Here is a 105,325-nt window from a genome sequence, read left to right on the forward strand (position 1 = left end):
TTTCAGTCCTGGTTTAGACCTGGTTTAGATCTGGATTAGTCCTGTTGTTGTTCTGGTTTAGACCTGATTTAGTCCTGCTTGAGTCCTGGTTTAATCCTGGTTTAATCCTGGTTTAGTCCTAGTTCAAACCTGGTTTGTTGCTCGTTTAGACCTGGTTTAGTTCTATTTTAGGCCTGGTTGAGTCCTGGTTTAGTCCATGTTTCGTCATGATTTCGTCCTGGTTTTGTCTGGTTTTAGTCATGTTTTAGTCATTGTTTAGTCCTTGTTTAGTCCTGGATTCGACCTGGTTTAGACTTGGTTTAATCCTACTTTAGTCTTTGTTTTGACCTGGTTAAATCCTGGTTTATCCCTGGTTTAGATCTGGTTGAGTCCTGGTTTAGACCTGGAATAGTACTGGGTTAGTGCTGGTTTATTGCTCATTTAGACTTGGTTTAGTACTGTTTTAGGACTGGTTGAGTCCTGGTTTAATCCTGGTTTAGTCCTGTGTTACCCCTGGTTTACCCCTGGTTTTGTTCTGGTTTGCTCCTGGTTTAAGTACTGGTTTTGACCTGTTTTAGTCCTTGTTTAGTCCTGGTTTTGTCCTGGCTTAGTCTTGGTTGAGTCCTGGTTTAGTTCTGGATTAGTGCTGGTTTTAACCTGGTTTAGTCCTGGTTCAGCCCTTGGTTCGCCCTGATTTAGTTTTAATGTGGTCCTGCTTTAGACCTGGTTTACTCCCAGTTTAATCCTGGTTTGGACATGATTTAGACTTTGTTTATTCCTGGTTTATTGCTGGTTTAGTACTGGTTTAGTTCTGGTTCAGTCCGTGTTTGGTCCTGGTTTAGACCTGGTGTAGTCCTGGTCTAGTCCCATTTTAGACCTTGTTTAGACCTTGTTTAGATCTGGTTTTGACCTGGTTAAGTCCTCATTTTGTAATGATTTAGTCCTGGTTCAGGCCTCAATTAATCCTGGTTCAGACCTTGTTTAGCCCTGGATTAGTTTTGGTTTGTTCCTTGTTTGGTCCTGGTTTAGTCTTGGTTTAGTTCCAGTTTTAATCGTGGTTTAGACCTGGTTTAGTGCTGGTTTAGTTCTGGTTTATTTTCTATTTTCGACTCTTCTCTGTGTGGAGTTTGCATGTTCTCTCTGTTTCTGTGTGGAGTTTTCATGTTCTAACTGTCAGATCTTCCAGCTCAGGCTCTGGAGACAGGTTCACTACTCCTGACCGGACAGGTCAGGCTCTGGTCCACTGCTCTAAACAAACATAGGTCTCACACACAGATGGACAAACTTCAGGTGAAATGCTTTGCTTATTTGCTCTGAAGATGAACGGGTTTCCGTGGGTTTCAGGTGAGGAGCGTTGCCATGGAAGCAGACTCTGCTCAGGTTAAACTAGCTGTAAAGTGTTGTGGAGGTTGTGGGTTAGATTCCTGATAAACTCTAAAGGATTCTACAGTGTGATGATGTCATGTGACCTCTGGCCTGTCCTCCTGCAGGACCCCCACACACCTTCAGCTGTCTCCCCTTCTGCCCCCTCCCTCTCTTCTGTCCTGCCCCCCCTCCTTCCCCCCCTTCCTCTCCAGCCTCTCTCCTCCCCCTCTCTCTGGCTCTAACCCACATCCCTCCAGGACCAGGACCCCCCTTGCTCGGCTCTAAGTGGATACCCCACAGGAAGAGCTCCTCTGGGGGAAATGGCTCCCAGATGTGGGCCTCTGTGCCACTCTGGAGCGACGCAGCCAAGTTTATACATGTGAGTAAACCCGAGAACAGAGAGAGGGTGGGAGAGGGAGGTGGAGGGGCAGAGGGGCGGAGGGGGCAGAGGGGCGGAGGGTACAGAGGGAGGGAGAGGAGGAATTCAAAGATTGGCCTCTTTTGCTGCAGACAGAACACATTTACAAACACATTATTCAACTCTGATGGTGTTAGAGAGTTACACAAGAGAAGAAGAAGAGGCTGGAGAAGTCCTAAAACAAGAGAACAAAAGGAGGAGGAGGAGGAGGAGGAGGAGGAGGAGGAGGAGGAGAAGGAGAAGAAGAAGAAGAAGAAGAAGAAGAAGAAGAAGAAGAAGAAGAAGAAGAAGAAGAAGAAGAAGAAGAAGAAGAAGAAGAAGAAGAAGAAGAAGAAGAAGAAGAAGAAGAAGAAGAAGAAGAAGAAGAAGAAGAGGCAGGAGATGTCCTGAAATTATCTCATTGTAAAAGTTGTTCCACTAATCCTGTCATTGCTCTTTTCATTTTTCTGACGCTCTGCAGAAACATTTACAGAGTTCTGAGGGTCCATGTGACACTGATCTCTGTTTTAATGATTCCTCATCACAAACCGACCATGAGTTGTGTTTTGTTTCATTCGCACATGTTTAACACACAAACCCTACATATTTAGGCTGAAGTCTTCTCTCAAACTGAAAACACTCTGTTCCACCTTGTGACGTCATCACGTGGTAATACAGGAAGTGCTCCACTGTGTTTTTAAACTCCACACACCTTCACTAGAATCATTTTGATCATTTCAGACCTGGAATTGCCAATCTCTACTGAACTAAAGGTAAAAGGAGCTGTTAACTTGAAAACTACCACTTCATGACATCACAAGGTGGAAAACAGCATCTTGAGCTTTGGAGATGTAGACAGACTAATAATAAAGTGTTACTCAAACATGTGAATGAAACAAAACACAACTCCAGGTTTGTTTTTGAGGAGGAGCGTTAGAACATGGAGCTCACACGGGTCAGGGGCCAGTTTGTGTGACAAAAGAGCTTTAAAACTCGGTGACAAACATGAGACATTTAAGAGTCGAAGATTTATGACATTTATAGGAAATAATTGAAATAATTTACATGTAAAAATACTCAAATCTTCTACTGTCGTTTATTTAATCAGAAACACTGTGATTCAGGCACATTTTGGCCCTTGTTTACAGTGTGGTTGCCAGGCAACAGATGGAATCAGCTCTGTCACATCAGCTGTTCAAACAGGAAGAAACTTTATAAACTCTCCAGAGAAGAGGAAGTGTGAGCTGAAACACAAGAGGAAGTGTGAGCTGAAACACAAGAGGAAGTGTGAGCTGAAACACAAGAGAAAGTGTGAGCTGAAACACAAGAGGAAGTGCAATGCAGCACAAAAACATTTAACTAACTCTGATCTAGCTCAATTACTCTGTCCCCCAGAGACTCCAAGATGGCCACCCAGTCAAAACACACCCTGTACACTCTGGACTGGTCTCTGGTCTAGTCTGCTCTGGTCTCTACTCTGGTCTCTGCTCTGGTCTCTGCTCTGGTCTCTGGTCTGCTCTGCTTTAGTTTCTGGTCCGGTATCTGGTCCTGGTCTGAATCACGGTCCAGATCCTGGTTATGGTCCCTGGTCCCAGTCTTGGTCCTGGTCCTGGTCCTTATCTTGGTCTTGGTCTTGGTCTTGGTATTGATCTTGGTCCTGGTCCCAGTCTTGGTCCCAGTCCCGGTCTTGGTCCTGGTCCTTATCTTGGTCTTGGTCCTGGTCCTGGTCCTAGTCTTGGTCCTAAAGTTTTACGTTTGGTGAAAGATTGTGTCAAAAATGTGATGAGGAAATGAAAAGTGCAGCGGCTCAAATCCTCAAAGATCAAACAGGAACCAAAACATCTGGAGACATTTACCTCCTCCTCCTCTCCTCCTCCTCCTCCCTCTCTCCTCTCTTACTCCTCATCCCTCTCTCCTCTACTCCTCCTCATCCCTCTCTCCTCCTCTTCCTCCTCCTCATCACTCTCTCCTCCTCCTCATCACTCTCTCCTCCTTATCCCTCTCTCCTCCTCCTCTTCCTCATCCCCCTCTCCTCGTCCTCCCTCTCTCCTTTCCTTCTCCCCATCCCTTTCTCCTCCTCCTCCTCCTCCTCCTCATCCTTCTCTCCTCTCCTCTTCATCCCTCTCTCCTCTTTTTCTCTTTCACCTCATCTCTCTCTCCTCTGGGGACACTTACAAGTACGCTCTTCTCTCTGCTTTTTATCTTTCACCTCATCCCTCTTTCTCTCCTTTTTTATTTTTCCTCCTCTTTCTCTCTTTCTCTTCTACTTCCTCCCCTCTCTCTCTTCCTCTTTAACCTCTCTTTCTCTCTTCCCCTCTTCCTCTCTTCCTCTCTCTTCCCTCTCTTCGCTCTCTTCCCTCGCTTGCCTCTCGTCTCTCTCTTTCTCTCTTCCCTCTCTCGTTGTATCATATATAATGTGTCATATTGTGATTCAGTCACTTCCTGTATCCCGTTTCTCGTCTCGTTTCACTGTGAGTCTTTGGCCAATCAGAATCAAGAACTGTCCACGACGACCTGAAGTCAGGTTTAGAGATATAAATCTGCCACCAAGACTAGTCCTGGTTTAAAACTGATTTGGTCTTGGTCTAGTCCTGGTTTATTCCTGGTTTAGTCCTGGTTCAGCCCTAGTTTAGTTTCCTCTCTGTGTCTGTGCTCCTCAGAGACAGGAGCTCGGAGTAGAGCTGCTGCTTTAGACATGAGGCTCTGTTCTGGAGGAGCTGTGTTTAACAGTGACATTACCTGGTGCTGGTCTCTATAGTTCTCACCTCTGACCACTTTGGATCATTATGTTGACATTTAGGCATTTTAAAACACAATATTCATCTAAAACCACTTCATAAATGAAACAAGTCCTGGGAGGTGACGTCGCCGTAAACATCGTGACAACAAAGTGCCGCATGCTGTTGGTGCCCCCTATGGATTGACTACACGACGCTGCCAAATCTTACGAGTATCACTGATTTAAAAAATAAAACTGGAGAAGGAAGTGTGTACGTCACAGTGGCCGTGACACAGTGGGCGTGTGACACAGTGGGCGTGTGACACAGTGGGCGTGTGACACAGTGGGCGTGTCACAGTGGGCGTGTGACACAGTGGGCGTGTCACAGTGGGCGTGTGACACAGTGGGCGTGTCACAGTGGGCGTGTCACAGTGGGCGTGTGACACAGTGGGCGTGTGACACAGTGGGCGTGACACAGTGGGTGTGTGACACAGTGGGCGTGTCACAGTGGGCGTGTCACAGTGGGCGTGTGACACAGTGGGCGTGACACAGTGGGCGTGTGACACAGTGGGCGTGTGACACAGTGGGCGTGACACAGTGGGTGTGTGACACAGTGGGCGTGTCACACAGTGGGCGTGACACAGTGGGTGTGTGTCACAGTGGGTGTGTGACACAGTGGGCGTGTGACACAGTGGGCGTGGCAGAGTGTTGTAAAGTCCAAGATTGGTCAAACTCAAACTCTGTTTCAGTGACTCACGTTTTGACTCATCAGTGACTAAACTAAAGGATTATGGGAAACTATTGGTCACAGTGATGGGCAAAAGCTGATCTCTGTGATGCATTTAAAACACAATGGAAACCAGACATTTACATGTCAGACGTTTACAGTCTGACATGAAATCAGACTAAATTTAGGTCAGTTAGGATTAACAATATTATTTCTATTTGCTAAATGCCAAAATAATGAGAGAAGGTTCTTTTAGACAATTTTTCATGACTTTCTTCAAAGTCAGAAGTTTACATACATTTCATTAGTATTTGGATCCTTTGCCTTTAAACTGTGTGACTTGGGTCAAATGTTTTGGATTTCCTTCCACAAACGTCTGACAGTAGTTGGCATGAGTTTTGGCCCATTCGTTCTGACAGAACTAGTGTAACTGGGCCAAGTTTATGGCCATCTAGCTCCACATGCCTTTTCAGGTCTGTTCATACATGTTCAATAGGATGGAGATCAGGGCTTTGTGATGGACACTCCAAAACATTGACTTTGTTATCCTTAAACCACTTTGTAACCAGTTTGGCAGTATGCTTGTGATACACACGCCCACTGTGACATACACGGCCACTGTGACGTATGCACTTCCTTTTCCACTTTTATTTTCTTAATCAGTGATACTCGTAAGATTTGGCAGCATTGCATCGTCATTTTGGTACAAATGAAAAAAGTGCTACTTTAGTGTGATATGCAGCTATCCATAGGGGGCGCCGACAGCATGCGGCGCTTTGTTGTGATGATGTTCACGGTGATGTCAGCTCCCATTAGCACCACAGTTTTCTAACGTGGAAGTCAGCGGACTTGTTTTGTTTATTAAGTTGTTTTAGATGAATATTGTTATTTAAAATGTGTAAATTATAACATAATGATCCACAGAGATGAGAACTATAGAGACTCAAGTACAATGGGACTAAATGTATCTCATTACAAATATTTTTATGGCTAAAAAATGTCTTGAAAAGCATGGACTATTGTTACTGAGTGGGCTGACGACCGCAGATCTGACCTGTAACTAAGCCTGGTGGTGTCTCCTCCGTGTCTCCATGGAGATGGACAAATCAAATGCCATACTGTTCATTCCAGGCAAAGTAATGACATCTCCTTGGAGAAAATCAGGAGGTGGATCCTTCAGATATAGTGCAGCTTTAAGTCATTTTAATTCAGGCTATTGATACTTTGCACTGGGGGTGTTCTACATGTTTCTCTATGGTGGAATGTTCAGCTGTTACCACGGAGACGCAATGCACACATGCATGCATTAGCAAACACTGACAACTCAAGAAAAAAGTGATTTAAAGAGATTTAAAATAAATTTAAAGAGCCCGTCCTCAGGAGCCTCAGTCCGAGCTTATGGTTTTGGTTATGAGTTTGATTTTACACAAAAAGGTTAGAGTGACAGAAACACAAATATGATCATCCAATCGGATGAGTTTATTTCATTGACTAATGTGAATCGCAGGATCTCATTGGTAACTCATCATTTACAAAGAAAATCACATTTCCCTCAAATAAAGTTTAGAGCAGGCACGAATCTTCCATGTTTTTAGTCCTGGTTTAGACCTGGTTTAGTCCTAGTTTAGTCCTGGTTTACACCTGGTTCAGTCCTGGTTTAGTCCTGGTTTAGTCCTGGTTCAGTCCTGGTTTAGTCCTGGTTTAGTCCTGGTTCAGTCCTAGTTTAGTCCTAGTTTAGTCCTGGTTTACACCTGGTTCAGTCCTGGTTTAGTCCTGGTTTAGTCCTGGTTCAGTCCTGGTTTAGTCCTGGTTTAGTCCTGGTTCAGTCCTGGTTTAGCCCTGGTTTAGACCTGGTTCAGTCCTGGTTTTGTCCTGGTTCAGCCCTGGATCAGTCCCGGTTTAGTCCTGGTTCAGTCCTGGTTTAGACCTGGTTTAGTCCTGGTTTAGTTTCCTCATGAGGAGATATATTTGTTTTGATACAAACAGACCTGATGATGCCTGTCCCTGATTGGCTGAAGCACCTGTCAATCATAGACTCTGAGTCGTGTTTGTTCTGATCTCAGGCAACAATCAGTGTAAATAATAAACTGATTTTAAAGAGGGGGTATATCACATCACACAACGTTCTGACGCTGTTCTCTCATAAAAACATGTTGTCCATGTCTGAGTCATGTAGCGATCTGTCCTTGGCCATGTTCAAACCTTCCATGTGGTATGATCCACAGATGTAAAACACCTCCCCTTTAAGTCCCTGACACTTTAACGTCCCTGGATCATAATAATCCTGTAGAATGGTTAGCTTCTCCTACTGTTTAAGCGCTAACGCTCTGCAGACGCCGCATCACCTCCACAAACACATGTGAGCCTCAAGCTAGTATGAAGCTAACCTGATCCGGCACCTCTCACCTCTGTGCCGGGGGCAAAGGTCAGACAGGGGTCACACAGGGGTCACACAGGGGCCAGGGTGAGAGACACGTCCACATTCTGCCTGGCAGGGCATCAGGTTTAATAATACTATCATATAAATATGACACACGTGAATAATGAACATTTATTTGAATTTTTTCATGAAAAGTTTAGTCAGAATTAAAAACATTTTACTTCATCTGTGTGAAATTCAGATTGTACTTGTAAGATCATGGATTTAAAGCTACACTATGCAACTTTTCTGGTAGAGGGTCCGCCATCTGTCTGTCACCATGGAGATGTTATTGCTCTGCCTGGAATGTTCCACAGTGTGGCATTAAACCACTTTAAAGCAGTTATGTCATTATGGGTGTTTTTATTGCTCAAAAAAACTTAAAAAGTGCAATCTTACTTTGAGTGAGGTCATCTCTCCACAGATCTGACCTGTAACAATTTCCTGGAGGTGTCATCTGTCAGGTATTTACTTCTATGGAGTATTAACTGTAAAACATAACATATTTAGATATTCATGTTTCTTTTATTGTTTTTAAAATTTCATATTCACCCAAAACAAAGAATTAACATGATGCTCTGAGTTTTCCCTCCCTTTGCTCTCTGTGCTAAGTCACTCCCTTTTCAGAGTTGCTGTGTACATTTTTGTATCATGTTTTTTGTATATTTATGGAGAATTGTCGTGTGGAGCATGGGTGATGTAGGCTTGTGGGCGGAGCCTCGTACAGCCTCGTACAACAACTAACCTTAAGGAGGGTTTGAATAGGGAGAGATCTCTAGATTACTCAAACATGGACAACATCTGAAACCGTTTCATGTTTTTATGAGGGACAGTGTGAGAATATGAAGTGGATTTCACATAATACCTTCTCTTTAAAGTCCTGTACTTTCGGCTTCTTTTCCCATTGATCTCGTCTGATTTCGTAACTGATCCGATCCTCCTCCATGTTCTCCGGAGGTGCTAACGTTAAAAGAACGCTGATGCTAGCTCCAAAACGCAAATTTCCAAACAATTTAAGATTAAAGGAGCCATCATTACCCAAACGAGTGTGCTCTTTGACGATCCCCAGAGCCCCAACATCCCCCCGGCCCCCCAGACCCCCCCAGACCCCCCCAGCCCCCCAGCCCCAAAATCTGGATTCAATCTCGTCCAAAACGCGGGGGAAAAAAAACTCCTCTGGTTTTATTGGCCCAAAGCTCCTCTCACTCCTCACCCGCCTCAAATCACTCACTTCCTGCTTTTACGGCTGACCCTGCCCCTTTTGCACCCTTACAGCCAATCAGAGTGCACTTTGAACCCTGCTCTGTATAAAGCAGGGAGAGCTGGAGCTGCCTGTCATTTGGTTTGTTGATGTTTCAGAGCTGAAGCTAAAGACACATTTTGACCACATGGATTTGACAGATTTTTGACGAGAATTCTAATTTTAAATTTCAAAATTTCCTGCAAATTTTTGGACTTAAATTGTGTTTTGTGGAGGTGATGAGGGAAGAGGTCGCCCGCACCAAGTCCCCAGAAGGAGCCATGGGAGCCGGTGAAGAGGAGCTTGACCGCGGCAGCAAGAGAGGTGTCCAGGGCCGAAAACGATCCCCGTACCCCAAGAAAGAAACCACCACGGAGGACAGCGTTACGCCAGATGCCCTCCCATCCAAACGCATCAAAAAGAGCCCTCCGCCAGGCATCGTGTCCCTGGCCCCGGCCGTGATGTCCCGACCTGACAGAGGTGAGAGCCGGGGTTAAAGTTCACATCACGAGGACGGTTCAGGTTTGAGCTGATCTGCTTCAGATTAGACTGAAACTGCAGAGTTTGAGTGACGGGTCCCAGAGACAGACCTGGACCAGGCATTTTGTGTTTAAAATAAATAGTTAATACATTTGAAATTTGAAAATGCCAAAAGGGAAAACACATAAAATGACTAAAATTCATACTTTATATTTGAGCTGATGTGGAGTTTATAATCTCAGGGCCTGAGGTTTGGAACAAGTCAATGCAACTTTCGTTTCCAGCAAAAGTTTATAAATTTGATTGAAGTTCAAAAAGTGTCACCGACAAAAAGGGAAAAGAACAGGGTTTAAAATGACTAAAGTCCTAAAACGAGCTGCTTCAGTTTGAACCTGAATCTACCGTTTGACAGGGTTTTATTTTATTATTTTAGCTTAATCTAAATTGGTTTGAAATGTGAAAAATGCCTTCGCCGTCTCTAAATGCGATGGACGTGTGGAGGAAGCAGCTTCAGATGAGCAGGAATCAGAACAGGCTTGTGAAACTCTAAACTTTACATCATGTTTTTACAGAACAGATTTGACTTTTGTAGAACAGTTTAATCTGTTTCAGGGTTTTCTGTCTGTTTATAAATGAGATTAGAATTAGAAAAATATATCAGTTTCACAAATCAAACGAGCCGGGCAAAATGGTGAGGATTCAGAATTTTAATTTAGTTTTGGTTTGAACCGAGCGACATCGTTTTAGATCGACTCGTTTTTAAACATGTTCAGATCAGACGAGTCACGAGGAAGTTTAATATCTGAGCCGTTTTGGTTCAGTCGAGACGAGCAGGATTCAAGTCTCTCTCTGTGTAATCTTACATTTGATTTGAAATTTTGAAAAAAAAAAAAATCTACACAGGGCCAAATAGTAAAATGTCGAGCATTTAAAACAACTCAAACTCAGAATTTGAATTTGAGAGTTTTGAGAGTTTTATTTTGAGGTGAAGGCCCACGACTTATTTTAGTGCTGTTTTTGTTCTGTGTCTAAATGGGATTAAAATCAGAAAAATAAATTCTCTGCCGAAAATGAACCTGAACCTGAATTAAAATCTGTTTTGTTTTGAGATTCAAACAGGAAGTCAGTTTATGTTCGTGCCCAGTTCATATTTGGTCAGTTTAAAGACGAGTTTTATTTCTGTTTTTAGCTCTGCATAAATGTGATTAAAATGTGAAAAATAGATTCACTTCCTCAGAGTAAAACTGGGCCGGTGTTAAAACGACAAACTCTTTTTTTGATTTTTTGAGAAGTTTTAGATTTTTTGAGGTCTGAGGAAATTTGACAGGTTTGAAAACTTGTGGATTTTTTTAGTTTTTCATTTAATATTTTGGATTGGTGAAATAACTGTCTGTATGAGTCAGATTTTTGTTGTATTTTGTTTTTCCTTCTTTGTAAAAAAATATTTGAAAAAAACTGTTTCGTTGCTTTGGTTCAATTCGTGTTTAAAGTCAAGTTTTGGTTCATTATGTTCATGTTTTAAATTGAGCTGTTCAAAGACCCACTGGAGCGACGGGGTTTTGGGCTTTTGGGGTTTTATGATTTTAAAAACTGTCACTGTCAAAATGACGTTAAAATGACGAGAATTCAAACTGGTCGCAGGTGAAGCTCACATCAGGATTTACAGAATCAGCAGCAACAGACTTAATTTTAGAGTCTATTTTTTTACTTTTCTGAGTTATCCTTTTGCGGAAAAATATTTTAAAAATATTTCCTCCAAATTAATCTCAGATGAGTTTAAAAAAACCCCTCAGATTCAGGTTTGAAACTGTTGGAGTGAAGTTTCCAGTTTTTTGGTTCATGATCAGCTTCTTTCTCAGAGCAGCTTCTGTTTTTGTTTCAGACGCATTTTTATTTCTCTGGATCATTTAGAAATTTGACAGAAATGTAAAAAAAAAAAAAATTCTTACAAAAAGGAAACGAAACACGAGTAAAAACGGGAGATAAAACTGGATTAAAAACAAGAGATAAAATCTGAGTTAAAACGGAAGATAAAGCAGGAGTAAAAATGAGAGATAAAATGGGAGTTAAATAAAACAGTAGTTAAAACAAGAGTTAAAACGGGAGATAAAATGGGAGTTAAAACAAGAGTTAAAACAGGAGTTAAAACAGAAGTTAAAATAAGGGTTAAAACAAGAGTTAAAACAGGAGATAATATTGGAGATAAAATGGGCGTTAAATAAAACATGAGATAAAACAAGAGTTGAAATGAGTTAAAATGGGAGTTAAAAGACGTGTTAAATAAAACAGGAGTTGAAACAGGAGATAAAATCCCGAGAATTCAGAAATTTGATTTGAGACATTTTGGTTAGAAAAAATCTAATTTAGGCCTGACAGTATCTTAATTGGTAGAACATTCACCCGCTGATGTGAAGGTTGCCAGTTTGAATCCCACTCTTGACATAAACATCATTGGTTCACTGGTTAGGTCCTTTGTGTGTGTGTGGTTCCCTTGAACCTTAAAGGGGAAAAGTGCTGCATAAAAATGTGGCCTTTTACTAAGTTTTTCTTTACATATTTGAAGATCAAGTTCACACATTTCTCTCACAGGGGAAAAAGTAGAATGAGATTTGTATTATTTGAAGTTCAACTTTCTATATAAATTTCAAAAACATTGTCATTGCCAAAAATGAAAAACGTTCAGGAGCAAGACATGACTGGAAATGAATTTATTTTGAGCAGTTTTGGTTCAAAAACATTTATTGAGACTTATATTTGCACTGGTCAAACTGTTTTTGAAATCCCCATTTTTTCTTGTTTTTCTCTTATTTTGAAGCAGTTTTCTTATGGCCGCACTGGGACAAATTTGACTTCATCATAAAGAATTTCATGAGAGAATGTGCAAACCCATCAGATACAAGGCCAACAATGATTCAGAACTCTTCAGAACATGTGTGAACTGGGACAAACTGAATATTTACATCAAACCAAACTCAGAACTGAGCTAAACGTTATTTTGTGATTTTCTGGTTCCATTTTTCTTTTGAATGAAATGAGCTCCAGACTGAAGAGAGAGAGAACTTAAACAGAGTGAAAACAAAAAGGACAAAATGAAACTGGCTTTGAATCAGGTTTATCGGAGCTGCTCCAAAATTATGTACAGACACTGGGGGCGAGGAGAGTGTCTTGTCCAAGGACACAACGGCAGCATTCATCTGTGTGAGCTGGACTCACACTGCCGACCTGTGGGTCAGTGGATCTGACTGCTCCACCAGTGATGTTTATGTCGAGAGCGGGATTCAAACCAAAACATGGAAACCAAACTCTGAAATCAAACTTTTCAGGTCAAACCCACAAGTCGATTTAGAGACATTTGAGAAATGTCCAAACCTCAGAATAAAGAAAGTTTTTAATGTTTTTAATCATGAAAACAACACGTAAATATTAACTGTCAGCGCAACCAGAACCGGGTCTAAACCAGGTCTAAACCGGATCTTAACTGGGTCTAAACCAGGTCTAAACCAGGTCTAAACTAGGTCTGAACCAGGTCTAAACCAGGTCTGAACCAGGACTGAACCAGGTCTAAACCAGGACTAAACCAGAACTACACCTGGTCTAAACCGGGACTGAACCAGGTCTAAACTGAGTCTAAACCTGGTCTAAACCAGGTCTGAACCGGATCTTAACTGGGTCTAAACCAGGTCTAAACCGGGACTTAACCAGGCTTAAACCAGGTCTAAACGGGGTCTAAACGGGGCAGTTTTTCATTAGGTTCATGGGAGTGACTTCTGTGGTGTTTGTGTCTCTGTTCTGTCTCTTTATGATTTTAGTTTGTATCAGTCACAGTTAAAATGTTTTTATGACACAAGCTCAGAACCAGACCTGGAACCAGAACCAGACCTGGAACCAGAACCAGACCTGGAACCAGAACCAGACCTGGTTTAGAGCTTACACTCAGAACTGGATCTGGAACCAGAACCGGACCTTAGAGCTCACATTCAGACCTGGTTTAGAGCTCACACTCACAGCACACACTTTTAGATCCCCATACAGTTGTAATACCCCCTCTTTACTGCCCCATACAGGTGTGATGCCCCCTCTTTACTGCCCCATACAGGTGTAATACCCCCTCTTTAATGCCCCATACAGGTGTAATACCCCCTCTTTAATGCCCCATACAGGTGTGATGCCCCCTCTTTACTGCCCCATACAGATGTAATACCCCCTCTTTACTGCCCCATGCAGGTGTAATACCCCCTCTTTAATGCCCCATACAGGTGTAATACCCCCTCTTTACTGCCCCATGCAGGTGTGATGCCCCCTCTTTAATGCCCCATACAGGTGTAATACCCCGTCTTTACTGCCCCATACAGGTGTGATGCCCCCTCTTTACTGCCCCATACAGGTGTGATGCCCCTTCTTTACTGCCCCATACAGGTGTGATGCCCCCTCTTTAATGCCCCATATAGGTGTAATAACCCGTCTTTACTGCCCCATGCAGGTGTGATGCCCCCTCTTTACTGCCCCATGCAGGTGTGATGCCCCGTCTTTAATGCCCCATACAGTTGTAATACTCTCTCTTTAATGCCCCATACAGGTGTGATGCCCCCTCTTTACTGCCCCATACAGGTGTAATACCCCCTCTTTACTGCCCCATACAGGTGTGATGCCCCCTCTTTAATGCCCCATACAGGTGTAATACCCCCTCTTTACTGCCCCATACAGGTGTGATGCCCCCTCTTTACTGCCCCATACAGGTGTGATGCCCCTTCTTTACTGCCCCATACAGGTGTGATGCCCCCTCTTTAATGCCCCATATAGGTGTAATAACCCGTCTTTACTGCCCCATGCAGGTGTGATGCCCCCTCTTTAATGCCCCATACAGGTGCAATACCCCCTCTTTACTGCCCCATACAGGTGTGATGCCCCGTCTTTAATGCCCCATACAGTCGTAATACTCTCTCTTTAATGCCCCATACAGGTGTGATGCCCCTGTCTTTAATGCCCCATACAGGTGTGATGCCCCCCTCTTTAATGCCCCATACAGGTGTAATACCCCCTCTTTACTGCCCCATGCAGGTGTGATGCCCCCTCTTTAATGCCCCATACAGGTGTAATACCCCGTCTTTACTGCCCCATACAGGTGTGATGCCCCCTCTTTACTGGCCCATACAGGTGTAATACCCCCTCTTTACTGCCCCATACAGGTGTGATGCCCCCTCTTTACTGCCCCATACAGGTGTAGTACCCCCTCTTTACTGCCCCTTGTGCCACAGTACCCTACCCTGAAGTTCTTGTTGTTCTGTTTCAGTGGAGAGCTTTGAGGATCTTCACTCTCAGCGTGTCATCGCTAACGTGCGCGAGCGTCAGCGCACGCAGAGTCTGAACGATGCCTTCGCTTCTCTGCGTAAAATCATCCCGACTCTGCCGTCTGACAAACTCAGCAAGATCCAAATCCTCAAACTGGCCTCGCGGTACATCGACTTCCTCTACCAGGTCCTCCAGAGTGACGAGATGGACGCTAAGCTAGCTAGCTGCAACTACCTAGCGCATGAGCGACTAAGCTACGCCTTCTCTGTATGGAGGATGGAGGGTGCCTGGGCCATGTCCGCTAGTCACTGAGGACGCTCGCCAAAGACTCGCTTCTTCTGTCCTAACCCTGTGTGTCCTATGCACTTCCTCTTGAACTTTGACCCCTCATTCTACTATATATCAAACCTTATCCAATGTTTACTATAGCCACTAGAAAGCTCCCTTACGGATACCTTGCTTCCTACTCCATAACCCCTAAGTCGTACGTGTCCTATGCACTTTCTCTTAAACTTTGACCCCTCTTAGCTTGTTTCTATCTGTTATATCAAAACGTATCTAATGTTCATTACAACTACTAGGAAGGACCTTAAAGACACATCGCTTCCTACTCCCTAACACCTGTGTGTCCTAGGCACTTTCTTTTGACCGTTGACCCCAGATCTTAGCTGGTTTCAATGCTTTACATTTAAATATTCTCACGTTTGAGTTATTCTGGACATGGGGACTGGACATGACTTTAACACTAAGGTCATGTCCACTCTCCACTCGTAAGGATGCTTAAGAAGGAGACTACTTCCTATTCACTAACTCCCAAGTGTCCTATGCACTTCCTCTTGAACTTTGACTCCGTCTCATAGCTTAAAATCAGTAAATTTTCCATATTACAATTATTTAATGTCAGTGATTTTTTTCCCCTCATAGATAAAATTGGAAGGGCGACTTGTCTCCTTTTCTCTAAGCACTATGTGTCCTATGCACTTCCTCTTGAACCTTTTCTCATGTTACAATGATTTTGTATTGGTGAGTTGGGTTAGTCCAATATTCAGTGACTGTATTTTTTAGCTCTGTTTCCATTGCGGTCTCTCTGCAGGACACTACATATTTACACACATACATGACCATGATCTGACCTGAGACATCCACATCTCATTCATCTCTCGTTCACTACAAGCCACTAGGAAGGATCCTCAGAGACATCTTCCTTCCTAGTTATTTGCTTCATATTTCCTATGCGTCCTCTACAGGTGTTCCATATTTTTCCCATTTTGTTTTTGTTTACTTTACGTTAAAACCACTTTCATAGCCATTACAAAGGATCCTTAAGGACAACTCTTCGATTCCTCTGTCTTAACCTTAGTGTCCTCCTCGTGACCATAGCAAAAATACTAATCCTTTATATTACACCTCAAATTTCTGTGTTTTTGGCTCCTAGGTCATGTCCACTAAACACTACGACCCACTTCCTCTTTCCTCACCTTTTGACCCCTTGTAACCTGTCGACCCTTGACCTTTGACCTCATCTGGTTTCCTTAACATTAAACCTCTTCCACATTTACCTTCTCTGGTTATGAGCTGGTTTGTCTTTTGCTTTTCCACTTTTTGTCCTAAAATTGGACCCGTACTTCTTGGAGAAGCTCGTCTGCATCAAACCAGGTACGAACACAGTTTATTTTAATAGAATTAAAATAGTCACAACATTAACGTTTGAATACTGTCACATTAAACTTAATGTTCAAATACTGCTCCTGTAAACTTAAGGCAAGTTGATTTGTAAAGCACAATTCATACACAAAGTAATTCTGCTATACAGAATAAGACATAAAAATCACAATACAACAAATCATAAACATAAATAATCACAACAAAATGTATATGTTTTTTAGATGGTAAAAAGCTGCAGATGTTATTGATTTGATGTGGCTGTTAAAGTTCAAGTCTGAGTCCATTATTACCTCTAGATTTCTAGCCTGATTTGAAGGTTTTAGAGCGAGAGACTGGAGGTGACTGCTGACACTTTCTCATGTTTCTGTGGGCCAAAGATGATGACTTCAGTCTTGTCTGAGTTTAGCTGGAGAAAGTTGTTTTTCCTCCACACACTGATCTGTTGAATGCAGTGGCAGAGTTAATCCACTGGTCCATATTCACCTGCTGCAGTGAGACATAGATCTGAGTGTCATCTGCATAGTTGTGGTAGGGCACATTATTGCTGCGTATTAACTGGCCTAACGGCAGGATATAGACATTGAACAACAGGGGTCCCAGGATTGACCCCTGGAGCACCCCACAGGTCAGGGATATTTTATCTGAGACACATTTTCCAATTTTAACAAAGTACTCCCTGTTTTCTAGAAACTTGAACCATTTTAGAGCAGTACCACAGATGCCCTCACAGTCCTCTAGTCTCTGTAAGAGGATCCCATGATCGACAGTGTCAAAGGCAGCACTCAGATCTAACAGGATCAAGACTGAGACTTTGCCTGCATCAGTGTTCAGGCAGATGTCACTTGTCACCTTGATAAGAGCAGTCTCAGTGCTGTGGTGGGGTCTAAAACCTGACTGGAAAACATCAAAGGAGTTGATCATTTGGAGAAAAAGGGCAGATTTGAGATTGGTCGGTAATTGTTCAGTATTGTGGCTCTGCTTTAGGAGAGGCTTGATAACCGCAGTTTTCAAAGCTCTTGGCAATGTTCCAGATTGAAGTGACATATTAACTATGTGAGTGAGTGGTGATGGCAAACTGTTGAGCACAGACTTTAGAAATTTAGTGGGTAACACATCGAGGCAGCATGTAGATGAACTCAGACTGGTGACCATCACTTGGACAGTTTTGTCAGTTACAGGTGCAAAGTGAGTCAGCTCTAAGTGTCTAGGTGGGTGCTGGGTTGTTATTTACGTTGTGGAATTGATGGCATTTTTAATGCCCTGAACCTTGTCATTTGAATACTGCAAACTCATTGCTCTTAGATGTGGAAATTACTTCTAATGGCAGCGGAGCTGGAGGGTTTGTTAATCTGTTTACTGTTGCAAACAGGACATGAGAGTTGTTACTACAACTTCCAATGATGTCAGAAAAATACCTCTCCATTGTTCTACATAAACTGTGGTTGTACATGTGCATCTTTTCTCTGTAAATCTTATCATGAACCTGGAGCTTTGACTTGCTCCATTCCCGCTCGGCCCTCTGTCATTGCCTTTTCTGTGCCCTGACCGAGTCATCATTCCTCCATGTCGCTTTCTGCTTATATTTAACCATTTAAACTTTCATCAGGGCAATGGTGTCCAGAACATTCAAAACACTCAAATCATCAACATTAGAACATGAGTCATTTTCAAAGTGTATCATTTCCAGGACCCGCTGCTGGTTTGGGAATAACAGACAGGTCAAAGAAGACACAAAAATTGTCAGACAGAGCAACATCCACCACATTGACATTTGAAATATTTATTCCTTTTGTAATGAGCAGGTCCAGAGTGTGTCCTCTGTTTTGGGTGGGCTCGCTGACATGCTGAGTCAGACCAAAGGTTTCAAGGACAGAACTGAGCTCTTTAGCATTTCTGTCAAACACATTATCCACATGTACATTAAAATCACCTGTGATGACTAAAGCATCAAAGTCTGTGCACACGACTGAAAGCATCTCAGTAAAATCATCAATAAAACTCAGACAGTGCTGGGGAGGTTTGTATATGACTAAGTAGAGTGTGGCGGGGGATAGTTTTAGCTCCATTTTAAAGGAAACATACTCAAAAGATGAAAGTACCCAAAATCCGAACAACCCGTGAGTAAGTAAATTATCTCTAAAAAATGCACACACACCTCCACCCTGTTTGTTTACTCATGTTTCAGATTCAAATTTCAAGTTGGCTGGAGTTGATTCCACTAGAATTGCATTACCTGTGTTTTTGTCTAGCCATGTTTCGGTTAAAAATATAAAATCAAGATTAAAAGAAGAGATAAAATAATTAATAAAAAATGACTTCTTGTTTATGAACATTCAAATGACTCAACATTCAAATACTGTCACTGTAAACTTAACATTTAAATAGTGTCCCTGTAAACTTAATGTTCAAATGTCACTGTAAACCTAACTTTTAAATACTGCCACTATAAACTTAACATTCAAATACCTCCACTGTAAACTTAAGGTTTAAATACTGCCACTATAAACTTAACGTTTAAATACTGCCACTGTAAACCTAACATTCAAATACCGCCACTATAAACTTAACATTCAAATACCTCCACTGTAAACTTAAGGTTTAAATACTGCCACTATAAACTTAACATTCAAATACCTCCACTGTAAACTTAAGGTTTAAATACTGCCACTGTAAACCTAACATTCAAATACCGCCACTATAAACTTAATGCTCAAATGTCACTGTAAGCTTAATGTTTAAATACTGCCACAGCAAAGTTAACATTTAAGTACTATCCCTGTAAACTTAACATTCAAATGTCACAGTAAACTTAACATTTAATTACTGCCACAGAAAACTTAACATTCAAATACTATCACTGTAAACTTAACGTTTAAATACTGCCCCTGTAAACTTAGTATTTAAATACCATCACTGTAAACATAACGTTTAAATACTGCCACTGTAAACTTAACGTTTAAATACTGCCCCTGTAAACTTAGTATTTAAATACCATCACTGTAAACATAACGTTTAAATACTGCCACTGTAAACTTAACGTTTAAATACTGCCACTGTAAACCTAACATTCAAATACCGCCACTATAAACTTAACATTCAAATACTGCCCCTGTAAACTTAACATTTAAATACTGCCCCAGTAAACTTAATGCTCAAATGTCACTGTAAGCTTAATGTTTAAATACTGCCACAGCAAAGTTAACATTTAAGTACTATCCCTGTAAACTTAACATTCAAATGTCACAGTAAACTTAACATTTAATTACTGCCACAGAAAACTTAACATTCAAATACTATCACTGTAAACTTAACGTTTAAATACTGCCCCTGTAAACTTAGTATTTAAATACCATCACTGTAAACATAACGTTCAAATACTGCCACTGTAAACTTAATGTTTAAATACTATCACTGTAAACTTCAGATTTAAATACTGCCCCTGTAAATTTAACACTGAAATACTGCTGTTCAAATGTCACTGTAAACTTAACATACAAATACTGCCACTGTGAACAACGTACACACTTTGGCACCAGTTTAGCCATGATGAAAACCCAGTTTGGTTCTTTTCTAGTCCTGGTCCAGTTTTAGTTTAGTCCTAGTTTTACCCTTTTAACCCTTTACCTTTAGTTCAGCAGAGATTGACAATTACTGGGCTGGAATGATCCAAATGATTCTATGGTGTAAGGAGTTTAAAAACACAGTGGAGTACTTCCTGTATTACCACATGATGACATCACAAGGTGGAACAGAGTGTTTTCAGTTTGATAGAAGAACTCATTCTAAATGTGCAAGATTTGTGTGTTAAACGTGTGTGAATGAAACAAAAAACAACTCCAGGTGTGTTGAGAGGAGGAAACATTAGGTCAGAGTCACATGGGCCTAAATGCTACTGATGTTCTGTCTCGTTGTCAAAACCAGGACTAAACCAGGGCTAAACCAGGACTAAACCAGGGCTAAACCAGGACTAAACCAGGGCTAAACCAGGACTAAACCAGGGCTAAACCAGGACTAAACCAGGGCTAAACCAGGACTAAACCAGGACTAAACCAGGACTAAACCAGGACTAAATCAGGAGTAAGCTAGTAGTAAACCAGGACTAAACTAGGACCACTCTTCCCACTTAGACTCTCTTTTGTGTCCTTAGGCTAGACACTTGATCCTCATTGGTCAGTGTGTGGTGAGTGTTGTGGTCAGGGGCAGACAGAGCCAGGGCGTGGAGTGAATGACCACAGTGTCAAGTCTTTAAAGCACTGCATGTGTAAGGCATTATTATTATTATTATTATTATTATTATTATTATTATTATTAGTAGTAGTAGTAGTAGTAGTAGTAGTAGTGGTAGTAGTAGTAGTAGTAGTAGTCGAGATGTTATTGCTTTGCCTGGAACGTTCCACAGTGTTAATCTATATCACATTTGTTCATGTATGTTCAGTTGTTTTTACTGCAAAAAGATAAACTGTGTTAAACTGTTAAACTGGATCATTCGGAGCATAAAACATCTGTAAGAAAGAAGCTTAATGCTGCACTGTGGAACACTGCAGGCAAAGCAACAGCATCTCCATGGAGTCCACCACATGACGACCCCATAAAGGTTACATACTGCAGCTTTAAGAATATCACACAAACTCTCCCTCAGTTTGTCAGATCTCTTTCTGATGATGACACAATTTTTCTAAATGTCCAGATCAGCTCAGTGACGTCATTGGTTCAGAGCCACAGACCTGCTAGCAACCTGCTAGCATAGACTGTATATATAAATGGACAGAGCTAACCTGCTAGTATAGACTGTATATATAAATGGACAGAGCTAACCTGCTAGCATAGACTGTATATATAAATGGACAGAGCTAACCTGCTAGTATAGACTGTATATATAAATGGACAGTGCTAACCTGCTAGCATAGACTGTATATATAAATGGACAGTGCTAACCTGCTAGTGTTTCAAGCAGGAAGTGATCATGTGTGCACTTCCGGCTCCATTGACTCTAGCTCTAATTCACTTTCTGTGCAAAAACTGTGTCCCCTGTCTCTGTAACTGCTGCTGTCAGACTCATCATTTTGGTCTTAAATATTTGTATTAACCTGCTCTACATGATCCTGGGGTTTTTATTTCACTATTGTGTCTGTAAATCAAGATATGAACATTAACAACAGACAAATCAGGCGCTTTCTTTTGCTCCCGCTAGTGTTAGTAACAGGTTTACCATGCTAAATCATAGGTGCAAGTGAGAAGGGGCGTTACCTTCAACACCCTTGCTCCTCATTGGCTCTTTGTTTGCTATGATACTTATAGTCAGAACATTGGCCCCTATAACTGCTAGCCTCGATGAGCTTCATTTGGAGCTGAAGCTGTGGTGATGTCACTCAGTCACTTCTTTATAGTCTGTGGTCAAAACAGAGACATGACATGCTCCTGCAGATGTCCAGTCCTCACAGCACCAAGGCCTTGAAACCAGAGATGGTCTAAACCAGCCCAGGTCTGTCCCAGAATCCCACATGGTTTGGACTCACTGATAGAAATGACTCTTTTCTGAATCTGTTTATAATGATACTGAACGGCATCTTTCACAAGTATAAGACACATAGACTAGATTCTAGTATATTCTAGTCACTAGAATACACCCATGGACCACTATGAACCTACTGGACTAAACCAGGACTAAACCAGGACTAAATCAGGACTAAACCAGGACTAAACCAGGACTAAACCAGGACTAAACCAGGACTAAATCAGGACTAAACCAGGACTAAACCAGGACCTAACAGGACCATGGACCACTATGAACCTACTGGACACTGAGGGATTACACAGATATAAGACACATGGGAACAGAACACAAAGAACAACATTTAATGTGGAACAGCACAGAGGCTAAAGAAAGAGGTTTTTAATCATCGTGGTATGGGGATCGGCATCGAGTATCTGTTCCTTAGTATCGAAATAGAGTTTTAAATTTTAGTATCTTGACAGCACTAGCCTGGTTACATTCGAGGTCTATCACAAAGTACCTCCTGTGGTCTGGTTATAGCTCAGGTCCATCACATAATAATAATAATAATAATGTCTTACACTTGTAATGCGCTTTACAGGCTTGTCAAAGCACTACACTATAGTCATTATTCATTCATTTCCACACTTGGTGATGGTAAGCTACTATTGTAGCCACAGCTGCCCTGGGGCAGACTGACAGAAGCAAGGCTGCCAATCTGCGCCATCGGCCCCTCCGACCACCACCTGTCATTCACGCACACACCACTTTCATACTAGGCAATGTGGGTGAAGTGTCTTGCCTAAGGACACGACAGAACTTGGTCCGAGCGGGACTCGATCCTCTGATCGACGGCTTGGGGGACCAACACTCTAACCACTGAGCCACTGTCACCCCACATAGACCCTCCTGTGGTCTGGTTATAGTCCGGGTCCATCACATAGACCCTCCTGTGGTCTGGTTATAGTCCGGGTCCATCACATAGACCCTCCTGTGGTCTGGTTATAGTCCGGGTCCATCACATCGACTCTCCTGTGGTCTGGTTATAGTTTGAGTCCAGATCTAGCCTCAGCAGGAGGTGGAGATGTGAGAAACTTCAGCTTCACACACAACAAAACCAAGACCAGATGCAAGAGACGGATTTAAGAGCTGACGTTTTCAAGTATTTATACAAATACTTAATACCGGTACTTCAAAATAAGATTACTGAAGTACAAGTCTTTGTACTTGTACTTCAGTAATCTTATTTTGAAGTAGTGCTCCAAGAAATTACTCAAGTAAAAAAGTATTTGTGAAAAATAATACTTGAGTAAGAGTAACTCAACGAGTAACTTAAAGAGTAACTCAAAAAGTAACTTAAAGAATAACTTAAAGAGTAACTCAAAGAGTAACTTAAAAAGTAACTTAAACTGTAACTGTCCACATGTAACATCTGATTTAAAACTTAAACAAATGTGACAAAACAAAAGCCACAAAAATGAGCCAAACTAAAACAGATCCGAAAGAGTCAGAATAAACCAGAACTAAACCAGGACTGATCCAGGTCTAAACCAGGATTGAACCAGGGCAGAGCCAGGACTGAACCAGGTCTAAACCAGGACTAAACTAGGGCCAAAACAGGACTAAACCAGGACTAAACCAGGACTAAACCAGGACTAAACCAGGACTAAACCAGGACTAAACCAGGACTACACCAGGACTACACCAAGACTAAATCAGTTTAGTAAAAATTATTTATTCTTAGTAAAAGAAAAATTCAAATTTGTCACTGGACAAAACGTTGTAGGAGTCAAGACGCTTCTTCAGTTCTGGTCAAATTACTGCTGGACACTGCCTTATATCTGTTTGAAGGGAGGAGCTAATGACACTGAAGCTAACACAGCTAATGTTTACAGTTTCTTTTTGTTTACAGTTTCTCTTTGTTGGTCTAATGAGCTCCTTTAAGCGTCAGCTGTACCTGAGTCATAGTTAGGATAATCATTTAGGCCCCTAATGGGTACCCTCACACCTATTAACATCCTAGCTATTAGCATGCTGGCTATTAGCACGCTAGCTAGCCCTGTTATTTTCCTGGTTTAGATTCAGGTCTGAGGATATATAAACGGGAGCTGTGTCTGCGGCTTCAAAGAGGTTTGTTTTTTTCCTGTTTATTCATGTCATTTTAACTGTTTTTATTATTTCCTTTTTCCAGATTTTTCCAGATTTTCCCAAATTGGACATTTTTCCTCCTTTCTTTTTTTGAACTGGACTAAGTCTGGACGATGTTTCTTGTGATGTTTTCGCTTGACTCTAAAGTAGAACTGTGATTGGACGGTTAAAGTCAAGCTTGTAGATGCACAGCTGGTCTGGAGAGGACAAAAACAAAATGGCTGCCGACATGCGCACACGACACGGATCCAGCGTGACGTCACGTGTTTACAGCTAACATGCTAATAAGCTAACCATAGGCTCTGTGGGAAAGAGCCAGAAGATTTAGTAAGTTTATTTGGATGATTATTGTGTTTTGGAAGAAGACGAGACGCTACAGGGACAAGAACAGAGTCAACACCGAGAGAACAAGAGGAATTATGTGTTTTGTGTCTTTAGACACGATGTAAACATGTTCAAAATGTCTTCAAATGTGTTTTATCTGGAGATGGCCGATGAGAAGCTGAAGGAAGCATCTGGGGAGGGGGAAGTCTTGACTTAAGGACTGGGCTGCCATGATGATTGCCCCACATCACCTGTGAAAAATGAACAGAACTCAGTGGACTCTGATGGTTAAGAAGCATTTCTATTATGAGAACTCAGTGGTTGGTGGTTCTATTCCCACTGCCTCTGTTGCATAAGGCTGTTGTGGCGTCTTTGAGCAAGACGGTATCTATGAACAGAAACACGCCCTTGGTCCTGGCAGCGCCTCGTCTTCTTCAGTGTCATCTGTGAATTTGGTTGTACACTGTCAGATTATGTGCCCCAGTCGACATCTCAACCGTTGCCATGGTTTTCTGAAACATTTTAACCACTTCCCATGACAAATGTACCAGAAGAAATGTCTATACATCTACCAGCATTGATTTAAAGCCCCACTGTGGAAATCACCATTTTGCCTGGAATGTTCCACATTATGGCAATAAACACAGTCCAACAAAAGGTTAAATTGTCGCCATGGTTCCAGAATATTCCAACAGATTTCTGTCTCTTTGTCCACTGCCATAAATGTCCCGCAGTGGGGCTTTAAACCCAAACTTCTTTCATCAGGTGAGGCTTTTGTTTTTCACTTGTTTCAATGAAAAGTTTATTTGCAGATTATGAAAATTTTTATTATTTTGGTGTCGATCTTTGCATCTGCTGTAGATAAATGTGTTTATACGTATACTACAGAGTGTATATGTGTATATGTATGTACTTATACTTATACTGCAGAGTGTATATGTGTATGTACTTATACTGCAGAGTATATATGTGTGTATGTATATACTTGTACTCAGAGTATATGTATCTACTCTTACTAGAGTAAATATACTCTTATATATACTCTGAGTGTATACACTTGTACTATACTGTGTGTGTGTGTGTATATATATATATATATATATATATATATTATATATAATATATATATATATATATATATATATATATATATATATATATATATATATATATATATATATATATATATATATATATACACACACTCTTATATATATACTCTGACTGGTCACTTCATGAGGGACACTATAGTAAATTTTAAATATTGTGTGATTATTTAATGGCATCATTAAGTCAAAATGAGTCAATAACATTTTATATTTGATAATTTTGAATTTAAGATGTGTTTTAACTAAACTCAGTGTCCATGTTTATGGGTTGTATAATCTATAAACACTGCATATGTTTGTGTGTTATATAATCTATAAACGCTGTGTAATGTGTTATATAATCTGTGCTCATGTGTTATGAGACAGATCAGATGATCATTTTATTATGAAACTGAAATGTCCATACCTTGTCTTGACTTTAAGCAGACTTTCGTTTCTTTTGATTTTCACCTTGAGGATCATTAGACTTGTCCCTGATGAAGTGACCAGAGTCAGAGCCGCCGTGCTCCTGTAAATACTGCCATAGACACACATACACACTCACACCCACACACACACACATACACACACACACACACACACAGAAAGATACAGAGATATTGTTATATTGTCATATTGATGTTTTCATTGTTGATTTGGACTGTCGGCTCCGGTGGACAATAAACGCTTTTCTGTGCAACTCTTCAGACTTTTATTTTGAAATGTATTAAAGTATTTTTAAGTATTATTTTAAAAGGTCCATATTACACTGAGGAGTATATAGGAGTAGACTATTAAGAGACAAATCAGGCACCTTCGTTCCCTGAGGTCGCTGCTGCTAGTGTTCACAACAGGTTTGATTGACAGCACTGCTAAACACCCGCTCCCTGCTAAACCAAAGGTGTGGGCGGGAAGGGGCCTTTAACAGCCTGGCTCCTGATTGGGTCTTTGGTTGCTGTGATACTCGCGATCCACATTGGCCCCTATAACTGCTCGCCTTGATGAGCTTCATCTGGAGCTGAAGCTGTGAGAGACATCACACTCACTCCGTCACTTCTTTCCACAGTCTGTGATTTTAACTCAAACTGTTACAATATTAAAATTTAAGTGAATTGCTTTGACTAAACAGTACAAATTTAGTAATTATTCTAATCTTCAAACCACTTTTTTTTTTATCTTTTCTTGGTGATGGAGGGGTTTGAGCACCTGAATGACCCTGTCAGGAGACTTCATGCCCCTGGTAGGTTCACCCATGGCAAACAGGTCCAGGGGGAGGGTTCAGACTAAGAGCAGTTCAGAAACTTTTCACGACAAGCAGAAGATCAAGGCCAGTTATGTTCCCTGGACCAGCGTTACCGGGATCCCACCCTGGAGCCAGGCCTGAGGTAGGTGCTCAACAGCGAGTGCCTGGTGGCCGGGCCTTTCCCCACGGGGCCTGGTCGGGCACAGCCCAAAGAAACAACGTGGGGCTGTCCTCTCGTGGACCCACCACCTGCAGAGGATCTGTAAGGGGCTGATGCAGAGAAATCTGGGCGGCAGTCAAAGGGAGGGGCCTCGGGGACCGGATCTCCAGACATGGAGACTGGCTCTGGGGACATGGAATGTCACCTCACTGGGCGGAAGGAGCCTGAGCTTGTGTGGGAGGTTGAGCATTACTGACTAGATACAGTTGGCCTCACCTCCACACACAGCTTGGGCTCTGCAACCCAACTCCTTGAGAGGGGCTGGACTCTCTGTTTCTCTGGCGTTGCCCGTGGGGAGCGGCGACGAGCTGATGTGGGCCCCACAGCTCAGCCGCTTCATGTTGGAGTTTGCCCCAGTGAGGGGCATGATCAGGAGGAATGACCTCCCTGATCTGAACCCCAGCAGTGCTAGTCCCAGTTTGCCCATAACAAACCCCATGTTCAAGCACAAGGGTGTCCATCAGTGCACGTGGCACCAGGACACCCTAGGTCAGAGGTCGATGATCGACTTTGTTGTTGTGTCATCTGATCTCCAGCCGAGTGTCTTGGACACTTGGGTGAAGAGAGGGGCTGAGCTGTAGAGCACCACCTGGTGGTGAGTTGTATTCGCTGGCAGAGGAAGAGGCGTACTGTTAGGGTCTGTTGGCAGTGTCTGGCAGAACCATCTGTCAGGGGAGTCTTCAACTCACACCTCCGGGAGAGCTTCTCCCAGATCCTGGGAGAGGCTAGGGACATGGATTCTGAGTGAGCCAAGTTCTCCGCCTCTATCGTTGATGTGGCCGTTCGTAGATGTGGTCATAAAGTCTGCGGTGCTTGTCGCGGCAGCAACCCCCGAACCCAGTGGTGGACACTGGAAGTAAGGGAAGCCGATAGACTAAAGAAGGAGTCCAATCAGGCCCTACTTGTTTGTGGGACTCCTGAGGCACCTGATGTGTACCAGCAGGCCAAGCGAGCTGTGCCTCGTGTGGTCACTGAGGCAAAAACTTGGGATTGGGAGGAGTTCGGGGAGGTCATGGAAGAGGATTGTCGGTCAGCCTCAAAGTGATTCTGGCAAACCGTCCAATGCCTCAGGAGGGGGAAGCAGTGCTTCACCAACACTGTTTACAGTGCATGTGGAGACGGGGGAAGGAATACTTCTCCTCAATCCCACTGATACATCTTCAGAGGAGGAAGCAGAGACTGTGGACCCGGAGGCGGACTTGTCCATCACCCTGGTTGAAGTCACTGAGGGGTTTAAAGCTCCTCGGGGTCAACGCTCGGGTGGATGAGATCCATCCCGAGTACCTTAAAACTCTGGATGTTGTGGGTCCGGGCTGACACGTCTCTACAACATGACACGTCGTCCAGAGGCCCCAGATAAGAGGAAGAAAATGGATAGATGGTTAAGGTCAGATCAAAGGTGAAGTTTTAAAAGTATTTTTTATACAACAACTCCTCCACACTCAAATTAAAAATATATATTTTTAATTATGGCACAGTAATGAAAAACATCATAAAACATCTAAAAACCCATCATAAAAACATTATAAAAACAGTGAGTCAGTTCTATAAAATAATATTCATAAAGTAAGAATCCAGTTTGAGTTTAAGTTTGAGTGACTTTCAGTTTCAGTTTAAGTGCATGTTTCAATGGAGCTGCTTCATGAGGCTCAGGATAGACAAGCTTCATTAGAACATTACATTCAGTTATTTATACTATACTAAAACTACTGCTGCTGCTACTACTACTACTACTACTACTACTACTACTACTACTACTACTACTACTACTACTACTACTACTACTACTACTACTACTACTACTACTACTACTACTACTACTACTACTACTGCTGCTTCTATTAGACAGATTTACCACAGAAGCAGAATATGTTTTTGTGCGTTTCATTTTGGTTTCAGATCCTGTAAGTGCCAAACGCATCATGAGAAATCATGAATGTTTGACCTTATTGACCAAAGGATGATTAGTAAAACTTTATAATAAAATGTAGTTATCCTTAATCAAACTTAGATAATAATCAACAAATGGAGTATTAACGAGGGGTTATTTGACTTCTCTGGTGTTTGTTTGTTGTTGTTTTTTTGTTTTTTTGTTTTGTTGGGTTCACTCTGAACCCAACAAACATTTTAAATCAAAGGGTTTGACGTCAGGGTCAGAATCAGAATTTCACTTTAAACCAGCCCTGTTGTGCATGTGTCTCTATGGTTCTCATCTCTGACCCCTGTGGATCTTTTGTTATAATTTACACATTTTAAATCACAATATTCATCTAAAACCACTTCATAAAAGAAACAAGTCCTCTCACTTCCACGTTCGAAAACTGCGGTGTCCGGAGCTGACGTCACCGTTAACGTCATCGCAACAAAGTAACGGCGCCCCCAATGGATAGCTGCACATCGCACTAGAGCCACACCTTTTTTTCATTTGTACCAAAATGACAACGACTATTAACATTAACATCTCCATGGAAACAAGATGGTGGACCTGTCATCAGAAAAGTGACATAATACACCTTTACATCTGAACGCTTGTTCACACATGATGTGGTCACATGATGTGATCACATGTTGTGCCACATGATGTGAATGAAGAAGATCAAAGAAACTCAAAGTCCTGACGACATCTGAAACTCGTCTTCATCACAAAACAAGAATCTGCTGCAGCACAAGAATGAAAAGAAGAAAGAATAGGTCTAGACCAGGACTAGATCAGGACTAAACTAGGAGTAGACTAGGTCTAGACCAGGACTAAACCAGGCCTAAACCAGGCCTAAACCAGGCCTAAACCAGGCCTAAACCAGGACTAAACCAGGTCTAGACCAGGACTTGATCAGGACTAAACCGGGACTAAACCAGGACTAAACCAGGACTAGACCAGGACTAGATCAGGACCAAACCAGACCAGGACTAGACCAGGACTAAACCAGGCCTAAACCAGGACTAAACCAGGTCTAGACCAGGACTTGATCAGGACTTGATCAGGACTAAACCGGGACTAAACCAGGACTAAACCAGGACTAAACCAGGATTAAACCAGGATTAAACCAGGTCTAGACCAGGATTAAACCAGGACAAAACCAGGACAAAAGCAGGACTTTCATATCTTCACAAAAACACAGAATCCACTGCCTCCTCTCAACAAAAGACAGAAATCTCACAAATCGAATTATAAAAATCTTCTTTATCACCGTGACTACGGCTAAACATGAAAGAGCAGTTCAAAGGAGCCGTCTGTGCCGCCCTGGGTCCAAACCTCGTCCAGACCTCGGTCCAGACCCAAAAGGATCCAGACTTTTCCAGGATCTTTGAAGTCCGAGTCCGGGTCTGTGCCAGTCCGGGAGTCCCATGTGGTCCTGATCAAGTCCGGACTAAACCCGGGTCCATGTGTGCAGCATCAATAACACACTATTGTTCTGTTCACAAAGTCTGAACCAGGACTAGACCCGGACTACAACAGGACTATACCCAGACTAGACCAGGACTAGACCGGGACTAGATCAGGACTAGACCAGGACTAGACCAGGACTGAATCAGGACTAGACTGAGACTAGACCGAGACTAGACAGGGACTAGACCGAGACTAGACCAGGACTAACCTAGGACTAACCTAGGACTAACCTAGGGCTAAACCAGGACTAAATCAGGACTGGACCAGGACTAGACCAGAAGTACTAGGCCAGAACAAAACCAGGACTACAGTAGGACTACAGAGATGATGCACTTGGAGGATTTGTTGTAGATGTTTTGGTTTGACCCAGACACAGGCAGAACATTCAAACTCCACAGTTGGACGTGGAGCTGTAGACACAAACCGCTTTAATCTTTATATATTTACATTTTTGAACGTTCGTGAGTATGAGTCATCCCTTTACAAATACAACAGGAAACTAAGAAGTCTAACCACTCTGCCACTCACTCAACGCTTTGTTCTTCAACGTTGTGTTTCATCTGTGGGTATGGTCATGGGCGTGGTCATGGGCGTGGGTGTGGCCTGAAGCCATTGCACTTACACATGTTTTGTATATTTTTAAATGCCGCCATATTTTCTGAATCCCTTTAAGATGTTTTTATCCCCCGAGCTCAAGTCGTGCTCCAGACAAACGCAGAGAAACACAAAGAGAAACAGAGAAACAGAGAGAAACAGAGAAACACAGAGAGAAACAGAGAAACACAGAGAAACAGAGAAATGTAGAAAAAAACAGAAACAGAGAAACACTAAGAGAAACAGAAAGAAACAGAGAGAAACACAGAGAGAAATGCAGAGAAACACGGAGAAATACAGAGAGAAACTGACAAACAAACAGGGGAAATGCAGAGAGAAACAGTAAAACACACAAACAGTGAAACAGAAACAGAGAAAAACACACAGAAACACAGACAGAAACAGAGAAACAAAGAGAGAAACACAGAGAGAAACACAGAGGGAAACACAGAGAGAAACGCAGAGAAACATGGAGAAATACAGAGAGAAACTGACAAACAGAAACAGAGAGAAATGCAGAGAGAAACAGTGAAACACACACAGTGAAACAGAAACAGAAAAACACACAGAAACAGAGAAACAAAGAGAGAAACAGAGAAACGGAAAAACACAGAGAAACGCAGAGAAACACAGGGAGACACACAGAGAAACAGAGAAACAGAAACACAGAGAGAAATGCAGAGAAACACAGAGAGGAACTGACAAACAGAAACACAGAGAAACACAGAGAAATGCAGAGAGAAACAGTGAAGCACACAAACAGAGAAACACAAACAGAGGAACACAGAGAAATGCACAAAAACACAGAGGAACACAGAGAGAAACACAGAGAAACAGAAATACAGAGAAAAATGCATAGAAACAGACAGAAACACAGAGAAACAGAGAAACAAAGAAAGAAACAGAGAAACAGAGAAACAAAGAAACACAGAAAGAAACACAGAGAAACACAGAGAAACAGAAACACAGAGAAATGCAGAGAGAAACAGTGAAACACACAGAGAAATACAGAGAAACACAGATATGTGAACAGGCCGGACTCTGATAATGACATGGATGAAACATTCAAACTGAATTTGAGCAGAAATATGGATCAAAAGAGAGAGTTTGAAACAGGATCAAAATATAAAACGTCACCTGCAACATAAACTGACTAGGTCCTGGTTTAGACCTGGTTTGGTCCTGGTTTAGACTGGGTTCAAACCCGGTTTAGTCCTGGTTTAGACCCGGTTTAGATCTGGTTTTGATGTGGTTTAGTCCTGGTTTAGACCCAGTTTAGACCCGCTTTAGTCCTGGTTTTTCGTTAACATTTGGGTCATATCCTTCACAGATCCTGCTCAGGTGCACAGAGATTACATCATCAAAAATGGCCGCCGGATGCGTCAGCGCCGGATGCGTCTGCTCCTGAGCCCTCTGCGGAGGTGAACTTTGACCTCTCAAGGCTGCTCGCCTCTTATTGGTCGAGAGATGATTGTCTGTGCTTCGTCAAATAAGTGCTTTTGTCTTGCCGTAAAAAACGTCCTTCAAAAATCCAATTTTATCCAACAAAATACAGTTTATACAGTGAGCTCAGAGGTCAGAGGTCATGAACATATCCTTCACATGGATTCTTCTCCTGAGTCGTGTCTCCTAAAAAACAAAAACAATGAAATATTAAAGAGGGGTTATTTACTTCTATGGGGTATTAAAGAGGGGGTATTTTACTTCTAAGAGGGTAAAAAAATAGGAGGTATTTTACTTCTATGGGGTAAAAAAAGAGGGGGTATTTACTTCTGTGGGGTATTAACTGTAACACATAACACATTTAGATCATCATGTTTCCTTTTATTGTTTTGAAAATGCTATATTCACCCAAAACAATGTATTAACATGTTTTATAAGTTTCACTTTTTTTTTTGACATTCTGAGTCTCCCCTCCCTTTGCTCTCTGTGCTAACTACCTCCCCCTTCAGAGCACTATCACAACACAATCAGCTGCATCCCACTAATGAAACTACTGCACATCACATCAGGTTTGTCAAGTTGCTGTGTACAGTTTTGTATCATGTTTTTGTATATTTATGGAGAATTGTCGTATGGAACATGGGTGATGTACACTTGGGTGGGTGGAGCCTTGTACAGACTTGTACTGCTAACTGTATGGAGAGGTCGGATAGGGCCCGGGAGAGATCTCTAGATTATTCAAACATGGATGACATCTAAAACCTCTTCAGACATGTTTCTTGATGAGAGCTTTAGAACATGGGATACCCCTCAGAGGTGTAATAATACTTTTTTAATGCCCCACAGAGGTATAATACTTCCTCTTTAATACCCCACAGAGGTATAATACTTCCTCTTTAATACCCCACAGAGGTATAATACTTCCTCTTTAATATTCCACAGAGGTGTAATACTCCCTCTTTAAAAACATACATACATAATGTTTTGACAATTCACTTTAAAAACCTTGAATCTGTTTTTTTAAATAATTGCAAATGGGTGGGGAAAGAGGGTAGGTGAAAACAGAAATTTAATGAGCATTCAAGCCTCAAATGAGGCAACCAATCAGAACACAGCTCTGAGGTCACAAGGGGGCGCTGCTCTAATGTGATTCAAATCTCACAAACTTAAAAGCATAAAAAAGCAGGATATTTCCTCTTTAAATTCAAATTTTAGATCAAATTCCAAAATGTGAACTATATTATTTATTATTGAGTCAATTGAGTATTATTGAGTTTTATTATTGGTAAAAACATGTGTACCTGTCTGAGCGCGGCGCCGTCACCGACAGAGCGGCAATCGCTCTGACTGCATCACAATCAACGTCTCTACGAAGTCTGGACCTCTGAGCCTCTGAGTATGAGAGAGAGGGGGAGGAGTCGTATACGCTACGCCAATATTCACCTGTGAAGAGAAAGAGAGGGGGAGGAGTCATGTACATTACGCCAGTATTCACCTGTGAAGAGAGAGGGGGAGGAGCCATTTACGCTTCGCCAGTATTCACCTGTGAAGGGAGAGAGAGGGGGAGGAGTCATGTATGCTAGGTCTTTAAGTTTAATTGTCAGTAATCTACTCAAAAAAGAGAGGGAGAGGAAGAGAAAAGAGAGGGGGGGAGGAGAGTTCTGACCCTCCCCTGTAGTGACATGTGCACTTCTGACCCTCCCCTATAGTGACGTGTGCACTTCTGACCCTCCCCTGTAGTGACATGTGCACTTCTGACCCTCCCCTGTAGTGACGTGTGCACTTCTGACCATCCCCTGTAGTGATGTGTGCAGTTCAGCCCCTCCCTGTTGTGATGTCTGGACTTCTGACCCTCCCTTGTAGTGACGTGTGCACTTCTGACCATCCCCTGTAGTGATGTGTGCAGTTCATCCCCTCCCTGTTGTGATGTCTGGACTTCTGACCCTCCCCTGTAGTGACGTGTGCACTTCTGACCCTCCCCTGTAGTGGTGTGTACACTTCTGACCCTCCCCTGTAGTGACGTGTGCACTTCTGACCCTCCCCTGTAGTGACGTGTGCACTTCTGACCCTCCCCTGTAGTGGTGTGTACACTTCTGACCCTCCCCTGTAGTGACGTGTGCACTTCTGACCCTCCCCTGTAGTGACGTGTGCACTTCTGACCATCCCCTGTAGTGACGTGTGCACTTCTGACCATCCCCTGTAGTGACGTGTGCACTTCTGACCATCCCCTGTAGTGATGTGTGCAGTTCAGCCCCTCCCTGTTGTGATGTCTGGACTTCTGACTCTCCCCTTTAGTGACGTGTGCACTTCTGACCCTCCCCTGTTGTGATGTCTGGACTTCTGACCCTCCCCTGTAGTGATGTGTGCACTTCTAACCCTCCCTTGTATTGGCGTGTGCAGTTCTGACCTTGCACCTGTAGGACTGAGTGCAGAGAGCTGACAGCATTTGCACACGGCCTCTGCTCCAGGACACAGGGCGACAGAGGCTCCACCTACAGGGCACAGCAGGTAAGAACATGTGGACGGGTCAGATATGTTAGTCCAGTTATAATCCTGGTTTAGTCCTGTTTCAGTCCTGGTTTAGTCCTGGTTTAGTCCTGGTTTAGTCCTGGTCTAGTCCTAGTTTAGTCCGGGTTTAGTTCTGGTCCAGTTCTGTTTCAGTCCTGGTTTAGACCTAGTTTAGTCCTGTTTTAGTCTTGATTTAATAATGGTTTAGACCTGGTTTAGACCTAGTTTAGTCCTGGTTTAGTCCTGATTGAGTCCTGGTTTGGTCTTGGTTTAGACCTGGTTTAGTCCTGGTTTAGTCATGGTTTAGTCCTGGTTTAGACCGGGTCTAGTCCTGGTTTAGTCCTGTTTCAGTCCAGTTTTAGACCTGGTTTAGACCTGGTTTAGTCCTGGTTTAGACCTGGTTTAGTCCAGGGTTAGTCCTGGTTCAGTCCTGGATTAGTCCGGGTTTAGACCAGGTCTAGTCCTGGTTTAGTCCTGATGTAATCCTGGTTTAGTCCTGGTTCAGTCCTGGTTTAGTCCTAGTTTAGACTGGGTCTAGTCCTGGTTTAGCTCTGGTTTAGTGCTATTTCAGTCCTGGTTTAGTCCTGGTTCAGACCTGGCCTAGTCCTGGTTTAGTCCTGGTTTAGCCCTGGTTTAGTCCTGTTTCAGTCCTGGTTTAGACCTGGTTTAGTCCTGGTTTAGACCTGGTTTAGTCCAGGTTTAGTCCTGGTTTAGACCTGGTCTAGTCCTGGTATAGTCCTGGTGTAGTCCTGGTTCAGTCCTGGTTTAGACCTAGTTTAGTCCTGTTTTAGTTCTGATTTAATAATGGTATAGACTGTCCCGATTTAGACTTGGTTTAGTTCGAGTTTAGTCGGGGTTTAGGCCTGGTTCAGACCTGATTTAGACCTGATTTAGTCCTGGCTTAGTCTTGGTTTAGACCTGGTTTAGTCCTGGTTTAGACCAGGTTTAGTCCTGGTTTAGCCCTGGTTTAGTCCTGTTTTAGTCCAGTTTTAGAACCTCTCTTCCCAGCAGGGCGCTCACACACTCTTGTGCAGAGTCACTCAGGGCCGTGAGGTCATGACCTCCCTCCAGGACCAGCACCACTCGGCCTCCGGCCAGAGACATGAGCTGACGGGTCAGGAACCCAAAACCTACAGAGAGAAGTGCAGGGTTAAAGCACGTTGTACCGGTACATCGCATTTGAGTTAAATGTTTCAGCAGCAGTGGACGCATCTCCAGATCTTCAGCTGGAGGATTTGACCTGTTGTGGGTGTTTTGTGTTGACGCAGACACAGGGAGAACACGCGAACTCCACACAGACAGAGAAAGAACATACAAACTCCACACAGAACCCAGAATGTTCTTGCTGTGATGTGTCTCTGGCTCTGTGTATCTGGCTCTCTGTTTGGCTCCGTGTATCTGACTCTCTGTTTGGCTCTGTGTATCTGGCTCTCCGTTTGGCTCCGTGTATCTGGCTCTCCGTTTGGCTCCGTGTATCTGGCTCTCCGTTTGGCTCCGTGTATCTGGCTCTGCGTTTGGCTCCGTGTATCTGGCTCTGCGTTTGGCTCTGCGTCAGACTCAAACACAGGCAGAACCCTCTTGTTATAACCAGGGACACCCCAATACCGATTCAGGGATGCACCGATACCAATTCAGGGGCTCACCGATACCGATTCTGATAATGTGGCTTTAAATATCTGCCGATCCCCGATATCAACCGATACCAGAGACTCAAAGCAGCATTTATTGTCTTAAAATAAAAATGCTAAAATAAACTGATCCACGTGTGGCTCGCAGCTGGACTCTGTCTCTGAGGTAACGACAGAACGATTCTGTCTGAATAAAAGTTCAAACATCAGAGACTTTCTGGGCTCAATAATAATAATAGACTTATTACTTCAGTTTAAATGATTTATGTGATTCACAAGGATATCGACCGGACCGATATCTGAGGCCCATATCTGGAGCCGATACCTGGAGTCGATATCTGGAGCCGATACCCAATACAAGCATCATATCATTATAATATATTATACCACATATATTTAAACATATGTTTAAAGTGTTTAAGATGATTGTAGTGTTTAAAGTGTTTGTAGTCTTTAAAGTGTGTGTAGTGTTTAAAGTGTTTAAAGTGTGTGTAATGTTTAAAGTGTTTGTAGTGTTTAAAGTGTGTGTAGTGTTTAAAGTGTTTGTAGTGTTTAAAGTGTGTGTAGTGTTTAAAGTGTGTGTAGTGTTTAAAGTGTGTGTAATGTTTAAAGTGTGTGTAATGTTTAAAGTGTGTGTAGTGTTTAAAGTGTGTGTAGTGTTTAAAGTGTGTGTAGTGTTTAAAGTGTGTGTAATGTTTAAAGTGTGTGTAGTGTTTAAAGTGTGTGTAGTGTTTAAAGTGTGTGTAGTGTTTAAAGTGTGTGTAGTGTTTAAAGTGTTTAAAGTGTCTGCAGTGTTTAGATTGTCTGTAGTGTTTAAAGTGTTTAAAATGTTTAAAGTGTTTGTCGTATTTAAAGTTTGTCGTGTTTAATGTGGTTAAAGTTCTCACATTTGGCCGTGACCTTATATCCTCCGAGCTCGTCTGGATTTCCCTCCACGGCGTCGAACCCACAAGAAACAAGAACCAGGTCTGGGCCAAACTCATGAGCGATCGGCATCACCACAGCCCTGAAGACAGCGGCAGAGTGGTTAGCACTGGAGGGTGAGGGTTGGACTCCTCCTTCTGATACTGCTACTACTACTGCCACTATCTCCTCTCTGGAGGTTGTGGGTTAGATTCCTGATCTCTTTTAAATCCTGCCGTCTTTTTTGGTCAAATAAAATCCAAACGTGACTGAACAGGTGCTAATAGTTTGCATTGTTCTTACAAACAGGAACTGTTTGGCATTCGGTTGGTGGACATCTAAATATATCCGATTTTCCTGAAAATAAGTCGGCATAGATCCATATTTAAAGTGATTGGAGCCGAACTGAAGTCTGTGTTTCATTATAACATGAACACGAGTGCGAGCCAAATGTGAGCCGAGCGCTAAGCCGAGTGCAAGGGGCGGCGGCAATGACACGTCTGAATCACACTCGTGTTTATGAGCAAGTCCAAAATGGCCGACGGAGACAATAAATACAAAGTAGTGACAAAGCGATTGATCAGGCCAGAGCCTGGTTCAGATGAATGTGAACAAGCCTCAGTCTGACCCCTCAGCCTGACCGCTCAGTCTGACCACTCTGACCACTCTGACCGCTCAGTCTGACCGCTCAGTCTGACCGCATAGTCTGGCTGCTCAGTCTGACCGCTCTGACCACTCTGACCGCTCAGTCTGACTGCTCTGACCACTCTGACCACTCTGACCGCTCAGTCTGACTGCTCTGACCACTCTGACCACTCTGATCGCTCAGTCTGACTGCTCTGACCACTCTGACCACTCTGATCGCTCAGTCTGACTGCTCTGACCACTCTGACCGCTCAGTCTGACCACTCTAACTGCTCAGTCTCACTGAGTCTGGTGCGATGGGCGTGATTGACAGCTGGATTAGCCAGTCAGAGACAAGCATGGTCTGTTTGTATCAAAACAAATATGTCACAAGGACGAAAATATCAGATATAATATTTTATATATGATTTTATAATATAAGAACTAAACCAGAACAAAAACAGGGTTGAACCAGGACTAAACCAGAACTGAACAAGGACTAAACCAGGACCAAACCAGGGCTAAACCAGGTCTAAACCAGGACTGAAAACATGGAGGATTTGTGCAGTGAAACTCTAAACTTCATTTGAGGGAAATGTGATTTTGTTTGTAAATGAAGATCCTTCGATTCATGTGACACACTGGAATAAACTGATCTGACTGGACGATCATGTTTGGTTCTGGTCATTGTTTTTATGCCAGCTCAGTTTGAACTGAAAATGTAAAATATGTAAAGATGTGTGAAGAACTAAATATAAACTAAATATTTAAAGGTTAAAACCATATTTCGGAACATTCTCCATCGAGATAGTTATCATGTTGTACTACAGCCAAAGGAACCAGGTCTGTGGAGGGGCAAGCCATGCACAGTAGCAATGTTTGATTTAATGTTAACTTCTAGCTAATTTGGTCTATTGATCCTTTGCAGCTGAGGTGATCAACATTCCCTGGGGTGTGATGCTAACTGGGGGCACTGCTTTGTCTAGGCGTGTTTTTGTTTTAACGCAGTCTGACCAGAAAAAAAATGACTTATCGGGAGCCACAACAGGATTATGAAAATCTGTTGTTCAAATCCATTTTGTATATATATATATTTGGTAGATTTGACAGTGTTATTTCACCATGAAACTGCGGAACATTCCACCATAGACATGCATGTAGAACACCTCTCGTATCAGTAGAATGTTCTGTCAAAGTGTTTTTCTGGTTCTGACATGGATCGTTTTGCTAATGGTAGATTTTGATTATATTTTATTTTTACATTGGCTCCGTCTCTGTTTACATCACAATCTTTATGTGTTTGCTCCAAACTCCACGTGGCTCTGCTCTGAAAGAGGAGGAGAAAGAGAAAGAGAGGAGCGAGGAGGAGCGAGAAGAAGAGAGGAGGAGTGAGGAGAAGTGAGGAGGGGGAGATTCTAAGGCTGCTGGGTAATTAGACAGAATAGGTCCCAGATGCTTGTGTCAGTGACGTGAGAAGAGAGACGAGCGAGTAACTGAAACCAGACGAGACCAAAGCTTTGAACTGAGCCGAAAATCAAAAACACACAATATCAGGACAAAAATCAGCCATGTTTAGACCTGGTTTAGTCCTGTTTTGGTCCTGGTTTAGTCCAAGTTTAGATCTGGTTTGGTCCTGATTTAGTCCTGATTTAGTCCTGGTTTAGTCCTGGATTAGCCCAAGGTAAATCCTGGTTTAGTTATGGTTTCGACCTGAATTCAACTTGGTTTTGACCTGGTTTAGTACAGGTTGAGTCCTGATGTAGTGCGGGTTTAGTCCTGGTTTAGTCCTGGTGTAGTGCTGGTTTTGACCTGGTTTGGTCCTGTTTTAGTCCTGGATTAGTCTTGGTTTAGACCTGGTTTAGACCTGGTTTAGTCCTGGTTTAGTCCTGGTTTAGTCCTGGTTTAGACCTGGTTCAGTCCTGGCTTAGTCTTGGTTTAGACCTGGTTTAGACCTGGTTTGATCCTGGTTTAGACCTGGTTCAGACCTGGTTTAGACCTGTTTTAGGTCTGGTTTAGACCTGTTTTAGACCTGGTTAAAATCAGGTTTAGTCCTGGTTTAGTCCTAGTTTAGTCCTGGTTTTATGTCTGGTTTATAACTGATTTAGACCTGATTTAGACCTGGTTTAGTCCTGGTTAAGTCCTGGTTTAAACCTGGTTTAGACCTGATTTGGAATTGGTTGTGACCTGGTTCAGACCAGGTTCAGACCTGATCTAGTCCTGGTTTAGTCCTGGTTTAGTCCTGGTTAAGTCCTGGTTTGGGGCTGTCTTAGACCTGGTTTAGACTTAGTTTAGACCAAGTTTAGTTCTGGTTTAGATCTGGTTTAAACCTGGTTTAGTCCTGGTTAAGTCCGGGTTGAGACCAAGTTTAGCCCTGATTTAAACTTGGTTTAGTCCTGGTTTAGTCCTGGTTTAGTCTTAGTTTACACCTGGTTTAGACCTGGTTCAGTCCTGGTTTGGTCCTGGTTTAGATCTAGTTTAGGCCTGGTTTAGTCCTGGTTTAGACCTGGTTTAGTCCTGGTTTAGACTTGATTTAGTCCTGTTTTAATCCTGGTTTAGAGTTGGTTTCGCCCTGGTTTAGTTCTGGTTTAGACCTGGTTTAGTCCTGGTTTAGTCCTGGTTTGGTCCTGGTTTAGACCTGGTTTAGTCCTAGTTTAGACCTGGTTCAGTCCTGGTTAAGTTCTGGTTTAGACATGATTTCAACCTTGTTTAGTCCTGGTTTAGACCTTATTTAGTCCTAGTTTAGTTCTGGTTTAGTCCTGGTTTTAGTCCTGGTGCAACCCTGGTTTAGAACTCATTTAGTCTGAGTTTAGACCTGGTTTAGACCTGGTTTAGTTCTGGTTTAGTCCTGGTTTACACTTCAATTAATTGTGGTTTAGTCCTGGTTTAGCCCTGTTTTTTTCCTGGTTTAGTCCTGGTTTAGTCCTGGTTTAGACTTGTTTTTGTCCAAGGTTTGTCCTGGTTTAGAGTTGGTTTCGACCTGGTTTAGTCCTGGTTTATTCCTGGTTTAGACCTGATTTAGTCCTGGTATAGTTCTGGAGCCATGCTTTGAAGGCGAGATTGCTAACATACACCAGATTAAACAGATCAGATCAGGGATGTTTTGGAATGTTCCACAGTGTGGCATTACTTACAGAAGAACACGTGATTTACAAAGGAATTTTAGCTAGAACAGTACTTGTAACCAAACCCCTCCCCCATAAGAAAAGTGACACAGTGCAGCTTTCACATCAGAACAGGCCATACAGGAACAGAAAGAACAGAACAGAAAGAACAGAACAGAAACAATAGAAAGAACAGAACAGGAAAAAAAAACAGAAATACCTGGAGCTGTGATGAAACTGCTTTTCAGCTGCTTTTAGTTTGGGCTCATGTTCTTCTGTCCTCGTTTATAGCACATGTTTACAGAGTCAAGAAGAGAGGGTCAGAGGAGAGAGACAGAGGAGGGGGTCAGAGGGGAGGGTCAGAGGAGTAGAGGAGCAGAGGGAGGGTCAAAGGAGAGGGTCAGAGGAGAGAGACCGAGGAGGGGGTCAAAGGAGAGAGTCAGAGGAGGGGGTCAGAGGGGAGGGTCAGAGGAGTAGAGGGGCAGGGGGAGGGTCAAAGGAGAGGGTCAGAGGAGAGAGACAGAGGAGGGGGTCAGAGGGGAGGGTCAGAGGAGTAGAGGAGCAGGGGGAGGGTCAAAGGAGAGGGTCAGAGGAGAGAGACAGAGGAGGGGGTCAAAGGAGAGAGTCAGAGGAGGGGGTCAGAGGGGAGGGTCAGAGGAGTAGAGGGGCAGGGGGAGGGTCAAAGGAGAGGGTCAGAGGAGAGAGACAGAGGAGGGGGTCAGAGGGGAGGGTCAGAGGAGTAGAGGAGCAGGGGGAGGGTCAAAGGAGAGGGTCAGAGGAGAGAGACAGAGGAGGGGGTCAAAGGAGAGAGTCAGAGGAGGGGGTCAGAGGGGAGGGTCAGAGGAGTAGAGGAGCAGGGGGAGGGTCAAAGGAGAGGGTCAGAGGAGGGGGTCAGAGGAGTAGAGGAGCAGGGGGAGGGTCAAAGGAGAGGGTCAGAGGAGGGGGTCAGAGGAGTAGAGGAGCAGGGGGGGTCAGAGGAGAGGGGCAAAGGGGCAGCGGGTCAGAGGAGACGGTATATTTACAGACTCATGAAGAAGAAATTAAAACCTGTTTAAAGAGGAGGTGTTCCCTCTTTAATACAAACACTACGAGGACAAAAAAAATATCAGTGATGCTTTAGTCCCGGTTTAGACCTGGTTTAGTCCTGGTTTAGACCCGGTTTAGTCTTGGTTAAGACCCGGTTTAGTCCTGGTTTGGTCCCGGTTTAGACCCAGTTTAGTCCCGGTTTGGACCCGGTTTAGTCCTGGTTTAGACCCGGTTTAGTCCTGGTTCAGTCCTAAACCTGGTTCAGTCCTAAACCTGGTTCAGTCCTGGTTCAGTCCTGGTTCAGTCCTGGTTCAGTCCTGGTTCAGTCCTGGTTCAGTTCTCTTTCGTTCAACACTGTAAATCTTTCTAAATCAATATAAATGTGGCCTGTATTTACTCAGACCCTGAACAGTTCACAATTTTGACGCCTTAAAAAAACTAAAGGCACAAAACAAGACACTTTAAAGCTGCACTGTGGAACTTTCCTGATGCAATGTCATTGTTTTGCTCTGAATGTTCCATGGCAACAGTTACAGAGAGAGAGAGACTATGGTATGACATTTCATTAGATGCTATATAATAATTGAATATGACAGTTATCTAACAGTCAACTGGAGAATAGAGGTGAACAGAGGAGAGGGTCAGAGGAGAGGGTCAGAGGAGAGGGTCAGAGGGTCGGACAATCAGAGAAAAGGAAAAAGTCACATTGATCAATCCCTGGAGTAAACAGAAAACTGAATGTTAAAGAATGTTAGCGTGTGTGTTAGCATGTGTGTGTGTGTTAGCATGCATGTTTGTGTTAGCATGTGTGTGTATTAGGGATGGGACGATTTACCATAATATTGTTAATCACGATAAAAAGGTTCTGCAGTTAATTGTTTGTGGCATTTTTTAATCGTGATTATAATCGTGATCATCGCACACGATTATAATCGCCTTTACAGCACCAGACTGCCTCATGCTTCCGGTTTCAATACAATATTTAGATGTTAGTTCTGGTGTTTGCCCACAAGGGGGCCCTCTATCATAACAATGAAACTTGTTAGCTTCTGTGTCAATTCTTAGTTGGGGTTTGTTCTTCACCTCAGTCACCGTCATGGCTCGTGAGCAGTGGATCTGTATCCCGGTGATGGTGCACATTTATATCCTCCACTCAAGAAGGTGAAGTCTGATGTGTGAAATCATTATGGATTTGGAAAAACAAGACCAGCCGAAAGAAGATACGGCTCCGTGGGCAAACAACAGCAACTTGCACGCACATTTACGAGACAACCATACTGCACTGTTTAACAAACTTGAGCTGAAAATGTCCATTGTAAGTAACATACTATGTGAAATAAACTATTGAATGTAGTTTGTGTCACAACCCCAATTCCAATGAAGTTGGGAAGCTGGATAAAACTGACTGGTTGAGTGTCCATGGCATGGGGAACTTACACATCTGTGAAGGCGCCATTAATGCTGAAAGGTACATGCAGGTTTTGGAGCAACATATGCTGCCATCCGAGCAACATCTTTTTCAGGGACGTCCCTGCTTATTTCAAATAGAAAATGACAAGCCACATTCTGCATGTGTTACAACAGTGCGGCTTTGTAGTAAAAGAGTGCAGATACTAGACTGGCCTGCCTGCAGTCCAGATCTTTCTCCCATTGAAAATGTGTGGCACATTATGAAGCACAAAATACGACAACGGAGACCCTGGACTACTGAGCAACTGAAGTTGTACATTCAGCAAGAATGGGAAAGGATTACTCCTGCAAAGCTTCAGCAATTATTGTCCTCAGTTCCCAAATGCTTATTGATTGTTGTTAAAAGGAAAGGTGAAGTAACACAGTAGTAAACATGCCCCTGTCCAAGCTTTATTGGAACATGTTGCAGACATCAAATTGAAAATGAGTGAATATTTGCATAAAAACAGTAAAGTTCATCAGTTTGAACATCTTTGTCTTTGTAGTTTATTCAGTTCAATATAGGTTGAAAAGGATTTGCAAATCATTGTAGTCTGTAGTCTTTTTTTTAAGTTTTACACAGCGCCCCAACTTAATTGGAATTGGGGTTGTAGTTTGGATTTGGATGAATCCGTGTTTCTGTCTTGCTGTTTCTGTTTTGCTTTCATTATGTTAGTGCTAGCTGAACTACATTATGTACAGCTGATTGCACAGCTTGCTAGCAGCGGCGCATGACCTGGCGTCCACATATGTGGACAACACATTTTGGGTTGTCTAGCCCACAATACAATCTTTTCTCTATTAGGTCCTGCTGTCCACATATGAGGACATTATACTGCTTTGGTTTAATAATTATCGTGATGATATCGTTAATTGCGATTATTTTGGTCACAATAATCTTGAGTCTAAATTTTAATATCATCCCATCCCTAGTTAGCACGTGTGCGTTAACTGTGTGTTTGTTAGCATGCGTGTGTTAGCATGTATGTATGTTAGCATGTATGAGGGTAATCCACTGGAGCAGAGCCAGAAGAGAGCAAGGAGTTTATACAGAAGAGAAGGAGACGACGGAGAGACAGAAGACAAGAGAGAAAAAGAGATAGGGAGGAGAGAGAAAGAGAGGAGAGGAGAGGAAGAGAGAACAAGGGATATGCACAGAAGAGAGAGAGTGGGAGACAGAGAGATGAGCAGGAGGAGAGAGAAAGAGTGCGCGTGTGTTACCGAAAAGCAGCGAGGTACTCTGCATCACCCATAGGGGGCATCAGTCCTCCACTCCAGGCCACGTTCACATTAAAGCCCTCCCCCGCTCCTTCCCCCACCTGCAACACAACAGGTACATTTTAGTCCCGGTTTAGTTCTGGTTTAGACTTGGTTTAGTCCTGGTTTAGTCCTGGTTTTGACTTTGTTTAGATCTGGATTACTCCTGGTTTAGACCTGGATTAGTCCTGGTTTAGACCTGGTTTAGTCTTGGTTTAGTCCAGGTTTTGTCCTGAATTAGTCCTTGTGTGGACTGGTTTTGGTCCAGGTCACAGGTGATAGGTGCAGAAGACACATTTCACGCATTTCAGACTTTGATAAAAATCTGGCCTAGTTTTCATCAGTTTGTAAAGTTTATAATTTTACTTCCTGGTTGGACACATGCAACAGTGACATAACTGTTACTTAGCAACTATAATGTAAACAAGAGCAAAACCAAAGACTGTATATATAAATGGACATAGCTAATGCTAGCTGCCATGTTCCAAACAGGAACAGGCGCGCATCCGGCTCCATCGGCTCCAGTTCACTTTCTGTGTAAAAACTGTGTCCCCTCTCTCTGTAACTGCTGCTGTCAGACTCGTCATTTTGGTTTTACATGTTCGTATTAACCCGCTCTAGATGATCCTGAGGTTTTTATTTCACTATTATGTCTGTAAATCAAGATATTGCCTTTCTGCACTGTTTTCCCCCCTCCCTTCTATATCTGAGCCTGGAACTGGGTGGAGATTTGGGGTCCTCCCATGCACACCTGCACCTAATCAGCAATTAAGCTGCACCTGGGGAGGACAAAGGGAGCCAGGACCTGACACTCAGCACCAGATCGCCCGTGTATTCATTGTGGTATGAATCTGCTTGGCTCAGTTTCATGTTTTTGCTCTTTGTGACTCATTCTAAGTTGGATTTTTTTGCTCCTCGTCAGATCCCACTCCCTGGACCCGCTCAGCTCCTCTGTGTCTGATCCTGCTCTCCACAATCGGTACGAATCTCATCTCTTCTGACCCAGCTCACCTCTACCTGACTCCCTGATCGATCTACCTTCATTTGCACATTTGAAACTGGCAATAAACATTGTTACACTTTTCCCTGAGTTCTGTTTCTTTGGTCCCTCCTGTCAGTCATTACAACAGAACGATCTGGCCCTAAACCGGGCGTTTTCGCACCACGGACCAACATGATCAAACCATCCAGACCCTGCTCAACTGTAACCACACTCTGACCCAGGAATTTTCCCAGCTCTCCAACCAGGTCTCCACTCTGCTCACTCTCCCGCCCTCAGCTCCCGCCGCCGTCATCTCTGGGACCACCGCAGCGCCGCGCCCTCCAGAATCGAGAGGCACCAATTCGGACATGTATTCAGGTCATGACTGCTGAGGAGCGCCTACGAGGCCGCTAGGTGGATGAGTGCCTGTATTGTGGCCAAAAAGGGTGCCCATGAGTAGGACTGGAAGTACTGGTGGGTCAGCAACACATCCCAGAGAAGAAAAATAATAAATTTTAACTCGACGCTACCTTGTGCTTTTGCTCTATTGCCCTACCCATCTTAGCCCTCATCGACTCTGGAGCGGAGGAGGGTTTTCTAGACCAACAGGTGGCCAAGTAGTCAGGGGTAGGGCTGCAGCCACTTAAGCTACCCCTCACAGCCCTAGCGCTCAATGGGAGGCTGCTAGCCAAGGTTATGCATGTCACCGAGCCTGTCACTCTAGTTTTGTCCAGTAACCACCATGAAACAAGGCAGTTTTATGTAATTTCTGCTCCCATTATGCCGCTCATCCTGGGCAATCCCTGGCTGGTGACTCGCAACCCCACTATTGATTGGGCTAGGGGAAAGGTGTCAGAGTGGAGTCTTTCTTGTCAGGCAAACTGCTTACAGTCTGCCCTGTCTCCAGCTGGGAGCGCCAACTCAGTCTCCAGTCATCCTCCGGACGAGCCGGATCTCTCCTCCATGCCTAGTGAATATCATGATCTCAGGGACGTTTTCAGTAAAACTGTCACTTCCTCCCCACAAACCATGTGACTGTGCTAGAGACCTGCCCGGCGCCAAAAAGGACAAAACATTATGACCATGCATTGACTTCAGGGGCCTCAACAATATCAGCGTTAAAAATAAATACCCATTGCCACTCATCGACTCTACTTTTACACCACTCCACGAAGCCGCCATCTTCACCAAGCTCGACCTTCGGAACACATATCACCTGCTGCGCATAAGGGAAGGGGACGAATGGAAGACTGCCTTTAAAACTCCCCTAGGACATTTCAAATATCTAGACATGCCTTTTGGATTAACGCTGCTCCAGCAGTCTTCCAGGCTCTCATCAATGATATGCTTCGGGACTTTCTCAATTGTTTTGTATTTGTATACTTAGATGACATTCTGATTTTTTCTAAGTCCCCTCAGGAACACCAACACCATGTGCTCCAGGTTTTCCAGCATCTACTGGAAAATAAACTCTATGTCAAGGCAGAGAAGTGTGAGTTCCACGTGGATAAGGTCAGTTTCCTGGGGTTTATTGAGGGGCGTGGACAGGTAAAAGCCGACTGAGAAAAGATTAAAGCAGTCACTGATTGGCCTACACCTACCAACAGGAAACAATTACAAAGATTTATTGGGTTTGCCAACTTCTACAGCTGTTTCATCACGGACCTTAGTCATGTTGTCGCTCCCCAAAGGCTTGAACCCCACAATCGATTGTACCCCTGTGCCTTTTTCTCTCGTCGCTTTTCCCCAGCTGACAGCAATTACGATATGGAGGAGGGGGCGGAGTATGCTTTTCTGGTTTGGACAGATCACAAAAACCTATTTTACATTCAATCCGCCCAGCATCCCGTAACATCAAGCCGGATGCACTCTCACGCCAGTTCTCCCAAGAGGATACTACCACTTCTCTGGGGCCCATCATATCCCCTACCTATGTGGTCGCGGCTGTCCATTGGGAGATTGAGGACCTGGTCCGGGAGGCTCAACGCACCCATCCCGATCCAGGTAATGACCCACCTGGTACTCCAGATCCTGTCCGCTCCAAGGTACAGGAATGGGTCCACTGCTCTTGGTTCGACTGCCATCCAGGGGTCAACCGCACACTCTCCCTCTTGTCTCAGCATGCCAGGTGTGTGCCGGGGGTAAAACCTCCCACTCGCCACCTTCCGGTCTACTACAACCGCTACCAGTCCCGAAACGACCATGGTCCCATGTGTCAGTGGACTTTGTGACGGGCCTTCTGCCATCTCAAGGTAACAGTCATTTTCACTATTGTCGACCGTTTCTCCAAGGCAGCCCATTTCCTCGCCCTACTGAAACTCCCGACTGACAAGGAGACTGCTAACCAAATAACCAACCATGTATTCTGACTCCAGGGGATTCCAGTAGATATTATTTTGGACTGAGGGACTCAATTCACATTCCAAGTTTGGTGCCCTTTCTGTGAGGGTCTGGGTGCATCTGTGAGTCTCACCCCCAGACCAATGGACAGACCAAGCAAGCTAATCAGGACTTGGAGACGGCGCTACGCTGGGCTAGGGGAAAGGTGTCGGAGTGGAGCCTGGAGCACATTCCTACTGTGGATCGAGTACTCGCACAATTCCCTGGTGAGTTCCGCTACCGGTTACCTCCCTAAGGTACCAGCCCCTACTCTTCCCGTCGGAAGAAAAGGACCTGCTTTTACCTTCTGTGGAACACCACCTCCAACACTGCCACATGGTCTGGAGAAGAACTAGAGCAGCCCCTCTCTAATCTGGGGCCAGGACAAAAGCAGCTACAGACCGGCATCGCATCCCCACTCCCCAACATCAGCCAGGTCAGTCAGTTTAGCTCTCATCCAAAAATATCTCACTCAAAACCGACTCCCGGAAACTCTCTCCCTGCTTCCTGGGCCCCTTCAAGATCACAAAAATCATCAACCCATCCGCTATACGACTTCAACTTCCTCCTTCCGTCCGCATCCACCCTACATTCCACATGTCTCCACTCAAGCCCCTCCATGTCAGTGACCTGGTGTCAGTCGTTACGACAGACATGAACATTAATAACAGAAAAATCAGGTGCCTTCTTTCCCCGAGGTTGCTGTTGCTAGCGCTCATGCCAGCGTTAACAACAGGTTTGACTGACAGTTGCTCAGTGCCCGCTCCCTGCTAAACCAGTGGTGCGGGAAGGGGTGTCACGTTCAACAGCCTCGCTCCTGATTGGCGCTTTGGTTGCTATGACCCTTGTCAGAGCCTGGCTTCACATTAGCCACTGTAACTGCTAGCCTAATGAGCTTTGTGTGGAGCTGAAGCTGTGGTGATGTCACTCAGTCACTTCTTCACAGTTTGTGGTTAGACGTGTCCAAAGGACACAACAGTTTTGATTAGGCTTATAAAAGCACGTGAGAGCTGTATTTATTATATGAAAAAGCATCTCTACTTCCTATATTTTTAAACTTTTATGAACTGATGTAAAACTCAGATAAATATTTATCTTTCAAACCAAACCGAGTCAAAAACATAAACCTGTCATTAGCACTTTTAGTTTTGATTGAGTTTGCGTGAGCGCTCTTTAGCCCCGCCCCCTGTAAACCACAGATGGAACTGTTTGACTTTTAATTAAGTAAAGACGACACTCTCAACCCCACACTCTGCAACGTGTGTCAAAGATCTCAGCATAAATCTTTCCTCTCTCATTCTCTCTCCTCTCCATTCTTCTCTCTCTCCTCTACCTCGTTCACTCCCTGTTTTTCTCTCTCCTCTCCCTCTTTCTCTCTTTCTCTCACAGGAGTCACAGGGGTCACAGGGGTCACAGGGTCACAGAGGTCACAGGAGTCACAGGGTCCCAGGATCACAGGGGTCACAGGGGTCATGGGGTCAAAAATACATTTATACTTTCATGTTCAGTTTCTTTATAACAAATATTGCTTAAAGGCAACAGATAAAGCAAATGTGTCTTTATTGAGAGTTGCCAGGTTCTAACACTTTTCTCTCATCAGCTCCGAGTGTTTTTACAGTGATTCATGTCCGTTTGAATAATCCTGCACTGTCCTGTCTTTGAGGCTTGAGTGCTCAGAAAATGACAGACACATGTTTGAGGCGGCTTTGTTTTTAGCTGACTTGTTTAAAATGGCTCCTCAGGCCTGTGTTTAGGAGCAGCAGCTCTACTCCGAGCTCAAACTGCATAAATATCACTTTACTTGAAATATAACTTAAGTCTTTTTATTTTTTATTGTTAACGTCTCATTATTTTTGTGTTTGTCTGAACTTGACAAACATCTTTAAACCTGTCACTCTCTCACAGCTCATTACCTTTCTCCCATCTTCCTCCCTCTCTCCCCCATCTCTCTCTTTACCCCCTCTCTCTCTCCTTCTCTTACCCTTTCTGCCTCTCCTCCTTTTTTATCTCTCTCTCCTCCCTCCATCTCTTTCTATCTCTCTAGTTTGACGCCCCACTCATCCTCTTCTCTCTCTCTCTCTCTGAGTTTGACGCTACGCTCCCCCTCTCCCGATCTCCTTTTGGCCCATGTCTCCCTTAAAGAGTCGTGATCTTGGACCGGCCGAAGTCCTGGATCTCGGCTAGTCTCTTTGTAGTTTTGGAAGGCCCCGCCCCCTCCATCACTCAGACTGACAGAAGCAGAGTTCACTCAGGGTTTGACTGACAGGCACTGGCAGGAGAGAGAGGGGACGAGGGAAGGATGGCGGGAGAGTGGGAGGGAGAGAGGAGTGAAAAAGAAGAGAGAGAGGAGGAAAGAGGAAGAGTGAGATAAGAGAGAGAAAAGAGATAGAAAGAGAGAGAGAAAGAGATGGAGGAAAAAAGGAAAGAGGGGGAATGGTGGAGGCAGAGAGGGAGAGTATAGATATCACAGAGTAAAGTGGGGAGAAAGAGGAGGACGAAAAGAAGAGAAGAGAGAGATGAGTTGAAGAGCAGGGAGGGAGGAACAGAGAGATGGAGAGGGAGAGAGAAAGAAGCAAAAGATGAGGAGAGAAAGAACATGTTTGTGCACATATGTGTGGACGCGATGTACGAACGACAAACTGAAACCACATGAGTCTGAGTCTGGAGGTTCTCAAACTGGGGTCAAAGTCCTCTTGAGTTACACACTCTGGGGTTACACTCTGGGGTTATACTTTGAGGTTACACTCTCTGGGGTTACACTCTTCAGGGGTCACACACTCTGGGGTTACACTCTCTGGGGTTACACTCTCTGGGGTTACACTCTTCAGGGGTCACACACTCTGGGGTTACATTCTCCTGGGGTCACACTCTGGGGCCACACACTCTGAGAATACACACTCTGGGGTCACACTCGCTGGGGTTACACTCTTTGGGGTTACACTCTCTGGGGTTATAAACTCTGGGTTCACACACTGGAGTTACACTCTCTGGGGTCACAGCCTCTGGAGTTATACATTCTGGGGTTACACTCTATGGGGTCACAATCTCTGTGATTATACTCTCTGGGGTTACACACTCTGGGGTCACACACTCTGGGATTACACACTCTAGGGTCACACACTCTGGGGTTACACACTCTGGGGTCACACTCTCTATGGTTACACTCTCTATGGTTACACTCTCTGGAGCTACATACTCTGGGGTCACACAGTCTGGGGTTACACACTCTGGGATTACACACTCTGGGGTCACACACTCTGGGGTCACACACTCTGGGGTCACACACTCTGGGGTTACACACTTTGGGGTCACACTCTCTATGGTTACACTCTCTATGGTTACACTCTCTGGAGTTACATACCCTGGGGTTAAACTCCCTGGGGTTACACATTCTGGGGTTACACACTCTGCGGTTACATACTCTGGAGTCACACTTTAGGGTTACACTCTGGGGTTACACTCTCTAGAGTCACACACTCTGGGGTCACACTCTCTGGGGTTACACTCTGGGATTACACTCGGGGGTTACATTCTGTGGGGTTACACACTCTGGGGTTACACTCTCTAGGGTTATACTCTCTGAGGTTACACATTCTAGGGTCACACTCTCTGGGGTTACACTGTCTGGGTTTACACTCTGGGGTTACACATTCCGAGGTCACACTCTCTGGGTTTACACTCTCAGAGCTGACACTCTCTGGGCTTACACTCTTTGGGGTCACACACTCTGGGGTTACATTCTCTGGGGTCACACTTTGAGGTTACACACTCTGGGGTTATACTCTGGGTTTGCGCTCTCTGGGGTCATACTCTGGGGTTACATTCTCTGGGGTTACATTCTCTGGGGTTATACTCTCTGGGGTTATACTCTCTGTGGTTATACTCTCTGTGGTTACACACTCTGGGGTTACACTCGGGGGTTACACATTCTGGGGTCACACTCTCTGGGTTTACACTCTCAGGGCTGACACTCTCTGGGCTTACACTCTGGAGTTACATACTCTTTAGGTCACACTCTCTGGGGTCACACTCTGGGGTTACACACTCTGGGGTTGCACTATCTGAGGTCACACTCTCTGGGGTTACACAGTCTGGGATTACACTATCTGGGGTTATGCTCTCTGGGTTACACACTCTGGGGTTACACTCTCTGGGGTCACACTCTCTGGGGTTACATTCTCTAGGGTTATGCTCTTTGGGGTCCAGTCACTGGTAGAAATGATCAGGTGTTATGGTTTACTTCATACAGTCTGAGTGAGTGTCAAATGAAGCTCATCAAGGCTAGCAGTTATATGGACCAATTTGGAGTCAATCAAACCTGTTGCTAATGCTAGCAGGAGCAACCTTGGGGAAAGAAGGCATCTGATTTGTCTGTTAGTAATGTTCATATCTTGATTTATAGACACAATAGAGAATTAAAAACCTCAGGATCATATAGAGCTGGTTTATACGAACATTTAAGACCAAAATGACGAGGCTGACAGCAGTAGTTACCGAGAGAGGGGACAGAGTTGATGGAGCCGGACGCATGCACATGCTTACACGGCAGTTAGCTATGTCCATTTATATATACAGTATATGATGGTAAAGTACAATATAATCAATAGAACTGTGTTTGACCCCTGACCCCATCTGGAGTATGACATCATCCGATTCTACAGTCTGAAAACACAGGAATTTGAAGATAAAATGTAATGGACAATTTACTTCCATAAGAATGTTAATTTATTTTTTCCGCATGGGAGGATCTAGACGTCAACATCAAATAAAGCAAAGAAAAAATAAATATAAAAATATATATAAAAGTGTTATAATATAAAAATAATAAACTGAAAGTTTACTAAAGTAAACACATATTTGTTCTTTTCCTGTGTATTACACTTTGGTTCAGCTCAAATTGTTTTAAATGTGATATAGAAATAAAAAGGAAAAGCTTATGGAGAGTGAGAAACAAAAAGGTATGAGAAATGGTAAAACTGCCTTGTCTTTTTGTTAGCATCATTGTGCTTATTAAACCCATTCATAGCGATAATAAACAGGTAAAGGTGTAGCAGTGAAAAATAGGCTTTACAAACACATTAGATCTGATGTAATAGAATGTAATGCCACACTACGGCACATTCTCTGACTGTGAGTGCCACCTCGGAGTCTTTTATTGCCCCTCTGACATCACCGCTGCCCCCTGCTGGTTTTAATGGAGGTTTACCGCACCAGACTCCGCTTCACCACATCCAAAAGTACTGAGCTTTATGGGAAAAGTACTCTCTATCCGACCATCATTACTGCGGGAGGGGGAGAGGAGGAGGATGAGGAGGAGGGAGTGAGGAGGGGGAGGGCATCTGGGTGAAACCAGAGTCATTTCCTGTGTATTTCAATAAACAAGTAGACACTGGCATCCTGTTATGAAAATGTAACACATGGAGGTTTTTGGAAATGAACTGAAAACAGACAAACACAAGAAGAGAAAGCGAGAGAGGAATGAGAGAATAAATATAAATGTATGGAAGAGATTTAACAGAGGAAAGTACACACCACCTGTCTCCATGGAGATGTGAGTGCTTTGCCTGGAATGTTCCACAGTCTGGCATTAGACACATTCATATTGTGTTGATGTAATTGTGAAACATGCACATACTGAGAGTGGGCTCGCTTCTCCACAGACCTGACCTGCATCTTGGCCTGGTGGTGGCGGCGCCTGCTTGTCCCATAGAGATAGATGTGTTTAATGCCAGTTTGTAGGATATTTCAAAGCGCTGACATCTCCATACAGACTGGCAGAAAAGTTACAATGTGCTTCTTTAACTGTGGAGGTGTTCTGGATCACAGGAGGCGGTTGGAGTTTTCCTCAGTATAAACTTATATCAGTCCTGCCCAGATGCAATACAGCTGTATGCATAGTAGCAGTAGTATTTGTAGTAGTAGTATCTGTAGTAATAGTAGTAACAGTAGTAGTATTTATAGTAATAGCAGTAGTATTTATAGTAGTAGTAGTACCTCATTGGGGTGTCCGCTGCCTGGGAAGAAGGCTCCATGGTCGTAGCGGTGCAGAGACATGTATAGGACACGGGGGTCACTGTAAAAGGCGTCCTGGGTCCCGTTGCCATGGTGAATGTCCTAAACAGTAAAAACAGGGATTACAGGCCTGCCCACCAGCTCCATATTTAAAACTATACTGTGATACTTTTCTGGTGGAGGGTCCGGCACCTGCTTATCTTATTAAAATGTTATTGCTAAGGGATGTCACACAGTGTGGCATTAACTATCTTTCACTTATTCAATTACAGGTTTTTATACTGCAGGAAATACTTGGTCTGGTTAGTCACCCACTTGTCTCCATGGAGACAGCAAAGTTTTACACCAAACTGTGGAACATTCCAGGCAAAAAACAACAATATGTTTCAAACCCTCTACTAACTGAAAAAACAGTTGAATAAACACGCTAGCAGTTAGCAGAGTTAGCCATTAGCTGCTAGCAGAGTTAGCCATGGTACAGTGTTCATATTCCAGAGCTGATGTTTGCACACGTGGACAGATTCTGTTGTGATGCGTTCAGGACCCAGTGTTTGGTCGTAAACAAGAGCGTGATCCAACTAACTGCTCCCAGATGCAGTTCTACATCTGCATAATTATATTCAGACATCTTTAAAAGAGCAGGAGGCACACGGAGCACCAGAGCGGAGCGCCAGAGTAGAGCGCCAGAGTAGAGCGCCAGAGCAAGAGGGGGTACACGGACCACCAGAGTACGAGGGGGCACATAGAGCACCAGAGCAGGACGGGGTACACGGAACACCAGAGCAGAAGGGGGGACACGCAGCACCAGAGAAAGGAGGGAGCACACAGAGCACCAGAATAGGAGGGGGAATATGGAGCACCAGAGCAGGAGGGAGCACACGGAGCACCAGAGCAGGAGGGAGCACACAAAGCACCAGAGCAGGAGGGAGCACACGGAGCACCAGAGCAGGAGGGGGCACGTGGAGCACGAGAGCAGGAGGGAGCACATGGAGCACCAGAGCACACGGAGCACACGGAGCACACGGAGCACACGGAGCACACGGAGCACCAGAGCAGGAGGGAGCACATGGGGCACACGGAGCACCAGAGCAGCAGGGAAGACGCGGACCACCAGAGCAGGAGAGGGGCACACGGAGCATCAGAGCAGGCGACCAGAGCAGGAGGGAGCACACAAAGCACCAGAGCAGGAGGGAGCACATGGAGCACCAGAGCAGGAGGGAGCACATGGAGCACCAGAGCACGAGGGAGCACATGGAGCACACGGAGCACATGGAGCACACGGAGCACACGGAGCACCAGAGCAGGAGGGAGCACATGGAGCACATGGAGCACCAGAGCACGATGGAGCACATGGAGCACACGGAGCACCAGAGCAGCAGGGAAGACGCGGACCACCAGAGCAGGAGAGGGGCACATGGAGCATCAGAGCAGGCGACCAGAGCAGGAGGGAGCACACAGAGCAACAGAGCAGGAGGGGGAATATGGAGCACCAGAGCAGGAGGGAGCACACGGAGCACCAGAGCAGGAGGGAGCACACAAAGCACCAGAGCAGGAGGGAGCACATGGAGCACCAGAGCAGGAGGGAGCACACAAAGCACCAGAGCAGGAGGGAGCACACGGAGCAACAGAGCAGGAGGGAGCACACAGAGCACCAGAGCAGGAGGGAGCACACGGAGCACCAGAGCAGGAGGGAGCACACGGAGCACCAGAGCAGGAGGGAGCACACGGAGCACCAGAGCAGGAGGGGGCACGTGGAGCACCAGAGCAGGAGGGAGCACATGGAGCACCAGAGCACACGGAGCACATGGAGCACACGGAGCACACGGAGCACCAGAGCAGGAGGGAGCACATGGAGCACACGGAGCACCAGAGCAGCAGGGAAGACGCGGACCACCAGAGCAGGAGAGGGGCACACGGAGCATCAGAGCAGGCGACCAGAGCAGGAGGGAGCACACAAAGCACCAGAGCAGGAGGGAGCACATGGAGCACCAGAGCAGGAGGGAGCACATGGAGCACCAGAGCACGAGGGAGCACATGGAGCACACGGAGCACATGGAGCACACGGAGCACACGGAGCACCAGAGCAGGAGGGAGCACATGGAGCACATGGAGCACCAGAGCACGATGGAGCACATGGAGCACACGGAGCACATGGAGCACATGGAGCACACGGAGCACCAGAGCAGCAGGGAAGACGCGGACCACCAGAGCAGGAGAGGGGCACACAGAGCATCAGAGCAGGCGACCAGAGCAGGAGGGAGCACACAGAGCAACAGAGCAGGAGGGAGCACACGGAGCACCAGAGCAGGAGGGAGCACACGGACCACCAGAGCACGAGGGAGCACATGGAGCACATGGAGCACCAGAGCACGATGGAGCACATGGAGCACACGGAGCACCAGAGCAGCAGGGAAGACGCGGACCACCAGAGCAGGAGAGGGGCACATGGAGCACTGGAGCAGGAGGGAGCACATGGAGCACACGGAGCACCAGAGCAGGAGGGGGCACATGGAGCAACAGAGCAGGAGGGTCTACATGGAGCACCAGAGCAGAAGGCAGGGGTACTACTAGTACCCCTTCTCTAGTTGTAGAAGTAGTCTTAGTATTAGTCTTAGTTAGTAGTTGTAGTAGTAGTAACAGTAGTATTAGTAGTAGCAGTGGTAGCAGCGTTGGTGGCAGTAGTAGTTGTGGTAATAGAAGTACCCTTACCCAGTCCAGAATGAGGATCTTATTGAGGTTGAGTCTCTGTTGAAGTTGTTTGGTGGCGATGGCCACGGAGTTAAAATAACAGAAGCCTCTGGAAAAGAAACAGTACTGAGTGAAAGCAGTATTCATGAGTGAATGCTGCATACTCAACAAAAGCACTATTTTTGTTGAAATGTTGAGTATACAGCAAAATACTACTCAACAAATAGTACTTTTACACTGTACAATATATTACTGAAGTAGGAGTAAAAGTCTTGGGTCTGAAAACCCCTCTGAAAATTACAAGTATAAGTACAATCTCTTTTCACCTTTAAACAGTCCTATTGAGCTTCTGTCTCTATAGTTCTTATCTCTGACACTGTGGATCATTTTGTTATAATTTACACATCTTTACACAATATTCATCTAAAACCACTTGATAAAAGAAACACGTCCGCTGACTTCCACGTTAGAAAACTGCGGTGTCCAATGGGAGCTGACATCGCCGTAAACGTCATCACAACAAAGCGCTGTATGCTGTTGGCGCCCCCTATAGATAGCTGCGCATCACTCTAGAGCAGCACATTTTTTTTCATTTGTACCGAAATGACTACGTGACGCTGTCAAATCCTACGAGTATCACCGATTAAGATCATAAAACTGGAGAAGGAAGTGTGTACGTCACAGTGGGCGTGTCATAGTGGGCATGTACATCACAGTGGCCATGTACCGGTGGCATCTTGAAAATAAGAGATTAAAGATAACTCATTACGCGCACACATATTTGTATAGTATACATGTGAGTGTGTGTGTGTGTGTGGGTGTGGGTGTGTGTGTGTGTGTGTGTGTGTGTGTGTGTGTATGTCTGTATATATGTGTGTATTGCCATGTGCTTCTAATGATTCACATTTTGGTGACAGTGGATATGTATATAGGCAAGGCAAAGCAAATTTATTTGTATAGCACAATTCCTACACAAGGTAATTCAAAGTGCTTTAAAGAATAAGAAGGACATTAAAATCACACAAATCAAAAGATAAATAATCACAAATAATATCATAAAATTACCATTAAAACAGAAGAGTGCAGAATAAAAACCTTTCAGTCATATGCACAGATAAACAGAACAGTTTTGAGCCTGGATATAAACATTGTCAAAGTAGAGGCCTGTCTCACATCTTTCAGAAGATTGTTCCAGGTTTTAGCTGTGTAAAACTTAATTGCTGATTCCCCATGTTTAGTCCTCACTCTGGGCACTGGCAGGAGGCCGGTCCCTAAAGTCCTCAAAGTGTGAGATGGTTCATATGGCACTAACATGTCGGGGACCTAGGCCATGGAGAGACCTGTACAAAAGCAAAACTGCTTTAAAGTCTATTCTCTGAGCCACAGGAGCCAGTGCAGAGACCTGAGCACAGGACTTATGTGTGCGCACTTCCTGGTTCTAGTTAGGACCCGAGCAGCAGCGTTCTGGATGTACTGCAGCTGTCTTAAGGCTCTTTTGGAGAGGCCAGTGAGTCTAACCTACTGCAGACAAATGCATGGATAAGTCTCTCCAAGTCTGGCTTTGACAGTATATACCTTTGATTTTTGCAATGTTTTTTAGGTGGTAAAAAGCTGCAGATGTTATTGATTTGATGTGGCTGTTAAAGTTCAAGTCTGAGTCCATTACTACCCCTAGATTTCTAGCCTGATTTGAAGGTTTTAGAGAGACTGGAGGTGACTGTTGACACTTTCTCTATGTTTCTGTGGGCCAAAGGTGATTACTTCAGTCTTGTCTGAGTTTAGCTGAAGAAAGTTGTTTTGCATCCACACACTGACCTGTTGGAGGCAGTGGCAGAATGAATCCACTGGTTCATATTCACCTGCTGCAGTGAGACATAGATCTGAGTGTCATCTGCATAGTTTTGGTAGGACACATTATTGCTGTGTATTAACTGGCCTAATGGCAGCATGTAGAACCAGTTTAGTGCTGTACCAGAGATGCCCTCACAGTCCTCTAGTCTCTGTAAGAGGATCCCATGATCCACAGTGTCAAAAGCAGCACTCAGATCTAACAGGATCAAAACTGAGACTTTGCCTGCATCAGTGTTCAGGTGGATGTCACTTGTCACCTTGATAAGAGCAGTCTCAGTGCTGTGGTGGGGTCTAAAACCTGACTGGAAAACATCACAGGAGTTGTTAATTTGGAGGAAACTAATAAGCTGTTGGTAAACAACCTTTTCGAGGACTTTGCATAAAAACAGCAGATTTGAGATTGGTTGGTAATTGTTCAATATTGTGGCATCTAGACTGCTCTTCTTTAGGAGAGGCTTGATAACCGCAGTTTTCAAAGTTGTAGTTGTAGATGAACTCAGAATAGTGACGATCTCTTGGACAGTTTTGTCAGTTACAGGTGCAAAGTGAGTCAGCTCTAAGTGTCTAGGTGGCTGCAGGGGTGTTAGTTGCATTGTGGAATTGATGGCATTTTTAAAGCCCTGAAAATTGTCATTAAAGAATACTGCAAACTCATTGCACTTAGATGTGGATGGAATAACAGACATGTCAAAAAAGACACAGAAATGATCAGACAGAGCAACATCCACCACATTGATATTTGAAATATTTACTCCTTTTGTAATGAGCAGGTCCAGAGTGTGTCCTCTGTTGTGGGTGGGCTCGCTGACATGCTGAGTCAGACCAAAGGTTTCAAGGACAGAACTGAGCTCTTTAGCATTTCTGTCAAACACATTATCCACATGTACATTAAAATCACCTGTAATGACTAAACCATCAAAGTCTGTGCATACGACTGAAAGTATCTCAGTAAAATCATCAATAAAACGTACACACACTATCTATCTATCTATCTATCTATCTATCTATCTATCTATCTGTGTGTGTGTGTGTATATATGTGTGTATATGTGTATGTGTATATATGTGTGTGTTGTGTGTGAGTGTGTGTATCCATGTATATTGCCATTTCATTTAATGATTCACATTTCGGTAACAGTGGAATGATCTGTCAGCAGGATTGAACCCACAGCAGAGTTACGCCTGACAGCTCCTAATGACTTTACATCAGACGTATAAATCACATGGACAGGACGCTGAGCTAGCACTGTCGCTAACCCTGCTAACCTCGCTAACATGAGGACACGGAGAGAACGCACTAGCAGCAACGATCTGCACGGAACAAACAATAAACAAGAGTTATGTGACATTGGCTTTTAACACTGACAGACTGAAGCATGGCTCAGAATAACACTTAAAGGTGCAGTAGGGAACTTTACCGATCAGCAGAACTCCATGGAGATGTTAATGCTTTGCCTTGAATGTTTCACAGCATGGCATTAAATATATCTAACAAGGATTTATTTCATTACAGCCTTTTTTACTACTCTAAACCTGCCCTGAAAACAGTGTTCTTAATGTGAACATAAAAAGATGTTTTTAGGGCTTATCAGGGTTTTAGTACAATTTCTTAATGCCTCATGAGGGAAATGCTTTATTGTCTCTGGGTTAAATCTGCATTTGACCCGTCCTTCAGTGTCTCTGTGTTAATTGTGTCAGGAGCAGTGGGACACACATCAGATCTTGAGCAAGTCTTGGTCAGGACCTGAACTGAAGCATCTGACCTGTTGTGTGTGTTTTGGGTTGAAGGAGAGACACAAGGAGAACATGCAAACTCCAGACAGGGACAGAGGAACCAACCCGGGACTAACCCAGGACTGACCAGGACTAGATGAATTGAAACTCCTCACAGGCACAAGGAGAACATGCAAACTCCACACAGACAAGCCCGGGAGTTGAACTCACAACCTTCTTGCTGTAAGGCATGACTGCTAAGCCACTGTTGCTATTGTCACCATTTTTCTGCTAAGTTCAGGTCAGATCTGTGGAGAGGTGTCCTTGCTCATCACCTGTGGTTGAATATATGCTGGATAGATTAATTTAATGCTATACTGCGGAACATTACAAATGAAGTAACATCATTTCCATGAGATAAGTTACAGAGATGTTCCGTAGTGGTGCTTTAAAAGTGTTGTGTGCTCACAGAGGAGAGGAGTGAGTGGCATGGTGTCCAGGAGGTCTGACCACAGCGAAGCCGTTCTGAAACATTACCATGGAAACAATAAGAACCTGGTTTATTCTGGTTTATCTGAGACTACACATGACACTGGGCCTCACCTTCAGCTCTCCCAGCGCCACCTTCAGGGCGAGGTCGGTAACGCAGCCGGCTGCCACTCGAGCAGCAGTGGACGTGTGCGGCTCGCTCCACACTGTGTCCACGTCCACCTGAAAAGAGCAGGGTCTGGGTCACTTCAGGTCAGTCCAGAGGTCAGAGTCATGAGCATGAGGACCGTCTCCGTAGCGATAAACAAAACATGATATTACATTTGAACAGGGAAAGTCCTCAGAATGTCACATGTCACAGGAAGAACAGATTCACTTATTCACTGACCTCAGATCTGTCTCTCTCTCCTCACTTTCTCCTGCCTCTCTCTCTCTTCTCTACCCCCTCTCTCCATTTTCTTCCCTCTTTTGTTCTCCTCCTCCCTCTCACTCTCCTCCTTATTCTGGCTCTATTTCTCTCCTCTCCCTTCCTCTCTCCTTCTCTCTCTCCTCTCTCCCTCCACATGTTTTTCTCTCTCTCCTGTTTCGTTCAGAGCGTTCCGCCCTCTCTCCACATGTTCTCTCTCTCCTCCCTCTCCACATGTTCTCTCTCTCCTCTCTTACTCCACATGCTCTCTCTCCTCTCTTCCTCCACATGTTCTTTCTCTCCTCTCCCTCTCTCCACATGCTCTCTTTCTCTCCTCACCCCCCTCCCTCTATATGTTCCCTCTCTCTCTCCTCTCTTTCGTTCAAAGTGTTCCTCTCTCTCCTCTCCCTCCCTCCACATGTTCCCTCCCTCTCTCCTCTCCTCTCCTCTCCCTCCTTCTCTCCATATGTTCTCTCTCTCCTCCCTCTCTCCTCTCTTTCATTCAGAGCGTTCCTCCCTCCCTCTCTCCAGATGTTCCCTCCCTCTTTCCTCTCTTTCTCCTCTCTTTCGTTCAGAGCGTTCCTCCCTCTCTCTTCCTCCACATATTCCCTCTCTTTTTCCTCTCTTTCGTTGTCTTTGTTCTCTTGGCCTGACTTCAGTCCTTTTTCTGTCTTTTGTCTTGGATTTTTATGTCTAAACAGATTTATGTTTCAATCTGGAGTCGTTTATTGTTTTTATTTTTAGCTTTATTTTTACAAAGATCCAAATAATCCAAAATTAAAATTAAAATTAAAATTAAAATTAAAATTAAAATTAAAATTAAAATTAAAATTAAAATTAAAATTAAAATTAAAATTAAATAATAAAAATAAAAATAAAAACAGGACTAAACCAGGACTAAACCAGGACTAAATCAGGACTGAACCAGGTCTAAACCAGGACTAAACCAGGACTTGACTCACTCCGGTCCCTCCACAAGGCAGCTGCCGTTGGGGTCTTTGGGGTCTTTGGGGCTGGATCGCTGCAGAAAAATCACACGTCCTGTTACTCTTTAACCTCATGTTTTATAATGCTTTAATTTAAAGGTTGTTTTTTTTATCTTATGTTTCAGTTGAAAGTTTTGATTCTCTTCACATTATTTCCTCATATCACAGTCAATGTTCTCCTCAGTTTGAACATGAACTACAGTTTGAATCTGAACTATAGATTAAATATGAACTATAGTTTGCACATGAACTAAACATCTATAAATGAAACTATAATCTTTAAAATGATTTGAAATGTCTCATGTCATCTCCCAAACAAGAGAGACACATTTTTGTCGATATCGTCCCTCCCTAGATACAACACGTAAAGACAAAAATACTTTTCAACAGGCACATATAAAGTAAACAAGGAAATGAAAACAACACAAGCAAACAACAAACAATATAAAAATACACAAAGATCATGGAACTAGAACAGATAAAATACATTTATTAAATACAGTTAAAATACATTTTAATCCAGTGTTTTGATTCTAATTTCTTTACTCTGTTTTTACTCTGATGTTTTTACACAGATGTTTTTACTCTGATGTTTTTACTCTGATCTTTTTATTCTGATGTTTTTACACTGATGTTTTACTCTGTTTTTACTCTGATGTTTTTACTCTGATCTTTTTATTCTGAGGTTTTTATTCAGATGTTTAACACTGATGTTTTACCCTGATGTTTTTACACAGATGTTTTTACACGGATATTTTTACACTGATGTTTTACTCTAATGTTTAACACTGATGTTTTACTCTGATGGTTTTACTCTGATGGTTTTACACTGATGGTTTTACACGGATGTTTTACTCAGATGTTTTCACTCTGATGTTTTGCTCTGTTGTTTTTACACTGATATTTTACTCAGATGTTTTACTCTGATGTTTTTCTTTTATATTTTTACTCTGATGTTTTACTGTTTTTACACTGATGTTTTTATTCTGATGTTTCACTCTGATGTTTTTACTCTGTTGTTTTAAGACTGATGTTTTACTCTGATGTTTTTACTCTGATGTTTTGCTCTGATGTTTTTACACTGATATTTTTATTCTGATGTTTCACTCTGATGTTTTTCTCTGATACTTTTACTCTGACGTTTTACTGTTTTTACACTGAAGTTTTTATTCTGATGTTTCACTCTGATGTTTTTACTCTGTTGTTTTAAGACGGATGTTTTTATTCTCATGTTTGTACTCTGCTGTGTTTACTCTCTTTCATTGTGTTACTGGTGACTCTGCATGTGTCTGTCACAGGGTCACAGCTGTGCAATGTTTACTTTTATATTTTTAATTCTCTGTACCTTTTGCCCCTGTAGACCTGCCCCTTTTGCCCCTGTAGACCTGCCCTTTTGCCCCGTTGACCCGTCCTTTTGCCCCCTGTAGACCCGCCCATTTTGCTCCTATAGATACACCCTTTTCCCCTGTGTAGAGTGTGTTACCGGTCAGTTTGCGTGTGTCCACCTCGTCCGGGTCAAGAGGGTCAGGGCCGTACAGCAGCACATAGTTTTCTGAATGAACTGAGTGCAGCTCCGTGAGACTGGCCTTTCTGCTGGACACCAGCTGCAAACAGAAACAGTGTATATTACTCGAGTAAGAGTACGTTTCACTGTACTATATATTACTCAAGTAAGAGTACTGTTATTTCAATAAAAATGTTACCCAAGTAGCAGTAAAAGCTGGTAGAAAAGTACACTTTCTTTAAAAAGCAACTCACCTAAATGTACCTGAGTACAGAGGAGTGTCAGCAGATCTGTGCTAGCAGCCTCTCTGTTCACTGCCAAACACCAAACTCAAACAAGTATCCGCTATCAGTTCTCGTACTTGTCAATGTGCTGCCGATACCAAGAGCCAATACCACTGGAACTGCGATGTGGCTCTTCTTGAGCAGAGGTAACCGTGAGGTGACCATAAAAAAACACATGACCTGCTAACGTTGATTGTTCATTCTCTAACTTTCAGTTTTTCTGTTGGTTAAATTAATTCTCATGTTCAGTCCTAAGAGGCAACTGTTGTGATTTTGGGCTTTACAAAAATGAATTGAATTGTGTGGTGCTGGCAGTTATTTGCTTGTCCATGCTTTGTAACTGTTACGACACCGCTCTCTACTATCTGCTCCTTTTGGTTGTGTCCCTGCTCCTTTGGGTCGGGGACAGGTCTCTCACTGTCGAGTCGGCCTACGGGCTAAACAGCAATGCAGAGTACCCGGCCTTCTTGGAGTCCATGAGAGCACTGACTGGGAACTCTGTTGTTTTCCTGTGGCACTTCAGTGCTCATGTGGATAATGACAGTGACACCTGGAGGGGTGGATCGGGAAGAACGGTCTCCCTAATCTGAACCCGAGTGGTGTTCTGTTATTGGACCTCTATGCTATTCACAGTTTGTCCATAATGAACACCATGTTCAAGCACAAGTGTGTTCATCAGTGCATGTGGCACCAGGACACCCATGGCCCTCACCAGCTGGTACGTTGGATCTGCTGGCAGAGGAGGAAGTCAGGCAGACCTGGCAGATCAAAGCATATCGTGAGGGTCTGTTGGGAACGTCCGGCAAAGTTCTCTGTCAAGGTCTTCAACTCACACCTCCGCCTTCTCTCAGATCCTGGGTGAGGCTGGGGACATGGATTCTGAGTAGGCCATGTTCTCCGCCTCTATTGTTGATGCTCGTAGCTGTGGTTGTAAGGTCTACGGGGGTTGTGCAGTGGCAACCTCCAAACCCGGTGGTGGACACCGGAAGTAAGGGATGCCGGAGGCTGAAGGAGGAGTTCTATCAGGCCCTGTTGGCTTGTGGGACTCCTGACGTAGCTGACGAGTACCGGCAGGCCAAGCGTGCCACGGCTCATGCAGTCGTAGAGGCAAAAACTCGTGGTTGGGAGTGGCCATGGAGTACTATCGAACGGCCTCAAAGAGATTCTGGCAAACCATCTGATGCAATAGGAGGGAGAAGCAGTGTTTCACCAACACTGTTTACAGTGTTGGTGAAAGCAGGAGCTGTGTTTGCATTGCCGGCAGTAAGTCAGGCCTGTTCCTAGTGCATGTTGGACTCCGTCAGGGCTGTCCTTTGTCACCGGTTCTGTTGATTGTTTTTATGAACAGAATTTTTAGGCGCAGCCTAGGGACCAGGGGTGGTCCAGTTCGGGGACCACAGGATCTCATCTCTGCTGTTTGCAGATGATGTTGTCCTGATGCTTCATTGAGCCAGGACAGCAACAGGCACTGGGGCGGTTTGAAGCTGAGTGTGAAGTGGCTGAGATGAGAATCAGCTCTTCCACAACCAAGGCCATGTTCTTGGCCAGAAAAAGGTGGCTTTCCCTCTTTGGGTGAGTGGGGAGTTCTTGCCTCAAGTGGAGGAGTTCAAGTATCTTGTGGTCTTGTTCATGAGTGACGGAAGGATGGAGCGTGAGATTGACAGTTGGTTGTTGTTGTGGTAAAGAGGGAGCTGAGCCGAAAGGTTCCTGCCCTCATCTATGGTCATGAGCTTTGGGTAATGACCGAAAAGACTGAAATGGATTTCCTCCACAGGGTGGCTGGGCGCAAACTTAGAGACAGGGTGAGGAGCTTGGTCACATGGGAGGAGCTCGGAGTAGAGCCGCTGCCCCTCCATGTCGAAAGGAGCAGCTGAGTTGGCTTGGGTGTTCCGGAGGTGTTCTGAGCATGTCCCACTACAGGGAGGCCCCGGGAAAGACGCAGGTCATGCTGGAGGGACTGCATCTCTCTTTACGCCTTGGGGTCCCACTGGAGGAGCCGAGAATGTGCCTGGGGTGAGGGAAGTCTGGGAGTTCCTGCTTGGACTGTTGTCCCTGCGACCCAGCCCCGGATAAGCAAAAGAAAATGAATGGATGAGTTTGACGAGTTTGAAGAGTTTGACGCATTTGAAGAGTTTGAAGCGTTGAAGAGTTTGAAGAATTTGAAGAGTTTGATGAGTTTGATGAGTTGATGTGTGGTTGTGTTGGGCCTTGTGTGAAAGTATCTGTCCCAGTCACATGCAGATTCTCTCTGAAGCATCAGAACTTTGAAACATATGGAACGTTTTAAGACAAACATAAACTCAAAATAACTCCAAACGTTTTAGATTTGAGATATTTGAAAACAGCCGGCGCCCTTCGCTCTGATCACTGCTTTGGGGACGAGACTCTGAGGATTTGAATTCAAAATAACTCTTACACTACACAATATATTACATGAGTACTGTTACTCCAATATTACTCAAGTAGGAGTAAAAGTATGCTGCTAGAAACATACTCTGAAAAGTACAGTTTCTTTGAAAAGTTACTCAAGTAAATGTACCTGAGTACTGCCCAACACGTCTGAATATTCTAAAGTTTAAATTGGAAAGTCAAATGTGTCAGATGCCCTCCTGTGTGTCAGATGCCCTCCTGTGTGTCAGATGCCCTCCCTGTGTGTCAGTTTAGATGTTTTGAGACATGAACCAGGTTTAAATTTCTTGCTTCGTGTTGTGACATTATATAGTAAAAATATTATTAGCATTTTGAATCAATGTTTGAGTAAACTAGATGTGACTGACAAGTTGCATGAAAATTCAAATAGGTGCTTAGCAACGCTGTCAGTCAAACCTGTTGGTAACTCTAGCGGGAGCGACCTCAGGAAAAGAAGGCGCCTATTTGTCTATTATTGATTTTCATATCTTGATTTACAGACACAGTAGTGAAATAAAAACCCCAGGATCATGTAAAGCTGGTTAATACAAACATTTAAGACCAAAATGACGAGTCTGACAGCAACAGTTACAGAGAGAGGGGACACAGTTTTTACACAGAAAGTGAACTGGAACCAGAGGCAATGGAGCTGGAAGTGCGTCCATGATCACTTCCTATTTTGAACACAGCGGCTAGTCGGTTAGCTATGTCCATTTATATGAACAGCGTATGCAAGCAGGACTAAATCAGGACTGAACTAGGACTAAACCACGATTGAACCGGGACTAAACCGTGACTAAACTAGGACTAAACCAGGTCTAAACCAGGACCAAACAAGACCATGGACCACTATGAACCTACTGGACACTGAGGGATTACACAGATATAAGACACGTAGGAATAGAACACAAGTACAACATTTAATGTGACACAGTGCAGGGTCTAAAGAAAGAGGATTTTTAATCATTGTAGTATTGGTATCGAGTATTGAAGTTATTTGTTAGTATCAAAATCCAATTCGATTTTTGTATCGTGGCGACACTATGAGGAGGTGTATCCAAACCTTTGCCTGGTCGTGTGTGATAAATCTGTGCCAAAGTGAAAGAGTTGCAGTACCTCACATTGCCTCCGGAGGCCGCTCTGGTTCAGCCGGGTCCAGATGCTCTCGGTGCGACCCGGATGTTCAGGATGACGACTCAAGTCCCCACACCTGCACTCATGTCTCTGCATCCGAGAATCGTACGCCAAACCTACAAAACATAGAGGCAATCTAACCCACAACCTCCACAATAACCACTGTGCCACAGAGAGTTTAACCCACAACCTCCTGGTGAGAGGGAGGACACAGGGAGGACACTCTTCCACAGTAACAGAGAGTAGTAGTTATAATAGTAGTATTAGTACCTGCAGTAAACATCAGCGGTAGTAGCAGTAGTAGTAATAGTAGCAGTAGTAGTAGTACCTGTAGTAAACCTGAGTGGAGTGCTATGTGGAGTTATAGGGGTGGGGGCAGGGAGTGAGCGTGTTCTGCACAGGGGGAGGTGAGTCCAGAGCTGGATAGAGACTCGAGGAGAGTCCTGGGCAGTGCGGGACCTCTGGAGCTTCTGCAAACACAAACACACACACATATATACAATGGGGCAAAAAAGTATTTAGTCAGCCACCAATTGTACAAGTTCTCCTACTTAAAAAGATGACAGGCCTGTAATTTTCATAATAGGTACACTTCAACTATAAGGGACAAAATGAGAAAAAAAAAAATCCAGAAAATGACATTGTCTGATTTTTTTATGATAAAATAAGTATTTGGTCACCTACAAACAAGTAAGGTTTCTGGCTCTCACAGATCTGTAACTTCTTCTTTAAGAGGCTCCTCTGTCCTCCACTTGTTAACTGTATTAATAGCACCTGTTTGAATGATAGTGTAAAAGACACCTGTCCACAACCTCAAACAGTCAGACTCCAAACTCCACTATGGTCAAGACCAAAGGACACAAACAAAATTGTAGACCTACACCAGGCTGGAAATACTGAATCTGCAATAGGTAAGCAGCTTGGTGTGAAGAAATCAACTGTGGGAGCAATTACTAGAAAATGGAAGACATACAAGAACACTGATAATCTCCCTCAATCTGGGGCTCCACGCAAGATCTCACCCCATGGGGTCAACATGACCAGAAGCACGGTGAGCAAAAATCCCATAACCACACGGGGGACCTAGTGAATGACCTACAGAGAGCTGGAATCAAAATAATAAAGGCTACCATCAGTAACATACTACACTGCCGGGGACTCAAATCCTGCAGTGCCACACGTGTCCCCCTGCTTAAGCCAGGACATGTCCAGTTTGCTACAGAGCATTTGGATGATCCAGAAGAGGATTGGGAGAATGTCATATGGTCAGATGAAGCCAAAATAGAACTTTTTGGTAAAAACTCAACTTGTCGTGTTTGGAGGAGAAAGAATGCTGAGTTGCATCCAAAGAACACCATACCTACTGTGAAGCATGGGGGTGGAAACATCATGCTTTAAGGCTGTTTTTCTGCAAAGGGACCAAGACGATGTATCCGTGTAAAGGTAAGAATGAATGGGGCCATGTATCGTGAGATTTTCAGTGAAAACCTCCTTCCATCAGCAAGGGCATTGAAGATGAAAAGTGTCTGGGTCTTTCAGCATGATAATTATCCCAAACACATTGCCCGGGCAACAAAGGGATGGCTTCGTTAGAACCATTACAAGGTCCTGGAGTGGCCTAGCCAGTCTCCAGATCTCAACCCCATAGAAAATCTTTGGAGGGAGTTGAAAGTCTGCCCCAAAACATCACTGCTCTAGAGGAGATCTGCAGGACGAATGGGCCAAACTACCAGCAACAGTGTGAGAAAACCTTGTGGAGACTTACAGAAAATGTTTGACCTCTGTCATTGCCAACAAAGGGTTTATAACAAAGTATTGAAATGAACTTTTTTTTTTGACCAAATATACTTATTTTCCACCATAATTTGCAAATAAATCCATAAAAAAATCAGACAATGTGGTAATACCCATTCTGCCTTACATAGTTGAAGTGTACTTATGATAATTACAGGCCTCTCCAATCTTTTTAAGTAGTAGTAGGAGAACTTGCACAATTGGTGGCTGACTAAATACTTTTTCCCCCACTGTGTGTATGTGTATGTGTATATATATATATATATATATATATATATATATATATATATATATATATATATATATATATATATATATATATATATATATATATATATATATATATATATATATATATATATATATATATATATATATTCTTAGATTTTATGTTGTTAAGATATGTTTTTAAAGATTTCCTGTTTTATGCTCTCTGTTGTCAGGTCAGCAGGAGGCGGAATACACAATACAACACTTCCCCCTAGTGCATCCACCCAGACATGACAACAGTGTGAGGCAGTGGTACTTTACACAGGACGACTGATGCTGTGCATCTGATGCAGCTGTGGGTGTGATGCAACTGTAAGAAACACAATCTGATCCAAATGATTCTAGCGAAGGTGCATGGAATATAAAAACACAGTGGAGCACTTCTTGTATTGTTATTATTGTGTGTCAAACATGTGTGAATGAAACAGAACACAACTCCAGGTCTGTTTATGGTGAGAAAACAACATTAGAACAGATCAGAAAAGAGTAATCCGGGTCCTTTAAAGCAGGTGGCATACCTTCCACCAGAAAAGTTTCACAGTGCATCTTTAAGTCCTCCTCACCTGGCTGATGGCAGGCGGAGTGTCCATCAAACTCTCTCTGGATGAGGCATTGGACTCTGAGCCATAGACCGAGTCCACACTCGAGCCAGGGTCAAAACCAAGGTCTGAACCAGAACCAGGACCAGGGACTAAACCAGGACCAGAACCAGGACCAGAGCTACACCAGGATCTGGTCTCATCCAAGTCTTCTGAAGGCATCTGAGCAAAGGGAGGAGTCTGTCAGTGAAGGTAAATGGTCAAAGGGCTGATTTACTGTGGTCTAAGCCTGTGGTTGTCAAAGTCATGTCTAATACTTATGCTTATTATAATAATAATAATAATAATAATAATAATAATAATAATAATAATAATAATTATTATTATTATTATTATTATTATTATTATTATTATTATTATTATTATTATTATGTATTTATTTATTCCCCATTTACATTCTCTATATCTTCTTTTCTCACTTACGCTCTACTAGTACATCAGCATTCTCCTCTGCTGTCCCCACCTTTCCTCTCCAAATTATGATATACCTTGGCATGTCTTGGTGTGTCTTGGTATGTCTTGGTATACCTTGATATGTATTGGTATGTCTTGATATAACTTGGTATGTCTTGGTACCTTGGTAAACCTTTGTATTTCTTGTTGTGTCTTGGTATATTTTGGTCTGTTTTGGTATGTCTTAGTATGTCTTGATATGCCTTGGTATATCTTGGTATGTCTTAGTATGTCTTGGTATCTTTAGGTATGTCTTGGCATATCTTAATGTGTCTTGGTATACCTTGGAATGTTTTGGTATATCTTAGTATACCTTGGTATTTCTTGGTATGTCTTGGTATACCTTGGTATGACTTGGTATGTGTTGGTATGTCTGGGTATGTCTTGGTATAACATCGTATAATGTGGCATGTCATAATATGTCTTATCACCACTTGTCACCACTAAACCAACACTAAACCAGGACTAAACCAGGACTAAACCAGGACTAAACCAGGACTACATCAGGAGGCGGTTCCCTGAAGTCCTCAGAGTGTGAGATGGTTCATGTGGCTCTAACATGTGGGAGATGTACTTTGGTGCTGGTCCATGGAGAGTCTTATACACAAGCAGAGCTGCTTTAAAGTCTATTCTCTGAGCCACAGGAGCCAGTGCAGAGACCTGAGCACAGGACTTTTGTGCTTGTATTGCCTGGTTCTAGTCAGGACCCGAGCAGCAGCCTTCTGGATGTACTGCAGCTGTGTTAAGGCTTGTTTGGAGAGGCCAATGAGCAAGCCATAGTAGTTGTGGTAGTGCTAGTGATAGTAGTAGTGTTGGGAGGAACTGTAATAACAATAATATTTGTAGTAAACAGAGAACTTACTTTGCGGAGTGGCGCATTGGACTTGTATCGGTCCAGTCCAGGCCTGGTCCAGTGTTTTTGGTGCAGGGCAAGTGTGGAGGGGTGGAGCAGAGGGGAGGGAGGGTGAAGAGGTGTGAGGAGCAGGGGGAAGTGGGAGTACGGTGTGGGTTCAGACTGGGTCCTCTTTAAAGGTCTATGAGAGCCCAGTGTAAGACCATCTCTGCCTCTGAGAGTAGACAGGGGGCGCTGTGGAGGCACTGGCTCTGAGTTCAGGTTTGGGACTGCAAAAGAAGCAAATATTCAATACAACCAGAATAAATTGTCTAATCCTAATCCTAGGAAGGGAAAGTCTCTAAGTATAACTACGTTACAGTAACTGAGTTTTTATACTTTTTTGAGTAGATTTTTAAACCTATAATTATACTTGTACTCGAGTATAATTCTAACCATGTAATGGTAAAAGTCCCAGTCCTCTGCCGTGTCTGCTTCCTCTAAACCCACAAACACATAAACGTCACATTTTCAAATAGCGCTTTACATCAAGGAACCACCCACCCATTCACACACACACACATACACTAGTGTACACAGACACTGGGGGTGTGGACGGTTAAGTGTCTTGCCCAAGGATACAACAATAGTATTCATCCTCCGTTTCCCATTCTTAAACAGATGGACCACCATCCTGGCCTGCCAGTCTAGCGGTACTGTCCCTGACCGCCACGCTGTCCCCGACCGCCATCACGTTGCGTGATGTTGAGATGTGTCAGCCAAGACAGCCCCACAACATTCAGAGTTTTCAGATACTCGTGACAGATCTGGTCCATCCCCGGAGCCTTGCCATGGAGGAGCTTGCCAACCACCTTAGTGACTTCAGGTACTCTGCACTGCTGTTTGGCTCACAGGCCGACACAACAGTGAGAGACCTGTCCCCGACCCAATGACACAGGGATGCGACCCTTTCGTTCACCGGGGTGAACTCCAACACGAAGTGGCTGAGCAACTGGGTTCCACAGCCCAAGCTGTGTGTGGGGGTGAGGTCAACTATATCTAGTCGGTAACGCTCAACCTCTCGCACAAGCTACTACTACTACTACAAGTACTTTTGCTCCTGTTACTACTACTACTACTGCTACAACTATAACAACAACAATACTCACTACTACCGTGTACTAGTTAAGTAGTGAATACTGCAGTACTCACAGGCCACAAACTGCTGATGGACGAGGCCCGTGGTCTGATCGAGGACCAGGACTGGCTGCAGACGCTGACCCAGACCTGTGCCCAGGTCCAGAGGCCCCAACACGGGGCAGAAGTGAGGGAGAGAGGGGGGTCCAGCCTGGAGGAGAGATCATGGAGTTAGCCCTGATTTAGACCTGGTTTAGACCTGATTTAGACCTGGTTTAGACCTGATTTAGATCTGGTTTAGTCCTGGTTTAGTCCCTGTTTAGTCCTGGTTTTTCCAGGTTTAGACCTGGTTTAGACCCTGTTTAGACCAACTTTAGACCCGGTTTAGACCCAATTAAGTCCTGATTTAGACCTGGCTTAGTGCCGGTTTAGGCCTGGTTTAGGCCCAGTTTAGACACGGTTTAGACACGGTTTAGACACGGATTACACCCGGTTTAGTCCTGGTCTAGTCCTGGTTTAGACCTGATTTAGTCCTGGTCTACTCCTTTTTTAGACCCGGTTTAGTCCTGGTTTAGTCCCGGTTTAGACCTGGTTTAGTCCTGGTTCAGACCTGGTTTAGTCCCAGTTTAAACCTGGTTTAGACCTGGTTTAGTCCCAGTTTAAACCTGGTTTAGACCTGGTTTAGTCCTGGTTCAGACCTTGCTTAGAGTGGCATTTCTGTATCAAGCTTTTCCACAAGTGTCACAAATAAAACCACAAAATGCGTTGATGCAAAAGTTTAGACAAATTTAGACAAGTATGTTAGACCACACACACATACACTCACGTACACACACACCGATACACCCCCACCTACACACACACACACACACACACACACACACACATATACAAACACAAATACAGACAGACATACTTACACACACCCACACACACACATGTGCATACACACAAATATATACACACACATACAAAAAACATACATACACGCACACACACACGAATATACATACACACTCATATACACACATACACACACATATATATACACATACACAAATATATACACACACACATACACACACACACATAAAAAGAAACACACACGCACATACACATATACATACACACACAACACACATACACTTACAGACACACCCCTACACATTCACACACACACTCATACACACACACAAATACACGCACATATGCACACACACACACACACATACACACACATATACACAAACACATGCACAGTGACAGATGTAACAGTTCTGACCTGAGCAGGAAGTCCCACTGTGATACTGGGTTTGGACCCGGGTTTAGACACAAAACTCTGAGACACACAATATATATTATATATATATTATTATACTGTACTTTTGTGTGTGTGTGTATATATATATATATATATATATATATATATATATATATATATATATATATATATATATATATATATATATATATATATATATATATATATATATATATATGTATATGTGCGTATGTAGGTGTGTGTTTGTGTGTGTGTGTAGGTGCAGGGGTGTGTATGTGTGTGTATGTGTGTATTTGTGTGTGTATATATGTGTGCATGTGGGTGTGTCGGGGTGTGCATGTGTGTGTATGTGGATTTGAATGTGTGTGTGTGTGTGTATGCATGTCTGTTTGTGTGTATTTGTTTGTAAATGTTTATGTGTGTGTATGTGTCTCTGTGTGTGTGTGTTTGTGAAGATGTGTATGCGTGTGTGTGTGTCTGTTTGTCTCTGTGTGTATGTGTGTATTTGTGTGTGTTTGTGTTGTTTGTATGTTGCAGTACCTCTTGTGTGACAGAGGTGGCGCTGTCTGTCAGGAGGCTTTCACAGGAGCTGCTCTCAGACACTGGAGCGCTGCTGTAAGGAGAGTCTGAGGAGAGGGTCAGAACAGAGAGGGTCAGAACAGAGAGAGAGAGGGTCAGAACAGAGAGAGAGGGTCGAGAGAGAGAGGGTCAGAACAGAGAGAGAGGGTCAGAACAGAGAGAGAGGGTCGAGAGAGAGAGGGTCAGAACAGAGAGAGAGAGGGTCAGAACAGAGAGAGAGGGTCAGAACAGAGAGAGAGGGTCAGAACAGAGAGAGAGGGTCGAGAGAGAGGGTCAGAAGAGAGATAGGGTGTCAGAAGAGAGAGTATCAGAACATGTGTGTAAATGTAACATGTAAATATGTAAACACAAACCTGACTGGAACATTACACTGATGTTTATTTATTTGCACATATTTCAGGCGAGTTGACCAGTCTTTTTAAAGAAGAGTCACCACAGCTTCAGCTCCACATGAAGCTCATGAGGGTAACAGTTATAGCGGCTAATGTGGAGCAGAGTTCTGACCACGAGTATCATAGCAACCAAAGAGTTAATCAGGAGCAAGGCTGTTGAAGGTAACGTCCCTTCCCGCCCATACCACTGGTTTAGCAGGGAGCGAGCGCTTAGCAACACAGTCAATCAAATCTGTTGCTAACGCTAACGGGAACGACCTTGGGGCACGAAGGCGCCTGATTTGTCTGTTATTAATGTTCATATCTTGATTTACATACACAATAGTGAAATAAAACCCCCAGGATCATGTAGAGAGGGTTAATATGAACATTTAAGACCAAAATGGTGAGTCTGACAGCAGCAGTTACAGACAGAGGACACAGTTTTTACACAGAATGCGAATTGCAGCCAGATTCAATGGAGCTCAAAGTGCACCCATGACCACTTCCTGTGTCCATGTATATATATGCAGTCTGTGGCGTAGATTTTTTGCCAAAGTTCACTCTATGTGTAGACAAAAGTTATCTCTCAGAGTTTGAACCTGACTAATGTGTTCTGCACCTGTGTCGCTCTGAAGTCGGACAGCAGGAGGCGCACTGCTCTTCCTCTGCAGAGGGTTGGGCCGAGCTCCCGTCATTTTCTTCAGCTTCCACTTCAAAGTCGGCTCCGACACTGGACATAACAAACAAACAAATAATCAATATAACTATAAATATAATATCACATGTTTAACACACAAACCTGCAGAAAATACTCTGTTCCACTTTGTGATGTCATTGTGTGGTAATACAGGAAGTGCTCCACTGCGTTTTTAAGCACAGTGGAGCGCATACACATTCACTAGAATCATTTGGATCATTTCTGTCCTGGAATTGCTAATCTCCACTGAAGTAAAAGTAAACGGAGCTATTAACTTGAAAACTACCATTTCATGACATCACAAGGTGGAATAGAGCATTTTGAGCTTTGGAGATGTAGACAGACTAATAATAAAGTGTTACTCAAACATGTGTGAATGAATCAAAACACAACTCCAGGTTTGTTTTTGAGGAGGAGCGTTAGAACATGGAGCTCACAGGGGTCAGGATATGGGGATAACATGGCTAAATGTCTTTATTTATTTGTGGACTGGTCCTTGAGGCACATTGTCTTCAATGACAGCCATGTCTCTGTCAGTCTGCAGAGTGAGACTATAGAGTGAGTAAAGAAAGAAATGAAAAATAGGTCCACATATTTTTATCATTACAGGACTAGAGTTTGTCAAAAGTATCAGACAAAATAAAACATAAAAGACGATCCAGAGAAAAAATAAAATATTAAAGATGATCCAGAGAAAAAATAAAATATTAAAGATGATCCAGAGAAAAAATAGAACATAAAAGATGATCCAGGGAAAAAAAATATATATATAAAAGACAATCCAGTGAAAAAATAAAACATAAAGAGCCCATTTGTCATGCTTTTATAACTGGTTTATTTCAGTTGTTTCTCCTTCCTATCTGCACCACCAGAGAGTGTGACTGCACACTGACACACACAAATGAACCTGCCTTGAATATAATAATGATGTTGAGCTGCATCTTTCACTACCAGACAAGACCGATCTACCAGACAAGACTCAGATCTACAACACCAGACAAGACCCAAGGTGTAGGCTGTGCAAAGAGGCCCCTGAGACAATCCAGCACGTAATATAACTCATAGGTGTCAAACTCTGGCCCCCCGCAGTGTAATTATATTTGGCCCGCAAGGCAATTTCAAATTAATATTAGAGCTGGCCCACCGGTATAATATGGTGGCAGTGCTGTAACACCGCATTCACCGCTTATACTACAAATATATAATAATAATGCATAATGCTCTGCTGTTGTTTTGGCGCATCAATTAGGACAGAGGCAGACCAACCTCCAAATGGAGCTGATTGAACTCCAGTGTGATGAAACGCTGAAGTCAAAGTTTGATGCTGTTGGGGCCGCACAGTTTCCACAGTTCATCCCTGACACGATGCCTCAGCTCCGCACCGAAGTTGCTCAATTGCTCTCCGTGTTTGGTAGCACTTACCTATGTGAGCAACTTTTCTCCTCAATGAAGATGACGAAAACGTCTCACAGGCGACGTCTAACTGACGAACACCTTTGTTCAATAATGAAGGTTTCTTCAGCTCAAACCCTGAGCCCCGACATTGATGAATTGGCATCCAAGAAAAGATGCCAGGTATCTGGCTTGGGCGCATCAGAGTAGATCAGTGTGTCGCAAAATGAGCAGTAAATACATTTTCTATGCACTTTTTCTTGCTACTTCAAGGCCTGAATGGTTTATTTATTCATAGTTGTTATGTTATTTTATTTTGAAATTTATTAGCCTGTGTAAGAAGCTAATTTTCACATTTAACTCAGAAGGCTGCAAACAGAAAGGAGGCATTCAATTTTTATTTAAATCTTATTTAATATGCCATTGATATGTTTTATTATTATTATTATTACTACTATTATTATTATTAGTATTATTAGCAACTTAATTTTGCATGCCTGCACTTTAAAGTTATATAAGCCTTGCTTGTTCAATATTCATTGTTAAATCAAAACTTGTTTGGTTCCATATTAAAAGGTTCATTTGTTCAATTTAAAATTTTGGCCCACTGTGTATTTGAGTTTGACACCCCTGATATAACTGCTAAGGTTATGTTATGTGCTGGACCTTAGCAAGGTCATAACACTGGTTATGACCAGTGGTCTGGTCATAACCAAGTGGCCTGGTCTGGACTGGTCTGGACTGGTCTGGACTGGTCTGATCTGGACTGGATTGGTCTTTTCTGGACTGGTCTGGGCTGGTCTAGACCAATCTGGACTGGTCTGGACTGGTCTGGACTAGTCTGGTCAGGTCTGGTCTGGACCGGTCTGGTCTGTTCTGGACTGGTCTGGACTGGACTGGTCATGTCTGGTCTGGACTGGTCTGGACTGGTCAGGACTCACCTGTTCTGTGCAGCGCCCTCTTGTGGTCAGTACAGGTCAGAGGGGAGAGGCCCTCGGACACTGGAGCTCTGAAACAAAGCAATATAAACAATGACATTGATACTGTTTGGGTTCAGGTGGCAGAGTGGTTAGCCCTGTCTCCTCACAGCAGGCGGTCCCTGGTTTGTTCTTAGTCAAAATTGCATGTTCTCTCTGCGTCTATGTAACCCTCTAGCTAGTTACTCCAGAGACACTGAAGGACAGGTCACATGCAGATTTAACCCAGAGACACTGAAGGGGCTGTGTCCTGGCCCAGCACAGATAGGTAGACACACGATAGACACACGATAGACACACAGTAGACACACGATAGACACACAGTAGACACACAATAGACACACGGTAGACACACAGTAGACACACAATAGACACACGGTAGACACACAGTAGACACACGATAGACACACAGTAGACACACAATAGACACACGGTAGACACACGGTAGACACACGGTAGACACACGATAGACACACAGTAGACACACAATAGACACACAGTAGACACACGATAGACACACAGTAGACACACGATAGACACACAGTAGACACACGGTAGACACACGATAGACACACAATAGACACACGGTAGACACACGGTAGACACACGATAGACACACAATAGACACACGGTAGACACACGGTAGACACACGGTAGACACACAATAGACACACAGTAGACACACAGTAGACACACAATAGACACACGGTAGACACACAATAGACACACGGTAGACACACAATAGACACACGGTAGACACACGGTAGACACACGGTAGACACACGGTAGACACACGATAGACACACGATAGACACACGATAGACACACAGTAGACACACAATAGACACACAGTAGACACACGATAGACACACAGTAGACACACAATAGACACACGGTAGACACACGGTAGACACACGATAGACACACAATAGACACACGGTAGACACACGGTAGACACACGGTAGACACACAATAGACACACAGTAGACACACAGTAGACACACAATAGACACACGGTAGACACACAATAGACACACGGTAGACACACGGTAGACACACGATAGACACACAGTAGACACACAATAGACACACGGTAGACACACGATAGACACACAGTAGACACACGATAGACCCATGGTAGACACACGATAGACACACGATAGACACACAGTAGACACACAATAGACACACGGTAGACACACGATAGACACACAGTAGACACACAATAGACACACGGTAGACACACGGTAGACACACATGTCTTAAAGTGAAAAACGTCCTGTGTACTCTCTGCATAAAGCTTTTTTTTATCATTCACGAACCAGGAACTAATGCTAGCACACTGTTAGCATGCTAGCTGTTAACAGTTGCGCTCTGGTCACTGAGGATTCTGAAAGGCTCTTACAAACTCATCTTGGTGAGTAATTATGAAGCTCTGATGCATCAGGTCAGTGAGGAGTAACTCTGGACCAATTCTGATCCAGAGACATTAACACAACGGACACCTTGATAGGGAGAACATGCAATCTCCACACAAACACAGAGAGAACACACAAACTCCACACAGACACAGGGAGACCACGTAAACTCCACACAGACACAGTGAGAACATGCAAACTTCACACAGAACACCCCACACACTCTGGCAATCGAACCTGCGACCTCTTTGCAGTGACTTTGTCCTGTGTTCTCATAATGGTGTCATTCCCCAGCCCGGGTAAAACTCTGACCTGAAGCCTGCGTTGGCCACAGGGGGCACTCTCTCATGTCGGCTCATGATGTGCTCCCTCAGGATCTTCTTCACGTCGAAACCTGCACAAACCAACAGACGTCACTCTGACAACCTCCAGCAGAGGGTGCCAGGACTGCAGCTGCTACAGCACTGAACAATGAAGCAGTTTCATCAGGCTCCAGCTCGCACTGTTCAAAGCGGAATGTCATGAAGTATGGCATTAAACTTTTATATCTCCATAGAGACAAGCACGTGACACCACCACCAGGCCAAGTTACAGGTCAGATCTGTGGAGAGGCGAGCCTGCTCACAATAAAAAAAAATACTTGTAATTGAATAGTGTGCAAGAGATGAGTTTAATGCCATACTGTGGAACATTTCAAGGTAAACGATAACATCACCATGGAGACAAGCAGAACGGACTCACTCTGCTCGCTCCTGTGTCGGCGCTTTAGCTCGTCTGCGGTGGCGTCCATGTCTGAGTTTAACTGAAATCAGAAAAATACACAGAGACATTTGTGAACCTCAGGCAGCTGTTCTGAAACTTAAAGAGGCCAAACTCCATGTTTCTGATCTGTTCTAATTTCTCATCACAAACAGACCTAGAGTTTTGTTTTGTTTCATTCACACATGTTTAACACACAAACCCGGAATATTTAGGCTGAGTTCTTCTCTCAAACTGAAAACACTCTGTTCCACCTTGTGATGTCATCATGTGGTAATACAGGAAGTGCTCCACTGTGTTTTTAAACTCAATACATCTTCACTAGAATCTTTCGGATCATCATCATTAGAGTGGACTTACCTCACTTTGACGTTGCAGCTATTGTTTTAGCCTCATTTCAAGTGTGTTTCCACCAAAATGCTTTACATAAAAGTCAAAAGCAAAAATACAGATAACACGATAATAGTGTTAAATGCCAGGACAGAGAGGGCAGAGGCTTTGTATTGATCTGAACAAAAGGTAAAACCTCAGGTTCTTATGGTGTGTTGATGACTGAAGCAGTTCATCTGAGGCTAATCAGCAGTTCACTTTAAAACTACCACTTAATGACATCACAAGGTGGAACGGAGAACACAGCTCATGCTGGTTTAGCCCCACCTCCTCGCTCCGTTTACCTTAAGGTGTGTTTGGGGGCGGGGGCAATGAGGGGTAAAGTGTCCCAGTCGCAGAGATGGGGCAGGGAGAGGCAGCACACTCACTCCCCGATCAGAGTGCACCGACCTGGGGGACACCCGCAGGTCCATGGGCCTGTCCCACCTAGAGCCCGACCACGAGCTAAGACTGAGGACTAAAGACACGTCAGAGAGGACACGTCAGAGAGGAGACATCAGAGAGGACACGTCAGAGAGGAGACATCAGAGAGGACACGTCAGAGCGGACACATCAGAGAGGACACTTCAGAGACGACACATCAGACTGGACACATCAGACTGGACACATAAGAGTGGACAAGTCAGATTGGACACATCAGAGAGGACGCTTAAGAGTGGCCATGTCAGAGAGGACACATAAAACTGGACACATCAGACTGTCGTTGTCATATAAAAGTTCTGCGGTGCTTCTTTAAGTCGTTATCATGTAAAAGTTCCGCAGTGCCTCTTTAAGTCATTGTTATGTAAAAGCTCTGCAGTACCTCTTTAAGTTGTTGTAATGTAAAAGATCCGCAGTGCCTCTTTAAGTCCGGTTGTTGTCATGTAAAGTTCTGCAGTGCCTCTTTAAGTCTGAGTCGTTGCCATGTAAAAGTTTCGCAGTGCCTCTTTAAGTCCGGTTGTTGTCATGTAAAGTTCCGTGGTGCCTCTTTAAGTCTGAGTCGTTGCCATGTAAAAGTTTCGCAGTGCCTCTTTAAGTCCTGTTGTTGTCATGTAAAAGTTCCACAGTGTGTCTTTAGGTCCAGTTGTTGTTGTGTAAAAGTTCCGCACTGCGTCTTTAAGTCGTTGTGGTTTAAAAGTTCTGCAGTGCCTCTTTAAGTCGTAGTCATATAAAATTCTCTAAGTGCCTCTGTAAGTCTGGGTCGTTTTCATGTAAAAGTTCCGCAGTGCCTCTTTCAGTCTGGTTGTTGTCGTGTAAAAGTTCTGCAGTGCCTGTTTAAGTTGTTGTCATGTAAAAGTTCCGCAGTGTGTCTTTAAGTCCGAGTCATTGTCATGTAAAAATTCCGCATTGCCTCTTTAAGTCAGTTGTGGTCATGTAAAAGTTCCGCACTGCCTCTTTAAGTCTGGTCATTGTCATGTTACAGATCCGCAGTGCCGCATTAAGTCTGGGCCGTTGTCAAATGGTCCACAGTGCCTCTTTAAGTCCAGTTGTTGTCATGTAAAAGTCCCACAGTGCCTCTTTAAGTCGTGGTCGTGTAAAAGTGGGTCAGCAGTGAAACGTTTCCAGACTGTTGTGTCATCTGTTTTGTGTCATCCATTTTGTTTGTGGACAACACCGCGGCATCTGTGAAAACGATCGACTCAAATGAAACTGGAAACGCAGAAACTGAAGAACAACCGAAAGAGACAAAAGACACAGAGCCCGAGGGATGAGGTGGAAAAACACTGACTCTGCACACGTCACAGTGGACATTTATGCCACAGTGGACGCGTATGTCTTGAAAATAGTGGATTAAAGATTACTCAAACATGAATCACTCCAAATACAACTTCAGAGGCTCAATAAGAAGAAACAACTTCAACATGGATAAACATCTGAACTGTCTGAACAGGGTGGATTTAAAGCTACACTGTGGTACATGCTCACAGGTCTGAACAGGGCTGGTGTAAAGCCACACTGTGGGACATGCTCACAGATTTGAACAGGGCTGGTGTAAAGCCACACTGTGGGACATGCTCACAGGTCAGGGTTGTGTCTGAACAGGTGTAGTTTAAAGCCACACTGCGGAACATGCTTACAGGTCTGAACAGGGCTGGTTTAAAGCCCCACAATGGGACATGCTCACAGATCTGAAAAGGTCTGTTTTAAAGCCACACTGCGGGACATACTCACAGGTCAGGGCTGTTTACATGTGGGCTCTGATGGTTCTAGTTCAGTCTCACCTTCATGAAACTCAAACCCTCTGAACTCAAATGTGACAGTGCGTCTTTGTCCAGGTCACATGATCACACCAGCCGTAGGTCACATGACGCACTGGGGTCTGTCACCTACGGCAAAGACACCGTGGTTTCACTGTGAAACAGGGTCGTAAAAATAAACCATACTGTGGCTTTTGTTTAAGAAAAGTCATAAATCTCTGATCAATAGAACAGACGAGAACCAACTCAGAGTCCTGTGTCACACAGCGCAGCACAGGAGGGCATCTGACTGCTTTAGACCTGGTTTAGACCTGGTTTAGTCCTGGTTTAGACCTGGTTTAGACCTGGTTTAGTCCTGGTTTAGACCTGGTTTAGACCTGGTTTAGTCCTGGTTTAGACCTGGTTTAGACCTGGTTTAGACCTGCTTTAGACCTGGTTTAGACCTGGTTTAGACCTGGTTTAGTCCTGGTTTAGTCCTGGTTTAGTCCTGGTTTAGTCCTGGTTTAGACCTGGTTTAGTCCTGGTTTAGTCCTGGTTTAGTCCTGTCATATATGTTTGTTATTTGCCCTGGGAGGGCATCTGACACACAAGGATACAGCCAGTGCATATTGATACTCTGGAGTGGCATCACGCTGAGGGTGTTCTACATGTATCTCTATGATGGAATGTTCAGCAGTTACTATGGAGACACAGTCCGACACACATTAGCAAACACTGACAAGAAAGTTTTAAGAAAAAACACTGAAGTGATTTAAAGAGCTCAATTTTCCTGTGGTTAGTTTGAGCGTTCAAGGTCCCGTTTGGGAGTTTTTACACAGATTTTAAGACATTTTACTCAAAACGGTGAGAGTGACTCACTGAAAAACTGTTGGCTAATGCGAACGCTAATGCTAATGCTAGTACTAGCTAGCTTGTGACTGTAATGTTATTTGAGTTTAACAGCACAAATCAGCTCACCTGTTGGAGTTCAGTTCTTCCTGGTCAGATTGTGTTACATTAAAGCAGTGTCCCCCCCCCCCCCCCCCCCCGAAAAAATAAAATAAATGAAATGATATAATGAAATTTAATTAAATATCAAATTAAAAAAATAAAATAAAATAAACATCAAATGAATAAATTAAAATTAAATGAATATCAAAATAATACATTAAAATTAAATAAATATCAAATTAAAACAAGTAATTTAGCAATTTGGTACGACACCTTATATGATGCTCAGTGCTGCTGCTTTAAGTGACATTTACAAAGTGGATGATTGTTGTTAATATTTGGCACGTTTACGCTGAAAAAACTGCAGCGTCTTATCAGCGTGACTGAAGTGTAATGAGGTGGGGTCTTAACTTATTTGGCTTCATACTGTCCACTGCCAGCATTTTCAGACACAGCAGACACCGGTCTGTCCTCGTGTCCCACTGGAGTCACGGTGAAGCCAAGTGTTAAATACTCTTCATCAGACTCCTCCTCGTCTTATTTTTCAGGTGACTTTACCTCCGTCTATATCCGCCTTTCTTTTCATCCCTGTAAAAATGTTTTCCAAAGTGTCTCTTTAGCAAAAGTGTTTCATGTTCACTGTCCTGTGTCACGATCTGTTCGCACTGCATTAAAGTATAATAGAGCTTCAGACAGCGCAGTGCCTCTTGCTAGCATCACACCCTCAGAGAATGTGGACCTCAGTTGTACAGTATGAGCCAAACGGCTCTGATCAGATGAGTTGGATTTGAGCTCAAATCTAAAAATAGAATCACTTCTGGTTTTGTGCAAACTCAGTGTCGCAACCACTTCCTCTTCAGAACGTCCTCAAAAAAACAACACAGTACAGCTTTACAAGCAGTAACTTGTCTCCGTGGAGATGTACTGTCTTTGCCTGGAATGTCCCACAGGACAGCTTTACAGACAGTAACCCATCTCCATGGAGATATGCTGTCTTTTCCTGGAATGTGCCACAGTATGACTTTACAGACAGCTAACCCGTCTCTATAGAGATGTGTTTTATGTGGACTGGCTGCATTACCTATCACAACAAAGCGCCGCATGCTGTGGGCAGTGGGCGTGTCACATTGGGCGTGTCAGCTTTACTGTGGAACATTCCCAGCAACACACTAAGACAGAAGCAAATTGCCGAGCCTCAGCTCCATAGTACAGTCTGTTAGCCCCACGTCACAACGAGAGGGTCCCTGGTTTGTGTTAGGAGTTACAGTCTGTCAGCCCTGGCCCACCATGACCTTCTCATTGAAGGTCCGTGGTTTGGTGTAACATGGTGGGGTGTGTCTGTGGGGAGTTTGCATGTTTTTCCTGTGTCTGGAGGTTCAAATATGAGTTTCATACTGATGATAAACACAGGTGAACATTTCCACTTTAGTTCTGTCTGAGATTAAACTCTTTATGAAAAAATCACATGTAACATTCTGACCTATTTATGCTAATGTAGCCTTCAACTAGCAATAGCCTTCAGCTAGCATGTAGCCATCACCTAGCATGTAGCCTTCAGATAGAATGTAGCCATCACCTAGCATGTAGCCTTCACCTAGCATGTAGCTGTCATCTAGCATGTAGCCATCAGCTAGCATGGGCATGTAGCCGTCACCTAGCATGTAGCCATCACCTAGCATGTAGCCTTCACTTAGCATGTAGCCTTCACCTAGCATGTAGCCTTCACCTAGCATGTAGTAGTAGCAGTAGCAGTACTAGTACTTTTAGTAGTAGTAATGGTAGAAGTAGCAGCAGTAGTGGTAATAGTAGTAGTAGTCATAGTAACTGTATTAAGTACTTTCTATTTTAGTTTTTTTCACTTTCAAACCTAAATTTACTTGTTTCTGAAACAGCAAAAACTCGACCACAAACCGAAGGAACTGAAAGTTTAAAAGGAGCAAAAATAAAGCAAATGCCTGAACGCAAACAGGCCTCCTCAGACATTTAAGGAACCTCATTCTGATCTGATTCAGTCCTGTGTAAAGTTCAGAGATCATCTTAAAAAAGACAAAATAAAACTATCTATTGATACTTTGCAGCTGATGTAAAGCTAACTCTGTCTGATGCTGTTACTCAAGTTAGACTTTAATCTGAGTTTAGTTTTAACACAATCTGACCATAAAGAGCTGATTTATCTGAACTCCAACAGGTGAGCTGATCTGTGCTTTTAAACACGTCCCTCTCACATAACATTACAGTCACAAGCTAGCTAGCATTAGCATTAGCCAACACTTTTTCAGTTAGTCACTCTCACCTTCTTGTGTAAAATCAAACTCCTAAACAGGACAATGAACGCTCAGACTGACCACAAGAAAATGGAAATAGGCTTTTAAAATCACTTTTGGATTTTGTCACCATGGTAACCACTGAACATTCCACCATAGACATACATGCAGAACATCCCCAGAGTGATGTCATTGTAAAGTATCAATATGAGAAGAAAATCTATGACAAGCCGGATCATTCCGGTTGATGTCATGAGTCATGATGTTCAGATTGGCTTGAGGTTTGAAAAAATGCCAATTACACCTGATGCCCTGCCTCTTTAACACAGACAGGTTTACTCTTTCTGAGTGAAACAAGTCTGGTGTGATTGACAGGTGAGCTCTTAGCCCCACCCCTTCAGGAAATATGTTTCCCTTTAACCCAGGTGATTTAGAGATGAGTTTAACGCCACAGTTTGTCCAGTAAAATATATGAGACACTAAAGAAGAATCTGGAAACGAGATCTTAACCTTCTGAGACCTGGCGTCCTCATATGTGGACAACACATTTTGGGTTGTCTAGGCCACAATGCAAATTTTTAGAAGAATAATAACAGTACACAAGATCAGCAACAATGCAAATATATTATATATATATTTATTTTTTAACTGTTTAGAATATTTTATTTTAATCTTTTTTATTTTTCTCCCTGCTCCTGTCAGCAGCTCTTCACACCAGACACATTGTTCCAAGAGGCACAATTGTTGTTTCTCATTTTGTTTTTACAAATGTTGCTGTGTTCAGGGTCTTAATAGTTTTTGTAAATCATTATTCAAATATTTTATCAAAATGACTAAAATGTCCACATATGAGGACATTTGATTTACATTTTTCTTTTCAGAAACTACATAATGTAAAAAGATAATTCCTTGTATTTAGACTCATCAGGTTCCAATCAGCCCAAATAACAAAGAGAAATTAATAAAGAATCTCATGCAAGAGCCCGGGTCTCAGGAGGTTAAACCAGACCTGCTCCACAAACTGAGCTTTTATCAATCGATACTAAAATGAATATCAAAACTAGATCCTCATGTTTCACAGGACTAAACCAGGAGTAAACCAGGACTAAACCAGGACCAAAACAAGGACCAAACCAGAACTAAAACATAGCAAAAGACAAAGTTTATCAACTGGACAAATGGTTGTAGGAGTGAAGACGTTTCTCTGCTCATCCATGTCGCTTCTTCAGTTCTGGTCAGATTTCTGGTGGACACTGTTTTATATCTGTCTGAAGGAGCTAACGACACTGAAACTGTAAACAGCTATTGTCTCCAGTTTCAGATGAAATTAAACCAGGACTAAACCAGAACCAGACCGGGATTAAACAGGGATTAAACAGGGACTAAACCAGGATTAAACCAGGTCTAAACCAGGATTAAACCAGGACTAAACCAGGACTAAACCAGGACTAAACCAGGACTAAACCAGGTCTAAACCAGGTCTAAACCAGGATTAAACCAGGACTAAACCAGGCCTAAACCAGGCCTAAACCAGGACTAAACCAGGACTAAACCAGGCCTAAACCAGGCCTAAACCAGGACTAAACCAGGCCTAAACCAGGCCTAAACCAGGCCTAAACCAGGACTAAACCAGGACTAAACCAGTCCTAAACCAGGATTAAACCAGGACTAAACCAGGCCTAAACCAGGCCTAAACCAGGCCTAAACCAGGCCTAAACCAGGACTAAACCAGGACTAAACCAGGTCTAAATCAGGACTAAACCAGGACTAAACCAGGACCAAACCAGGTCTCAACCAGGACTCAACTAGGACTAAACAAACAGTAAGTCAGGACCAGACAGGACCATGGACCACTATGAACCTACTGGACACTGAGGGATTACATAGACACATGGGAACAGAACACAAAGTACAACATTTAATGTGGAACAGCACAGAGTCTAAACAAAGAGGGTTTTATCATCGTGGTATCAGGATCGGTATCAAGTATCGAGTCTGTTAGTATCAAAATCAAGACTACTTGGAACATTTAATTTCTCTAGGCTGTGAGAAAATGTATTGCATTTTTGTGGTAAAAGTACACAGTAGTACACAGTAGTACACAGTAGTACACAGTAGTACACAGTAGTACAGAGTAGTGCACAGTAGTAGAGAGTAGTAGAGAGTAGTGCACAGTAGTGCACAGTAGTACACAGTAGTACACAGTAGTACACAGTAGTGCACAGTAGTGCACAGTAGTACACAGTAGTGCACAGTAGTGCACAGTAGTACACAGTAGTGCACAGTAGTACACAGTAGTACACAGTAGTACACAGTAGTGCACAGTAGTACAGAGTTGTAGAGAGTAGTGCAGAGTAGTGCGCAGTAGTACGCAGTAGTAGTACAATAAAGTGTCTGAGGGGTCATTTTACAATGAGTCTTATACAGGTTGAAGGCACAGGGACTGAAGGGTTAGTTACCGTGGAAACGAGACTAAACCAAGACTAAACCAGGACTGAACCAGGACTAAACCAGGACTGAACCAGGACTGAACCAGGTCTAGACCAGGTCTAAACCAGGACTAAACCAGGACTGAACCAGGACTAAACCAGGACTGAACCAGGACTGAACCAGGTCTAGACCAGGTCTAAACCAGGACTAAACCAGGAGTGAACCAGGACTGAACCAGGTCTAGACCAGGACTAAACCAGGTCTAAACCAGGACTAAACCAGGACTGAACCAGGTCTAGACCAGGACTGAACCAGGTCTAAACCAGGTCTAAACCAGGACTAAACCAGGACTAAACCAGGACTAAACCAGGACTAAACCAGGACTAAACCTGGTCTAGGCCTGGTTTACGTGTCAGTCATACATTTAGATAAGTCCATATTCTATAGGCTGACGTCTTTGTCTTGTGTTTTTGATCTGAGCCCCAGGAGGTTTCACTGTACGTGTTTACACACATACAGTAACTTTATACTTCATAATACTATTACAGATACTACACACATACAGTAACTTTATACTTCATAATACTACTACTACAGATACTGCACCCATGCAGTAACTTTATACTTCATAATACTATTACAGATACTACACACATGCAGTAACTTTATACTTCATAATACTACTACTACAGATACTGCACACATGCAGTAACTTTACAGTAAAAGTACACATATATTTTATCAGCAGCTCTTGGGGTCAAAATAAGTTTGCTGTGTGCTGTCTGTGTCCAAATGTAAAAACTTTTAGTGCCAGAGAAAGAGAAAATCCACATTAGCATGCTAGTTGTTGTTTGCTTTACCATGAGAGCTGTGAAAAGCTCTTATAAACTCATCATGGTGAGTCATCATGATGTTCTGTTGTTCATGTTTTTAAAACTGTAAAAAGGTAAATAATTAAATATATTTAAATAATCTGGATTTTTAGTCATGGAGCCAGAGTTCAGCAGGACTCTGCTCTGTACACGTGTGGGTGGTGTAGTAGTTTAGACTTGGTTTAGTCCTGGTTTAGTCCCGGTTTAGTTTCTGTTTAGTGCCGGTGTAGTCCTGGTTTAGTCTTGGTTTAGACCTGGTCATAAACAGTAAATATTTTAAATCTTTCTCACCTCAGAAACGTCTCAGCCAAAATGAAGAGTCACGTTTACAACATCAAGAGTCAGTTTAACGAAGGAGCAGAAACAGAGAGAAACAGAGAAACAGAGAGAGGGAGAGAGATGAGTGAAGGTACTTATTTACGTTTATGTCTCGTGTTTTTGCAGTGTAACTGTCTATCAGCCTCAGCTCCGCCCCCTTTCTCTCTCCCTCTCTCTCTTTCCTTCCTTCCTTCTCACTCACTGTCCATGCTCGGTTCTATCTCTCCTTTCTCTCTCGTCCTCCGCTCTCTTTCTCTTCTCTCTCTCCATCTCCGCCTCTTCTCTCACTCTCTTTAGTTTTTGATGTAGACGACAAGAAGCACCTGTCAATACCACAAACCAGAAGTACACAAATACTACGACTATTACGAATGCAAATACTGCACAGTACAAATACTACACAAATACTGTGACTACTACGAATGCAAATACTGTACAGTACAAATACTACACAAATACTATGACTACGAATGCAAATACTGTACAGTACAAATACTACACAAATACTATGACTACGAATGCAAATACTGTACAGTACAAATACTACACAAATACTATGACTACTAATGCAAATACTGCACAGTACAAGTACAAGTACTACACAGTACACAGTCTCACACCTGCCTCTGGTACAAGGGGGGTCAAGTGATCATGTGGTCAAGTCAAAATAGCAAATATGAGTCACTCAAAACCTGAAAACAACCTGCTGCTGTTGTGTCACTGAGCAAGACACTGAAAAGATTTGACTTTTTATTACCATTAGGACTAAACCAGGACTAAACCAGGACTAAACCAGGACTAAACCAGGACTAAACCAGGACTAAACCAGGACTAAACCAGGACTAAACCAGGACTAAACCAGGACTAAAAGCAGCCCATTTTTTTGATTAAAGATTTCTCAAACTTGAATCACTCCAAATACAACTTCAGAGGCTCAATGTGAATAAACGACCAGAACATGGATAAACATCTGAACACGTTAAACACTTTGAATAGTTTGAACACTATGAATATGAGTTGGTTTAAGTATCAGACACATCTCTTTCATCCAAAAATTTGAACTTTCCCTCAGTGTGAGGTCTCTGTGACAGATCACATTATGAGCATTTGAGCAAAACGTAACGGTCAGACCCTGATCTTGTCTGGTCCCTGAAGTTAAACAGGGTTGGGTCTGGTCAGGACTCGAATGGGAGACCGCAGTGAATACCAGGTGCCACAGGGGGGCAACAGTGGTTGCAACGAATACTGTCATTGTGTCCTTAGGCTTGACACTTCACCCATTTTGCACATCCACAGCTCCAGACACAGCTCCAGATGCTCTCCACTCCAACATCTACGAGAGCCTGATGGACCTGGTGAGTCCAAAGCCCGAACACAAACCTGCTACGCGTCAGAAAGCAACTCACTTCAATTCAATCACAGACTGTGAAGAAGACACCTGAGGGACGCCACTTGCTGCATCCAGCTTCACATGAAGCTCATCGAGGCTAGCAGCTATTGTGGCTAATCTGCAACCAGGGACCATGTTTGGAAATCCAACCATGAGTATCATAGCAACCAAAGAGCCAATCAGGAGCGAGGCTGCTGAAGCTAACGTCCCTCCTCTCCTGCATAGCTGGTTTAGCACTGAGTGGGCGCTTAGCAACGCTGTCAATCAAGCCTGTTGCTAACGCTAGCTCGGAGCGGCCTCAGGGAAAAAAGGCACCTGATCGGTCTGTTATTAATGTTCATATCTTGATTTACAGACACAATAGCGAAATAAATATACTAGGATCATGTAGAGCGGGTTAATATGAACATTTAAGATCAAAATGATGAGTCTGACAGCAGCAGTTACAGAGAGAGGACACAGATTTTACACAGAAAGAGAATTGAAGCCAGAGTCGATGAAGCCGGAAGCACACACATGTTCACTTCCTGTTTGGACATAGCTAACCTTCAAGCCGCTGTGTTCCATTTATATATACAGTCTATGGTTCATAGTGTTTTTGTGTCCTTAGGCAAGACACTTCACTCTCGTTGCATAATATGAGTGTAGCATGTGTGTCAGTGGTCGGGGTTAATACTGGAGTACTTTTGTAGACTCGTGTGGTACAAATATTTTAAAGTAGGTCGGCCACAGCAGGTGTCCCAAGTCTCAGCTGTGAAAGTCTGTGGTTTTACTCAGACATGCCCCAAGACTCAGACACACCAACAAACAGTGTGAACTTGAACATCTGAAACCACAATATTCATCTAAAACGACTTCAGAAAAGAAACGAGTCCGCTGACCCAATGGGAGCTGATGGCGCCGTAAACGTCATCACAGCAAAGGCAAGTCAAGTTTATTTGTACAGCACAGTTCATACACAAAGTAATTCAAAATATTTTACAGAATGAGAAAGACATTAAAATCACAATACAACAAATCAAAATATACATATTCACATCATAAAATTAACATTGATGGAGAAAAGTGGAGGAATAAAACCCTTTCAGTCACATGCACAGCTAAACAGAACAGTTTGAGCCTGGATTTAAACATTGTCAAAGTAGAGACCTGTCTCACATCTTCAGGAAGACTTTTCCAGGTTTTAGCTGCACAAAACTCAAACGCTGACTCCCCATGTTTAGTCCTGGTTTAGTCCTGGTTTAGTCCTGGTTTAGTCCTGGTTTAGTCCTGGTTTAGTCCTCAGAGTGTGAGATGGTTCATGTGGCTCTAACATGTGGGAGATGTACTTTGGTGCTGGTCCATGGAGAGACTTGTTCACAAGCAGAGCTGCTGTAAAGTGTATTTTTCGAGCTACAAGAGCCAGTGCAGAGACCTGAGCACAGGACGCATGTGTGAAGTACTTCCTGGTTCTAGTCAGGACCCGAGCAGCGGCGTTCTGGATGTACTGCAGCTGTGTTAAGGCTTCTTTGGAGAGGCCAGTTAGCAGGTCATTGTACTAGTCTAGTATGGATAAGTCTATCCAAGTCTGGTTCTCACAGTATACCTTTGATTTTAGACATGTTTTTAATGGTAAAAAGCTGCAAATGTTATTGATTTGATGTGGCTGTTAAAGTTCAAGTCTGAGTCCATTATTACCCCTAGATTTCTAGCCTGATTTGAAGGTTTTAGAGAGAGAGACTGGAGGTGACTGCACTTTCTCATGTTTCTGTGGGTCAAAGACTATGACTTCAGTCTTGTCTGAGTTTAGCTGGAGAAAGTTGTTTTTCCTCCACACACTGATCTGTTGAATGCAGTGACAGAGTGAATCCACTGGTCCATATTCACCTGCTGCAGTGAGACATAGATCTGAGTGTCATCTGCATAGTTGTGGTAAGACACATTATTGCTGTGCATTAACTGGTCTAACGGCAGCATGAAGAGATTAAACAACAAGGGTCCCAGGATTGACCCCTGGAGGACCCCACAGGTCAGGGACGTTTTATCTGAGAGACAAACTGCTATATGCTGTCGCGCCCCCTATGGATAGCTGCACATCACCGAATCCTACAAGTATCACCGATTAAGGAAATAAAACTGGAGAAGGAAGTGCGTACGTCACAATAGATGTGTCACAGTGGACGTGTACGTCGCAGTGGGTGTGTCGCAGTGGGCGTGTCACAGTTGGAGGTTAAAAGGGAATAGATCAACAAAATGGTGTTTTGAAAATACTTGATTAAAGATTACTCAAACATGAATCACTCCAAATACAACTTCAGAGGCTCAATGAGAAGAAACAGCAAGAACATGGTTAAACATCTGAACAGTTTGAAGGACAGGACTGGTTTAAAGCCAAACATTTCAGGTAAAGAAGATTATGTCAGACATTATCCACCAGAAAAGTTCCATAGTGTTTGTATAATGCCTCCTTTGCCGTGGCGCCCTGTTGCCGTGGCCCCCCTCACACAGAGCCGTGTGGGAGTCGGCTCTAAATGTCACAGAGACGGTGTGGTTTCCTGAAGTTCACCTCAGAGTCACAGAGTTCTGCTGTAACGAGGAGGAACGACGGCGGAGTTTGAACCAATCACAAACCAGATTAACACAAGATTATGAAATTAATCCCAATCTAAGCATGACAAGGCTCGACATATGTAGATTTATATAAATTATATTGAATTATACAGCGTTACAGTTGAAACCAGAAGTTTATACACACTGTATAAAAAGACATGCTAAATGCCACAATAATGAGAGAAGGATTTTTTTAGACAATTTTTCATGACTTTCTTGAGAGTCAGAAGTTTACATACTGTAAGATTACTATGACTTTTAACAATTTGAGAAAACCCAGATGATGTTATGTCTTTTGAAGCTTCTGATTGGTTTATGGGCCCCATTTGAGTTAATTAGAGACACACCTGTGGATGTATTTGAAGCACACCTGAAACACACTGCTTCTTTGTGTAACATCATCGGAAAGTCAAAAGAAATCAGCCAAGATGTCAGGAAGAGAATTGTGGACTTGCACAAGTCTGGTTCATTCTTTGTGCAATTTGCAGATCCCTGTAGGTGCCACGTTCATCTGTTCAAACAATTATATACAAGTACAAAGACCAGGGGAATGTCCAGCCATCATACCGCTCAGGAAGGAGACGGGTTCTGTGGCCCAGAGATGAACGTGCTTTGGTCTGAAATGTGCAGATAAACCCAAGAACAAAAGCAAAAGACCTTGTGAAGATGCTGTTGAAGCTGGTAAGAAAGTGTCATTATCCACAGTGAAATGAGGACTGTGCCGACCTGGGCTGAAACAACACTCTGCAGGAAGAAGATGTTACTTCAAAAAATAAAAAAATAAAACATAAAAAAAGACAGATTACAGTTTGCAAATGCACAGGGACAAAGACCTTAATTTTTCAAAACATGTCCTGTGGTCTGACCAAACTAAAATTGAAGTGTTTGGCCATAATGAGCATTGTTATGTTTGGAGGAAAAAGGGGGAAGCTTGAGCCCTGAGAACACCATCCCAACTGTAAAATACAGGGGTGGCAGCATCATGTTGTGGGGTTGTTTTGCTGCAGGATGGACTGGTGCACTTCACAAAATAGATGGCATCATGAGGAAAGAACATTATGTGGAAATACTGAAGCAACATCTCAAGACATCAGCCAGGAAGTTAAAGCTTGGACACAAATGGGTCTTCCAAATGGACAATGACCTGAAGCATGCTGCCAAACTGATTACAAAGAGGCTTAAGGATGGCAAAGTCAAGGTTTTGGAGTGACCATCACAAAACCCTGATCTCAACCCTATTGAACATGGATGAACAGACCTGAAAAGGCATGTGTGAGCGGCAATCGGCCTGCAAACTTGGCTCAGTTACACCAGTTCTGTCGGGAGGACTGGGACGAAACTTCAGACAGCTATTGTGAGAAGCTTGTGGAAGAAAATCCGAAACATTTGACCGAAGTCACACAGTTTAAAGGCAATGGCACCAAATACCAATGAAATATATGTAAACTTCTGACTTTGAAGAAAGTAATGAAAAACTGTCTTTATAAATCCTTCCCTCATTCTGGAATTAGCAAATAGAAATAATTTTGTTAATCCTAATTAACCTAAAACAGGAAAGGTTTAGTCTGATTTCATGTCAAACAGAGAAAAAAAATAACCTCTGCCTTTTTATACAGTCTATGTACATTTCTGGTTTCAACTGTATATAGAGTTAAACAGAGAGATAGGACACAGTTTTTACACAGAAAGTGAATTGGAGCTAGAGTCGATGGAGTCGGTAGAGTGCCCATGATCAGTGGTCCCCAACCTTTTTTGCACCACAGACCAGGATAATGTAGGTTTAATTTTCACAGACCGGCCTTCTACGTGTGGCAGATAAATATGGCAAAAATAAGTTAAGTGCATAAAAAATACAACTCACCAAACCGCTGCATCAGTGGGAGCCCTGCACTTGTTTCTTCTTTCCTTCTTGCTCACGTTTGTTTCTTTCAAAAAAACTCTAAATCTTATCTTTTAATCCCAGGTGCTTAGTCTCCATTTGTCAAAGCAGTTTTGAAGGTTTCATTGCCTCATTTGCTTTTCCAGCATATTACACAGAGCGGACTCTGCGCGTGAGTCACCTGTAGCGACAAACTCATATTTTAAGTAGAAGTCCTGGTGTTGTCTGTTAAATTTAACTTTCTTTTTCTTGGAGGTCGTAGGCTCCTCTTCTGGCTCCTCAATTGGCCTTTTCTCCTTTGTTAAAAAGCTCTCCAAAGACTTTAGTTTTGGCTCATTTTCACTCGCTTGTGGCTCTACTTTTGGGCGACATGTCTGATGTGTTATACGTGATACGTCATCGTGGAGACAAGAGCAGATCTATCACAGATATAATAAACTTGCCACTACATCAAATAGATTTCTGTGGTGATTTCCTGTCAGGATTTTCATTATATATATATTATATCTACGGACAAGCCTATTAGCGCGTCATGTGGGGCGGGCGAAAGTTGCGTCAGAGAAGATGCGGTCGCTGATAAATTATTTACTGTTTTTGTGCGGCCCAGTAGCAAATGCGTAACGAACCGGTACCAGTCCCTGGCCCGGTGGTTGGGAACCACTGCCCATGATCATTTCCAGTTTGGAATGTGGCGGCTAGCGGGTTAGCTATGTGCATTTATGTATACAGTCTATGCTAGCGGGTTAGCTATGTCCATTTATGTATACAGTCTATGCTAGCAGGTTAGCTATGTGCATTTATGTATACAGTCTATGCTAGCAGGTTAGCTATGTGCATTTATGTATACAGTCTATGCTAGCAGGTTAGCTATGTGCTTTTATGTATACAGTCTATGCTAGCAGGTTAGCTATGTGCATTTATGTATACAGTCTATGCTAGCAGGTTAGGTATGTGCATTTATGTATACAGTCTATGCTAGCAGGTTAGCTATGTGCATTTATGTATACAGTCTATGCTAGCAGGTTAGCTATGTGCATTTATGTATACAGTCTATGCTAGCAGGTTAGCTATGTGCTTTTATGTATACAGTCTATGCTAGCAGGTTAGCTATGTCCATTTATATATACAGTCTATGGTTCTGTCATTGTGTTGTTATGTCCTTAGGCAAGACGCTTCACTCACAGTGTAGCATGTGTGTCAGCTGTCAGGGGTGATACTGGAGTACTTTTGTAGACTCGTGTGGTACAAATATTTTAAAGTAGGTCGGCCACAGCAGGTGTCCCCAAGTCTCAGCTGTGAAAGTCTGTGGTTTTACTCAGAAATGCCCCAAGACTCAGACACACCAACAAACAGTGTGAACCTGAACATCTGAAACCACAATATTCATCTAAAACGACTTCAGAAAAGAAACGAGTCCGCTGACCCAATGGGAGCTGACGGCGCCGTAAACGTCATCACAACAAATCGCCGCGTGCTGTCGGCGCCCCCTATGGATAGCTGCACATAACATTAGGGCAGCACATTTTTTATCATTTTGTACCAAAATGAGTTCACGACGCTGCCGAATCCTACGAGTATCACCGATTAAGAAAATTAAACTGGAGAAGAAAGTGTGTACGTCACAGTGGAGGTTAAACAGGGGTAGATCGATAAAATGGCATCTTGAAAATAGTCGATTAAAGATTACTAAAGATTAACATGAATCACTCCAAATACAACTTCAGAGGCTCAATGAGAAGAAACAACTAGAACATGTATAAACATCTGGACAGTTTGAAGGACAGGACCGATTTAAGGCCAACCATTTCAGGTAAAGCCATGGAGACAAGATTATGTCAGACATCATCCACCAGAAAAGTTCCATAGTGTCTGTATAATGCCCCTGTTGCCTTAGCGCCTTGTTGCCGTGGCCCCCCTCACACAGAGCCGTGTGGGAGTCGGTTCTAAATGTCACAGAGACGGTGTGGTTTCCAGAAGTTCACCTCAGAGTCAGAGTTCTGCTGTAACGAGGAGGAATGACGGCGGAGTTTGAACCAATCACAAACCAGATTAACACAAGATTATGAAATTAATCCCAATCTAACCATGACAAGGATCAATGTTTATATACAGTTATACAGTTATATGGAGTTATCCAGTACATGAGGAGGTCACATGAGGTCACATTTGGATTATTCTTCCCAAATTCTGTCCTTTTAAATCCTTCCAAACCACAGCTCTGTGACATCATCACTACAAACACGCATCGTCTTTACGTAAAAATAGAGACTCATAATTTTTATGTAAAAATAGGGGAGTCAGGGTTTAGTTTTTATCTTGTGACTTTTTCTTGTGTGAAGAGCTTTTGTTATTTTTCTATTCTGTGATAGACAAACCAAGACTAACCCAGACTGATCCAAACTAACCCAGAGTGATCCAGACTGATCTAGACTGATTCAATCCCAGACTAGCCCAGCCTGATTCAAACTGATTCAATCTAACCCAGACTGATCCAGACTAAACCAGACTGGTCCAGACTAACCCAGACTGATCTAGACTAACCAAAATTGATCCAGACTAAGCCAGACTGATCCAGACAAACTCGGACTGATCCAGACTAACCCATATTGATCCAGACTAACCCAGACAGATCTAGAACAACCCAGACTGATCCAATCTTACCCAGACTGACCCAGATTAACTCAGACTGATCCAATCTAACACAGATTGATCCAGACTAACCCAGACTGATCCACTCTAATACAAACTGATGCAGTCTAGAACAAAATGATCCAGACCAGCCCAGACTAACCCAGACTGATCCAATCTAACCCAGACTGACCCAGATTAACCCAGACTGATCAGACTAACCCAGACTGACCTAGATAGATCTTGACTGCTCCAGATTAACCCAGACTAACCCAGACAACCCAGACTGATCCAGACTGACCCAGACTGATCCAGACTGACCCACACTGACTCAGACTGATCTAAACTAACCTGAGAGCTCAGTTCAGTATAAGTGTGTAATAGTTTTACAGTGAAAAGCGGAACTTTTCTGTTTGATTTTGTTCCTGGAGGAAACTGAGGAAATGTTTGTCTCACCCTTCAGCAACCAAAAACTTGATAACTGACCACTGTTCAATCCTGGAGCATGCTTCTTTGTTCATCGCCAAAACTCTCAGCGTTTTTTTTTAATCTGCAAAAGAAATTTAATCCATGTGAAAAACAAGTAAAACAAATAAATAAATAAATAAATAAAAAAGTAAGCTTCTAAGTCCTTATACCGAAAAATTCACCTTATTTATTGAATGACCTTCGTACAAACATTTAAGACCAAAATGACGAGTCTGACAGCAGCAGTTACAGAGAGAGGGGACACAGTTTTTCAATGTAACATGAATTGGAGCCAGAGTTGATGGAGCCGTAAGTGCGCACATGATCACTTCCTGTTTGGAAAGCAGCAGCTAGCAGGTTAGCTATGTCCATTTATATATACAGTTTATGGAAAGAACTAAGATTTCCTCAAAATAAAGACATTAGACTGACAGAGAGAGAGAGGGAGAGAAAAAGAGTGTGGGGATGAGAAAAGAGAAAAGAGAGAGGGAGAATAGAGATATAGGAGAGAGGAGAGAAGAGGAGAGAGGGAAACAGGGATGCGAGATGGATTGGAGAAAGAAAAGGGAGGGAATCTGACACACAGGAACATTTAGGTCTCACACCAATAACAAAAGCCAAACAAACAGAGTTTATCAGGACTAACCCAGAACTAAACCAGTATCAGTGCTCCAGCCAGCCCCGCCCATTTGAGACAAAAATACCCTCAGAGTCCTGGGACCACCCCGAGACTCTGACTAGAGACCTGGTTTTTATCTAGTCCAAGATTTGAGCCGCACCCAAAACCAGAGTCCTGAGTCAGAGTGTGACCTAAAGAGATCCCGAGAACCTCAGAGTACCTCAGAAAAAGTTTTTTTTTTTTTTTTTTAACTACAGAACTACAAGACAGGAACTTTAAAACAAATCAAATAATAAAGGGTCTCAGGTAGTCCTGGTCTAGTCCTAGTTTACTCCTGGTCCAGTCCTGTCTAGTCCTGGTCTAGTCCTAGTTTACTCCTGGTCCAGTCCTGTCTAGTCCTGGTCTAGTCCTGGTCTAGTCCTGGTCTAGTCCTGGTCTAGTCCCGGTCTAGTCCCGGTCTAGTCCTGGTCCAGTCCTGGTCTAGTCCTGGTCCAGTCCTGGTCTGTTGGAAGTCAGTGTAATCATTCTGACATTTGTTTGTATTATTTATTATTTATTTAAATGTGCACTGTGTAACTTTTCTGTTCCATGGAGACAAGTAGGTGATGTCACCAGGTCGAGTTATAGGTCAGATCTGTGACAAGGCGAGCACACTCTCAGTAAGAATGTATGTTCCACAAGATTTATTTGAGCAATAAAAATGTATGGACCTGTCCATTAATCCATTTTCTTCTGCTTTATCTGGGGCCGGGTCATGGAGGCAACAGTTTCAGCAGGAGGCCCAGACTTCCCTCTCCACACACACTTCCTTCAGCTCTTCTGGGAGGATCCCGAGGCGTTCCCAGGCCAGCCGAGAGACACAGTCTCTCCAACATGTCCTGGGTCTTCCCCGGAGCCTCCTCCTGGTGGTACGTACCCAGGACCTGTGTTAATGCGAAATGGATAAGTTTAATGCCACACTACCGAACATTCAAGGCAAAGCAATAACCTCCTCAAACACAAACAAGCAGCCCAACCCTGCACAAGAAAAGTTAAACAGTGGAGCTTTAAAATGTCAGAGTACAGTACATTCTAGACTTAAACTTTCCTCAGAGCTCTCAGGCCTCTCAGAGCTAAGAGAATGCGCTGCTGCTGGTGCTGCTGATGGTGGTGGTGCTGGTGGTGGTGCTGGTGGTTGTGTGAGTGTCTGCTGATGGTGGTGGTGCTGGTGGTTGTGTGAGTGTCTGCTGATGGTGGTGGTGCTGGTGGTTGTGTGAGTGTCTGCTGATGGTGGTGGTGCTGGTGTTGCTGGTGGTGGTGATGACCTGACCCAGGGTCTCTCTGCTTGTGGCTCGTGGCTCTTATCAGTGAGACAAACGTTTAACTCTTTTGTGTAACGGTTCAGTCCTGGATCAGCCTGATAAAAACAGAGAACCATCAGAGTCACAGTCAACAACAGAACAACAACAAGACAACAACAGAACAACAACAGGACAACAACAAGAAAACAACAGAACAACAGCAAGACAACAACAGGACAACATCAGAACAACAACAAGACAACAACAGAACAACAAGACAACAACAGAACAATGACAAGACAACAACAGAACAACAACAAGACAACAACAGAACAACAACAGAACAACGACAAGACAACAACAGAACAACAACAAGACAACAACAGAACAATGACAAGACAACAACAGAACAACAAACAGACAACAACAGGACAACAACAGGACAACAACAGAACAATGACAAGACAACAACAGAACAACAAACAGACAACAACAGGACAACAACAGAACAACAACAGGGCAACAACAGGACAACAACAGGACAACAACAGAACAACAACAACAAAGCAACAACAAGGCAACAACGGGACAACAACAGAACAACAACAAAGCAACAACAGGGCAACAACAAGATGACAACAACAGGACAACAACAGAACAACAACAGGGAAATAAGAAGAAATCAACAAGACAACAACATAACAACAAGAGAACAACAACAGGATAACAAAACAAGACAACAACAACAAAAAGACAACTGGACAACAACAGAACAACAAGACAACAACAGAACATTAAAAAAGAACAACAGGACCACAACAGAACAACATGACAACAACACACGTCCATCACCTGCAACACCTCCAACACCTAAAAGACCTCCAACATCTCCAACACGTCTACCACCTATAACACCTGCAACACTTCCAGCTCTTCCAACACCTCCAACACCTGCACCACCTCCCACACCTTCACATACATTAAGAACACAACAGAATATCCTTCATCTCTCCATAAGTGGCATGGCCCAATCCTTAAATGTATTGCTGTGCGTTATTAATTTGTATGGAGGTGGAATTGGTTGGTGCAGTCCTGGTGTGTGCGTCAAGGGCCAGACGCACTGCATTTTTAAAAGCTCGTGCACATCAGAAGCTCGTGCTGGCTCATCCTGCTCCCAGCCGGTCACCTGAGCGTCTCACACTTCTTTATTTACTTTGCTTCGCAACATTCAACATTGCACACACACACACACCCCCACACACACACCTACACACACCCCTACACACATACCCCTACACACATACCCACACACACACCCACACACACGCACGTCACATACTTGCACTTACACCCCTGGACATTTACAGACATACTTCACACCTCATTAAAATTTGGTAAATTAATTAATTTGGTAAATAAATACTTATTTCATCGAATATGTGGTTTCTTGTATTTTCTGTCCTGGCTTGGAGCAGCCTCTCCTTTGTCCCACAGATATTCCTCTGCAGGAGCTTAGGGCGAAGGTTAGGTTAGGTTTAGTTCTGGTCTAGTCCTGGTCTTGTCCTGGTTTAGTCCTGGTTTAAACTTGGTCTAGTCCTTGTTTAGACCTGGTTTAGTCCTTGTTTAGTCTTGGTTTGGACCTGGTTTAAACCTGGTTTAGACCTAGTTTAGGCCTGGTCTAGACCTGGTGTAGACCTGATGTAGTCCTGGTTTAGTCTTGGTTTAGTCCTGGTTTAGTCCTGGTTTAATTCTGATTCAGGGAGGAAATGAAAAGGTCACGAGGTCAAACAAGGACAGAGATGAGCAGGAACACTGCCCTCTGGTGGGCGCAGGTCACACACATGATAACACTGACATCATGAAGAGAACAGCTCCTCATTTGGAATTTAAGTATAAAATAAAAATAAACTTCTTGCCTGCTGTATTTGAGTGGCACAGTGGTCAAAACTTCTGCTTCACAAAAGAAAGTTCCCAAGTTTGATCCTCGGCCGAAGAGAAGTATTTCTGTGTGGACTTTGCATATTCTGCCTGTGTGGGTTTCCTCCTGACGAGAGAAGTCGATCTGTGTCAGATGCCCTCCCATCTAATCCAGATCTAAACTAGGACTAAACTGAGTCTAACCCAGGACTAAACCAGGACCAGATATATACCAAGACTAAACAATGTCTAAATCAGGACTAAACATGGACTAAACCAGGTCTACATAAAGTCTAAACCAGGTCTAAATCAGGACTAAACCAGGTCTAACTCAGGTCTAAACAACGATTAAACCAGAACTAAACCAAGACTAAAGCAGGACTAAACCAGAATTAAACCAGGTGTGAACCAGGTCTAAACGAAGTCTAAACCAGGACTAAACCACGCCTAAACCTGGACTGCACCATGTCTAAACGAAAACTAAAGCAGGTCTAAACCGGGACTAAATTAAGTCCAAACCAGGTCTGAACCAGGTCTGAACCAGGTCTGAACCAGGTCTGAACCAGGACTAAACCAGGACTAAACCAGGACTAAACCAGGACTAAACCAGGACTAAACCAGGAGTAAACCAGGAGTAAACCAGGACTAAACTAGGACAAACGAAGTCTAACGAGGACTAAGGACTAAACCAGGACTAAATAAAGTTCAAAACAGGTCTAAACAAGGACTAAACCGGGAATAAACTAGAACTAAATCAGGTTTTAAAATGGACTGAACCAGGTCTAAATCAGGTCCAAACCAGGACTCAACGAAGTCTAAACCAGGACAAAACCAGGGCTAAACCAGAACTAAACCAGGACTAAACCAAGTCTAAAGCAGATCTAAACCAGAACTAAACTTGGAATAAAAGTGTAAAAGAAGTCTAAACAAGGACTAAACCTGGACTAAACCCGGTCTAAATGAGGTTTTAAAATTGACTGAACCAGGTCCAAACCAGGTCCAAACCAGGACTAATCGAAGTCTAAACCAAGACTAAACCAGGACTAAAATGTGTCTCAATCAGGTCTAAACCACGACTAAACCAGGACAAAACCAGGACAAAACCTGGACTAAACCAGGAATAAACCAGGACTAAACCAGGTCTAAACCAGGTCAAAATGAAGTCTAAACCAGGTCTAAAATAGGACTAAACCAGGTCTAAACCAGGACTAAACCACAACTAAACTTGGAATAAACCAAGTTTTGAAACAGACTGAACCCGGTTTCAACCAGGTCTAAACCAGGACCAAACCAGGACTAAACAAGGTCTAAACCAAGACTTTACTATGTCTTAACCAGATCTAAACCAGGATTAAACCAGAACTGAACCAGGTCCAAACCAGGACTAACCTAAATCTAAACCAGGTCTAAAACAGCACTAAATGAGGACTGAACCAGGACCAAACCTGGGCTGAATCAGGACTAAACCAGGACTGAACCAGGTCTGAAATAGAATAAGAACTGTGAAGTTCTAATTGTAAAACATTTTCTAACTAAGAGGAGAACCTTAATTATTTCAATCATTAAATTCTTGGAACCTTGTGTGTGCATGCACCAGTTTGAGAAACACTCATCACATCTCACGTCAAATGTAAAAAGTTGATTGATTCTCCTCATTACCTTTTCACCTTTTCGAATGAAGTTCATCTGAAGAAAGAGCACACAGAGAAATGCTGCTATGTACAACGGTTTATTTTTGATTTGCAAACCATTTGACAAAAATAACATTAACACCAGATTTATAAAAGGACAAATAATTTTTGAAAAAATAAAAGACAAAACATTTTTTATTTATTTTAGAATTTCAGGTGACATTTTAAAATGTATTTGCTTTACTAATATTCCTGCCTTCAGCGCCCTCTGGTGGCAGACTGTGGCTGTTAATAGTCTAATTATTACCTTTTTACATTAAGTGCTTTTGTTGATTCAGGAAAATTTTCCTTTTATTCATAAGTGACGTTTTGGTTCACAGTGCAGAGTTTATCCTTAGAAATCCAATAGTACAAGATTATAGACCCCAGAGTGACTCAACAGACTGCACACGGGACGGCACAAGGGCCACGTGGCACAAGGGTCACACGTGGGCCACTGCACGCGGGCCGGGGAACATCCAAAGTGTAAAATGTTTTGACCATTGGAAGCTCCTGTCATTCCCAGGTTAACACACATTAGCAAGTAGCATGTTTACTTCCTGTAGCATTAGCATTAAAGCTAAAGGCTAAATGGTAAAAACAAAGGAAATATAGCATTTTTATTTTGCTAATTGCTAATTTTGTAGTATTTGTTGCCTTAGGGAAACATCTGCGTCTGTGCAATAACAAACATGTCTATACACTAAGTGCTTATGGGGAAATAAAGTGGTTTGTTTGCAAAGTGGCTGCCCTCTAAACAGAGGATTCCTAGTTTAAATCTGAGATGGTCTCTTTATCATTGCGAGACAGGGACATTATTTGAAAGTGGATTTGATTCTTTTAAGTGCTTCTTATTGGAAAATATTGGTTTAAAATGAAAATCCACTTCTACAAACTGGTTAAGATTCATGAAGAATTAAACAAAACAAAGTCACTTTTTAATTTAAAGTAAACAGTAAATATTCAAATGAGCTGTTCAGGGGATGAAGCGTCAAACATCTCCCTCTGAAGGGCGTCTTTGTGACAAAAATCAGTGTTAAACCAGAACTATATTAGCTAAACATGCTAATGATAGCCATAATAACGATAATGCCACACTCTGACATGTAGGGGGTGCTCTACATCAAAGAAATGGTTCAAAACATTTTGAGTTCTTAAAAAATAAATTAAAAATTTTTTTTGGCTATTTTTTGTTTCGAAATGGACAGACTTTCACTTTTACCCGTGTGCGTGTGCAGGTCGTTGACGACACTTCTGGATCTTTACAGGGAAAACATGGTACAAATTGAACAGCCAATCAAATCTCTCGTTCTGGGACAATCCTCAATTTTCCTCAGAAATGTTAAAGCCAATTTTAGAACAAACTTTTTCTAAAAATGGCACAGCT

At 43.3% G+C, this 105,325-nt stretch overlaps 2 protein-coding genes across 2 annotated transcripts; one reads left to right on the top strand and one right to left on the bottom strand.

The window, feature by feature from the left end:
- The first annotated feature begins 8,960 nt into the window (after positions 1-8,960).
- Positions 8,961-25,144, top strand: LOC117371244 (twist-related protein 2-like). Its single transcript, XM_033966882.2, has 3 exons — positions 8,961-9,326; positions 14,617-16,271; positions 23,966-25,144. Exons 1-2 carry the CDS (start codon positions 9,086-9,088, stop codon positions 14,925-14,927), a joined length of 552 nt encoding a protein of 183 aa, XP_033822773.1. The 5' UTR covers positions 8,961-9,085; the 3' UTR covers positions 14,928-16,271; positions 23,966-25,144.
- A 7,233-nt stretch (positions 25,145-32,377) lies between these two features.
- On the bottom strand, positions 32,378-80,920 carry LOC117371519 (histone deacetylase 7-like). The gene is made up of 23 exons (XM_055221849.1): positions 80,792-80,920; positions 80,100-80,160; positions 79,671-79,752; positions 77,905-77,972; positions 75,494-75,604; positions 74,462-74,547; positions 72,715-72,850; positions 71,533-71,792; positions 70,182-70,289; positions 67,883-68,024; positions 67,537-67,670; positions 63,707-63,827; positions 62,200-62,258; positions 60,946-61,053; positions 60,812-60,867; positions 56,801-56,888; positions 54,074-54,193; positions 44,683-44,780; positions 37,246-37,364; positions 35,727-35,860; positions 34,630-34,714; positions 33,524-33,665; positions 32,378-32,408 (listed from the first exon to the last, which is right to left on the bottom strand). The coding sequence occupies exons 1-23, from the start codon at positions 80,918-80,920 to the stop codon at positions 32,378-32,380; spliced, it is 2,478 nt and encodes an 825-aa protein (XP_055077824.1).
- Positions 80,921-105,325: the final 24,405 nt, after the last annotated feature.

Source organism: Periophthalmus magnuspinnatus, chromosome 5, assembly GCF_009829125.3.
Source record: "Periophthalmus magnuspinnatus isolate fPerMag1 chromosome 5, fPerMag1.2.pri, whole genome shotgun sequence".
NCBI lineage: Eukaryota > Metazoa > Chordata > Actinopteri > Gobiiformes > Gobiidae > Periophthalmus > Periophthalmus magnuspinnatus.

Excerpts from the sequence above, each read along its gene's own strand:
- LOC117371244 (XM_033966882.2), top strand. The coding sequence starts at position 9,086 with ATGAGGGAAGAGGTCGCCCGCACCAAGTCCCCAGAAGGAGCCATGGGA. Across the intron at positions 9,327-14,616 it reads GATGTCCCGACCTGACAGAG|TGGAGAGCTTTGAGGATCTT; the intron begins GTGAGAGCCGGG and ends GTTCTGTTTCAG.
- LOC117371519 (XM_055221849.1), bottom strand. The coding sequence starts at position 80,920 with ATGGACCTGCGGGTGTCCCCCAGGTCGGTGCACTCTGATCGGGGAGTG. Across the intron at positions 70,290-71,532 it reads CCAATGCGCCACTCCGCAAA|TCAGACCTTGGTTTTGACCC; the intron begins GTAAGTTCTCTG and ends CCTGGTTCTGGT. Across the intron at positions 54,194-56,800 it reads AGATCCTCATTCTGGACTGG|GACATTCACCATGGCAACGG; the intron begins GTAAGGGTACTT and ends TTTACTGTTTAG.